This window comes from Hemitrygon akajei, chromosome 9, assembly GCF_048418815.1.
Source record: "Hemitrygon akajei chromosome 9, sHemAka1.3, whole genome shotgun sequence".
Lineage (NCBI taxonomy): Eukaryota > Metazoa > Chordata > Chondrichthyes > Myliobatiformes > Dasyatidae > Hemitrygon > Hemitrygon akajei.
The window spans coordinates 52814656-52958834 of NC_133132.1; the positions used below are offsets into that span (position 1 = coordinate 52814656).

At 42.0% G+C, this 144179-nt stretch overlaps 3 protein-coding genes across 5 annotated transcripts; 1 reads left to right on the top strand and 2 right to left on the bottom strand.

Moving 5' to 3' along the window:
* Positions 1-1630: 1630 nt before the first annotated feature.
* On the bottom strand, positions 1631-4680 carry LOC140732762 (uncharacterized). The gene is made up of 2 exons (XM_073055420.1): positions 4406-4680; positions 1631-4207 (listed from the first exon to the last, which is right to left on the bottom strand). The coding sequence occupies exon 2, from the start codon at positions 3379-3381 to the stop codon at positions 2353-2355; it is 1029 nt and encodes a 342-aa protein (XP_072911521.1). The 5' UTR covers positions 3382-4207; positions 4406-4680; the 3' UTR covers positions 1631-2352.
* A 309-nt stretch (positions 4681-4989) lies between these two features.
* polr1b (RNA polymerase I subunit B) lies at positions 4990-64628 on the top strand. Of its 3 annotated transcripts, XM_073055995.1 has the most exons (17): positions 4990-5198; positions 8006-8173; positions 9434-9580; positions 11850-11982; positions 14851-14987; positions 15678-15901; positions 22165-22336; positions 32897-33068; positions 36479-36760; positions 38126-38259; positions 40202-40372; positions 40785-40941; positions 42461-42657; positions 44176-44429; positions 45739-46016; positions 47643-47718; positions 64048-64120. In XM_073055995.1, the coding sequence occupies exons 1-16, from the start codon at positions 5022-5024 to the stop codon at positions 47675-47677; spliced, it is 2838 nt and encodes a 945-aa protein (XP_072912096.1). In that variant the 5' UTR covers positions 4990-5021; the 3' UTR covers positions 47678-47718; positions 64048-64120. The 3 variants fall into 3 exon arrangements, with proteins under 3 accessions (XP_072912096.1, XP_072912095.1, XP_072912094.1); XM_073055994.1 differs by lacking the exon at positions 47643-47718 and having other exon boundaries at positions 64048-64628; XM_073055993.1 differs by lacking the exons at positions 47643-47718; positions 64048-64120 and having other exon boundaries at positions 4992-5198; positions 45739-47014.
* Positions 62562-67293, bottom strand: nanp (N-acetylneuraminic acid phosphatase). The gene is made up of 2 exons (XM_073055996.1): positions 67147-67293; positions 62562-63680 (listed from the first exon to the last, which is right to left on the bottom strand). The coding sequence occupies exons 1-2, from the start codon at positions 67234-67236 to the stop codon at positions 63033-63035; spliced, it is 738 nt and encodes a 245-aa protein (XP_072912097.1). The 5' UTR covers positions 67237-67293; the 3' UTR covers positions 62562-63032.
* Between the last annotated feature and the right edge of the window lie 76886 nt (positions 67294-144179).

The window sequence follows — 144179 nt, forward strand, 5'->3', positions numbered from 1 at the left end:
ATATATGAGCACCGACCATACCCATGGCTACTCGCATCTGAAAAGTGGTGCAGTTCAATTCTCTGGACCTTCCCTAGGTTTTCAGGAGCAAAGCATCTTGAAATCTAGAGTTTCTGCAGATTCTTTAGATCGTCCAGCCAGCTCTCCCGTCCTGGCTTTAATTCTCCAGGCAGTGGTTTGTCCCATCCAATGCCCTTTTGGCACATTTCCTGTAGTACTTTCTTTCCTAGTAGGAGGAAGGGAGCTAGGAAGCCTAGTGGGTCGAGAGGATTCCCTGCTGTGTTGTTGGTTTCTCATCTAGGGTGACTTTAAAAGAGAAGGTGTCACTGATCACACTCCACTTTACTCCCAACACGGTCTGGACTGGGGGTTGATCATAATTGAGATCCACATCCTGAGGTCCACTAGCTCGTTCACTGTCCGGAACTGACTCCAAGACTTCTCCGCTGTTGGAGATGAACTTGTGGAGGTGTAATCTCCCTTTTGCACACACATTTTGCACTTCTCTTACTAGTTTGATGGCTGTGTCCACAAATTCTACACTGATGAGACCATCATCGACATATAATTGTTTTCTGATTAAGTTGGCTGCTGCTGAATACTCTTTATCATTTTGGCTCGCAAGATACTTCATTCCATAATTTGCGCAGCCAAAAGAGGATGCTGCTCCAAAAAGATGGACCTTCATGCAATATAGATAGATAGATAGATACTTTATTCATCCCCATGGGGAAATTCAACTTTTTTTCCAATGTCCCATACACTTGTTGTAGCAAAACTAATTATATACAATACTTAACTCAGTAAAAAATATGATATGCATCTAAATCACTATCTCAAAAAGCATTAATAATAGCTTTTAAAAAGTTCTTAAGTCCTGGCGGTAGAATTGTAAAGCCTAATGGCATTGGGGAGTATTGACCTCTTCATCCTGTCTGAGGAGCATTGCATCGATAGTAACCTGTCGCTGAAACTGCTTCTCTGTCTCTGGATGGTGCTATGTAGAGGATGTTCAGAGTTATCCATAATTGACCGTAGCCTACTCAGCGCCCTTCGCTCAGCTACCGATGTTAAACTCTCCAGTACTTTGCCCACGACAGAGCCCGCCTTCCTTACCAGCTTATTAAGACGTGAGGCGTCCCTCTTCTTAATGCTTCCTCCCCAACACGCCACCACAAAGAAGAGGGCGCTCTCCACCACTGACCTATAGAACATCTTCAGCATCTCACTACAGACATTGAATGACGCCAACCTTCTAAGGAAGTACAGTCGACTCTGTGCCTTCCTGCACAAGGCATCTGTGTTGGCAGTCCAGTCTAGCTTCTCGTCTAACTGTACTCCCAGATACTTGTAGGTCTTAACCTGCTCCACACATTCTCCATTAATGATCACTGGCTCCATATGAGGCCTAGATCTCCTAAAGTCCACCACCATCTCCTTGGTCTTGGTGATATTGAGACGCAGGTAGTTTGAGTTGCACCATATCACAAAGTCCTGTATCAGTTTCCTATACTCCTCCTCCTGTCCATTCCTGACACACCCCACTATGGCCGTGTCATCATTCCTTTGGCTCTAGATTTGTATCGCTGTTCCCCCACCCCCCCCCCCCCCACAGGAACTGTAAGTAATCTCTGTCCTCTTGGCTTACACGGAACCGGTGGAACATTTCTTTCTGCATCACAGATGACTGCGATTGGGTGTTTGCGGAATCTGCAGAGCACTCCTGTCAGCCCTTTTGTGAGATCAGGTCCAGCTAGTAAGTGATCATTCAGAGCCGTGCCATCATACTTAGCAGAGCAGTCGAGCACAACCCTAATTTCTGCTGGGTTTCTAGGGTGTTAGACTCCTTGGTGAGGAATATACCACACATTTCCTGCTTTGGGTTGATCTTCAGCTCTCTCTGCATCACCGTCCTTGAAGATACCTTCCATAAATTTAATGTAGTCATCCTTGAATTTGGGATTTTTCTCAAATTTCCCCTTCAGGTGCTTCAACCACACCAGAGCCAGCCACTTATTTTCTGGCAGTTGAGGGTGTGTCTTAATGGGGAGGGGCATTTCCAGGTGACCATTTAACCACAGTCATTTAACACCTGAAGCCCTTTGATGTATGGCATGGCATTCTGTCAGAAAATCACTGAATTGTCTCAGTTTGACTGACTCCCTTGAGCCAATCTTTGGCCAGTTATTCAGTTTTTCTCTAAATGCACGCTGGATTATGAAGGGGTGGTCATACCAAGCATTCAAAGCCTTCCATGCCTGGTCATAGGCTTCATCATCCTTCCTGTAGAAGCTTCCTTCCAATACCGATCGTGCCTCACCACTGATGTATTTTTGTAGGTAGAACCACCTGTCAGCTGGATTTGTGCGTCGCCGTTCTATCGATGCCTTGAAACTTGTGCTCCACTCTAAGAACCTTAAGTGGGTCCCCTGAGAAGACCGAGGGCTCGGGTGTAGGAAGTCTGCTGAGAATCATTGCATCATGTAGGGCTTGTACTAATGATGCTGCATTGTTAGTGTCTATTTGTTCATTGCTGTTGTTCTTACATGTTTGTTCCCCTTTAATTTCTTTATAAGGTATTGGAGGACAATTAGCCGGCTCACTGCCATGCTGTTCTACTTTCCTCCAAGGCCTCACCTGAGTCAGCTTCAGAGTAACCTTAAGCTTTGTGGCTATTACTTGAAGATCTCTCTGATTTTCCAGTCTTTTAAGTTCTTGCCTACGTGCAGCGATAGCCTCCTTCATCTCCACTTCCGCCTGCTTTGCAGCAAACTGTGCAGCACACTCTGCTCTTTTTGCTGTGATGCTTTGCTGTCCTGATAAACAGCTTGAGTGGTGCCTACAAACAGTGGATTTGGAGATTGTAGTCCCAGATATTGACTGGGCATACTCTTTATCGAACAACATATGAAGTCTTGCATTTTCTGCCTTAGCATCAAACTCCTCTTGCCCCGCTTCACTCATACGTACTTTCACTAGCCCCATCAAATCTGTTGTTACTGCTGTGCAGGAATCAATCTTTCTTCTAATCTCAGTAGAAGGTGCCGATTGCGATCGTATATTTTCAAACACATCTCTCACTTGTGTCTCCATCATGCCACCTAAGTCTTGTTCGGAGCACTCACCCTTAAGTTTGGTAGGTGTCGCTCTAACTTGTTCTTTCCAGCTTTCATTTAGCTTGATGAATTTACTCTCCCTCTGAGAAGCCTCTTGTTGCTTAAGCTCCAGCATTTTTGGGGTTAACTTTCTTTCTCGGGAAGATTTCCTGGGTTCAACTCTCCTTGAAGTGGCGGAGGTAGGCTCCATCATCGCAATTTGGTGTATTTCTATTTTGGCATGAATATCACCTATGAGTGACTCTAATCTCCTTTTCAACATCATCAGTTTGTGATTTTAATTGTTCACCTAGTCAATTCTACTTGAAGGGACTCATTTTGCTCACTAGATTCACCACCTTGTGATTTTCTCCGTGAACTGACAATTGTACATGTTTTAGAAAAAACACTATCACCAAGTTATTGCTGAGTATGCATATAACCTTTTGCAACTATGTAATCGTCTGTGCAATCCAAGTACTGATATTTAGTAACTGTTTACTCAAAAAACTTCTAATACTCCTTTTGATATGATTTGATTTTGACTCTCAGATCAAAAACACCATTAGGAACATTCATAACAATGCAGGAACAACAATTAGGCTATAATGATAAATCAATTACTTTTCTCATCAATAAACCAGTATTTTAACAAGTCTTTTTTTTACGAATGTCCATAAGGTTGTAGAGGTAGCACAGTCAAACCTGACGGCGTCTGCAGAGCCGCGCTTTCCTGCCTGAAGACTGCTGACACTGAAGCCTGTAGAGAGGGTATTTGCAACGCTGCAGCCTACGCGGGCAAACGTTGCCCTCTCTTGGTGAAATCGCGGTACTCTCAGCTCGACGGTGTCAGGAGCAGACACTCCGGTTTCTCCCGTGAATCGGGAAGCCCGTTCTCCGACGACTTCTCCGTCCACACGCCGCCCCAGCGATCGTGCTTCATCCTCTCTTCATCCCGGACGCGGCGCTCCTTACCTTGAACTCTCGGCCATGCTGGCTGCACGTTTTCACTGTAACTGCACCGGTCCAGTGAAATAATGGCCCCGCATCATACAGATGTCCTTGAAGATTTATTTTATCTCTCTCTCTTTCTTCAGCAGACACCGTGAAAACTACAAGAAAATAAAGGACATAAAAGGTTTGAAGCATACATCTCTCAAGCTAGTGTCCGCTGTTAAACAGGCCCAAAACACTTTTGCACAACAGAATTGTGCTGAAATCAAATAAAATCACTGAAAACGTATCACACTGTCCACGTAAAGACGCATCAACAACATTATACACAAAATAAAACAAATGAAAACAATTACCGTGTGCGCCTCTTGGACCACATGCAGAATATGGTTATTTTGGCCACACGTCTTTCTCTGCATCCATGTAGCTTCTGGCCCATAATGCCAGGTCATACTCTTACTAAACTCTGTTCATGTGACCCGTCACACTCTACATTAAATAAAACCTTACACAAAGAGCACAAAAATGTTAATCAAACAATATTTTAAGGTGATATGTTTTAGACAAATTTTTATCAATGTTACCTTTTTAACATCTTATTTATTACATTTTAATCTTTTTACGGTTGTATGAACTCAAGTAATCATGAATTTATGACAGAAACATATAAAATAAACATCTCAATGAAACATGTCCCTGAGACAGTTACACTGTCTATATTTTGTAAATATAAATGTGTACACTTTTCTATGGCTTTGATGGTTTTTTCCATGAACGCGAACGGTTCTATAGTTGTGCTTTGGAAATTAGAAAGACACATTATTTTACAGATAAATTTTAATGCTACTCAGAGGAAACAGTGGAAAACCCAGTGGGTTCTCCTCTATCGCGTCAACGTACAACTGAGATGGTTCAGCGGAACGATTGTACTGGTTATAGAGCTTCCTCCCGGACCCTGGTCCAGGGACGGACATGGCCGACAAATGGCTGCGGCTATGTGGGAAGGATAGGTTGGAACCGAGCTTGAAGAACCTGACGGAGCCGGAGGGGCAACGACAACATCAGCATCGGGCCCTGCAGGAGCTGGTCCGGGCCCATGTGGATTCTTTCGACCAGGCAGTGACTGAGGGGCTGACACGGGCCGTGCAGGTGAGCTGCCTCCGCGCACGTGTCTCCCCGGCGGACTCGTAACAACCTCCGTCCTTCCAGCCCTCTCCCCGGGAGCTCCCCTGTCGGGAAACCACTCACCCGCAAGGGTTATTCACCTCACCTCACCTCACCCTCGTCCTTTTCCAGGGAATCACCTCGTCACCTTTTCTTCAGCCCCCCCCCCCCTCCATTACTTCCGAGAGAATCTTTACACCCCCTTACCCCTTCGGTCCCTTCTCAAGGAATCTTCACCACCGCTCTCTCCCTTCCGATTCTTCCCAGGGAATTTTCAGCCCCCCTCCCCCCCCCTTCATTCCTCAGGGAAATCACACCATCCCTTCTGTTTCCAGGGAATCTTTCCTTCTCCGTCGTTTCCCAGGAAATCGGGACCCATCCTTGCCGGCGCTTCGCGGGGGACCCTGCCCCATCCCTCCCTCCCCGGCGGTTCCCCCGTCAGTTCCTAAGGAATCTTTCTTACTTCTACCCAAGTCAATTCCCAAGGAATCTTCACCACACTCAAATACTTTCCAGGGATTCTTCACAGCACTCCCCCCCCCCCCCCCCCGCACCTCTGTCTCTTTCCAGGGAATCTTGACCCGCTCCCCCTTTTCCCTGGGAATCTTCACTCCATTCCCTCTTCCCAAAGAATTTTCATTCAGATTCCTCCAACTCTTTCCAGGGAATCTTCAGCCCCCTCTGTGTCTTTCCTTGAATCCTCACCTGGTCCCTCCCATCCCCTTTCAAGGAAGATCATGTGGGCATCAACTCTAGGAAGAACAAAGAAAAAAAAATTCTGCTGAGGGAATTTGAGCAACTGGGGACTGAGTTAAAACGCAGAACCTAAAATAATCTTTAGATTGTTCCCTGAGCCATGTGCAATTTGGCACAGGTTAATGAGATCAGAGATTAAAATGTGTGGCTCAAAGAGTGGTATGGGTTTGAATTCGTGGGACATTGGCACCAGAATTGGGAAGAGAGGAGCTGTTCTGATGGGATATGCTCCACTGGGACCTGTGTCACATCATATAACTAGAGCTATGGATGTAGCTTTAAATTTAATCATGGGGGGTTATGGATTCAACAGCTTGGAAAAGAATGGATAAGCTAAATGTGAAGGAAAGTGCAGGAGAGGCTACTGAAATCTCCTGAATGTAGAATAAGACAAAATTTAGAAAGGGATAATAAATTCAGACAACATGGAGACAAAATTAAGAAAATAGAGGGTGAGCGCAGGACTGGAGGTATTAAATTTGAATGCAAGCAGCTGATGAAATAAGGTAGACGAGCTTGTTGTGCAGCTAGAAATTGACAAGTATGATACTGTGGGCATCACAGAGTCATGGGAGCTAAACATTCAAGTTTACAGATCTTATCAAAAAATCAGGCAGGTTGTCAGGGTGGGTAGTTTTAGCTTATTTCACCACCTTGCAAACCTTGATTGAACCCTAGCCTAATTGTGGGACAATTTATGATGACCACTTAACCTACTAACTTGTACGTCTTTGGACTGTGGGAGGAAACCAGAGCACCTGGTGGAAATCCACGCGGTCATAGGGAAAATGTACAAACACCTTACGGACTGCGGACGGAGTTAAACTCGGGTCAGTGATACTGCAAAGCTTTGTGCTAAACACTACGCTATGGTGCTGACCTCCTTATGGTAAAAATGAAATCACATCCTTAGAAAGAAATGACATGGAATCAGAATATATTGAAGTCTTCTGGGTAGAGTTCAGAAACTGCAATGGTAAAAAGGCCCAGATGGGAGATGTATATGGACTTCTGAAATTATTTAGTCAGAGGGTGATGTATCTGGAATTTATTGACACATATGGCCGTAGAGGCCAAATCATTGGCTATATTTCAAGCAGAGATTGATAGATTCTTGATTAGTCAAGGGATCAAAGGTTATGGGGAGAAAGCAGGAAAGTGGGGTTGAGAGGGATGGTAAGTCAGCCATGATTGAATGGCAAAGAAGATTTGATGGGCCAAATGGCCTAATTCTGTTCCTCTGTCTTTTGGTCTTATGGAATCTTCACCCTGCATCCCCCTCCTTCCCCAGTCTCTTCCAGATAATCTTCATCATCTCTGTCACCTCCCAGTGTATCTTCACCCTAAACCTCTACTTCTGCATCCCCTCCTAGGAATCTTGACCCTCCCTCTTCCCTTCCCACAAGTCTTCACACACTGCCCGTGCTCTCTCCCCCCACACCAGCCCCCATTTCCTTCTCAGGTTCTCAAGAGTTTCTCTCTTTCCCCACACATCACTGGTCACTTTGATTATCTTCTGTAATTCTCACTTTGAGAATCTTACAATTATCCTAAAAAGAATCTGCCTGTCCCCCCACTCTCTGGATGGGCAGTGTGTGGATTCCAAACTTGGCATGGGTGAGGATTTTGGAAGCTGGCATGGGCTATAGGTGGATAATTCTGGTACCTCGATGCAGTAAGACTCACTGTGGAAAATTAATTTGCAATAGGTGCAGTTAAAGTCCCCATGGTGTTATAAGAGGAGGTGAGTTTTATTGTGGCTGGAGAGTTTAGACAGCTCAGACAGCTTTAAGATTAGAGATCCCTTAGAGATCTATATCTTTGTAATTTATGTCAGTTACCATTAAGTCTGTTTTCTATGTTTTTGAGAATTTGAATTATAATTTCTCCATCACGGACTGCCACGCTTCAAGTTAAAGCCCCAACCTTTGGAATTCGTGGTAGGAGTTTTTATTTAAAATAAGGTGATATTAGTGCACCATAGATTTTTCTTATTTCATTGTTCTGATATATTTGTTTAAATGTGTTTACCATAGGCTATTCGTCCATTAGAGTTCAACTACAAAAATGATCGCATCACCCTGGTGTTTGCCGATGCAGTCATCAGTCCCCCTATGGCTCCCAAAGGCAGCATCTGCTGTGACATGAAAATCTACCCAGCGGAGTGTAGAGGGAGGCGGAGTACGTACAAGGGCAAGTTAACAGTAAGTGCTGCTAGTTCTGACCTATAACTTTAAATGTAGCTAATGAATTAGTGCAGTTCTTGTTTAGCCCATTGAGGATTATTATAGTCCCATTTGTCCACTCAGTCTAGTTAATATTACATTTAACTGGTTTAAAGAAAAAAATTGAGATCCAGTTTTTTCATCTTTATAGTCTGCAATGTTATCTGAAAAAAGGTCTTGTGTCCAGTTTGATATGTGACTCAATCTGCATGTTGTTCAGCTTGTGTTTCTTTATTTTTAAATTCTTTAAAAAATAAAATCAATATTTTTGATGAGTTCCTTATCCCGAGGGCATTAAAATCAAGGTGCAAGATCAACATCATAAGTAAGCCATTAATGCAGAGAATGGCATTGCTGAATCAGCTGGACCTTTAATGATTGTCTGATAGGTGCGTGTTCATTTTTTTAGTGTTATTTCAGAAATACTTAAATAGACTAAATTTATATTTATAACTTTGCTGTAGTCGCTGGTGGCGTCAGTGCCGGATTTCGGAGCGAGGGCTCCTGAGTTTGAATCCAGCCAGCTCCCTTGCACGCTTTCCATCCGTGTTGGGTTGAGCGTGGAGCTAGCAACTCGGCCTCGTAAAGATAAGAAAGTCTGCTAAAAAAAATGCCGTCACGATGGTGTCCCGATGACTCCACTCGGAGTTAAGGGTTTTCTTCTTCTTCTAGTTGCAGGGGTTCCCAACCTGAGGTCCACGGACCCCTTGGTTAATGGTAAGGCTCCACGGCATAAAAAGAGTCGGGAACTGCTGCTCTAGAGCAAAGACTCGCTCGGATACGGTTAGCTGAGAGTCCTCTGTACTTTGCCAAAGTGGCCGTCAATCCTTTGTTGTGCTACTTACTGAGGAGCTTGTCCTGTTTGTAGTCATACCTCTGTAGGGGGCAATTATAATCAATGGTAGAGATTTGGGTGAAGGATTCTTTCTGTCCATTCGTAACCCAGAAACACATGAGTTGCATAGCTTTAACTTTTGTCTAAGCTCATGCTGTAATTGTAAAATCCGATCCTTCAATGTTATCTGTGATTGTTCTGGTATTAACTAACTTCTTAGTTGACCTTTACTCAAGATTTATGTTGTGCATTATCTTTCAACTAGAAACTCCAGTAGATGTCATGCTTATGACATGCTCCTTACTTAATAGTGTTATGATAGTGTCAATAGTGATGTGAAAGTAATTGTTTATATGTCAAGGAGCTTGTTAAAAGCAACTAACTTTTTCCCTTCCATCTTGCAGGCAGATATTAGCTGGTCAGTGAATGGTATACCCAAAGGGATAATTAAACAGAACCTGGGTCTGATCCCGATTATGGTAAAATCAAATCTGTGTAACCTATACGGCCTATCTCCTCAAGATCTCATTAAACATCATGAAGAAGCAGAGGTACTGAATTAATACTTTGAACTAGTTTTCTTTCTGGGATGGCTGGGGAAAGCATCAGCATTGGAAGAAAGGAAAGGAACAAACCATGCAGCATATTAGCACACAGCTAAGGCAACTACCGAGGGAATGAAATGGGCTATTCTCCTTTTTTTTTAAAATGATGAATGGAATACTTATTGGGAGGAATCTTACTATAGGTGTATGGGCTCTGGTGTCAGCACACTTCAGGAATACTATATGCAGTTTTAGTTTTATTATTTAAGGAAGAATATAAATGATTTCAAAGTTCAAAATACATATGTCACCATATACAACCATGACATTTTTTTGCGGGCATACTCAATAAATCCATAATAGAATAATAACCATGATAGGACCAATGAAAGACTGCACCAACCTGGGCATTCAACCAGTGTGCACATACAAAAAGAAAGAAATATTAATAGTTAATAAATAAGCCATAAATATCGAGAATGTGAGATGAAGTGTTCTTGAAAGCAAGTCCATAGGCTGTGGGAAGTTGAGCGAAGTTATCCCCTTTGGTTCAGGAGCCTGATAACTATTCCTGAATCAGATGGTGTGTGTCCTGAAGCTCCTGTACCTTCTTTCTGATGGCAGGAGAGAGAGAAGAGAGTGTGCCCTGGGTGGTGGGGGTTCCTAATGACGGATGCTGCTTTCCTGCCCCATCGCTGTGCTCAGTGGTGGGGAAGGCTTTACCCGAGAGGACTGAGCTGTATCCATTACTTTTAGTAAGATTTTCCATTCAAGGGCGTTGATGTTTCCATATCAGGCTGTGATGCAGCCCGTCACTAGATTTCACTAGATTAATAGATTCACTAGATAGGTGCACTAGTTGATAGATTTTGAGGAAAGATTATGCCTGTACTCCCTTAAAGAGGAAAAAGAAGCTATTCTTATTGAAACTTAACATGCCGAGGAAGTTTGGTCATGGTAGATATTTTTTGTCTCCTAGTGGGCTTGCCTAGAATTAGGAGACTTAGACTTGGGGTAAGAAGTTGCTCATAATACTGAGATGAAGGGTTTTGAGTGTATAAAGTTCTCTGTGCACAGAGATGTGAATGTTAAATTATTGTTTATTCAAGACAGAGATAGGTTTTTTAACTAAATGGGAATTCAGAACATAGTCTTCAGAAATAGAATTGAGGCCAAACATCAGATCAGTTGTGATATTGGATAGTAGAACAGTCTTGGAAGCTCATGAGCCCTACTTATTTTAGTGTTTTTAATCATTCATCTCTAATGACAGTGTTGGCGCATGGCCTAGTGCACAAGGCATCGGACTAGTAACCTGAAGGTCACTGGTTCGAGCCTCAGCTGAGGCAGCGTGTTTGTGTCCCTGAGCAAGGCACTTAACAACACATTGCTCTGCGACGTCACCAGTGCCAAGCTGCATGGGTCCTAGTGCCCTTCCCTTGGACAACATCAGTGGCATGGAGAGGGGAAGGCTTGCAGCTTGGGCAACTGCCGGTCTCCCATACAACCCTGCCCAGGCCTGCTTCCAAGGCACAAATCCATGGTCTCATGAGACTAACGGATGCCTATCTCTAATGACAACTTGTGTTATGTTCACAGTACTAATTACTGTATTAATGACATTGTAAAAAGTTTGGGAAATTGGTTAATTTGTAAACAATGGCAAAGAATGTCCCAATTCCTTTATGGTGTCACCCAAGTTACTAATGACCATATTTCTAACTCACTGCTGAATTTATCATTCTATCCATGAAGAACATAAATACTGCTGAAGAAATTTGTTTCATTTGTTCAGTGTGTGAGATGTATGTAGGGAAAGCACACTCTTGGTTCGTGTCACCTACTCTCTCCTTGGCATTACGGGGGCTGCAAAGGAAAGAGCCGTCAGGACCGTCACAGAGGCTGCTGAGTGAGCCTCCTGGTGGATTTGGATCAAGAGGTATGACCCGTGGACCAATACTGCCGGGACATTAGCCAGGGCCTGATCAACCCTGCCTGAGCCGCCTGGGTGAAGGTATCTGATGATAGAGGACCCAAAACACCCAATGACCCCCAGGCTACGTCACTGATGATGTGTCCCAGTCACCCTAGGATGCTTCTGAGCATCATCATACCATTTGAACATCCAGTATCAGAGAGAAGATACCAGACCTTGATTAGTGTTCAGTCTTCTACTTTCAACTGTAAAATTTAAAGATATATTTATTGAGATCAGGTGACAAAAGGGAGATAAGGACAAAACAACAGAAACTGATTTTTATTCTCTGCTCTTTAGGAAATGGGAGGATACTTCATAATAAATGGTATAGAGAAGGTAATCCGGATGCTGATCATGCCACGTCGAAATTTCCCCATTGCTATGGTGAGACCCAAGTGGAAGAACAGAGGGCCTGGCTACACCCAGTATGGTAATATAGCTCTAATGTCCTCTGTATGTAATTTGAAAGAGGGTCACGGGATAGCTTGTGAGAGTGAAGACCCTTTCTTGATGTGGTTTGTTTTCTTTGTAATCAACTGTAACCGCCACAGTATGGTCGAATGGAATGGCAGTCTCCGCTGCTGAAAATGCTGAGAAGTGATTTTAATTGTTGGTTAGTGTGCTTATACAATAGAACTAATGTGTGACTGATGTTTTCCCAGCTTGTGTTCTCTTGGGATGCAAGTGTTGTTGGAAAGCACAGTTGTTGCCCATCTTTAGTGGAGCAGGTGGTGGTGGGCCACTAACTTACACTTCTGCAGTTCTTCTGGTGAAAGTCTTTCAATAATTTTGTTGAGTGACAGGTTCCAGAATCTTTACCCTAAAAAATAGCTATGTATTATACTTCCAAATTAAGATAGTTCTCAACATGGAGATAAACTTGTAGGTAGTCATATTTCTAAACTACTGACCATTACCTTCAAATAATCATTAAATAAAAGGATGAGGTTCATATACTTGTCAGATCTATGAGGACAGAAAGTGTAAATGTTTTAAGAGCAACACGAGGAAATCTGCAGATGCTGGAAATTCAAACAACACACACAAAATGCAGGTGGAACGTAGCAGGCCAGGCAGCATCTATAGGGAGAAGCACTGTCGACGTTATGATTAAAAGTGGATACTGATTAGTTTGGGATTGTTTTGCCTGATGCAGAGGAGGCTGAGTGCTGATAGAGGTGTATCAAAATTTCTGGGGGATAGCGTACATAGTAAAAAATCTTTTTCTTGTGGTAGGCGTGTCTAAGACAAGGAAGAGTACTTTGAAGATGAGAGGTAGTTGATTTAGATGGGATATGTTCTGACATGTGATTGAGAAGCATTTAAGAAATGTCTAGGCAAGTACATAGAAATGTCTAGGCAAGGCATAGAAGAGTTAATGAAGGCAAATGGGATTAATGTAAATGGATAGTGGTTTGAAGTACTTGTTTTGTGCTGAACAACTCTATGGCCCTATTGCGACGTGAATGCAGTATTTTGTGCTTGTTGTTTTATTTAGTAGTTTATTGTCTCTGCCAGGAATCCACCTGCAGACTTTAAAGTCAACTTGCATTGCTTTCACTTTCTGAACTTGCTGCATCAGTATTGATTGTAATGCAACTATATATAGATAGTTACTACCCAGTGCAGCTGCACAAATTAAAAAATTCTTGGTTTTCAGTGTGAACCTCCTTGTACTTAAAGTACAAACAAGAGAAAAGCTGCAGATGCGGGAAATCCAAGCCACACGCACAAAGTGCTGGAGGAACTCAGCAGGCCAGACAGCATCTGTGGAAAAAAGTACAGTCGACATTTCAGGCCAAAACCCTTCGGCAGCCTCGGCCCGAAACGTCAACTGTACTTTTACCATAGATGCTTCTTGACCTGCTGAGTTCCTCCAGCATTTTGTGTGTGTTGCTTGTACCCAAGTAATTTTGTTAAATAATGAAAGAACATTTACTGAATCTGTTCTTCCAGTGATTGACTAAAATATAACAGTAAGATGTCATTCTCTTCTCTGTTAGCTCAATGAAATGCCAATATTAACCTAATAAATTAATTCCCAGCTGTGGAGGGAATTAATAGGTCCAACATTTCTTGTCTATTCCTGGTTCTCTTGATTTTTTTTTGAATTCTTTTCCTGGCCGTTATTTCAGCCTTGACCAGACTGTTTGCAGCCACATCTCAGATCTTCAATCCCATTTTGTGCTCTGACTGCAGATCCTCTCTGACAAAGATCAAATTGTTTGCCTTGATCTTTACCTCAGCTCATCAGCTGTTCAATGACTTGCCTTTGCCTCTAATGTATTTAGGTATTCCCATGTGGTCTTGGCTGATCTGATAACCACCACCTTTTGTAACTTAAGCTTGTTCACAATTCTTCTGTCACTCCTAATTTGCTTAAAGAACCTGATTTCTGGACCTGTAATACCAAAACACTAAATTCTCACTTTCATGTTAAAGACCTAACCTCCTTGAACTCAATTTTCAGCATCTTGCTTTTACTTTCTTTAATATGCTTGGTTATTAGCCTTGCTTCAAGATCCATGTTATTAAGATTTTAACAACCCTATTTGCAATACAGGCTCAATGTCTGTGAAGTGCTTTTAAATGATTTTCTATTTGAAAATCTTATAATAAAGCCAGTATTCTGGTGATGAATGTCATGAGTAGGGCTTGATTATAAAATGAATTAATTTGAACAGCCTGCTCATGCACTCTGCAGTTTGCACACGAATACCGGTGACCCTCATATAACAGCAGTACCGGTAACAAAAATTCATCTTCAAAGAATCCACAAATCACTGACAAAAAAAAAATCTGAGACATGGAATAAAAAAATTTGCCGTTACAAAAATAATGTGGAAAAAGATGTTAATAAAAGCAAACCTGAAGTTAGTGAACAATTTTCATAGAGATCATTAAACTTGTCATAATACATTATGCTCTGCTTTAGATTTCCTTGAAAGTTACTATATGCAACATTTTTGCATGGTCCAAAATATAATTGTGTCCACTTCCTCAAATAAGATGTAGATAAAAGCCCAATAAGCTTGAATGATGGTAGAACAAGTATCAACTCTCCACAAAGCATTCTTTATTAATTAATTTGACAGTTTGTAGTAAAGAGAGGGGTGAAGTTAAGTTGCCCTGGTTGCATTTCATGTTTGTAACATAAGAATTTAAGGGGAGAAAATAGTTTCTGGTAGAGAAGTAGCAATTAATGACAATAATTTGCCAACATTTTCTAAGAACTACTTCTATAAAATATAAGTGCAATGATTTGTAAGAACTACTTTTGTTGGTTTTCTTCTGCCAGGTATCAATATGCACTGTGTGAAGGATGAGCACACAGCCATTAATATGAATTTGCATTATCTGGACAATGGCACGGTGATGCTCAATTTCATTTACCAGAAGGAACTATTCTTTATACCCCTCTGCTTTGCACTTAAGGTGAGATGGAATATAGTACCGGTTTTGGGTTAGGATTAAAAATGGGCTGACAGTTTTATAGGGATGCAACCGCATTAAGTTTGGTAGACCAGGGTATGATTTATATAATGTAAGAATATCAACAAGGCCTTCTGATTCTTCAACTGAATGTGTTGGCACTGTATCAAATCAGCATGATATTGTAGACAATATATAAATGTGACATTATCTCTCATTCTTCTGAACTCCAGAGAATGTCATTCTAGTCTGCTTAATCTTCTATCGTAAGACCAGCTCATATGATCACTCTGGTGAACCTTCTGTCTTGGGTGTTTTTTGTTGAGGTAGGGTGAGATGAACTATATACTAGATCCTTACCATGATCAATCTACAGGCAGTAAATCAAACAGAGCCCATGCATTCAATTAAAGGAAATTAATCCTCAGACAAACCTTATTTGTGGCATTTATGGTAATATATTATAAAATATTATTGAAGCTGCAAATCCTTTTAGCCAGTCATTTGTAATAATAGAAGGATCTTTATCTTTTCTTAGACCAGTTCTATCTTTGCTTTCTTTTCCAGTTCTTCATTTGGATCGATAACTTGACTCTTCTGTGCACTTGTCAGTCAAGTGTAACTATTTGCATTTGTTTCTTTTTTTTATTTCATTCTGAGTTTAATGTAGATTTTCCTGTTTTCTTTTTGCAGGGGTTAGTTGACTTCACAGATTTCCAGATTTATCAGGAGCTGATTAAAGGAAAAGAAAATAACTCTTTCTTCAAGAGTTGCGTGGCACAGATGTTGAGAGTTGTGATGTCAGAGGGGTGCACCATGAAGAAGCAGGTCTTGAATTACCTGGGGCAGAGATTCCGTGTGAAGCTTTTCCTCCCAGAGTGGTATACAAACGAGCAAGCTGCAGAATTCCTGTTAGAGTAAGTGGAATTATTTAAAATTCAAGATCGCTCAATGTCATTTCCTGTATACAAGTATAAGGAAAACAAGATTGTTACTCTGGATCCAATGCAGCACAAAACACCCCCACAAAAAATAAAAGAAACAATAAATATAAATACATAAGATAGCTTATATACATTGATTGTTTGTCCATAAAGTGATGCTAGGCTGCACACAACGTGACTGACAGAAAATAAAATGGAGGTAGAGTTAGTGGGTGGAGGTGTTGGTCAGTCTTACTGCTTGGGGAAAGCAACTGTTTTTGAGTTCTGGAGGTCCTGGCGTGGATGCTATGTAGCATCCTCCCTGATTGGAGTGGGGCAGACAGTCTATGAGTAGGGTGTGTAGGATCTTTCCGGTGCCTTTTCGGGCACCTTTCTGTATATACGTACTTTGTCTTGTTGACATTAAGAAAGAGGTTAATTGCCAGGCCCTGAGCTCTTCCATCTCCTGTTTGTAGGCTGCCTCATCATCGGTGATGAGCCCCACCACTATTAGGTCATCAGTGGACTTGATGATGTGATTGATCGGGTGTTTCGCCGTGCCATCGTGTAGCGTGTACAGCGCACAGCCCTGCATGGCACCAGTGTTGGAGATGATGGGTTGGGCATCCTGACTATCTGAGGTCTATTTATTAGGAAGTCCAACACCCAGTTACACAGGGTTGTATTTAGACTGAGGAGTAGGAGTTTGTTGTGGGACAACAGTGATGAATGCCGAATTGAAATCCAGAAACTGCATTCCAGCTTAAATGTCTTTGTTTTCTAGGTTTGTCAGGGCCAGGTCAATGACAGATGCTATGAGTGATTCTGTCAGTAAGCATTTTGGTGAGTGTCCAACGTGGCAGGAATGGAGTTTATGATATGTGCCATTATCAGCCATTCAAAGCCCAGAGACATCAGTGTCTCTGGGCGGTTGTCATTTAGTTCTGAAAGTGTAGATTTCTTTGGTACAGGGATGATCATGGCTGATCTGAAGTATCTGGGAACAGCAGCCTGAATGAGCGAAGTGGTTACATAAGTCTTTATTTCTGCGTGACCAGAGCTGGAGAAAGACAATGGAGTGAAACAGATGCCTGGGTAACAGATCCAAATAAATGATGCCAGCTTCACAAGGTTAAAAGGAAGTTGGATGAGAGGTACTAGCTGTTGGCTGTCTTGTTTCTTCTGACTGCTACAGTGTGTGTATTTTAAAGTGTGAATGTCTTTTTAGCTGTTTTCTGTTTTCGATCTGGATGGCTATCTTTGAAGATCCTGATATATTCATAGTACATCTTGGAATTCTCCTGTATCTTACTTGCCAAGGATACTTAATTTCCCTTTTCTCCCTCCTAACCGTTAAGTTCCGACCTACACTTCCTCCAGAGATTCATACAATTCCAGTTGCCTATATTGTCATATGCTTCTTTATTTTTCTGATGAAACCTTCAGATTGCAAGACATCTTTGTTTTAATTCAAAGATTCAAAGTACATTTATTATCAAAGTATGTATGCAGTATACAGCCCTGAGATTCATCTTCCCACAGACAGCCATGAAACAAAGAAAACGATGGAACCCGTTCAAAGAAAAACATCTAACCCACATGTTAAAAAAAAATCACGGAAACAGCATAAAAAAAGGAGTGAAAGGTGTAGAATACAAAAAAAACAACTCACAAAGTCAGCACATGTTCAGTTTAGCTCAGTTCAGTTCAATATTTTAACTTCAAGCCGCAGAGCCAGTCCACCCTGATCAAAACCATGCAAAATAGCAACAAAGAAAGGAGAGGCCAGACACCAGAAACCCATCATAACGTGAACTACAAAGTCCAATCCACAAACTGCGTCATTGAAACCTTGCACAGGACCCGCACTCCAACACCATCCTCCGGCAATCATATTAAAAGAGTAACTTGCGCTGTTTTACATTCACATACTGTACTTTCTCTACCTCTCTGAGATCCTGATGAGGGATAAAGTGTTGTTCTCACCAGAGGGTTTTCTTTGTTTGTGGGTTGTTGGCAAAGCTACCATTCTTGATTTCCTTCTTATGAAGTCAACTTCTAAGCCATTTGAAGAATGCAGCCAAAAGTTGACCTTAAATCGAGAGCAGATACTTAATCAGCTGGTGGTTGTCCTTCTTCCTGAAATATGATCTCCCTTCAGTCACAGTGCATAGAGCTCTCAACCTCATTTCCCCTCTTTCCCACATTTGCTCTTGCTCCTTTTTTGCCAGGACACGGATAGAGTCTCATTAGTGTTCACCTTTCGTCACCGGTTTCCCCATTGAACACGTTATCCTTGGCAATCTCTGCCAGCTCCCACCACTAGTCCCCTTTCTGTATTTTGCATGGACCACTCAATTCATTACTCCCTAGTCCATCCTATCAACCCCACCTATCGCTTACTGACCTATGGCATCTTCCCGTACAATTCTTCATTCACTTCTTCCCTTACCACCATTCAAGGGCTCATCCAGGTGAAGCAATGTTTCATTTGCTCTTTTATTATTGTGCTTCATATGAGATAAACAACTTGGGATGTTTGCACCAGAGAAGACTTTATGCTTCACAGTCTACGCTCTTTCTGACCTCTCTGTGTAGCCTTTTCCATTGCCATGGTGAAGCCCAGTGTAAACTGGAACAACATCTTCATTCTAGCCACTTTGCCTTCATCTGGAATGAACATTGAACTTTCCAGCTTCATGTGAACTGCTCTCTCAATGTTTCCCATTCTCTTGCTCTATTTCTGTAAGATGCCTTGCTAACGGTCAGTGCTCGTGCTCCATTTCACCTGATCTAGCTTCACAAATCTCCATGTTTTGTTTCAGTCTTACGCCTCTCTTCCTCCCAGCTCTTTTGTGGCGTAAACTTGCCACTCTTGCTCCAGTTCTGAAGAAGCGTCACTGAGCTGAAACATTGGCTAGTTTCTCTTCCCATACATGCTGTTTGATTGGTTGAGTTCTTCCAAGATTTTTGACTTTGTTACAGATTCCATCATTTTTAATTTTATAATTTCTAATCTTTTTTTTAGTTTGAGTTAGTTGAAGGAGTAAGTCCCTTAAGCTTACTGATGGTGCTTTGATTGACAGTTTAGTATTGCACGTAACTTCAGATAATCTACTGAAGATGTTTGCACCAGTGGAAATGAGATGTTATTGTCATATTTAAGACCACATCAGTTATTTGCAAAATGGTTTGCCCAAAAGCCACCTATTCCATTATAGAAAAGAAATCCATGAATGAAGAATATGGGCTGTCTTGGGTTTAGAAGACTGTGTATGCCTGCAGGTGGGATGGAGGAATGGGGGCTGGTTTTACTGTTGTTTTGTTGTTGCTTCTTGTCATGGATGTTGTTCTGCCAGTCACTGTAGGCATGCTATCTTGGTGCCGGATGTGTGGCGAGAGTGACAGGCTGCTCCCTGCACACCCTTGAATGAGCTGGTTGGTAATGCAAACAAGACATTTCACTGTATGCTTCGATGTACACGTGACAAATAAACTTGAATCTTGGATGGCTTGATAAATTGATACAAAAAAAACAAAATTGTTGTAAGTTCTTCCTGATCTGAGAGATGCAATCATTAATTTAAAGCTCAGTGTAAAAAGTCAGTATTTATTCTTGTTGTTGGAACATCTGGATCCATAATGTTTGAGCCTTTAAGCAACACTATGTGACTCTCTTTCTGACGCTCCAAGGCCTCTCCACTATCCTCAAAGCAGGTCAGTGTTATGAGTGATTACTTCCATCTGCTTGAAGGAATGCTGTGACAGGGCACCACATCAATTGGTCTATCCCAGTGTTTCCAACCTTTTTTTTTAGCCCAATGCCCCTCCCAAGCACAGTATATTTTTCGGCACCCCGTAGTGTAAAATATGTCTACCAAGTGCTAACATGAGAAAAATTATTCTGCTTTAAATTTTTATTTGTCTTTAAACCTAGCTTACGCAGTACCTGTGCGCTGTTCAGCAGCTTCCGATATCAATATGATCCTTGAGCTTGATTGTTTTTAGCAAGAGTTGAAAAATCTGGTTCAAGTTGTGACAGCAAAAGCCTAAAGTCCCCAAGTGTAACAATGCCCAAGTGGTTTCTGTGTTTTTTTTTGTGATTATGGTTCACTGCACCAAAGCCTCTTTCAACAAGGTAGGAGGATAGAAATGCAATGAAGAGCAGTTTGGCTCTTCTCCAAAGACCAGGAAACATTGTATGACAGTGTAGTCACCCATATACTACAAATGCTGTCACTTTTGAAAAGTATTTTTGCTTCTTCATCATTCTGAATTTTGATAATTTTTTTACTTGCAAGCTCTCTTGCTTTTCTTTCACCTTGTAAAGAAATGGGTTAATTACCCTGTCAGGAATTTCCAGATTGTTCAAATCCTTGAATCAATTCTGAAAATCCTTCTTCAGTGACTGCAGGTGTAAGCAGTACTCTTGCAAATCACCGTCTGTGAAAGAGAGTGCCATACTTTCCATGCAGGGAAACTGGGAGAACATTCCTCTCCCAATGTTTTGCTTCTGTATTTCAATAAAAGTGGACACTGCACTTTTTGCTTGGATTGAATTGAAATTCTCACCCTGCAGTTTCACAATTAGAATGTCCATTTTGGTTAGGTATGCCACATCTCCTCGTAGAAGTCCAATCTTGTTTCCCAAGCTCTTATCGGCTTTGAGCAAAAATTCAACCACGGTGTCAAAAAGATCAAAGAGACGTTTTAAGCAGCAGCTTTTTGATGGCCAGTGTATTTCAGTGTGAAGAAGCAAGCATTCAAACTCTTCATTGTTACCTTGGCATAGCTGGCGTGTATAATCTATAAAATACTTTGTAGTTATTTGCCCAAGGTGAGGCTATTCCAACAGGGTCTCAAGTATGCAACCTCGAGCATGAAAAGGGCAAAGGTAGCAGATTCGGTGAAACAGCACCACCTACAGGTTCTGCTTCAATCGCACAACCTTTGAAATATATTGCCATTCCTTTACTGTCGCTGTGTCTAAGTCCTTAGTTTCACCACCTGGCATTAGTGATGGTGTGTGTACCTTCAAATGGACTCCAGCAGATCAAGGAAGTGACTCGTCACTATCTTCTCAAGAGAAATTAGGAATAGGCAATATAATGCTTGCTCTGCCTGTCTAGATCTTGAACATGAATTTAAAAAAAGAGAGAAATACTGTTGTTGTTTTGCAAAATGGGAGGCCCTCTGAAGCTATGATACCCATGTCATGATTCAAATGAGCTTTCATTGATCAATCACCCGTCTGCTCAGTAATATACATTGATATGCTATCTAGCAGTATTTCAACCTTGGCAACCCACAGATCTTCAAATGCCTGTAAATCTGCCCTCTTGCATATTGTTTATATTTTAATTGTTCAATGATTGGTTGATGCTGCCTGGACATTGGGCTCTGCCTAGGCATTTTTCTTACGTTGTAAGATTCAAGATTGTTTAATGTCATTTCCAGTAGACACTTGTCAAATAGAACGAAGTAATTATTACTCCAGATCAGAAGCAGCTCAAAAAACACAATAAGATAAAGAACACAATGACAAAAAACAATAAATATAAAGATATAAGATAGCCTATATAATAGGTTGTTCAGTACTGTGTTTAAAAAAAAAAGTCTGAGGCACATGTTAGGGTGCCCAGGACTTTTGCACAGTACTGAGGTAATTTTATGTACCGCATTGTACTGCTGCCACACAAAAAAAATTCATGACGTATGTGAGTGATGTTGAACCTGATTCTGGTATGGTATTCTATTGTGGACTGAGAGTAGGGAGGGGAATCATGCTCAGGAAGAGGGGAAGGGAGAAGGGGGTGACTGGAAAGCACCGGAGAGACATTCTGTAATGATCAATAAACCAATTGTTTGGAATCAAGTGACTTTGCCTGGTGTCTCAGGGCCGGGTGTGACTGCACCCACACCACCCCTCCACCTGGCACTCCTCTGCCACCTGTTCCACACCCCTCATGTGGCACTCTGTGCTCGCTATTCCCAATATCCTGTGCTTCCACCAGGTTTACAACTTGCTCTCTGCTCCACATTGACAAATATAATATTTTGTAAATGTCTTGGGCACTAAAAGCTGTATGTGTACAGTTACAGGTACAAGAGTGTCTGTGTATCAGGTGACTGACAGGAAGTGATAACGTAATGGTCGTGGGGTGTTGTGAAATAGAACTGTAAAATAAATGTAATGTAACTTTGCTACAGTGAATGCATACTGTATAGAAGATTACGCTCTGCCTGTTTACCCACAGTCACTGCCTGTGTATACACTTGAAGTCCAATGTGGAGAAGTTTTATCTGCTCTGCTTGATGACCCGGAAGTTGTTCTCATTCGCCAAGGGTGAATGTCAGGAAGAGAATCCAGACAGTTTAATAAATCATGAAGTATTGACTCCTGGCCAGCTCTATCTGATGTTTTTGAAGGTTAGTGACTAGGAATGGCTTGGAATATGTATATTATTTGCATTCTCTACTTAGAGTCATTACTAATGTAGCTAACAATATTTTTCCTGATTTTAATTTTTGAGTTTGTGAAATGTTTAATTCTGAGTGGAAAGAAACAAAGCATGACAATTGAGTTAATTGATAGATTTCCTTCATGATCTAGCTGTAAATGTTGTATTTTTTTTTGCTGGCGGTTTGATGTTTATCTTTTTTTTCTATGACGCACGGCTCCGGGGTTGAACACCCAATGGGTTTGTTTCACTTTCTTTTCCTTTAGTAGGGTTTTTTCTTTTTTTTTTCTTTTTGTCACAAAAATGTTTTCGATCTTTTAATATGAATGTCTTTTTTTCTTTGAGACATTGTAAGTGATGTTTACTTCGATGTACTCTTGATAATTTTGGATTGATAATAAAAAGATTTGAAAAGAAAGCATGACAATTGAAGACATGCTGTCGATTTCCTCACTGACTGCCTCATTTTCACCATGGATGTCCAATCCCTGTACACTATCAAGAAGGCCTTGAAAACCTCTGCTTCTTTCTTAGTAAAAGAACCTACCAGTTCACTTCCACCACCACCTTCCTCTGTCTGGCTGAACTGGTCCTCACCCTCAACAGTTTTTCCTTCAACTCCTCACACTTTCTCCAGACTCGAGGAATAGCCATGGGCACCTGCATTGGCCCCAGTTATGTCTGCCTCTTCATTAGCTTTGTCCTTATTCAAAACCTTACCCGTAATGTTCTCAAACTTTTCCTGGGCTACACTGATGACTGCATGGACGTTTCATGCACCTATGCTAAGCCCGTTAATTTCTTCAACTTTGCCTCCAACTTCCACCCTGCTGCTAAATTCACTTGATGCGTTTCTGACACCTCTCTCCCCTTTCTTGACTTCTCTGTTTCCATCTCTGGAGACAAACTGTCTACTGACATCTTTTATAAACCTACCAATTCCAATGGTTGCCTTGACTAAACCTCTTCCCTCCCTGTCTCCTGTAAAAATGTTATTCTCTTTTCCCAGTTCCTTCATTTCTGCTGTATTTCTTCCCAGGGTGAGGCTTTCTTTTCCAGTACACCAGAGATGCCCTCCTCCTTCAAAGAACGGAGTTTCCCTTCCTCCACCGTTGATGCTGCCCTCACCCGCCTCTCCTCCATTTCCCGAATATCTGCGCTCACTCCATCTTCCCGCTACCTTAACAGTGAAAGAGTTCCTCTTGTCCTACCAGCCTGCAAGCCTTTGCATCCAACACATCATTCTCCACAGCTTCTGCCATCTGCAAAGGAATGCTACTTCAAACATATAGTTACCTCCCCCCACCTCCAATTTCTGCAGGGATTCTCCCTCTGGTGGTTCCCTTGTCCGCTTGTGCCTTCCCAGTAATCTTCCTCCTGGCACTTATCCCTGATACTGGTCTAAGTGCTACACCCTCCCATTCACCTCCATTCAGACCCCAAACAGTTCTTCCAGGTGAGGCAACACTTCACCTGCAAATCTGCTGGGGTCATCTATTGTGTCCATTTCTCCCAGTGCCTCCTGTACGTTGGTGAGACCTGTTGTAACTTGGGGGACTACTTAATCTAGCACCTCCACTCCCATCTACCAAAAGTGGAACTTCCCGGTAGCTGAACATTTAAATTCCAATTCCCATTTTGACGTGTTGGTCCTTGGCTTCCTCTTATGCCACCCACAGGGTGAAGGAAGAACACCTTGTATTCCATCTGGGTAGCCTCCAACTGTCTGGCATGAATATTGATTTCTTCTTCTGGTAAAACAAATTCCCTCCCTCCCCCACCCCCCTTGCCCTCTCCTCTTCTGTTCACCATTCTGGCCTCTTACCTCTTTCATCTCCCTATCATCTCTTTCTGGGTTCCCCCCTCCTTCCCGTTTTCCTAAGGTCCACTCTCCTCTCCTATTGGATTCCTTCCTCTCCAGCCCTTTACCTTTCCTACACACCTGGGTTCACCTATCACCTTCCAGCTAATCTCCTCCCCCCCCCCCCCCTCCCCACCTCTTTATTCTGGTGCCTTCACCTTTTCTTTCCAGTCCTGAAGTAGTGTCTCAGCCCGGAACATCAATGGTTTATTCATTTAAATAGATGCTGTTTGACCTGCCAAGTTCCTCCAGCATTTTGTGTGTGTTGCAGAATTTCTCGTGTTTATGATCACGTGCCTTTTTTAGTTTGGTCATAGAGTATGAAGCATTGGGCTGATTTGGTGATACTTGCTTCTGAGTCAGCAAGTGATAATACAAACAAAGATGCACAATGCCTATAGCAGACTTCAACAGATCAGGATGTACTCGCATAGAGAGAAAACTTGAGCCAATATCCACAGAATTTGATATTGAGTCCAAAAGGCCGCAGCATTCCTGACTAGGAGCTGATGCGCTGTCTCTCAAACTAGTATTGGGTTTCATTGTGGAGGAAGTGACAGAAAGACAGGTCAGAGTTGAATGGAGAATTAGTGAGAATCGGCAAAAGCATCTAGTCGCCCCTGTGCAAAGAGGTCACCCAACTGCATTTGGCTCTGCCAGTGTAGAGGACACCATTGTTTGAACACCAAATGCAGTACACATGTCAGAAGGGGTCCAAGTAAATCACTGCTTCATTTGGAAAGACCATTTGGGTCTCTGGATGTGGAGAAGGGAAGAAGTAAAACGCATCTTTTATGGTTATGTCAAATAGACTGGGGAAGAGATGCAGAGGGAATGAAATCTATGAAATGCTGAAAGGCGAGGTGAGAGAGATGCGGGATCTTGTTGGGACTGGCAGAAATGCAGAGCTGCTAGGATGGAAGGCAAGCACCAATGAAATTATCCTTGTTCCGCAGTATTGTGCTGTTTGTATGTATGAGCAGCAGGTTATTCTGTTTTAGTTGTGTTACGTACCCTGTAACTGGGTCACTTACCAGCAAAGATAGAGAGGTCCGTTGAAGTCTGATGGTACTATTTTTAACAGTATTTATTGATAAAAATACACAAAAATAATAGCAATGCAAACATACAGATAATATATGTCGTCAATACTAAATCTAAAAGCGCGAGTATAATAATAATCAATAAGAAATAGCTCTATCGTTGTCTAGGGGATAATGTATTGTCCGATGGAAATATAAAAGTCACTCAAGTTCATTCAAGCTGCAGGCTGCAGCCTTTGGTTGGAGTCAAGAGAGAGTGTTTAAAACTTGCCCATTCCCTTTATGATGTTTAGCTAAAGCCGTTCTTCCGTGGGAAGGCCCACCAATTCCGAGGCAAATGGAAAAGGACGCACGTGGGCTTTCCACCGGCTTTCGCTATTACGCTGTTACAGGATTTCTAGCGTTTCTTCTGGTGCGTCTGAAGGGGCTGTTCCCCAGACCCTCTTTTATCCTGACTCACAGGGTCTCGATGTCAATCAGGGTGGAGGGATGCCTCCCCTCAACCAGCCCACTTTTGGTCATTCCCTGAGGGCTTCAAATAAATAGCACAGTACTCAATACACAATTCCGTCTGCAAGAGACAATGGCCGTTTCCCTTGGCTTTGTATCGCTGAGGGCCAGGACATTCCAAACCTCTCTCTCTCATTTCCTGGGTCTCCTGACCTGACTTAATAGCGATCTTGCGATTCTCAAAAAGGAGGGGGCACAGTGTAACAGTTGAAAGTGGAGTTGGGCTAGATAATCAGGTGAATTCACTGAATCATAATACTGGCTCTTTAATGTGTGTTTGAGTAAGGTGGGGCATGTCCAACAGATAGTGTCAGTCATAGTACTAGCCACTTCATTTGAATGACTTCCTCAATACTACACTGATCTCATATTCCGGGTAAACTAATAAACAAAACCTAAAAGCTGAAACCTTTTTCAGTAACATATTGGCCAGTAAATTGACACTCCTTGCTGATGTGTTTGAATATTGTCACATTTATCCTTTCGTTGACCTTCATGACTTGCCTTTAATGGAAGCATAGCATCAGTACTTCCCATGGGAGTTATATATACGGCACTAGGCAGCCAAGTTTGGAAAAAAATCCACCAGAATTACTTTTTTAACTATTCAATTAAACTTCCATATTTTTTCACATGCTACTTTTTTTTTCTAAATTTTATTTAATTAAATTTTTAAATGATTACAAGTGAAGAAAAAAGGATATGTGACCCTTCCCCCCTCCCCTTAATCCCTCCCCCCTAACTTCCCTATATAAAAAAAATTAAGAAAGAAAGAAAAGAAAGAAAGAAAGAGTGCCTGGTTGTTGGAAGGTCTCCACATGCTCCATGGAGTTCTTAATAACTTTAGTATATGTATTTATTTCTTTCCCCAAGTAGCCATTAATTTTCTCTTCAGAGCACCTATATATTTAATCCTGTCTTTTGTAAATAAGGGCCCCAGATTTTCAAAAATGTTTCATATTTATCTCTTAAGTTATAAGTAATTTTTTCTAATGGAATACAGCCATAGATTTCTTTTTTCCAACAATCTATACTTAAATATGTATCTGATTTCCAAGTAATTGCAATAGCCTTTTTGGCTACAGCCAGCGCAATTTTTATAAATTCTTTCTGATATTTATTAAGTTTGAGTTTTGGTTTTGTCCCTTCAATATCACCTAGTAAAAGTAATATTGGATTATGAGGAAGTTTTATTCCCGTAATTTGTTCCAATAAAAGTCTTAAATTTGTCCAAAAAGGTTGAATTTTAGAGCAAGACCATGTAGAATGTAAAAATGTACCAGTTTCTTGGTTACATCGGAAACACTGATCAGATAAACTTGGATTTAATTTATTTATTTTTTGTGGTGTAATATATAATTGATGTAAAAAATTATATTGCACTAATCTTAACCGAACATTTATTGTATTTGTCATACTGTCAAGACACAGTCTTGACCAATTTGTTTCTTCAATTTTAATATTCAAATCACTTTCCCATTTTTGTCTTGACTTATGGACTCCTTGTTTAGTTGCCTGGTTTTGAATCAAATTATACATACAAGATATAAATTTTTTAATATTTCCTTTTTGAATTAAAATTTCTATTTCTTTAGATTTCGGCAATAACATTGTTTGACCTAGTTTTTCTCTTATATAAGCCCTTAATTGAAAGTAACAAAATAAAGTGTTATTTGATATTTTATATTTATTCTTTAGTTGATCAAATGACATTAATATACCTCCTTCAAAACAATCTCCTATATATTTAATCCCTTGTTGAAACCAATTATATAAAAGTTGATTGTCCATTGTAAAAGGAATAAGTCTATTTTGAATTAAAGATCTCTTTGCTAATAAAGATTTTTTTGTCTCATCATCAACATTTATCTTATTCCATAAATCAATCAAATGTTTTAATATAGGAGATTCTTTCTTTTCCCGTATCCATTTAGATTCCCATTTATATATAAAATCTTCTGGTACGTTTTCTCCTATTTTGTCCAGTTCTATTCTAATCCATGCCGGTTTATCTTTCTCAAAAAAAGATGCAATAAATCTAAGTTGATTTGCTTTATAATAGTTCTTAAAATTTGGAAGTTGTAACCCTCCTAGATCAAATTTCCATGTCAATTTTTCCAACGATATTCTTGACATCTTACCTTTCCAAAGAAACTTCCTCACATATTTATTTATCTCTTGAAAAAACTTCTGGGGTAATTGTATTGGTAATGATTGAAATAAATATTGTAGTCTAGGGAATATATTCATTTTTATAGTATTTACTCTACCTACTAATGTTATTGGTAATGCCATCCATTTATCAAGATCCTCCTGAATTTTTTTTAAAAGTGGTAAATAGTTTAATTTATATAAGTTTTTTGTGTCATTATCAATTCTTATACCTAAATATTTTATACCATTTGCCGGCCATCTAAATTGAGTTATTAATCGACATTGACTATAGTCTCCATTAGTAAGAGGTAAAATTTCGCTTTTATCCCAATTTACTTTATAACCTGATATTTTCCCATATTCTTCTAGTCTATAAGATAATTTACCCAATGAGTGTAATGGATCTGTTAAATAAAGTAGAACATCATCAGCAAATAAATTAATCTTATATTCTTCCTGATTAACTCTAAAACCCTTAATATCTGGATCCATTCTAATTAATTCAGCTAATGGCTCTATTGCCAACACAAACAAAGCAGGTGATAATGGACAACCTTGCCTAGTTGATCTTGTTAACTGAAATGGTGTCGAAATTTGACCATTCGTCACTACTTTAGCTTTGGGATTAGTATTCAAGGTATTAATCCATCTTATAAATGGTGTTCCTAATCCATATTTTTCCAATACCTTGAATAAAAAATCCCATTCCAATCTATCAAACGCTTTTTCTGCATCTAAAGCAACTGCCACACTCATTTCCTCCCTCTTTTGCGCTAAATGGATTATACTAATTAATCGGGTTACATTATCTGCCGATTGTCTATTTTTGATAAATCCTGTTTGATCCATATGCACTAATTTTGGTAAACATTTAGATAATCTATTAGATAAGATTTTTGCTATTATTTTATAATCAGTATTTAATAAAGAAATAGGTCTATATGATGCTGGTTTTAGAAGATCTCTATCTTTTTTTGGCAACACTATTAAAACAGCTGTTGAAAAAGATTCTGGAAGTCTATGTGTTCTTTCCGCTTGATGTATTAACTCCATAAAAGGAGAAATTAATAAATCTTTAAACTTTTTATAAAATTCAGGCGGAAAACCATCTTCTCCTGGGGATTTATTACTTTGAAGTGATCCTAGAGCTTCTTCAACTTCCTTCATTGTAAAAGGCATACCTAATCCCTTCTGTTCTTCCATATCTAATTTTGGAAGAGTTATTTGTGCTAAAAATCTTTCTATCTTAGCATCATCGTTTTTTGATTCTGATTTATACAACTCAGAATAAAAGTTCTTAAAAGCCTCATTAATTTCTAGAGGCTTATAAGTAACCTTATTCACTTTTGTTCGGATTGCATTTATTGTTTTGGAAACCTGATCTGTTTTTAATTGCCATGCAAGGACCTTATGTGATCTTTCACCTAGTTCATAATATCTCTGTTTAGTTCTCATAATTGCTTTTTCTGTTCGATAAGTCTGGAGTGTATTGTATTTTAACTTCTTATTGATAAGTTGTCTTCGTTTTTCTTCTGTCATATTTCTTTGAGATTCTTTTTCTAATTTTATAATCTCTTTTTCCAATTGATCTATTTCTATCATATATTCCTTCTTAATTTTAGAAGTATAACTTATTATCTGACCTCTCAAATATGCCTTCATTGTTTCCCACAGTATGAATTTATCATCAACTGAATGTAAATTTGTATCTAAAAAGAACTGAATCTGTTTTTTCATAAAATCACAAAAATCCTGTCGTTTTAGTAAAATTGAATTAAATCTCCATCTATAAATTGATTCCTCTTTATCTATCATAATCATTGTCATTATTAAAGGAGAGTGATCAGACAATATTCTTGCTTTATATTCCACATTTTTCACTCTATCTTGAATATTCGTTGATAATAAGAAAAAATCTATCCTTGAATATGTTTTATGTCTATTTGAATAAAATGAATAATCTCTTTCTTTTGGATTGATTCTTCTCCATATATCAATCAAATTTAGATCTTTCATCAATGATAGAGTTAGTTTTACTACTTTTGATTTTGTAGTAGCCTTTATTGATCTATCTAAAACTGGATCTAGACAAAAATTAAAATCTCCACCTATTAATATTTTATCATGTGCATTAGCCAAATTCAGAAAAACCTCCTGTATAAATTTTACATCGTTTTCATTTGGTGCATAAATATGCATAAGTGTCCATAGTTCTGAAAAAATTTGACAATGTATAATTAAATATCTTCCTGCCGAATCAATTAATACATTTTGTATTTTAATTGGTAAGTTTTTATTAACCAATATTGCAACTCCTCTCGCCTTTGAATTAAATGAAGCTGCAATAACATTTCCAACCCAGTCTCTTTTTAATTTCTGATGTTCTATGTCCGTTAAATGAGTTTCTTGTAAGAAAGCTATGTCTATTTTCATTTTTTTAATATATGTTAAAATTCTTTTTCTTTTTACTGGTCCATTAAGCCCATTAACATTAAAACTTAAAAAATTCAATAAGTTAGTCATTATTTTTAATTATGTTACTCCAATCTATAATAATACCTAATCTTTCAACTTTCATGGTATCTTGGGAAATCCTTTTAGAAGTCTCCATGTTGCTATGTGTGTCCCCACCAATCATCCAGGCAAAAAAGTAAAAGAAAAATAGAGTATAAGGAAAAAAACAAAATACCCCCCTACTAATGTTGTGAAAGAAAAAAAACACAACATTACCCCCCTCTGTTGTACGGGTCGTGGCAATCGCCATGATTACACACGTGAATCCCGTAGTAACCGATTCAAAGCTCCCCATCCCCCCCGCAACGTAAAAAGTGTATATATAAGAAAAGGAAAGAAAAAAAACACATTCTTCTCAATTAACATTTCTAAAATTTTACTTTTCTCCCTTGTATCGTCCTTAAATGTCCATCAATTCCATTCGCTGTCTCTATCTTCGTCTTTAACCATTACATTTATAAGTCTCTACGTTGAATTAGCGAGTAGATGGAAGTTTTTGTGCGAACACCTCCGCATCTCGATAATCGGAAAAAAATTTTTTTCCCTCTTCCAGAAAAACTATCAGTGTTGCTGGGTGGCGCATTAAAAATTTATAACCTTTTTCCCATAAAATTTTTTTTGCTGAATTAAATTCTTTCTTTCTCTTCAAAAGGTTATAACTTATATCAGGATAAAAAAGAACTGGTTTCTCTGCTATCATCAATGGACCCTTTCTTCTTTTGGCACCTTGGGCAGCCGCCCTCAAAATCTTTTCTTTATCCTGGTATCTTAAACATCTTATCAAAATTGATCGCGGATTTTGTTCATCTTGAGATCTTGGTCTTAAAGCTCTGTGTGCCCTTTCAATCTCAATTGAAAATTCTTCCCCCATTTCCAATTTTTCAGGAATCCATTTTTGAAAAAATTTTATTGGGTCTTCTCCTTCGATGCCTTCTTTAAGTCCAACAATTTTAATATTGTTGCGTCTATTAAAATTTTCAAGTTTATCCATTTTTTCCACGAGTTGTTTTCTTTCTGATGTCCAGGCAATATTATCTACTTCCATTTCCTTCATTCTTCCATCCATGTCTTCCATTTTCATTTCCAAATCTGTAATTTTCTTTTCCATTTTTTCTTGTTTCTTTTTTTCTTGTTTCTTTGTCATATTATCAAACATAGCCTCCATACTCATCATTTTTTCTTTCATTACTTTTTGGTTACTTTTAATTACTTTTAATGCTTTTAATTTATGCATTATTTGCCTCAAAATCTTGTATATATTTTCAAAGGACTTCTCATCTCCGTCTTTACCTGGTTGTTCCAGAGAGTCTGATTCTCTCTCAGAGTCGCTGTCACTTTCAGTTGAAGTCGCTGTTGGGATTTGTAGTTTTTGCTGTTCTCGTTCGCGCATGCTCACTCCTGTAAGCTTGCGCAGTTCTCGTTGATCTTTTCCTTTCGAAATGGCCGATGTTGCTGCAGTTTCCTGTTCCATTTCGCCAGTAGCGTGTTGTACCTGAGTCCGCGGTTCTTCGGTAGAAGTAGGCCTTGATTCTTTTCGAACTTCAGCTGTCTTCGCGGTAGTATTTTTCTTCGTCCTCTGTCTATGAGGCATAGCTTGAAACAATCCAGAGTAATTTATAAGTAACCTTATGAAAGTATTGGCTAGTTCTTCTTCATTTAAGTATTAATTTATTGATTTTTTACGGGAGGGCTGGGTTCCAGCGTCTCGATCCTACGTCATCACGTGACGTCCCCCACATGCTACTTTATCTAAATCCTATTGTTGAATAATTTATTTTTCCCTTTTTGTGACCCAGCATTGTTCACTCCTTCGGGAAGATGCTGATGCTCCTAACTCTTAGTGACAGCTTCTCTGAACTGCTCGCATGGTGGCACAAGGCAGATTTCCACTCTGTTTACTGAGGTTCAGCAGTCTCTGGTGTAGTTTGTATTTAACCTAATTTGGAAATAGATACAACTATGCTGGCTCACTGCTCGATTAGTTAGTGTAGTTCAGAGAAGAGTGACGGGCAAGTTGTGTACTATAGAATTCCACTAAATTTTTGATTGTAGTTGCCATTTGAGTTCATGTTGATACCAGTAACTCTGTCCTCCTTCTCCTTTCCTGCTCCCCTCACCCTGCACCTTCTTTTGGGAAGAGATACAAAACCATAGGGACATATACCGCCAGGCTCAAGGGCAGCTTCTATCCTGCTGTTAAGGGACTTTTAAATGGACTTTATATATGATAAAGATGACCCCTTGATCTCCCAGTCGAACTCATGATCATTGCAGTTTATTATATAATGCATTGCACTTTCTCTGTAATTGTAGCACTAATCGCTGCATTGTTAATATTTTCCTTTTGTGCAATCTTGATGTACTTGTATATAGAATGATCTGGGCAGCTTTTTACTGTATCTCGGTACGTGTGATAATCATATAAAAATAAGATTATTGCTTGCAGGAGAAGATGGAGTTCTGGTTGCAATCCATAAAACTAGCGCTGGACAAAAAGAGCCAGAAAGGAGCCATCCAAATTAATTCTGAAAACCTGATGAAGGTGTTTAACTTGGTGGCAGATCTGACGCGCCCATTTGAATACCTCTTGGCCACAGGAAACCTGCGCTCAAAATCAGGTGAGTATTCCGCTGTAAAGTGTCCAAGTGCTTCGTGCAGCTGGCGGAGTCAGTGGGAAAATTCTACCTGCATCTAAATGTGACTTAATCAAATATATTTTATAGCTTTAAACAGAAATTACATATTATTTAATCAGTTACTTGTACCAATTAGTAAAGCTTCTGTTGTTCTTCTTCAACCAACGCAACAATTGTCTAGATAGCAATCTATCTAGATAGCAGTGATAGGATTGGGCCGAGCCAGCATGGATTTACCAAGGGCAAATCATGCTTGACTAATCTATTGGAGTTTTTCGAGGATGTAACCAGGAAGTCAGACAAGGGAGATCCAGTGGATGTAGTGTACCTCGATTTTCAGAAGGCATTTGATAAGGTCCCACATAGGAGATTGGTGGGTAAAATCAGAACTCATGGCATTGGGGGGGAAGATATTGACATGGATAGAAAACTGGTTGGCAGATAGAAAGCAAAGGGTAGCGGTGAATGGGTGTTTCTCGGAATGGCAGGTGGTGACTAGTGGGGTGCCACAGGGCTCAGTATTGGGACCACAGCTGTTTACGATTTACATCAACGATTTAGATGAAGGCATTGAGAATAACATCAGCAAGTTTGCTGATGATACTAAACTGGGTGGCAGTGTGACATGTGATGAGGATGTTAGGAGAATTCAGGGTGACTTGGATAGGCTGGGTGAATGGGCAGATACTTGGCAGATGACGTTTAATGTGAATAAGTGTGAGGTTATCCACTTTGGGAGTAAGAACAGGAAGGCAGATTATTATCTGAGCGGTGTAGAGTTAGGTAAGGGAGTAATACAAAGAGATCTAGGAGTCCTTGTTCATCAGTCACTGAAGGTGAATGAGCAAATGCAGCAGGCAGTGAAGAAGGCTAATGAAATGTTGGCCTTTATTACAAAGGGAATTGAGTACAAGAGCAAGGAAATCCTCTTGCATTTGTACAGGGCCCTGGTGAGACCACACCTGAAGTATTGTGTACAGTTTTGGTCTCCAGGGTTAAGGAAGGACATCCTGGCTGTAGAGGAAGTGCAGCGTAGATTCACAAGGTTAATTCCTGGGATGTCAGGACTGTCTTACGCAGAGAGGTTAGAGAGACTGGGCTTGTACACGCTGGAATTAAGGAGATTGAGAGGGGATCTGATTGCAACATATAAGATTATTAAGGGGTTGGACAAGATAGAGGCAGGAAATATGTTCCGGATGCTGGGAGAGTCCAGTACCAGAGGGCATGGTTTGAGAATAAGGGGTAGGTCATTTAGGACAGAGTTAAGGAAAAACTTATTCTCCCAGAGAGTTGTGGGGGTCTGGAAAGCACTGCCTCGGAAGGCAGTGGAGGCTAATTCTCTGGATGCTTTCAAGGAGGAACTAGATAGGTATCTTATGGATAGGGGAATCAAGGGATATGGGGACAAGGCAGGAACTGGGTATTGATAGTAGATGATCAGCCATGATCTCAGAATAGCGGTGCAGGCTCGAAGGGCCGAATGGTCTACTTCTGCACCTATTGTCTATTGTCTATAATTGTAGTATGGTGGAACTCTTAATCTAGCACCAGATTGTTTGGATATGTTGATGATTCTGCGTCCCCCTACTCATTAGTTCAGAATGGAAGCAAGATGCAGCACGTAAGCAAAATGTTTTTAGGTATTAATGATTTTATTCTGTAGTCCAGCAAGTCTGCTAGTTTGGGACTATCAAAGTCCCAGGTGTATAGAGAAAAATCCTTCCAGCTTTGATGGGAGTATTGGCATCTCTGTTTGAATTTAAAACATAACACATTGACTAGACTTGGATAAATTAAAACAGCACATGAAAACAGCAAAATAAGGATTATGATAAATCACCTTTCTTTTTATTGCATGAATATTTGGATAGCTGGTCACATTATGCTGTATTTAAAGTTTGTTAATTATTTATATAATCTAAGGGCAGTGAACATGAAAATTGATTGAAGTCCGATTCCAAAAAATATTATTCTCTCTTGGATGATAGGGGGTTTTGCCCAGAAAAGAAAATGAATTTTTATTTCCATTAACTGAATGTGCACTGGAGTAAACCTAATTACATTTTTTTAATTCCTGATCACCCATTAATATTGGCAAATTATGTTTTGGCATTTGGCAAAAACCTGCTAGCTGAGTGGCACAGTGGTACAGCAGTTAGTGCTGTTGTAGTGCTGCTCCTGCATTTCAGGCTTAATCTGACTCCTGGTAGTCTCTCTGAAGTGACTGTGTGCATTTTCCTCGAGTGATCTTGTCTTCCCCCCCCCCACGTCCCAGTGATGTTCAGGTGGATTAACTCACTGCTGTAAATTGCCTCTGCTATAAGTGGGTGTTAGGAGAAGATGCACGTGTTCATAGGAGAACAGATTATAGGGAAATACAGTACTGTGCAAAGGTCTTAGGCATGTATAAATGGTTAGTGTGACTAAGACTTCTGCACAATACTGTAGTAATTTTATGTATTGCACTTTACTACCGTGACAAAAAAAACCCCAAAAGTTTCATGACAAAGGTGAGTGCTGATAAACCTGGATCAGATATGGGTCTCTATTGTGGACTGAGAGTGGGCAGGGGGCAATGAGAGGAAAAGGGGAAGGGTGAGGGGAGGGAGTGGGCAGCACCAGAGAGATTCTGTAATGATCAATATTCCATTTATTTGGAATCAAATGACCTTGCCTGGTGTCTTGGGGCTGGGCATGTTGCCACCCGCGCCACACCATGCCCCGACACTCCTCCTCTGCCTCTTGTCCCAGAGTGCTCCACCCTTGCCATTCCCAACATCCTTTGCTCCCAGCAAAATAAAAAAAACATTAAAAAAAGACTTTAGTAAGTGAGGAGAATGGGACTGATGGGAATCAGAGTGCCAGCATAGATTTGATGCTGGAATGGCCATCTTTTACAAGGGAAGGGAAATATGAGAAAAGAAAATAGTTTTCATATAAGCAATTCTTGATAATTACAGCAGAAAGATATAGTGGTGAATGTATTTATCTGCAGGATATACCTTGTATATCACCTAAGGAAATGTCATTCTTCGTAGTTAACAGCTCCAGCATGTACAGCTGATGGGAATTTACAAGGGGGTTCATTTTTTGCCCTGTTGCTTGTGATGTATAGGTAGAACAGAAGTTCTGAAAAAGCAATTGTTTTCTTTATTTCCAATCATTCAAAACTATTTAACTGCAACGATATTTATTTAAAAGTTACTGAAAAGTACCTGAGAGCACTCTTTGTTAAAAACATTTGTATAACTTCCAAGTAAATAAAAATTATGCAAGATGTACCTGACTAAATCCATTGCAAAATAAAGTATTTCCTTATTTCTTGCAATAATCCTAACCCTGGCAATTAACACATTCATTTTAATCTTGTTATTCATTTCTGATCCAAGGTTTGGGAATGCTGCAAGATTCGGGTCTGTGCATTGTGGCGGACAAGTTGAATTTCATCCGTTATCTTTCCCACTTCCGCTGTATACACAGAGGGGCGGCCTTTGCTAAGATGAGAACCACCTCTGTACGCAAGTTGCTGCCAGAGTCCTGGGGCTTCCTTTGTCCTGTGCACACTCCGGATGGAGAACCCTGTGGGTTGATGAATCATTTGACTGCAATTTGTGAGATTGTGACCCAGACGTCAAGTACAGTCTCTCTGCCAGCTCTGCTTTGTGCACTTGGTAAGTGATTTGTACCTTTATTGTTTTTCTCCTAACTAGGAATGACTACGGTATAAAGTCCTTTGAGAATTCATGTTGATGCATAACTTGCAACTGTGCATACTAAAGTGTACACCTAAGCCATTAAACTGAATGGAAGTACCTGCTATTTGTACACAGGGTGTTTTTGTTTCTTCTTGTAAAAAGCATTTGTGGGCACAATTATAGTGACAAATATAGAGAGCAAAAATTTGAAAGGTACTAAAGAATAAAAAAACAGGAGACCGGTGATTGTTTTTCAAACCCAATGAGTACAAGCGGTGGCATGTACAAAACAGCCAGATGCTCTTTGGCCCATGAGATCTGTACCCTCAATTATGCCAATTTAAACAAATCCCATCGGCTGCACGTGCTTCATAATTCCCTGCCTATTTATGTGCCTGTCTCAACGTTTCTTTTATTTTGCTGTCCTATCAGCTTTTACCTCCTTCCCTGACTGTTTTCCAGGCACCTGCAACGTCTTGTTTTGTGTTTTAATAAAAGAAATTGCCTTGTAAGCCTCCTTTGAATTATCTCCTCTCACTTGAAAGCTCTGCCCTCTGGTCTTTGATGTTTCTGTCCTGGGGAAATGTCTGATTATGTACACCTTTCATGATTTTATATAATTCTGTTAGGTTGCCCCTCTGCCTCTGACACTCCAGAGAAAACAATCCAAGTTTGCCCAACCTCTTCTCGTAGATAATACTCTAATCCACATAACATCAAGTGAACCTTTTCTGCACCAAAGCCTCCACATCCTTCCTTTAGTGAAAGGACCAGGACTGCACATTATACTGCAAATATGGCATAGCCAGCCATATTTAGCTGAATAAAAGCTGACGTATGGAGATTGCTGTCTTCCATGAGCCGATATTCAGATCACATCTCTATTAAAAGTGGGAGAAAACCAGAGCCCTTGGAAAAAGTCATAGAGAGTGTGCAGATGCCACACAGGCGGTGTCAGAGGTGAGGATTGAACCTGTTAGGCGGCCAGTGCGCAACCATAGAAAACAAATCGCATCTCATTCTGGAAATTGCACTTCAGTAGTGTTAAAACTTCAGAGTGGGTGCAGGTTTATTAGAAGGGTTCTGGGGATGGTTCTTGTTTGAATTTAATCACATTTGTGGAAGGTTGTTTACATGGGATGTCCATAAGTTTGTAAACCAGGGAGGGCTTGCATGATTGAAGGAGCAGCAGTATCTTATAATCATTGAAAATACTGCTGTTGCAGCAGCTCTTTAGCTGTGCAGACATGAGAGATACTGGAATTTGGTGGAGAGTTCCCCCACCAGTTTGTTCTTTGCTCAGATTGTGCTGTGAACTGTTGTGCTCTGTGTGCTCTGTAGGTGTTACGCCCGTAGACGGTAAGCCCAGCCAGCCGTACTCTGAGTGCTACCCGGTTCTGCTGGATGGCGCCGTAGTGGGCTGGGTAGAGAAAGAGAAAGGACCGAGTATTGCTGATGCACTGCGCAACTTCAAAGTAGGTATCGTTTTTATTTTTTCTTTGAACTATTTTATGTGGCGGCTGCCGGCGGGAATGGCTCACTGGTCTTTCTTGATGACTGCACCCCATCTAGCAGAGACTTGCATTTTCTCCTTTCCTCAGCTGCCAATCCGTTTGGTTGCTGATAAAGGGAGTTTAGGAAATTTGAACATCTTGGTCAGGAGATTTGTCCTTGAGCTGACAAGCACTGTGTCTGTGGCACGGAATTGAGAATCCTCTCGGTATTTTGTTTTCTGTTAGTAGTAGTACTTCACCCTTGTCATATATGGTAATGAAAATATGCCCTTGGTAACTGGAGAACCACTTTTCTTTCTGTAGCTGATTGGTTTACTGGAGGTTGTGTTCAGTAATTTTGGAAGTGCGTGATAAAAGCAAGAGGATATCAACAAAAAAAAATGTATATCGTTGCCTTAAATGGAAGGATATTAAAGAAGGAAGCAATACGTTTTTCCCCATCCTTGTAGAGCGCCATCTATAGCAATCAGACACCAATGCTTGGGATTTCCCATGCAAACACAGTTTTGCTTTATTTAATGAGGCATATATTTATATAATTCAGAGAGTGTGTACACACTAGGGTGTACAGTACAGTACAGTACTTTATCAACAAGGAGCTGAGAGCAAGTTTGTAAACCTGCTGGGAGCAAAGGATGTTTGGTAATGGCGAGGGTGGAGTGCCGCAGGAAAAGTGTGGGACAGGAGTGCCGGGGCAGGGGTGTGGGTTGCCGCTGATACACACCCTGAGACACCAGACAAGGTTATTTGATTCCAAACAATTGGTTTATTGATCATTACAGAATGTCTCTCTGTTTCCTGCTCCCTCTCCTCTCCCTTCCCCTTTTCCCAACCATGATTCCCCTCTCCCTGCTCTCAGTCCGTAATAGAGACCCATATCAGAATCAGGTTTATCATCACTCATATAGGTCATGAAAATTGTTTTATTTTTTGCAGCAGGAGTACAGTGCAATACATAAAGTTACTACAGCACTGTGCAAAAGCCTTAGGCACCCTAGCTATATATATGTGCTGTAGACTTTTGCACAGTGCTGTAAATCTTGAGCTGCCAACAGAGATGGCTGAAATTCTTTCACGTAATTACTGCAATTAAGGATAAAAGTTTGCATTATTTGTCACGTGCAGTGAAATGTGTCGTTCTGTGTCAGATCAATGTGGGTCTCTATTGTGGACTGAGTGGGAGAGGGGAACCATGGTTGGGAAAAGGGGAAGGGAGAAGCAGCAAACACTGAATGAATTAGGTAGTGATTCATTTCCCATTTGTGTCGCCATGGTCATTCCGGCACCAACATAGCAGACCCACAACTCATTAACCTTAATGGTCAGTCTTTGGAGCATGGGCAGAACCTGGAGCACCCAGAGGAAACACACACAGTCACGGAGAATGCGCCTTACAGACAGCGGTGGGAATTGAACCCTTGTCGGCCATCACTAGCATTATAAATAGCATTACACCTACTGTGCTGCCCCAACCACTGTTATCGTGCCAAGCTTACAAGAATTAATAATTCTTCTCGTTTTCCCGGTTTTGACATTGCTAATGGCTTATTGAGTTAAAATTCCATGCAGTACCTTTCTGAGAGCAGTCTTATTGATGTGTGAACTTAGACGATGATAGAAAGCCAATGACCCAAAGTTTGCAGGGGTCTAACAGTGGTGTGCCATGTCCTGGTTAATGATCAGAGACGAGTACCATCTTGTACTTCCCTCCCACAAAGCTGCCACTCTGCTCGGCTGCACTTATTCAATAAAGACAGGGCAAGACCATTTCCTGTCTGTTTGCAAGGAAACTCTGCATTGATTTGTTTATAACAATCATGGTAAATAATAGAAAAGATCAGAATTAATGAATCACAGTATAAAGATCTTTATGGCAATTGCATTAAGTTTGTCTTGCTGATAGGTTCTACAAATGAAAAAAGTCCCTTCATGGATTGAAATTGTTCTTATTCCGATGATGGGTAAGCCTGGTATTTACCCCGGTTTGTACCTCTTCACCACCATGTGCCGGATGATGAGACCCGTGAGAAACTTGGCCTTGGGAAAAGAAGAGCTTATTGGAACACTTGAACAGGTAATAACCCCTCCCCAGCAATTTCCACATGAAGACTGAACAAATCTAATTCATTGTTTACTAAGTGGTTAAACTGATTCAGATGGAGATGATCCTCGGGCTTAACTTATCTTCAGTACACTGACCCTAGCACCTAAATTAACCCAGTCAGACGGTCAGTTAGGCCAAAGGACCCGATTCCGTACTGTATGGCTGACTCTATAAGTAAAAATGAAAAGGTAACAAATGAAGATTAAATAATCCTCTGGAGGTTTAAGTAGATTAAACCACCTAATATTGTTGTTGCCTCAAAGAAAACGAGCAGATGTGTCTGAAAATCAACTCAGTGGTTGTTATAACAGTATTGAATAATTTCCTATAATATTGGAACAAGATATGTGCTAAACACTTACAATATCTTGTCATCCTGCAGCTGTACATGAACATTGCCATTACAGAGGCAGATATCTTGCCTGGAATAACGAGCCATCAGGAGCTTTTTCCACACAGCATGCTGAGTGTTGTGGCCAGTTTCATCCCCTACTCTGATCATAACCAAAGTCCCAGGAACATGTACCAGTGTCAGATGGGTGAGTAAACTGGGAACAATTGCGCCGTAAACTGTTGTACTGTCTTAACCCTGAAATGAAAAGGTTGTCAGGAGTTTGGAGAAGTTCTCAGGAGCAGGGAAAAACAAATCTATGAATTTAGGGAGGATGCAGAAGAGATTTACAAAAATGATACCAGGAGTGAGGAACTTTGTGGATTGATGGACCAGAGTGATCTTTGGAGAAGAGGAGGGTGAGAAGGGGTGTGATGAGGGTATTTAGAATAATAAAAGGTATAGATGGAGTCAACCTGCTCCAATGATACAAAGGTCAAGCCAAGAGAACAGAATAAATGTATCTGGGTAAAGAGTTAAAGTTAAGGTGAATGAATTTTTTATTTGCAGTGAGTGCTTCGAGCTGTGTACACGCTGCAGGGGAGTAAGGTACTGAAGGCAGATTCAATACTGGCATTACACACAAAATAGAATACAAGAGCAAGGACGTAGTGTTGAGACTTCATAAAGCACTGCGGAGGCCTCACTTGGAGTTTTGTGAGCAGTTTTGTGCCCCTTGTCTAAGAAAGGATGTTCTGAAACTGGAAAGGTTCAAAGGAGGTTCACGAAAATGATTCCAGGATTGAATAGTATGTCATATGAAGAACATTTGATGGCTCTGGGCCTGTATTCGGTGGAATTCAGAAGAATGAGGGTGACCTCATTGAGACCTATTGAATGGTGAAAGGCCCTGATAAAGTGTATGTGGAGAGGATGTTTCCTATGGTGGGAGAGTTTAACACCAGAGGACACAACCTCAGAATAGATGGACATCCTTTTAGAATGGAGATGAAGAACTTCTTTAGCTAGAGAGTGTTGTATCTGTGGAATTCTTTGCCTCAGGCAGCCGTGGAGACCAGCTGACGATGTATATTAAGGAAGAAGTTGATAGATTCTTGATTGGTCGGGGCATGAAGGGATACGGGGAGAAGGCAGGAGATTGGGGTTGAAAGGACAATTGGATCAGCCATGATGAAGTGGCAGAGCAGACTCGATGGGTCGGATGGCCTAATTCTGCTCCTATATCTTATGGTCGTATGCTCTAAAATGCTGGAGGAACTCAGTGGGCTAGGCAGCATCTATGAAAATGAGTAAACAGTCATTGTTTTGGGCTGAGACCTTGGTCATTTTCTGCGTGTTGCTTGGATTTTCAGCATCTACAGATTTTCTCATCTTCCAGAGACATGTATTTGGGAGCCAGATAACTACTCCAAAGGAAAGAAATTGCAGGGCTGGAGGGAAGGATATAGGAATCAAACTAGCTGAATTGCTTCTATATTGGGCTAGTGTGGATTTAGAAGGGCTGAATGGCCTCCATCCGGGTTGCAAACATCGTGATCCTATGTGTTATCTCAGTTGAAGATATTGTCCGCAAAATATTATTGATCATAACTTCACTAATACAACCAAAATACATGCTTGAATTCTGTATTTTCTATGTATTGATGAGTGGATCTTCAATTTCCCATTGTATTTCCAACAGTGGATTTATTTCTCCTTTCTCTTAGGGAAGCAAACGATGGGGTTTCCTTTATACACTTTCTCAGATAGATCTGACAGCAAACTGTATCGTCTTCAAACGCCACAGAGCCCCCTGGTGCGACCACATATGTATGACTTCTTTAATATGGATAACTATCCCATAGGAACAAATGCTGTTGTAGCTGTCATCTCATACACTGGATATGATATGGAAGATGCCATGGTATGTATTTACTTACTTTCCTGAATTCAAACCTCTGAACTCTTAATCCACGTTGTGACAATTTGTTTGAACGTTTGAGACCAGTGATTATTTACTTACCATGAAAGGAGCCTGCAACTAATTTTATTGCATATCACTGGAGAATGTTTAGTAAAGAAAACTGAACTTCCTCTATTTTTAAGAAGTCAAAAGTTGAGTTTATTGTTTTGTACAAAGTATATGAATGCATGCTTGCAGTGAAAAACTTACAGCAGTGTCACAGACAGGTTGCATCACAAGAAAAACAAATTATACATAAATTATACGCAATTTTTACAAGAACAATAACGCATTTAGAACAAAAAAAACACCCTCCAAGGTCGACTAGTACATAGTGACTTTAGTCATAATGTTGCAAAAGTGTAGTGATTAAGGATTTGCTGGTTGGTTTGAGAACTGAATGGTTGAAGGGAAAAATCTGTTCTTGAACCTGATGATGTGGCACTTCAGGTTTCAGTACCGCTGGTCCAATGGTAGCTATGAGAAGATGGTGGGGATCTCTGGCGATGGATGCTGCCTCTTTTTGACGCTACTGATGGTGGAGAGGGATATGCCCGTGATGGATCGGGCCGAGTGCACTACTCTCCAGCTGCTTACGTTCCAGTGCATCTGTAGAAATCTGTTCAGAGTGACGAGCCAGACCTCCTTAACCGCCTAAGAAAGTACAGGCACTGGCATGCTCTTTTTGTGGTTGCATCTATAGTAGTCTTAGGCACGTACGTATATATGGCTAGAGTGCCTAAAGACTTCTGCACAATGCTGTACTTGTCAATGTGGAGCGGAGAGTGAGTTTGTAAATCTGGCAGGAGCGAAGGATGTTGGGAATGGCGCAGGTGGAGTGCCACAGGAGGGTGTGGAACAGGTGCCAGAGAAGGAGTGCCAGAGGCAGGTGGTGATGCAGATGTAGGCACACCCAGCCCTGAGATACCAGGCAAGGTTATTTGATTCCAAACAATTGTTTTATTATTACAGAATGTCTCTCTGGTGCTTCCCACTCCCTTCCCCCTCTCTTCCTCTTTTCCCAACCATGATTTGTTTTTTGTGGCAGCAGCAGTAGTACTGTGCAATACATAAAGTAGCACTGTGCAAAAGCTTTAGGCACCCTAGCTATATATATATATCTGCCTACGACTTTTGCACTGTGCTATATGTGTTAGTCCTATAACAAGTCATCCAATATGTTCGCAGCAGGGATTTAAATCTGCTGTCTCTCTCTCTACCACTGATCACCCAGTGTAGACTGCTGCACATTAGCCCTCTTTCCCCTTTCCTGTAGTCGACAATCAGCTCTTTAGTTTTGCTGATGTTGAGAGAGAGGTTAACCTACATTAAACCGTATATTAAGTAGCAGTGTTCATTAACTTTGAAACATTTTGGAGAAAAGTATGTTTCCATTAGCTGGAATTTGGTTTGGGGATATGATTGTGTGAAGCTATTTGTATGGTTCTAATGTCATGTGTATTTTGTTTTATTTGAAAGATTGTCAACAAGGCATCATGGGAGCGAGGATTTGCCCAGGGCAGTGTTTATAAAACCGAAATGATTGACCTTGATCAACAGGTTAAGCAAAGTAATGGAAACTTTGTGTTTGGTGTGGCATCCGGTGAAAAGCGAATAACACACAAGCTTGATGATGATGGATTGCCGTCCATCGGAGCTGTACTGGAGTACGGTGACCCATTTTATGGCTATGTGAATATCAACACGGGGGAAAGTTTTGTGATTTACTACAAGTGAGTTTTAATGCAGTAACTAACTCCTATTTTCAGTCTAAATACCCAGAGTATTAAGTTCATTTTCATCGTTTTTCCATCCAAAGGTTGAACTTGTTCTTGTTCTCTCTAAACCTTACATACTGGATAGGAAGGATAGGAAGGTTAGATGGATATTAGTTTTTTCTGCTGTAATACTCTATGACAAGTATGACATGTACAGTACTGTGCAAAGGTCTTAGACACACACACACCCCCCCCCCCCCCCCCCAGCGTGCCTAAGACCCCCTCCTGCACAGTATTGGATTGGAGAGCAAGTTTGTAAATCTGGCGGGAACAAAGTATGCTGGGAATGGCAAGGGTTTTCCAACCATGATTCCCCTCTTCCATGTCCCCTTCCCACTCTCAGTCCACAATAGAGACTCATATCAGAATCAGGTTTATCATCACTCACATGTCATGAAATTTGTTATTTTTGCAGGAGCAGTACGATACAATATATAAAATTACTGCAAAAATTGCCTAAGACTTTTGTACAGTATTGTGTGGTGTTTATACAAAACACTGAATAAGTTAGGTGGTGATTCATTCACCATTTGTGGGAAGATAGCCAGTTGATGTGAGACCTGTCAGTAGTGCTCTTTAAAGACATAGCATGCAGCATAGTTAAAGGGGAACGTGGGTGGATATGTCCAGATTAAAAGAAACCATTCAATAATGCGTCACATCAAAGGTTACTACACTCAAAGGTAAGTGCTCTTGTCAATGGGCTTTGTGCCGATAGGTGACTGGCTAACTAACAGAAACCAGAAATGGAAAATAATGGATCATTTTCAGATTGGCAAGCTGTAATTAGTTGAAGCTGCTCATTTCAGATTTGTGGCTCAACTATTTACGTTCTACTTTAATAGTTCCCATGAAAGGAGTAAAGGGATAGACAAATATGCCAACGATACAAAGATATACAAGTACGCATGCAAACTACGAGGACGATATAAGAACTTTTGTAAGGATGTAGATACATTAAGCAGTTTCAGTCAAAGGCGATGTGGGGAAAGTAGTTTAAGATTGGAAATGAATTGCATAATACAGTGACAGATATAAATTCAGTCCTGGGGGCTTTTAACTGGGAATTGTTGGGTACTTAAATACAAAAAGAAAAGGAATTTTGGGAAAATGATATGAAAGTGCTATTATTTGTGATAGAGACTGTTACCATTGTGAAATTTCAAGTTATTAACCTGATCGTGGTTGGTATATGGTAATTTGAATTTAATATTTAGAGTTAGTGAATTGCAATTAATTTAAACTTTTCTGTTACTTTATCTAGGAGCAAAGAAAGTGCTGTTGTGGATAACATAAAAGTCTGCAGCAATGATAGTGGGACTGCACTGTTTAAGCGTGTCTGCATCACCTTGAGGATCCCTCGCAACCCTACGATTGGAGATAAGTTTGCCAGTCGGCATGGACAAAAGGGCATTTTGAGCCGACTATGGCCAGCAGAGGACATGCCATTCACTGAGAGTGGAATGATGCCGGACATTCTGTTCAACCCCCACGGGTTCCCTTCCCGTATGACCATAGGGATGCTGATTGAAAGCATGGCAGGTAAGTCTGCTGCCATGCATGGCCTCTGCCACGATGCTACGCCGTTCACGTTCTCTGAGGAGAACTCTGCTCTGGAATACTTTGGGAAGATGCTCCACGCGGCTGGTTACAATTACTACGGGACAGAGAGGCTCTACAGTGGCATTAGCGGGGTGGAGCTGGAGGCAGACATCTTTATTGGGGTGGTTTACTATCAGCGCCTGCGTCATATGGTCTCCGACAAATTCCAAGTTAGGACTACTGGGGCGAGGGATAAGGTAACCAACCAGCCTCTGGGAGGAAGAAATATCCAGGGAGGCATTCGATTCGGGGAGATGGAACGTGATGCCCTTCTGGCTCACGGCACATCCTTCTTGCTGCAAGACCGCCTCTTTAATTGCTCTGACCGTTCTGTGGCTCGAGTGTGCGTCAAGTGCGGCAGCCTGCTGTCACCGGTGCTGGAGAAACCACCGCCGTCGTGGTCTGCAACCCGCCACAGGAAGTACCAGTGTACTGTGTGTCAGCAGTCGGACACCATTGAGATTGTATCTGTGCCTTACGTTTTCCGATACTTTGTAGCTGAACTGGCTGCAATGAACATTAACGTCCGACTCAACGTGCAATGATCTGGCAGATTCGTCGCAGTTGAGTTTTTGTAATTGGATTTGTGCAGCTGTTAAGGAAAGGGGAAATATGGGGTAACTTGTAAAATGCAGAAAAACAAAGCAATTTATAATCAGGTCTTGTTAACTCTTGATGGCAACACATGCATTTATTTAAGGATTATGTTGCTTTCTGCAGACTTCAAGTAAACACATTGACAATTTTGTTGTCGAACCTTTTTTAAAAAATAAGTGAATTATGTAACATGACAACAATACCTTCCCAACATTTTTCACACCATAATTCTGTGCATTAAAAAAGGAGTCATTTTATAGATTATGATTTTAGTACAGAGTTGTTACAGTGTGAACAATTTTCTGTGGGAAAATCAGTAAATTAATGTATTTTTCAAGAAATTTGCTTCAATTTTTATTTCTAAGTACAGGTTGAGTACCCCTCATCCGAAATTCAAAATATCTGGAACGGTCTAAAATCTAAAACTACTTGAGCCCTGACATCACAAATGGAAAATTACACAGTGTGCTGGAAAGATTCACGCAGACAGTTATGAGAAGTGACTCCATATATGTAATGAACAAAAGTTAATGAAAAATTTTAAAGTGAAAAATGAAGTTCTCAATCGTGTATTGATTGAGTAGATTCGTCAGCATCTGAGTGAGCATATGCTGCTTAACAGTATGCTGACTACGAAACAACCAAAAATCACAACGACTGAAAATTTAAGGTAATTGTTAATATTCAGCAGGCTGATTGCAAATATTTAAGAAAAGGCATGGCATTAAATTTTTAAAGATTTAAAATTTTAAAAATAAAATGCTTGCTGATCAGGAAGCAGTCGAGAAAATCATTGAGCTTGAGAAGATCATTCTGTTGAAAATTTAACACCAGAACAAGTCTACAATGTTAATTATTTTACATAAAACTTAAAAAAGAAAATATAAATACAGTGTACTGTAACCTTTTAATCAAAATATGTCATCATAGGCAGAGACTGAAAGCCTGCCGTTTGTTGTTGTTCAACAGCTGATTCAGGTATTCTCCCGATGCTGCTGTGCTGATTTTGTTATCCTGCACACGTTATATTTCCGTTACATTAAAGGTATGTGATAACCTTTACTGTTAAGTACATATGTGTGATGTAGGTCAAATGCCGCTTATCAGTAGCACATAAGCAGAATTGGAAATTATGGCAATCCCAAGCTACCTCATTATATATTCAAAAATCCCAAAAAAATCTGAAATACTTCCAGCCCCAAACATTTTGGATAAGGGATACATCCCCTGTATTTATTTCTTATCAAAGCCTTCCTTCATGTTCACATGAGGTTTCACCTCTGCCTATTCCCAGATCTTGGCCCTTCTGCTTTCAAAGAGCTCTTTTATCATAAGCAGTGTGTTTTCTGATTCAGAAAGGCAAGCTGCTGGAGGAGCTCAAATGGCATAGGTATAAATGACATTTTGAGCTGAGATCCTGCACCTGGACTGTTTTCTCATTAATCTGACAACCATTGCAAAGAAAGTGACATCTGAAGCTTTTTTTTAATTTGACCATGTAACAAGGCTGATAATTCAAGGAACCCATCACTGCTGAGACTGCTCTGTTCATCTATTTGAAATGTTGATCTTTCTTTAGTCAGGCATTTTACAGATCCCATTTTCCCTCTGAGTATTTAATTTCCCATCAGTGCCAGGGACACCGGTAAACTGGTCAATCATCCCATTATGATTTGATATATTTGCTGATGTGTTAGTTAAAAAGATATAAAATTCTATTAGGTGAGAAGTCCTTAATTACAATTCACAGTCTTTTAAGAGCTGCATGTAGTTTCTACAAGATGTTTTCAGATTTGAAGTCCATTCTAATGGTAGCAGCTTTGTTCGGTTTAATCTTTCTTTGCAGCTGCCATGTTTGTTTATTGGTTACGTGTACCGAGGCACAGTGAAAAACTTGTATTCTGTTCATACAGATCAATTAATGACAAAAGTATATTGAGGTGATACAGGGTAAAACAATAACAGAATGCAGAATAAAGAGAAAGTGCAGACAGGCAATAAGAGCCTTGCGTCTGGTTCGCCAGTCTGAACTACAGATTGAAGAATTGAATCTCACTATAAAAGGTGTGAAAGCCTCTTCAAGGGTCTGCTACGTAAGGTTGGGAAATCTCAGCGGGATATCTCACGTAAGGTGGCAGCTTCTCATAAATTTACAGAACGCTACCATTGTGACTGAGAAAAATGCTGATTAGCAGAGAAGCCACGACAGTGTAATGACACTGTCTTATTACACAAAAGATTCACAATAAGGTAGATCAACTAATAATACAAACGAATTTGAATGGTATCATATTGCTGTTATTATAGAGATGGCGAGAGGGTGGCAAAGGCTGGGAAATGAACATCCAAAAGTTTTCTGAGTTTTGTAAGCTAGGCAAAAAAAAATGGGGAAAGAGTTGAGGTGGAGATGTCATTAAAGTTGAGATGAATATTGGTGTGGAAAATCAATATGGAATGTCTATGAGTGGAGCTAAGAAATACGGAGAGGCATAGAATTTTGTTGGGGATTGATTATACGCCCCTAACCAAAATTGATTGAATAGTGGATGGAATTAAAAGCTGGACACTCACATAAGGAAGGTACAAGAACAGAAGAACATAGAAGCAGAAGTAGGCCGACTGGCCCCTCAATCGTAGCCTGCCATTCAGTATGACCCCAGCGAATATGCTGCAGGTCACACTTCTGTGTCAGTTCCCTGATCTTTAGATACCCCCAATGATGTCTCCCCCACAAAATTTCAGAGATTCACCACCCGCTGTGAGGAAAGTCCTGTGCTGCTCAGTTTTAAGTATCTGCCCTTTAACCTAGTCACTATATCTACTCATTGGAGGTTCTCCCACCACTGGTAACATCACAATATCTGATCTTGCATGTTTCAATAAGATCACACCTCATTTTCCTGAACTCCAAGGCATATCGTTCTAATTTCTTTTGACCATTGCTGGTAGGGAAGACCCCCCCCACCCTCCAGGGAATTACTTAGTGAATCTCTTCTGGTCTGCCTCCAATATCAGTGTATCCTACCTTAAATAATGCACCCATTCTGCCTATGCAATTGCAATAATATTTCCACATTTCTAGACTCTAATTCTCTTTCAGTGAAGACAGATATTCATTTGCCTTCCTAACCATTTTAACATACCAATTAATTTTGGGTCATTGACAAACCCTTCATACTTTATGCACCATTTATTACTGTATTCATTAGTAATATTGCCTATAAACTGGGCATACCAAATTAGCAATAGTACAGGGGCAGGTTCCTGGATTGTGTTTGTGTTTTTTAAGAAGAGCTATCATCTTCAACTGCTTTGGCCTGGCAATGCTGTTGCAATTCTCTGTGGTTTGATGCAACTGGCTTACTAGGTTACAACAGAATGCCATCCAATTTACGTATTTTTTTTGTTAAGATACGGTGTGGAATAGGCCCTTTGAGCTGTGCCACCAAGCAATCCCTGATTTAACCCTAGCCTAATCAGTAGACAGCTTACAATGAACCTGCCAACCAGTGCCTCTTTGGACTGTGGGAGGAAACCGCAGCACCCGCACATTCACGGGGAGAATGTACAAGCTTCTTTCAGACAGCAGCAGGAATTGACCCCTGGTCGCTGTATTGTGCTAGCCACTATTAACCATATTAGTCTAGGGTCAGAATGACTTCCTGGCTGGATAAAGTGAAGAATGGCAGTTCTATTTCTCGAGCACCAGAGTAAGCCTAAGAACTTTCAGAGTCTGGTAGTTTAATATTTTTGTGATAATCAAAATAAAATTGAATTCAAATTTTTGTTAGACTGTGCTGTGATGTATGAGTCTAACATTGTAACTATATTATTCCTGTAGTACAGAGGAATATAGTTTCAAAGTAGTTATTTAATGACAGCTATTAGAAGTTTTAAAGTTTATGTTCAATATGTGGAACAGTTGAAGCAAAAATTTAGAATTAAAGACATATAGGATAATAATTAATTTAGTTGATGAATTAAGATAGCTTTTTCTTTAACACCCTGAATTATCTGGTGTAAATGACTGATCAGATGTTTAGATGGGTTGAATTTTATCTGGGACTGATTTTTGAGATAGTGTGGTTCACATGTGGGATGGGGTGCTCTGACCTTCAGGTTTATTGATGAAAGTTGGTGTTCTCAACTGCTCTTATATACAGGTGCCATACGTGCAAATTTAATTGTGCTTCAGAAACCATGACATATTATTCCAGAAATTATGCAGTATCTGATTTTAATCAGTTTATAATGCCATGTTACCGTGCCTCACACTGAAAACTGCTCTGATCGAAAGCTTCGGGCCACCGACTTATCTGTCATTATCTTATTGTACGCTTTGATTTCATCAACAGCTACGTGCTCTTCTGTACCTTGGAACATTCTTACCTTTCAGTCAACCTTTGAATGTTTGAAATTCATTTTTCTGTAGGACACCTCTATAAGTGATGAGGCAACTTGAATGCAGTAGATTAATTTCACGAGCATGAGGGAAATCCATAAAATTCTGGAGCCTTTAGACTGTGGCAACGTAAATAAGGTCAACTTTTTTTAATTGCTCCCCTCTCGAGAAGAGACTGAACATGACTGATTTCTACAGACGCTGTTTAGAACATAGAACAGTATGGCATCGGAACAGGCCCTATGACTCACGATGTGGCGCTGATCTAATTAAGATAATGAAACCTAATTAAATTAATCCCTTCTAACCTAACTAAACTACGCCTTCTACCTGCACACGGTCCATATCCCTCCATTTTCTGCATGTTCATGTGCCTAAGATCACTGCTTCCATTGTCTCCCTCCACTACCACCCCTGGCAGTGCATTTCAGGTGTTGACTATTCTCTGTAGTTTAAAAAAAGATCTTGCCCCAAACGTCTCCTTTGAACTTGCCTCCTCAACTTAAATGCATGTCTTATAGTATTTTCCTCACTGGAGAAAAGATACCGCAGCCTACTCCACCTCTGCCTCTCAAAATTTTATAAAATTAATTTCCTGCAACGTTAGTATGTTGAGGTGTGTTGTACCTTCTGGGAAAATAATGCTTAGTCCTGGGAAACCAGTGTGAACATGTTCGATAACTGTTGGGCATTTTACCGAAAGTTTATCAGAAATCATCAGGATTCAGTTCAAATTAAAGGCGACAGATGTTAACGACTGCAATGTTTTGAAAAATTAAGATGATCGTCTATGAGATAAAAGGTCATTGGCCTGAGACATTAACTGTTTCACTCTTGCAGTTATACAGTCTTTGTTTTCAATCTTTGTCACTTTTGATACCAGTGAGCTTTTGAGTACATCAGTATTCTACTATTAGAGTCTTAGAACACTATAGCAGAAAAGTAGGCCCTTCAGCCCATCTGCTCTGTGCCAAACTATTATTCTGCCTACTCCTATTGACCTGCACCTGGACCATAACTCTCCATATCCCTCACAATTAGTTTTAACCATTCTTGTGTTGGTTCTGCAAGGTAGTAATCTCTGGATTACTCCCAGTACCACGTGCTAGTCAGGAATAGGATGATAGTTTAGATGAATGAGTGGCTGAAGAAGTGGTGCAGGGGGAAGGCTTTCAGATTTCTGGAACATTGGGGAAATTATGACCTGTATAAAAAGGATGGATGACACCTGAACCTGAGGGAAACAATATTCTTGCGGGCAGGTTTGCTAGAGTTTTAAATTAAGCTGGCAGGACGTTGGAATCTGGAGTCATAGGGCTGAGGATGGGGCAGTTGGTATACAAGTGTGTAGTAAGACTGTGAGGAAGGATAGGGCAAAATTGCAGTCAGTGGGATAAATTGAAGTGTAACATGGCAAAATTTAAAAAGGTGATGAATACAGGGCAGAATGTGTTATATTTAACTGCACACTGAATAAGGTAGATGATCTCGTAGCGCAGTTAGAGATTGGCAGGTATGACTGGGTGTCACTGAGTTGGCTGAAACAGGATCATAGTTGGGGAGCTTAACATCTAAGGATACACTTTGTATGGAAAGGTCAGGCAGGTAGGCAGAGGAGGTTAGTTGGCTGTTGGTAAAAATTGAAATCAAATCTTTAGAATAAGATAACAGGACTGGAAAATGTAGAATTTTTGTGGATAGAGTAAAGAAACTACAAGAATAAAAAGACCCTGATGGGAGTTATATACAGGCCTCTGAATAGTAGCCAGGATGTGAGGTACAAATTTCAGCAGGAGATAGAAAAGGCATGTTAGGGCAATGTTAGGATCGTCATGGGGAATTTTGATATGCAGACAGATTGGGAAAATTCGGTTGCTGCTGGACCTCAAGAGCAGTTGAGACCTCTAGGGGAAAGGCTACTCTAGTTCGGGTGTTGTGTAATGAACTGGATTTTAGGGAGCTTAAGGTATAGGAACCCCTAGGAGTCAGTGGTCATAATATGATAGAATTCACGCTGCAATTTCAGAAGGAGAAGTCAAAGTTGTATGTATCTATTATTAAAGCAAATTATAGAAGCATGAGAGAGGAGCTGGCCAAGGTTGTTTGGAAGGGGTCACAAGCAGGGATGACAGCAGAACAACAATGGCTGAAGTTTCTGGGGGCAATTTGGAAGCCGCAGAATAGATGTATGCCAAAGATGACGAAGTATTCCAAAGGGAGGATGAGGCAAGGTATTCTAAATGGAAGATAAAGACAGCATTCAAGCAAGACGAAGTTTAATATAACAAAGATTAATGGGAAATTAGAAGATTGGGAAACATTTAAAAACAAACAGAATGCAATGAAAAAACATAGAAAAGATGAAATATGAAGGTAAGCTAGCCAATAATATCAAAGAATACCAAAAGTTTTATCAGAGTAAAACAGAGGTGAGAGTGGATATTGGACTGCTGTAATAGGTGACAAAAAATGGTGGAGGAACTTAATGTGTATTTTTGCATCAGCCTTCATTGTGGAAGACACTAGCAGTATTCTAGAAATTCAAGATGTTGGGGCAGAAGTTAGAGTAGTTGCTATTACTAAGAGAAGGTGCTTGGGAAGCTAAATGGTCTGAAGGTAGATAGTCCGTCTGGTCTGTGTGACCTTTACCTCAGGGTTCTGAATGAGGTAGCTGAACAGATTATAGAGGCATTAGTAATGATTTTTAAAGAATTGCAATTTTCTGGAATGGTTCCAGAGGACTGGAAAACTGCAAATGTCACTCCAATCTTTAAGAAGGGAGGGAGGCAGAAAAGAAATTATAGGCCAGTTTGCCTGACTCCAGTGACTGGGATGATGTTGGGAGTCTGTTGTTAAGGATAAGGCTTTATGGATCTTGGATACACATAAAATAGGCCAAAGTCAGCAAGGTTTACTTAAGGGGACATCTTGCCTGACAAATCTGTTGGAATTCTGAGGAAATAACTGGCAGTATAGACAAAGGAGAGACAGTATATATTGACTGAATTTTCAGCAGACCTTTGACAAGATGCTGCACATGAGGTTGCTTAACAAGTTAAGAGCCTGTGGTATGATAGGAATGGTACTAGCATTGATAGAAGATTGGCTGACTGGTAGGAGGCGAAGAGTGGGAATAATTCTGTTTGTCTTCTGGTAACTAGTGGTCCTCTGCAGGGGTCGGTATTGGGGCCACTTCTTTTCATATTATATGTCAATGATTAAGATGATGGAATTGATTGCTTTGTGGGCAAGTTTGCAGACGATACAAAGATACAGTGGCATGCAAAAGTTTGGGCACCCCTTCTTAATACTTTTGTTGCTGTAAATAGTTAAGTGAGTAGAAGATGAACTGATCTCCAAAAGTCATAAAGTTAAAGATGAAACATTCTTTTCAACATTTTACGCAAGATTAGTGTATTATTTTTGTTTTGTACAATTTTAGAGCGGAAAAAAAGGAAAGGAGCACCATGCAAAAGTTTGGGCACCCCAAGAGATTTTAGCTCTCAGATAACTTTTACCAAGGTCTCAGATCTTAATTAGCTTGTTAGGGCTATGGCTTGTTCACAGTCATTGTTAGGAAAGGCCAGGTGATACAAATTTCAAAGCTTTATAAATAACCTGACTCCTCAAACCTTTCCCAACAATCAGCAGCCATGGACTCCTCTAAGCAGCTGCCTGGCACTCTGAAAATTAAAATAAATGATGCCCACAAAGCAGGAGAAGGCTATAAGAAGATAGCAAAGCGTTTTCAGGTAGCCATTTCCTCAGTTCGTGATGTAATTAAGAAATGGCAGGAACAGGAACGGTGGAGGCCAAGTTGATGTCTGGAAGACCAAGAAAACTTCCCGAGAGAACTGCTCGTATGATTGCTAGAAAAGCAAATCAAAACCCCTGTTTGACTGCAAAAGACCTTCAGGAAGATTTAGCAGACTCTGGAGTGGTGGTGCAATGTTGTGCAGCGACACTTGCACAAATATGACCTTCACGGAAGAGTTATCAGAAGAAAACCTTTCCTGCATCTTCACCACAAAATTCAGCGTCAGAAGTTTGCAAAGGGACATCAAAACAAGCCTGATGCATTTTGGAAACAAGTCCTGTGGACTGATGAAGTTAAAATAGAACTTCTTGGCTGCAATGAGCAAAGATATGCTTGGAGAAAATGGTGCAGAATTTCACGAAAAGAACACCTCTCCAACTGTAAAGCATAGGGTTGAATCGATCATGCTTTGGGCTTATGTTGCAGCCAGTGGCACAGGGAAACTTTCACTGGTAGAGGGAAGAATGAATTCAATTAAATACCAGCAAATTCTGAAAGCAAACATCACACCGTCTGTAAAAAAAAAAGCTGAAGATGAAAAGAGGATGGCTTCTGCAACAGGATACTGATCCTAAACACACCTCAAAATCCACAATGGACTACCTCAAGAGGTCAAGCTGAAGGTTTTGCCATGGCCCTCACAGTCCCCTGACCTAAACATCATCGAAAATCTGTGGATAGACCTCAAAAGAGCAGTGCATGCAAGACGGCCCAAGAATCTCACTGAACTAGAAGCCTTTTGCAAGGAAGAAAGGGCGAAAATCCCCCAAACAAGAATTGAAAGACTCTTAGCTGGCTACAGAAAGTGTTTACAAGCTGTCAAACTTGCCAAAGAGGGTGTTACTAAGTACTGACCATGCAGGGTGCCCAAACTTTTGCTTTGAGCCCTTTTCCTTTTTTGTTATTTTGAAACTGTAAAAGATGGAAATGAAAAAGTAATCTTGCTTAAAATATTAAAGGATTGTGTCATCTTTAACTTTATACCTTTTGGAATTAAGATCACCTTTTACTCGCTTAGCTATTCACAGTAACAGAAATGTTGACTGGGGTGGCCAAACTTTTGCATGCCACTGTAGGTGGATGGGCAGGTAGTGTTGAAGAAGTAGGGAATTGGCAGAAGGACTTGGGCAGATTGGAAGTATGGGGAAAGAGAGTGCAAATAAAATATTGTGTACAGAAGTATATTGTTATTCACTCTGTTAGAAGGAATAAAGACATAGACTGTTTTCTAAATGGGGAGAAAATCTTAAAAACCTGAGGTGCAAACGGACTTGGTGGTTCATGTGAGGGATTTGTTACAGTCAAGTCAAGTCACTTTTATTGTGTCATTTCAACCATAACCGCTGGTACAGTACACAGTAAAAACAAAACAACATTCCTCCAGGACCATGGTGCTACATGAAGCAACATAAAACTACACTAGACTACTTGAAACAACACAAAACTACATTAGACTTGAGACCTACACGGGACTACATAAAGTGCACAAAACAGTACAATAATTAATAAACAAGACAATAGACACAGTAAAGGGAAAATTACAATATAATAATGATGTAAATGAAAACAATGTTTTAGCAGGAGTTAAGAAAAAAATGAGCAAAAATTGCAAAGGGAATGGAGTGGTGTTCAGTTGAGTGTGTGTAAATTGCTATCAGACTAGACTCGGGTTAACTTGCAAGTTCAGTTGATGGTAAGGAAGAGCAAAGATACTGAGGCTTTATAAGGCATTGTCAGACATCACTTGGAGTATTGTAAGCAGTTTTGGGCCCTGTAGTTAAGAAAAGATGTGCTGGCATTGGAGAGGGTCCAGAGGAGGTTTACAAAAGTAATTCTGGAAATGAAAGGGCTAAATGAATGAGGAGCGTTTGATGGCTCAGGGCCAGTACTCACTGGAGTTTAGAAGAATGAGATGAGATCTCATTGAAGCTTATCTGATCTTTAATGGTCTAGATAGATTGGATGTAGAGAGAATGTTCCCTATAGTGGTTGAGTCTAGGACCAGAAGGCACAGTCTCAGAATAGAGGGACGTCCATTTAGAACAGAGATGATGAGGCATTTCTTCAGCTGATGATGATTTTGTGGACTTCATTGCCATGGAAGCCATGGAGACTAAATCATTGAGTATATTTAAAGAGGAGGTTGATAGTTTCTTGGTTAGTCAGGGTGTAAAAAGTTACAGGGAGAAGGCAGGATGATCAGATTGAGAGGGATAATAAATCAGCCATAATGGAATGGTGGACCAGACTCAATGGTCCTAATTCTGCAGCTACGTTTTCTGGTTCATTGATGTTCTCACTCTGACCTTGTTTCATCCAGACTAGACTATTTAAAAAAATTTTTTTGGTCAGCCTGCCTTGTTCTGCTGTAGATAAACTTGAGATTTTCCAAATCTTTTTCGGCCATATAACCATTTATCACAATTTATATTCACTCTCAGCCCTGTTTACCTGACTTGATTGGTTCCAGTTACAGTACACATTTTTAAAAATTTCTGATCTCTTTTTCGAGTTCTTCACCTGCATCAGAATAACGATCTGAGACATCTTCAATTCGCTTCCACATGAGCTCAATGCTTTCTATACTCGCTTTGACCACCAGAAGAGGGAGGAACCGTCGTGCACCCCCATGTCTCCCGATGATCCTTTGGTCTCAGTATCCGAAGATGACGAGCAGGCTGCCTGGGAGACTGAATCTAAGGAAAGCATTTGGTCAGGAAGGAGTACCTGGCCGAGTACTGAAGACCTGTGCTGACCACTGGCTGGTGTATTCACAGATATCTTAAATCTCTTGCTCAGGCAGTGTGTGGTACCCACCTGCTTCAAGCAGACTTCAATCATACTGGTGCCCATAAAGAGCATGGTAATCTGTCTATCGGCACAGTGATTAAGTGTTTTGAGAGGCTGTTGTTGAAGCATGTCAGCTCCTGTCTGGTGACTTGGATCCACTTCAATTTGCCTAGCAAAGCTACAGGTCTAGAGCAGATGCAAACCTGTTGGCTCTTCACACAACCCTGGAACATCTGGATAGCAAAGATGCATACATCAGGATGCTCTTTACTATCATCCCCTTAAAACTAATCAGTAGACTCCAAGACCTGGGCCTTAATACCCCAGTGCAATTGGGTCCTGGATTTCTTCACTTGTAGATCTGTCAGTTTGCATTGGCAAAAACATCTCTTCCACATCTCCATCAGACCAGGAGCACTACAGGGATATGTACTTTGCCCCCTGCTCTACTCACTTTACAGTTATGACTGTGTGGCTATGTACAGCTTCAACACCATATACATGTTTACTGACACCACCACTGTGGTGGGCCGTATCAAAGGAAATGATGAATCAGTGTACAGGAGGGAGATTTAAAATTTAGCTGAGTGCTGTAATAACAAAAACCTCTCACTCAATGTCAGTAAGACCAAGGAGCTGATTGCAGACTTCAGGAGAGGGAAATCAGAGGATTAGAGGTGGTGAAGATCATTAACTTTAAATTCCTGGGTATCACTGTCTCTGAGGACCTAGTCTGACCCATCATATAAATGTTATTGTGAAGAAAGTACGACAGTACATCTACTTCCACAGGGGTCTGTGGAGGTTCAGCAGTCACCGAAAACCATGGCAAACTGCTATACAGGTTGCATTGCGGCCTGGTATGGGAACACCAATGCCTTTGAGTGGAACATCCTACAAAAGGTAGTGAATTTGGCTCAGTACGTCATACGTAAGACTCTCCCAACCATTGAGCACATCTACATGAAATGTTGCCATAGGAAAGCAGCATCCATCATCAAAGGTCCTCACCACCCAGGCCATGCTCTTTTTTCGCTGCTGCCATCAGGTAGAAGGTACAGGAGCCTCAGGACTTGCACATCAAGTTCAAGAACAATTAGTACCCCTCAACCATTAGGTTCTTGAACAAAAGGAGATAGCTACACTCTTTTAAGGAGTCATTTAAGGACTCTGTTATATTGTTATTTCATGCTTATTATTTATTGCTATTTATTTATATCTGCATTTGTACAGTTTGTTTACAGTTAAGTTCCTGATGTTTACAGTTTACAGTCACTGTTCTATAAATTTGCTTGGAAAAAGAATCTTGGGGTTGTATGTGGTGACATGTATGCACTCTGATAATAAATTTTACTCTGAACTTTGAACATCTCTAACTCTGACATCTTGCTTATCCCCATAATTTGGCTCTGTCTTCAGCTACCAATTTGGTAATTGGTTTGTTATTGTCATGATATTACCAAAAACTTTGCTTTGCATGCCATCTGTACAGATAATTTCAAAACATAAGTTCATCAATTAGTACAAGGGGGGAAAGAATAACGGATGCAGAATATAGTGCTACAGTTACAGAGAAAATGCAGTTCCGGCAGATAGACAATAAGGTCTGAGATCAAGAATTCATCCTTATTATACAAGAGGTCCTTTTGAGTGTTTTACAACATTGGGATAGGAGCTGACCTTAAGGCTGCTATGTGTGTGTGTTTGAGCTTTTGTGCATTTGGCCCAATGAGGGAGGAGACAATGACCACAGTGGAAGAGGCCTTTTGATTATTTTATCTGCTTTACCAAAGCAGTGAGAAATGTAGACAGTCAGTGGAGGTGAGGCTGGTTTTCATGACAGACTGAGCACCTCAAGTTTCTTGTGGTCTTGGGCATTGCAGTTGCCATACCAAACTGTAATGCGTCCAATTGCATGTTAGCTGCAAAAATTGATGAGGGTCTTCTGAGGAAATAAAAGATGATGTAAATTATTAGCCATAGCATCCATGTGGTTGGACCAAGATAAAGCTATTGCTGATGTTTACACTTTGAAGCTCTCAACCATTTCCACCTGAACACCACTGATGCATTAAAGTGTGTGTGTGTGTGTGCGTGCATGCATGCACTCCACACTGTTTCCTGAAGTCAATGACCAGACCTTTTCACTTACATTGAGTCCTCCTTGGTCTGAAATTTCTGACACAAATTTTCCTGCTTCTCTACATCACTTCTTTTCAATGGTAAAAGTGTTTTTAATAGCTATATGTTTACTTTGATACTGTAAATGAATACTAAAGGCTGTGTTTTGCATCCACCGGATGGAGTTTCCCCACGATTACTGAGGGCCTGTGCGACTGAGCTGGGAGAACCACTATAGCGCATCTTCAACATGAGCCTGGAGCAGAGAAGAGTACCCAGACAGTGGAAAACATCCTGTATTGTCCCGGTACCGAAGAAACCACAACCAAAGGAGTTGAATGACTTCAGACCTGTTGCCTTGACGTCGCACGTGATGAAGACCATGGAGCGGCTGATAATACAGAATCTGAGGCCACAAACCAGGCACGCCCAGGATCCTCTTCAGTTTGCGTATAAGGAGAAGGTGGGAGTGGAGGATGCTATCACGTATTTGCTGCACAAATCACTCTCTCACCTAGAGGGGGTCAGTTGTGCAGTGAGGATTACATTCCTTGACTTCTCTAGTGCCTTTAACACCATCCAGCCCAAGATCTTAAGGCACAAACTAACGGAGATGGGAGTAGACTCTCACATGGTGGATTGGATAGTGGACTACTTGACAGATAGACCTCAGTATGTGCGGTTGGGAGACTGTAGGTCTGACACGGTGGTCAGCAGCACAGGGGCGCCGCAGGGAACCGTACTCTCTCCGGTCCTGTTCACCCTGTACACATCAGACTTCCAATATAACTCGGAGTCCTGCCATGTGCAGAAGTTCGCTGATGACACGGCCATAGTGGGGTGTGTCAGGAATGGACAGGAGGAGGAGTATAGGAAACTGATACAGGACTTTGTGATATGGTGCAACTCAAACTATCTGCGTCTCAATATCACCAAGACCAAGGAGATGGTGGTGGACTTTAGGAGATCTAGGCCTCATACGGAGCCAGTGATCATTAATGGAGAATGTGTGGAGCAGGTTAAGACCTACAAGTATCTGGGAGTACAGTTAGACGAGAAGCTAGACTGGACTGCCAACACAGATGCCTTGTGCAGGAAGGCACAGAGTCGACTGTACTTCCTAAGAAGGTTGGCGTCATTCAATGTCTGTAGTGAGATGCTGAAGATGTTCTATAGGTCTATAGGTGATTTAGATGCATATCATATTTTTTTTACTGAGTTAAGTATTGTATGTAATTAGTTTTGCTACAACAAGTGTATGGGACATTGGAAAAAAAGTTGAATTTCCCCATGGGGATGAATAAAGTATCTATCTATCTATCTATCTATCTTGTGGAGAGCGCCCTCTTCTTTGTGGTGGCGTGTTGGGGAGGAAGCATTAAGAAGAGGGACGCCTCACGTCTTAATAAGCTGGTAAGGAAGGCGGGCTCTGTCGTGGGCAAAGTACTGGAGAGTTTAACATCGGTAGCTGAGCGAAGGGCGATGAGTAGGCTACGGTCAATTATGGATAACTCTGAACATCCTCTGCATAGCACCATCCAGAGACAGAGAAGCAGTTTCAGCGACAGGTTACTATCGATGCAATGCTCCTCAGACAGGATGAAGAGGTCAATACTCCCCAATGCCATTAGGCTTTACAATTCTACCGCCAGGACTTAAGAACTTTTTAAAAGCTATTATTAATGCTTTTTGAGATAGTGATTTAGATGCATATCATATTTTTTACTGAGTTAAGTATTGTATGTAATTAGTTTTGCTACAACAAGTGTATGGGACATTGGAAAAAAGTTGAATTTCCCCATGGGGATGAATAAAGTATCTATCTATCTATCTATCTATCTATCATTTAATAGAGTATTGTTGCATAAGTATCAATAGCAGCGATTGCTTGTTAATTTTCAAGTCTCCTGTGGTGAAACTGGCATCCTGTGTTCTTAAGAAAGCATGGTAATTACTGTGGGGAGGTCGCACATAAATAGGATTTTTCTCATTTTCTTTTTACCAAAGACAACCTTTTCATCATTTTCCATATTAATAGTGGTTTAGTTCCTGATTGAAATCATGTTAAAACCAAGTTGGCTCATGAAATACAAATAGTCTTAGCTAAATCATCAGTTGCATTAAACCCAATTTGTGTTATGGAGGCTTGCATTTTAGCAGAACTACCTGTATAACTTTCATTTATGAAGTACCTGATGTAGGAAAAACATACCAGGATGCTTCACAGGAATATTAGATGTTTAAAGCAAAGTACAAGGTAAAAATAAGGGTAACAGTAACAAAGACATTTTTGAGGAGAGAATTGGAGAGATTCAGATTTAAGGCCTGAACACAGTAACTAGTGCTGGGGTGAAGATAACTCGAATTATTTTAATTGTGTGAAAGTGATGAAATGAAAATCTTGTTCCAGGCACACATTATTTGTATCACGTCATGACTATTTTAATGATTAATTTCACAATTAATCATTTTCTAGGTGTGATGAGGGCAAGTAACAGTAGAACAAGTGCATATTAAAGCAGTGTACAGTATCAAGATTTGATATCTGACTGATGATGATTGCATTGCCTGTTTTTTCACTCCAGAGCAGAAGTTTGCACTGTGGTTTGCTGCATGTACCTCACTGTCTACTAGTTCAATAAATCAGTGATGTTCTTGTGTTTCTGTAAATGGAGACTGAATGTGGCAGTTTAACAAGAACATAAACACCAGTCTGGCTGTTCTTTACATCCAATGAATTCTAGACATAACACAAAAATTCATGCATTAGGTTGATTTTAATGTATGATTCACATTTCAGGTATGATACAGTACAATGATAATTAATTTGGAGTAATATAACAATCTTTTAGTATTTTATGAAAATGCAATCATCCCTCTTAAATACTTTACCTACTTCATTAAAAATTCCATTAACTTTTTAATTGAAAATTCCATATTGACAAAACGTTTTAGTGAAAGTAAGCTGGTCACCCTTTATATCTTGTTGATGCTTTTATTAAGCTGTAATTAACCTAAACTTTGATAAAATACATATTCCATACATTGAATTATGATGAATTTTCCACAACTATCATAATAAAACCCCAAGCCCTTGCAATATCCACTGGTAATCTGTGAAATTGTTTGGACTTTGTTTCTGAAAAAAATTAAATATAAAGTTCAAAGCCCCTCTCAAACTAATTTGATTTATACATAGAAACATTTTACAGTAAAAGATTATTTTCTGTTAAACTTTAGAGCTATTTTTCCCCAAAATATCCAAAACCTGTAGTACAGATTTCACAGTGTAGTCAGGCATAGCACCAGCCTCACATTCTAGATTAGTATTGTTTATCCAGACAGTTGTACGAACTCCAGCATTCACACCACCTTTAATGTCGGTCTCTGGATTATCACCGATCATCATGCAGGCCTCTGGCTTCACTCCTAGCAGCTGAAAGCATTTTTGGAATATGGACAGAGCAGGTTTCTGCTCCTGCTGTTCACCCCCTACTACTATCGTGTCAAAGTACTGCTGGCAGTCACAAACATTAATCTTCTCCCTCTGGACCTTAGAGCTGCCGTTAGTTAATAGAAGCAGCTTGTAGGACTGACGCAGGGTCTTCAGCATGGACTTCACTTCCTCTGAGATGCGAATATGTTGGAGCCTTGTTGTTTTCCACAGGAAGTAACATTTAGTAGCCAAATCATGATCTGCGTTAAGACCATTTGTTTCTTGCAGAGCTGCTTCAAAATGTAATACCCGTTCCTCATCAATTTTTACTCCTGTAACACAATCAAAATTCTCCATCTGCAGTTTGGCATTAAACTTCTCAATGATGAGGTTTGCAGCAGATTCTTCATAACCATACTGTGATTTCAATAAATCTTTAACCTTTAAATGGAAAAAGAAAATATATAAGCTGAAAGCTTTTATTTCACTCTAATCACAAACAAGAGAAGATCTGCAGATGCTGGAAATCCAAGCAACACACACAAAATACTGGAGAACTTCAGCAGGCCAGGTAGCATCAATGGAAAGGAGTACAGTTGACGTTTTGAGCCGAGACCTTTCATCAGGACAGGAAAAAATTTCTTTCACTCTTACCTTCATTATTACTCTTAAATTTGGACTGTAATTTGTTAACACTAGATCACTAGAAATGTCTTAACTGCAATCATTGTAATCACAGATCTGTACTAAAAAAGTATTCAGATCTTTACATGGTTGACTATGCACATCTATACTCGTGTCTTTACAGATGCACAGGACAGCGCACCCCAACAAGCTGCATCACTGCACGGTACGGAAACTGCACCGCGGCGAGAGGAAAGCCCTATAATGGGCAGTCAAAACTGCCCATTGCATCAGTGGCACCAGCCTGCCCGCCATCAAGTATGAATTGTATAAACAGAAAGGTGCTGAAGAAAGGCCAGTAACATCATGATCTCACCCACCCTGCTCATGGACTGTATGTCCAATTTCCATAGGACGGAGACCATGTAGCAGCCACACCAGGACCACCAGACTCAAAAACAGTTACTTCGCCAAGCAGTAAGGCTGATCTACACCTCCACCCACCACCGCTACTTTATCATTTCCTGTCAGATACACATGATGTACACTCCTGTGCCTAGCATCACTTTATACTCACACAATGTATATATGATATATTATGTATTTATATTTATTGTGTTTCTTTTTGTGCTGCATCAGATCTGGAGTAACAATTATTTCATTTTCCTTTATACTTGTGTACTGGAAATGACATAGAATAATCCTGAATCTTGGAAGAAATATAAACGTTTTAGTTCCCAATAAAGAATACCCTTTACCCACCTATCGAAAGCTATCATAAGACTGCACATCAATTAAAAAAATACATTAAGGAGAGTGTCCATTAAAAGGTAAATGGGTTTACTATTGTCATATGTACTGCGGTATAGTGAAAACTGTGCTATCAGGACATGGAGGCAGTACAAGGGAAAACACCAACAGAATACAGAATTAAGTGTTACAGTCACCAAGAGAGTGCAGTGCAAGCAGCCAATAAGGTTCAAGGTTATGACAAGGTAGACTGAGGTCAACAGTCCAGAGTCAGGACTTTGTACCTGGACTGAATAGTCTGGCCTTAAAAGCTTATTTCCAGGTGAAAATACAGCATGGTGAGTTTGCCAGCAACCTAGACAGTGTTCATTGCTGACTCCTAAAGGTGTGTATCCAGTGTCGATGTCAAGATATGCTAGCTAATAGGCATCTTGGAGAGTTGGAATTAGGAAGTATTTCAGAACCACAGAAATGGAATTAAAGTAGAAACAGCTCAGTGATAAAATCTTTGGTTAGGAACAGGGATCGCGGGTTCTGATCAATCAATGAGCACCAGCTAAGTGGAGGTGTTTTCAAACTTCACTCAGGCAAGCTCTGACCCTAATTAAGCCATTGCCTGTAGACCTAGGCATCCCACCCCGACATTATTTGAAATAGTTTCTATAGCTGTTTCATTAATTCTCTTTAATATCTTGAACTGATTAAATCATCCCTTAACCTAAAAAGATAAAGCTCAAATGTGTAATCTCTTATCATAATTTAAGCATTTCAGTTTTGTTAATACCTGCCCTCTTAAATCCAACATGAATACATCTCCGTTTCTCAGAAATGAAAGGGAGCCTTGAATTTAATGAGAAAAATGAATTTAAGAAGAAATTAAAGGACTAAAAAGATAATATATTCCAATGGCCTGATACTCTGTACCCAAGACTGCTGAAAGTAGCAGCCATGCTAATGTTGAGTGCATCTTCCAAAATTCTGTAGAATATGGAATGCGTTCTGCAGCTTACTGGGTGACAAATGTAATCATGATTTAAATGAGGGAGAGAGAAAATGAAGAACTATAGGGCAGTTAGCCTAATATTCAGCAGTAGGAAAAATGCTGGAATTAATTATACATAATATTTTGAAAATATTTTAATTGGATAAAGCTTGCATGGATTTATGAATGGGAAATTTTGTTGACCAACATACAAGAGTTTGGAGTAGGTGGAGGAACAACACCTTGTATTCCATCTGGGTATGAATATCAATTTCTCCTTATGGTGAGCTATTTACCCCACCCTCCTTTCCTCTAGTCCCCACTCTGACCTTTCACTTCTTCTCACCTGCCTGTTACTCCCCCGCCCCGGATCTCCTCCTCCTTCCCTTTCTCCTATGGTCCACTCCCCTCTCTTATCAGGCTCTTTCTTCTCCAGAGCTCTTGACCTTTCATACCCACCTGGCTATACCTATCACCTTCTAGCTATCCTCCTCCCCCTCCCCTCCCATCTTTTTATTCTGGCATCTTCCCCCTTCCTTCTCAGTCCCGAAGAAGGGTCTTGGCCTGAAACGTCAACTGTTCTTTCATTTCCATAGATGCTACCTGACCTGCTGAGTTCCTCCACCATTTTGTCTGTTGCCTGGTTGACAGATATGAAAATTGCATAGAACTAAACAAGCTTCTTTTGGAGTAGCAGGCAGTTATGTTTGGGGGTTGTGCAGGGATTAGTGAGATTGTCTTGGATATACTCGAGTTGGATGAGGAAAACTGATTGGAATATTTCTAAATTTGCTGATGACTCAGCGATTCAGGAACAGCTTCTTCCCCTCTGCCACCTGTTTCCTAAATGGACATTAAAGCTTTGGACACTACCTCACTTTTATTTAAATATACAGTATTTCTGTTCTTGCACATTTTAAAAATCTATTCAATATACTTAAATTGATTTACTTGTTTATTATAATCATGTTTTATTTTATTATTTTTTTCTTTGCTAGATTATGTATTGCATTGAACTGCTGCTGCTAAGTTAACAAATTTCACATCACATGCCAGTGATAATAAACCTGATTCTGACATGAAACTGAAGATCTGTAGTTTGAACTACAATGCAATTTAGGCAAGCTGAATGAATGGGCAAGGGGGGGAAAAGTTAAATTATCCACTTTGGTAGGAAAAACCGAGAGAAGAAAAGTATTATTTAAATAGTGACAAAGGTGAGAAATGTTGATGTTCAAAGGTCCTTGCACATCTGTCTCTGCAAACATGGGTGCAGCTAGCAGTTGAGAAGGAAGCTTTACTGCAGACATACATAGACTTGGTGCGCAGCTTAGGTCCCTATTTGAGGAAAACATAGAATTCCCATAGAAAGAAAGTAGCAAAGTGTCCTGGAGTACATGACTGTCATATAAGGAGGATCGACTATCTCTATAGTCATCAAAGTTCAGGAAATGAGAGATCAGTTTCCCTCAACCCGCCTCGCCCTCGCTTCCGGATTGCTCGGGAAGCTAGTTGAGGACCTTCTCCCCCACGACCCGGGCCGGGACGTACCTGTCGCTCCGCTCGTCTGCTGGCCCCGCTCGTATCGATCAGCGTATTGTCCAAGTCAAAGAGCAACGCCTGGATCCCAGCTTCCCCCATCACCACGGCAACCGGTCCCCACCAGCCAGCCGGAGGAGCAGCGGGAGCATGCGCAGTCCGCGCCAGCCGGCGCCGAGGCAATGCGCTTGCGCACCCAGCTCCCTCCCCGTTGGGCGCGCCTGCGCACTTTGCGCGAGTCAGCTCTGGGAATGCGCATTGCATATCGGCAGGTTGTGGAGGCGGTGAGCATGTGCATGTTGTTATGGGTTTACATTTACAGTGGTTTTTGCAGAAAGCAGTGGAATTGGAGTGGCTCTTTTCTTTTATTATGATTGTCTACCACTAAAATCGTTTCTGCAGAGTGGAGAAGGGTCAAATTGGGACAAAAACAGTTCTCATCCGAGGAGAAAGGGTGAGAAGAGCTAAAAGCATTTCCCATGTCTCAGTGAAATGGATTGCCCTGCAGCCTGCAATGTCATGGCATTTCAAAAGCTCTTCAGTTGCTTTAACCAGACGGCCTTCTTTCATTTTAATGGGTTCTATTGGGTTTCTTTGTTTTGTAGCTGCCTATGAGAAGACAAATCTGAAGGCTGTATAAACCATACATACTTTGATAATAAACGTACTTTAAACCTTGACTTTAATGTCATGAGAGTATCTTACTCCACCAAAAACCTCAGGCAAGGGCTTTCACTTTTAGGGGAAACAGCCCTCATAACTCTAAATTTTCAAACCCTTTACCTTAAAACTTTTGGTCAAAAACATCCTTGTTATGGGGAAATTATGAAAAATCTCTTTCCTACAAGGTGTCAATGAGTGATTTTTGAAGTAGGGCCATTGCCATAACTGGGATAAGTCCCCTCTCTCTACAACTTCCTGCAGAGTTTAAGTGGGGAAAGTCTCCTTTCTCCATATTTTCTGCTGAGCTCAGAGCAGCAGAAGCTGGGTATTCTGCTCTCACAAACAAGAAAATCTGCAGATGCTGGAAATCCAACACACACAAAACGCTGGAGGCACTCAGCAGGCCAGGCAGCATCTATGGAAGAGAGTGCAGTCAATGTTTCGGGCTGAGATCCTCCATCACAACTCTTCATGAATCCTGACGAAGGGACTCACCCGGAAACATTGACTGTACTGTACTCTTCTCCATAGATGCTGCCTGGCCTGCTGAGTTCCTGCAGCATTTTGTGCCCCTTGAATGTTGCACTTAGTGAAACAGTTTCAAACAGGGAGCAACAGGATTTGGGTAATTTCCCATCTCAAGTTTCTACCAGTGAATTCATCTCAGAACTGGAAGAACAGAAATTTCCATCCCTACATGTGCAGTGAAATATTGCCTCCGGAACTGGATAATTCTCCTTCAAGTTCCTTCTGGAGTGCTTTCTGTGGAGTTGATTGCAGTGCAATTTGGCTGCGCTACCTTCTGATATACGTTTGTTTACTTTGTACAAGTTGCTATACTGTATTCTCTTTAACATGTTAATATGATTCTTTTGTTATGCATCAAAGTAGAATCCAACCCTTCCAGTTTGCAGGCCAATATCTTTGGTATGTTCTGGATGTGGGAAATCATGAATTTTCTCACATTTCCTTATGACCAGTTCTACCAGCAGTCCCATTGGTCCCACTCATTCACTTACTTCTCTCTCACATGTACGTCAACTTCCTCCAGCTCTCCAGTTAGCCATACGGTAATTTATCATCAAGTCAACCACTTGGGAAGCTGAAAGGTTTGACAATGGGTAAGTCAGTGGACTGGAATTAACTGCACCCTGGGGTTGCTGAAGAGATTGTGGGCACACTTATAGTGATTGCTCGGGCCAGGAATGGTTCCGGAGGTTTGGAGGTTCACATATGACACACTACTTTTTAAGGAAGGAGCAAGACAAAAGTCGGGAAATTATTGGCCGGTTAGCTTTGACTTCAGTGATTATAAAGAAAAAAATTAGCTTTATAAGTCACATGTACAGTAAATACAGCAAAATGTCTTGTTTGCATCAAATCAAATCAGCAAAAACTGTGCTGGGAAGCCCATAAGTATCACCACGCCTCTGGTGCCAACATAAACCTAACCGTGTGTCTTTGGAATATGGGAGGAAACCAGAGCACCTGGAGGAAATGCACATGGTCACGGGGAGAATGTACAAACTCCTTACAGATAAGAGACAGGAATCAAACTCTGATCTTAAAGCTGGCCTGTAATAACGAGCATTTCGCTAACCACTACGCGATAGTGCTGCCCTAAGCAGTCCCAGTGGTTGGTAAGGTTTCAAAATCGATTATCAAGGATGGGGATTCAAGATATTTGGAAGCACGTGATAAATTAGGTTGAAGTTAGCACAGTTTCCTTTGGAAATATCTTGTCTGACAAATCTGTTGAAATTCTTCAAGGAAGTAACAAGCAGGATAAACAAAGGAGAGTTAGTAGGTTTACTTTGATTTTCAGAAGGCTTTGACAAGGTACCACATGTGAGACTGCTAAACAAGATGGAGCATATGATATTTTAGGAAAGATACTAGCATGGACAGAAAATTGGCTGACTAGCAGGAGGCGAAGAGTGGGAATAAAGGGGGCCTATTCTGGCTAGCTGCTGGTGACCAGTAGTATTCTACAGGGATTGGTTTTGGGAATGTCTCTTCACATAATATATTGATAATTTGGATGATGGAATTGATGGTGTCGTGGCCAAGTTTGGAATGATACAAAGATAAGGGGGGGGGGGGAGGTGGTGGGTAGACAGTGTCAAGGAAGCAGAGAGCCTGCACAAAGATTTTGACAAGCTGGGAGAATGGCCTAAATTACAAATGGAATACAGTGTAATGAAGTATATGGTCTTGAACATTGGTGGAAGGAATACAGGAGTAGACTGTTTTCTAAATGGATTGAGAATTACAAAATCAGAGGTACTAAAGTCCTGGTGCAGGAGTCATAAGAACATAAGAAATAGGAGCAGGAGTAGGCCATCGAGCCTGCCCCGCCATTCAATAAGATCATGACTGATCTGTCCGTAAACTCAGCTCCATCTACCTGCCTTTTCCCCATAACCCTTAATTCCCCTACTATGTAAAAACCTGTCTAACTGTTTCTTAAATATATTTAGTGAAGAAGCCTCAACTGCTTCCCTGGACAAAGAATTCCACAGATTCACCACTCTCTGGGAAAAACAGTTTCTCCTCATCTTTGTCCTAAATCTTCTCCCCTGCATCTTGAGGCAATGTCCCCTTGTTCTAGTCTCACCTACCAATGGAAACAACTTTCCTACTTCTACCTTATCTAGCCCTTTTAACATTTTGCATGTTTCTAGAAGATCCCCTCTCATTCTTCTGAATTCCAGAGAGTATAGTCCCAGGCGAGTCAATCTCTCCTCATAGGTTAACCCCTTCATCCCTGGAATCAACCTGGCGAACCTCCTCTGCACTGCCTCCAAAGCCAGTATATCCTTCCTTAAGTATGGAGACCAGAACTTCACGCAGTACTCCAGGTGCGACCTCACCAGTACCCTGTATAGTTGCAGCGTGACCTCCTTGCTCTTGAACTCAGTCCCTCTAGCAATGAAGGCCAACATTCTGTTTACCTTCTTAATAACCTGTTGTACCTGCAAGCCAACTTTTTGTGATTCATGCACAAGCACTCCCAAGTTCCTGTGCACAACAGCATGCTGCAATCTTTCACCATTTAAATAATAATCTGCTCTTCTATTATTCCTTCCAAAGTGGATGATCTCACATTTACCAATGTTGTATTCCATCTGCTAGACCATGGCCCACTCACTCAACCTATCTATATCCCTCTGCAGACTCTCCACATCCTGTGTACAATTTGCTTTTCCACTCACTTTAGTGTCATCAGCAAATTTTGCTGCACTGTACTCAGTCCCCTCTTCCAAATCATCAATGTAAATGGTAAACAGCTGCGGGCCCAGCACCGACCCCTGCGGCACCCCTAAAGGTTAACTTGTAATTTGTATCGGTAGTGAGAAAGCCAAGTGCATTATTAGCATCAGTTTCAAGAGGACAAGAATATAAGAGCAAGGATGTAATCCTGCGGCTTGTTAAGGTATTGTTCAGACCACGTTTGGAGTCCTGTGAGAAGTTTAGGGCCCCATATGTGAGGAAGGATGTGCTGTTGTTGAAGAGGGCCCTGAGGAGGTTTATATGAATGATCCTCATGGAAATATCATGTGCAATGATGTGCCAGTACGGAGCACTGAGCATGCGCGGGATTGCCAGAATGTTCCAGCATGTGGCTGGGTTAAGCCGAGTTTGTTTATTACTGTAAATAAAAGCTCTCTAATTCTTCCAGGATATGATTCTTTACTGTTAACCCACGCTAAGTTTAAACAGAAGTAACATAACAATCCTGGTTTAATAAATGAGAAGTATTTGATGGCTCTGCTCGGGGCCTATACTCACAGGAGTTTAGATGCATGTGGTGGTGGGGGGGGGGGGGGGTGGGAAGGAATCTTATGGAATATTGAAAGGCATGAAAAGAATGGATGTGGAGAGGATGTTTCTAGTATTAGGAGAGTTTGGGAGCAGAGGGCACAGCCTCAAAATAAAAACATCCCTTTCAGAAAGAGATGAGGAGGAATTTCTTTAGCCAGAGGCTGGTAAATCTGTAGAATTCACAGATGGCTGTGGAGGCCCAGCCCTTGGGTATATTTAAAGCGGAGATAGGTTCTTGATTAATAAAGATGTCAAAGGTTAAAGGGAGGAAGGCAGGAGAATGGGGATAGAGAAGGAAAAATAAATCAGGCAGGATCAAACGGTAGAACAGACTCAATGAGCCTAGCAGCCTTTTCCTTTCTATGTCTTTTGGCCTTGCATGGACAGATTACACTACCAGGCCCGTCAAGCCACTCCTGTTGATTAATGTTTCTCCAAACCTCAACCCCTCTTCTATTGCCAGTTCTATATTGTCCTCAATTACCAATCTTTCAAAACTTTATTCATTTCTTTAAATAATGATCTGGCCTCCACAAATTTCCAGGGTGGAGAATTCCAGAGATCTCTGAGAAGTAACTCCCGTGTACCTCAGTTTGAAATGACCACACCCTTACCTTGTAACTAGTCCCCTTGTTTGAAACTCTCCCACTAGTGGAGACCTCGCAACGTTCACCATGTCATGCCTCCTTAGCATCTTTTATACCTTAGTAGGGACACCAGGCTGCACAGTTTGTGACAGAACATAACGTAAGAAATAGGAGCAGGAATAGGCCATCTGGCCCATCGAGCTTGACCTGCCATTCAGTAAGATCATGGCTGATCTGGCAATGGACTCATCTCCACCTACCTGCCCTTTCCCCATAACCCTTAATTCCCCTACTATGCAAAAATCTATTCAAACTTGTCTTAAGTATATTTACTGAGGTAGCCTCCACTGTTTCATTGGGCAGAAATTCCACAGATTCAGCACTTGGTTGTGTTACGACCACCGTAACTGGGTGTCTTACCAGCAAAGATAGAAGTGTCCGTTGGAGTCTGGTGATACTATTTTCAACAGTATTTATTAGCAAAAATATACAAAATAATATCAATGCGAATATACAGAGAATATACGTTAGCGATACTAAACCTAAAAGTGCGGGTATAATAATAATCACTAATGAAACAAGCTCTATCGTTGTCTAGGGGATAATGAATTGTCAGATGGAAATATAAATTTCAGTTCAGTTCATGCAGGCTGCGGTAGTTGTTTGTCGATGTGTTGCAATTGTTGGAGAGAGAGAGAGCGAGAGAGAGAAAACGTGTGAACAGTAACAGCTATTATCTTGCCAACCTTCCTTTACGATTTTGATCCGTTGATGCGTTGTTGTTGTGGCCATTCACGTATGACCCCTCCATCCTTTAGCTAGACCGTTCTTCCGTGGTGGGCTCGTCACCCAGGCAAGGGTGGACACACACACAAGTCCCCACTGGTCTCGCTACAAAACACCGTGAGTTAAAATTTACTGACCCTTCGTTCGGTCTCTGATCTCCCACCCTGTCTTGTGGGGGTTCTGATGCTCACTAGCGTTTCTCCTGGTGCGTCTGAGGGGTGTCACCCCAGACCTCAATTTTATCCCCACTCACGGGGTCTCAGGTGTCAATCAGGTTTGAATGACTTAACCCATCAAACCAGCCCACTCTGGCTGTCCCCTGAGGGATTTCAATGAATAGAACAGTACCAAGTAAACAATCCTTCTCCAAAAGACAATAGCAGTAATCAATGGTTCTGCTCCTCTTTTGTTAGTAGGAGCCGCTCCACCTTAGCTGTGTCTCTCTCTCATTCTCTTTCATGAGCTGTTATCAATAACAACTGCCCTGGCAGATTTCCTTTTGTCTCTCTTACTTCCTTGTTAGCAGCATCGAAATAGTAGCGATTTGCAATTCTCCAAAAAGGGGGGGGGGCATGGGCCACTCTGCACCCTTCTGCCCATCAGAGTTGTTCATCCTTCGTAACACTGGGAAAAGCAGTTCCTCCTCAACTCTGTCCTATATCTACTCCCCAAATCTTGAGGCTATGTCCCCTAGTTCTAGTCTCACCCACCAGTGGAAAAACTTTCCTGCCTCTATCTTATCTATCCCTTTCATAATTTTGTATGTTTCTATAAGATCCCCTCTCATTCTTCTGAATTCCAGTGAGTACAGTCCCGGGCGACTCAATCTCTCTTCATAGTCTAACCCTTCCATCTCTGAAATCAACCTGGTTAACCTCCTCTGCACCGCCTCCAAAGCCAGTATAACCTTCCACAAGTAAGGAGACCAGAACTGCACACGGTACACCAGGTGCGGGGTCACCAGTACCCTGTACAGTTGCAGTATAACCTCCCTGCTCTTCAATTCAATCTCTCTAGCAATGAAGGCCAACATACCATTTGCCTTCCTGATAGCCTGCTGCACCTGCAAACCAACCTTCAGCGATTCATGCACAAGCACTCCTGAGTCCCTTTACACAGCAGCATGCTGCAATTTTTTACCATTTAATTAATAATCAAGGTGAATAATGCTCCCGACCTTTGCTGAAAATGAAGAAAAAATATGCATCAGTAATAAAATGGATACTTATAAAGTAGTAAAGACTCTCACTCAATGACCAAGGAACTGATTGTAGACTTCAGGAGAGGAAACCAGAGGTCCATGAACCAGTACTCATCAGAGGATCAGAGGTGGAGCGGGTCAGAAACTTTAACTTCCTGGATGTCACCATCTCAGAGGACCTGTCCTAGACCCATCATATAAATATAACTGCAAAAAAAAATGGCAGTGTCTCTGTTTCCTCAGGAGTCCGCAGAGGTTTGGCATGTCATCGAAAACCTTGGCAAACTTCTATAGACATGTGGTGGAAAGTGTGCTGACTGGCTGCATTACGACCTGGTATGGGAACACCAATGCCCTTGAGTGGAAAATCCTACAAAAGATAGTGGATTCTGCCCAGTACATCACACTAAATTCTCCCAGTGGTGAGCGTATCAAATCGCCTCTGATAACCAAGCTCATCTCCTAGCCTTGATGTGTGGTTTAGTTACTAAGCCCATCAGAACCATTTCTACTGACAGGACAAGGGCCAAAGCTGGGTTGTTGGCAACTTAAAACCAGTTGCTTCAGACAGACAGGGCTCATCAGTCGTGTTTGGCAGCTTATCTAGGAGAAGGAAAACTCTGATCTCAAACCACCGCTGCCTCACGGCTACACCCACTCGTGGGGAAGGTTTCAGGAGTAAACCCCGAGGAAAAATCCGGAGCTGGAGTCCCTGAGGCAGTCTTACGTTGAGTTCAACGATGACTGGCGACTCCTGTAATGCTGCTGGTGCCAAACCGTATCAGTCTCTGCCGTTCCTTTGGATTTATCAGCTGTGGGGAGATGGGGAGCCTGCTACATGGGCAACAGCTTGCACTCCATTATTGTACTGCCCTGTCCTGCGTATCATGTACACGGCTGGGATGAAATATTGATGGTCGACCCCAACCAATGGTTGATGATCACTCCCTCCATCACTGCACACTGTGTCAGCTGTGTGCACCATCTAAAACAATTCCCCACAGCAACTTATCAAGGCTTTTTCAACAATGCTTTCCAAATCTACAGGATCTCCAGTCCAGAATGTTCCCTGCATGGAAATATCACTACTTGCAGTCTTCATTCCAAGCTGCTGAGTTAGAACTGATGCATGACTGTACTGATAGATCCATGTCCAACCAAATCATCAAATCTTCTTTGGTACAATAGAGTTTGGCCTTATCAACAATGACCACAAGATGGCGTACAGAGAAGAGATAGAGCGGCTGGTAGTATAGTCCGAGCACAACAACTTGAATCTCAATGTGGACAAGGCTAAAGAGATTTAAAAAAAATTAGCACCTTTAGGAAGGTGCAGGCTAACCCCCCCCCCTCCCCACTTCTCACTACAGATAAATGACTCCTCTGTTGAGAGAGTTAGGAGCACCAAGTTTCTGCAGGCGCATCTAACAGATGATCTCACCCCTCAACACCACCTCTTTGATCAAGAAGCACAGTAGTGTCTCCACTTTCTGAGGAGTTTGAGGCAAGTGAAGCAGCCCCTCTCCCCTCCATTCCAACCAATGTTTACAGGAACACCATTGAGAGTGTCTTGACCAGGTGGATAACCGTCTGGTGCAGGAATTGTAAGGAACCTGACTGCAAGACACTACAAAGGATTATGAGCTCTGCTAAGAGGATCATCGAGGTTTCTCTGAGATACTTACCAGGAGTGCTGCGTACACAGGGCCCCTAGCATTGTCAATGATCCCTCCCATCCATCCAGCTATCTCTTTGACCTTCTACCTTTATGCAGGAGGTATGGTAGCATTAGGCCAAGGACTGTTAGGATGGGAAACTGCTTCTTTCCCCAGGCCGTGAGACTACTGAACTCCCTGTCAACACCCAGGTCTCACTATGTATGAATCGGCAGTAGTGCTATACTGTTTACTTTTTGCAATGTACCTTATTACTTGTTAATTCTTTTGTGGTAATATTACTTTATGTGTTGAGTATGAATTATATGTTCTGCACTTTGCACCTTGGTCCAGAGTAACATTGTTTTGTTTAGTGGTATACAACTATGACAACAAACTTGAACTTGTACTATTTTGACATTCCTTAGCTTTGCTGGATGTAAATCTTGACACTCTTTCTTTAACAAACTGCACAGAGGCAGCACTGTCACCACAGGGTCCAAGAAAACAATTCACACTCCATCTTGTCAGTGCTCACTTTAGGATGGATGTTGATTCAGGTCTTGTCAATCACTTACATTTTATGTGTGAATAAAAGACAGGGGCAGCAAAGATTATGCCTGATACCACAGTTCTGAATTACGAAGGAACTGGGTTTATCAGCTTTGCAAGGAGACTTTTGACATCTGTTTGGGTAAATGGGAGTCAGGAGTTATGGATAGGGAATTGATTTGTGGCAACTTCAATGATTTAATGAAGAAAAATATTCCTAGATCTTGTGAGAAATTATTGGAAAGAAATGGCCTTCTAGTTGACAAACTTAATATTAAAAGAATACCCAGATAAAGTGATTGAGGATTTTAAGGATGGTCTTAAAGGAAATTAAGTGTTCAAAGTTCAGAGTTCAAAATAAATTTATCATCAAAGTACATATATGCACCATGTACTATCCTGAGATTCATTTTCTCAAAGGCATTCACAGTAAGTACAAAGTAACACAAATGAATCAATAAAAAATGGCCTACAACAAAGACGGACGAATAACCAATGTGCAAAGGATAACAGATCGTGTAGAGGCAGAGATCTTTATAAACAGAACACCAGCTTGCGAGGTCTAGCCCTTGCCCTTTGGAATGCAGAGTAACCTATGAAAGGATAAAAATATAAACTGGGTGTGCCTGGAATAACAAAGGATAGGGGTGTGCAAAACAGCTGAGCGCTAGCTATTCTTATTGGAATAGGACCTTATTTTTAATCCAATGTTTTGTTTCTTTAAAAGTATTTCGGACAAAAATAACGAGTAGCTTGAATGTCTTGCCCTAATGTTACGTTGTGTAACATTATGCAATTGTTCATAATTGAACATTGTGTATTGGTTCCTGAACCATTTGGCACAACCCTAACCACTAGAGTCTAGCAACACTATGACCACTTTAATAGCTTTGCACTAAAATGAAGTTGTTTTTTGTTTTGTTTTAACATTAAAAACATCAATTGTTTATTTTCAAGGTGATTTGATTGAATACGTGGGAAACAGCAGTTCCAGTAATTTTGCCCAATGTTGAACGGATGTTTGTTATATTGTTTCTCTTAATACTGGTTTTATGGCTATCATGCATGTGAGTTGCGCTTTTGTACTGCTGGGCATTGCTTGCACTGGCTGGTAACTTGATTTTATTTATTGTTTATTTATTTTATTTGTTGTTTTATAGCATTGAGTACGAGAGTTGCAAACTCATTTTCGCTGTATTGGTGCATGACAAATTGTACTACGCAATGACAATAAAGATATTTCATTTCATTCATTTCACATTTACATTGAAATTGGAGAAGCATTAGTGCAGTATTTATGCAACACCACCAGATGTCAGGATTCGTCCGTGAATTCTGAACCACCCAAACATTTTACCTACTTAGGATACTGGGGAAGGAAGCCAGAGGATTACATTTTGTTGTGCGAGTGGAACAATGCTCCAAAGTTGCAGCATTATGGAAGATAAACTGTACCAATACAACAAAACAAGCAATAAAGCCTTTGAAAGTTTTGTCTAACTTTGAGTTTCTATAACTTTGAATCAGGAACAAGACAATATAAAATGAGCTATCATTCCAGTAATTGCCTGCCCCTCTCCTTCACCATTCCCCATTCCCGTTTCCATCTCTCACCTTATCTGCTCATCACTTTCCTCTGGTGCTCCTCCCTTTCTTTCCAGCAAAATTACTGGAACTGCTGTTTCCCACGTATTCAATCAAATCACCTTGAAAATAAACAATTGATGTTTTTAATGTTAAAACAAAACAAAAAACAACTTCATTTTAGTGCAAAGCAATTAAAGTGGTCATAGTGTTGCTAAACTCTAGAAAGGTCTTCTGTCCTCTCCTATCAGAGTCCCCCTTCTCCAGCCCGTTATCTCTTTCACTAATTAACTTCCCAGCTCTTTATCTTACCCCATCCCACTCTCCTGGTTTCACATATCACCTACCACATTGTATTCTTCCTCCCCTCTGCCACCTTCTTACTCAGACTTCTCTCTTCCTTTCCAGTCCTGATGAAGGGTCTCAGCCTGAAACGTCGACTTTATACCTTTCCATAGATGCTGCCTGACCTGCTGAGTTCCTCCAGCATTCATCACTTTAGTTGTTTTCACTATTCCTTAGTGAAAACAAATAAAATAGAATGGTCTATTTCGAACATGTAGGGACATGTTCTGCACAACTTTGTGGGCCGAAGGGCCTGTATTGTGCTATAGATTTTCTATGTTTCTATGGTCTTCTCTCTTCTACGAAGCACGCTGGATCTTTTTTTTTAAACGTGTATCAATTTTCAGATCTTGGTGTCATCTTCATTATTGTTCACATCCAGCTAATTACTTGCTAAGCAGCTTATGGGCAGCAGAGTCACCAGGTCTGTTTGGGACTAGAGTCACACAAATAGTAGACTGGCCTCAGATGGCAGTTTCCTTTGCTGAGGACCATTAATGAACCATTTTGAGTTTTAATTGTGTGCATGATCAAATACCTTCCTGTTTTTATGTTTTTTAAATTCTTCCACAATTGTTAAGGATTTTGAACTCTTATCACCAAACCTTCCTCAGGGATTAATACTCAGCTTAAAAACAGGAATAGTGATGGATATGTTTTTTCTGTCTTTGCAACTTTCAGAATACATGGACCCTTCCGTTTTGTAACCTCCTCTATGAAGCTAGTATCAGATTTGAATCTTGCGTGCAAAGTGCTGCGAACACTCCATTCCTTTCTCATAATAATGATCAAAGGTGAAGGCTAGACAATGACTAGAGACTACTCTTCTCTGTGATATAGACTTCAGCCTCAACTTTGCTTTTCGGCCCAAATCTCTACCCCTGGCTTCTAAATATCCATCTAAAATCTTATAAAAACTTCTTCATTCTTTATCCATATTCCATTCAACTTTACTACTACCTTTGCATGTCAAATCAAGTCACATTTTATTGTCATTTTGACCATAACTGCTGGTATAGTACACAGTAAAAACGAGACAGCGTTTTTCAGGACCATGATGCTACATGAAACAATACAAAAACTACACTGAAGTGTGTAAAACAGCACAAAAACTACACTAGACTACAGACCTACCCAGGACTACATAAAGTGCACAAAACAGTGCAGGCATTACAATAAATAATAAACAAGACAATAGGCACAGTAGAGGGCAGTAAGTTGGTGTCAGTCCAGACACTGGGTATTGAGGAGTCTGATGGCTTGGGGGAAGAAACTGCTACATAGTCTGATCGTGAGAGCCCGAATGCTTCGGTGCCTTTTCCCAGATGGCAGGAGGGAGAAGAGTTGGTATGAGCGGTGCGTGGGATCCTTCATAATACTGTTTACGAATAATGACATTGGGAGTGGCCCCTTACTTGGTCAAGACTTATGTAAAGTTCTCATTTAATATATTAGTACTTGTCTACATTCACGAGGATATCCTTTACAATTTCTAATAGAACACACCTAACCTTTGCCTACCATAGTGTTTTAAAAAAACATGTTCCCTGTTACCTTACTTACTAATCATTGCTCCCATGTTTTCTTGATGCTCATTTCCTTTGGAGCCTTGAGTAAGTTCAGCAAATGAGCATCCACAATTCACTGAATTTGTTCATTCTGAAGATTCACAGCTTTCTGAGTGAGGAAGTTCCTGCTAACCTCAATCCTAAATACCCGATCCTTATTCTGGAGGCTGCACCCCCTCCTATTTCTAGGTGCAGACTGTTATGGTACTAAAATCTTGTTAGTAGATTGACATTCTTTGTCAAAAAAAAGGAATCCCGTAAGATATAGGAACAGAATTAGGCCATTTGGCCAATCAATTCTGCTCTGTCATTTCATCAAGGCCGATTCATTTCCCCCTCAGCCTCAGTCTCCTGCCTTCTCTCTGTTTCCCTTCAATCCCTGACCAGTCAGGAATCTTAAATACACTCAATGACTGGGCCACCACAATCACCTGTGGTGATGAATTCCACAGATTCACCATTCTCTGACTAAAGAAATTCCTCCTCATCTCTGTTCTAAATGGACGTCCCTCTATTCTGAGGCTGTGCCCTCTGGTCCAAGACTCCCCCATCATAGGAAGCTTCCTCTTCACATCCACACTTATCGGGGAAGATGGGGCGATAAGTTATCTTCAAATGGAATATGAAAATCTTTTGAATCTTCCTTCATTTCTCTGCTAAGGCTAATGATTTTAATGAACAGCAATTCACCTTTTTCTGAAAAGGAAAAGAAAATTCCTATCCAATTGTGAGGAGTTAGATAGGTACTTTAATAGCAGAAGAGCAAGTTATAGCAAGAACAGTTGTAAATTTTCGAGGAAGCCATCCAGCCCAGGTGTTTTATCCAGATGCATACTTGTACTTTGTTTCCTCTATTAGAAACCTTGATCCAAAACTATTTTGTCTACTTTGGAAATGCGGGTAACGAAAAGCTTGCCAAAAACCACTCCTTATCCTGGGCTGAATTCCAAGACTCCAAGCTATAAAGTTCACCGTATTCTTTAGTGTTTTAGCTTCTGTGGGGTTCCAGAAAGTCGAAATGAGTGGCAAAGAAAGTGGGAGAGCAAAGATTAAAATGTAATGCAACAGGGGATGCAAACTTTTAAAAAACATAATGGCAGGCCAAGATAGGGTGTGCCCTATTAGACATCGTGAAGGCTATCCTCTTGTGAAGGCAGGCAATGTGTAAAGTGAGCTCTTTGCAAATGTCTTTACCAGATGGGAGGATACTGTCAATGTCATATTAAAGGTGAATGTGATTAGATTAAAGAGTTGAACAGCATTCAAAGTAGGAATGTCATGTGATAGGATGCATCTGTGGTTTAAGGTAAAGAAAGAATGGGGAAACACCAGCCATAATCTTTTAATCCTGTCTATATTTTGTAATGGCGTGAGAGGAGGACCTCCCCGTATGCAAACTGGTGTCTATGGAAAAGATGCTCTGGTGTTAAAAGTGCAGGTAAAAACAGTATAATCAATTGTTAATTATAACGTTGAAACAAATGGCTCATTTATTGACAGGCAGGTACAGATTTGTTGAAGGTGAGTTAAGTCAGGGGAACGAAGGGTGAATAGGAAGCACAGAAAGGAGATGTGTAGTCGATATGGACTTCCAATAGATGGTAGCCATATCACAGCATAGGTGTACTATCAGGTTAAAGGGACAATGAGAGTGTTTTGAAGTTTCAAAGTACATTTATTTTCAAAGAATGTAGAAATTGCACAACCTTGAGAAAGGGGGAAAACACAACGTTCATAAGTCCTTAGGTTGGAACTCCGCAGCAACCCGGAGTAGGCCCAAAGCTCCAGTATCAGTCTATCATATTAGCGGGCATGGAGTGGGCAGTCTTCATAGCCTCAGCACCATAGAGTGAGCACAAATATGGCTTATGGGTAGAAAACTGTGACAATAATGCAAAGTTACATTCATATTGGTGAATGTAGGATATAATGGAGGATTATAAGGATATCTTCAAAGCGATTATTATGGGGATCACTGCTCTTCTAGATATTATGTGGTAATGGCTTGAATACGGAACATAATCTCAACCTTGGCAGGTGGCATAAAGCTTGGAAATGAAGTATATATCCAGGAGCATCAGGAAGGCATAAGATAGTGAATTGTTAAAGGAAGTGCAGAAATAGAGTAGCTTGGTTATTTGCATATAAATCTTTTAAAATGGCTGACCAAGGCTATTGATGAAGTACAGTTTCAGCTTCAGTTACATGTTAACAAAATGGAGTACCAAAAGAAAGAGATTATATTAATTCTTCTGTGGAATCTGGGCAGAGCAGATGAGCATGTAGATGGAGGAATATGCAGGAGGGAGGACTTTAGGCTTCTGGGGCAATGGGTTGCATCTCAACAGTGCTGAGATAAATATTCTTGCTGGCAGTTTTGCTAGTATTCTTGGAGAAGTTTTAACTACCTTATTAGAAGAATCTTCTTCATCTGCATCTTCACCTTGGAATCTGAATGAATACGCCATATTTGTCACTGACTTCAGAAAGACCTGTGTGGATGAATGTGTGTCTTGGAGAACCTACTGGACATGCCCAAACCCATAGCCTAGAAGTTGGGGATCCCTGAATAGATGCCAGTTTCTTGAGGCAGCGACTCCTGTAGATGCTGTTAGAGGTAGGGAGGGCTCAACTGTCTTCAGCCTCTTGCGTTCCTGTGCATTGGAAATGGCATTTCATTCCATGATGTAACTAGTCAGGATATTTTCAACAGTGCACCTGTAGAAATCTGTAGGAGATCAGCAGTCTGCTGAGGGCTACATAAGTGACGTTCAAGGCTGATGATCTGGAACTCTATAAGTCCAGGTGTGACCAATGGAAGGGTTTTAAGAGTAAAAAAGCAATACCAATTGAACTTAGAGATGAACTGGATGCATGTCAGCTCTGGCAAGGTTTGAAGGTCCTGCAATGTGAAATCTAACATCATGAATGGTTGTGATGGTTCACTCCCAGGTGAGCTCAATGCCTTTTATGCACACTTTGAAAGGGAGAATAACACTACACCTGTGTGAAACCCTGCAGCATCTGGCGACCTTGTAATCTCTGTCTCAGAGGCTGGCGTCAGAGCATCTTATAAGAGGGTGAACCATCACAAGGTGTCAGGCCTGATTTTGTACCTGGTAGGGCAATGAAAACCTGTGATGGCAATTGCTGTGTATTTAATATGTCAGTATTATTTGAGTATTATTGTAAATATATTGTTTGATTAAGTATTATTTGTTGTTTACATAATTCATTGCACGTTATATGTAAAACTACGTGAATGGCATACGTTATCATTCCACTACATCATATGTGTGTGCCTCACTAAACGTAAAAAAAACAAAACTAAGGCATGTATTTCTGGCTTTGTGTTTTCTTTCAATTAGTTTTATGTTTTGGAGTTACAAAACATTACAGTGGCAGTGATGAAGTTTTATAACAAGCCCAAGATGATTACCTACCTGTTAAAGCCCATCAAGATGGTTAAAAAAAGCAGCACAGTTTGTGTTTCTTCGGGAAGAGACAGAAACGGGTGAGTTAAACGAAAGGTAGAAAATGAACAAACTCACAGTTCATAAACAGTGAGTGCCAGATGATATTAATCATAATTTTTTTTTTTAAAAAGCAGAAATGGATGGCTGCATTGGAAAGATAGAAGCATTTGATTGCACAAAAGATAACTGGATAGTATATAATGAGTGAATTGAGTAGTATTTTGAAGCAAATGAAAAGTGAGTGCCTGTTTTGCTGAGTGCTTTGGGTTTAAAAGCATACAGCTTGCATATAAGTTTGGCTGTTCCAACCGAACTATCTGAAATGAGCTTTGCTGATATTGTGAAAGTAATGCGGGAGCATTTAGAACTAAAACCATTGTTGATTGCAGAATGCTTTGGGTTTCATAAGTGAAACCAAAAGGAAGGGGAGTCCATTTTAGCATATGTGGCTGAATTGAAGAAGTTGTCTGTGCATTGTCAGTTCACTGATTGGCTTAATGATGCACTCAGATATCACTTAGTTATTGCAATTTTTCAAGAAAACATTCAAACACAGCTCCTAACTGAAGCACAACCTATATTTAAAGGAGCAGTTGGAATGGTTGTCTCAATAGAAACAGCAGTCAGGAATGAAAGCGAGTGTGAACACAATTGCAATGTCCAACTGGCCGAACAAATTGTGATACTACTCTAACAGGGGCTCACGTGCACCAAAACAGAGCAGGATTAAATGTGAAACTTGCCAAAAATGTAACAAAGTAGGACACATACAAAGAGCATATCAGGCAGACGAAAATAGATGGACTGCACAGGGAAGAGAAAAAGCTAAAAAGTCAAGTTGAAGTTTCAGAATGAGCACTAATCTGCACACTGTTGATGAAAAATCAGATAATGATGGAGTGATGCAGGACTGAGTAGCTTTGAGATTTACAATGTGAAAACTAACAATAGACAAGCAATATGGCTTACAGCGGAAGTGAATGGCAAATTAATTAAAAAGGACTTGGTCACTGGCTTGACTGTTTCAAACATTCACAAATTGAGTTTGAACAGTATTTCAAAAATACTGAACTGAAGCCTATAGATTTCTAACATAAAACTTATACTAGAGAAATGTTAACTCCTGTGGGAATGACATTTGTAATAAGTAACATGAAATACAATAATCAACAAGCCACATTGGACTTGTATGTGGTAAAAATAGGAGGGCCAGCATTATGGGGACATGATTAGCTGAGATCAAGGAATTGATTGTGGACTTCAGGAAGGGGAAGTTGAGGGAACATCGAAGGGCCAGCAGTGGAAAGGGAGAGCAGTTTCAAGTTTCTGGGTGTTAGCATCTCTGACAATCTATCCTGGGCCCAACATGTTGATGCACTTATGAAGAAGGCACGTCAGCAGCTATATTTCATTAGGAGTTTGAGGAGGTTTGTTATGTCACCAAAGACTCTAGCAAGTTTCTATCTCGTTCCATCACCATCTGGTATGGAGGGGCCACTCTGCACATGATCGGGAAAAGCTGCAGAAGGCTGCAAGCTCAACCAGCTTCATCATGGGCATGGGGCCCCCCAGCATCAAGGATCTCAGAATCAGAATCAGGTTTATTGTCACCGGCATGTGTCGTGAAATTTGTTAACTTAGCAGCAGCAGTCCAATGCAATCAATGACATAGAAGAAGAAGAAGAAGAAGAAGAAGAAGAAGAAGAAGAAAATAAATAATTAAATCAATTATAATATGTGTATATTGAATAGACTAAAAATCATGCAAAAAACAGAAATAATATTTATTAAAGAGTGAGGTAGTGACCATTTAGGAATCGGATAGCAGAGTGGAAGAAGCTGTCCTTGAATCGCTGAGTGTGTGCCTTCAGGCTTCTGTACCTCCTACCTGATGGTAACAGTGAGAAGAGGGCATGCCCTGGGTGCTGGAGGTCCTTAATAATGGACGCTGCCTTTCTGAGACACCGCTCCCTAAAGACGTCCTGGGTACTTTGCAGGCTAGTACCCAAGATGGAGCCACTAAATTTACAACTCCCTACAGCTTCTTTCAGTCTTGTGCAGTAGCCACCCCCCCCCCAACCAGACAGTGATGCAGCCTGTCAAAATGCTCTCCACAGTACATCTACAGAAGTTTTTGAGTGTATTTGTTGACGTACCAAATCTCTTCAAGCTCCTAATGAAGTATAGTCGCATCGATATGTTGTGACCAGGTTATGTCCTCAGAGATCTTGACACCCAGGAACTTGAAACTGCTCAGTCTCTCCACTTCTGATCCCTCTATGAGGATTGGTATGTGTTCCTTCAGCTTACCCTTCCTGAAGTCCGCAATCAGCTCTTTCATCTTACTGACATTGAGTTGTTACTGTGACACCACTTGCTCGCACCTGTACGCCTTCTCATCTCCATCTGAGATTCTACCAACAATGGCTGTATCATCAGCAAATTTATAGGTGGTATTTGAACTATGCCTAGCCACACAGTTATGTGTAAGTAGAGAGCAGAGCAGTGGGCTAAGCACACACTCCTGAGGTGCGTCAATGTTGATCATCAGCAAGGAGAAGATGTTATCACCAATCCGCACAGAGTGTGGTCTTCTGGCTAGGAAGTCGAGGATCCAATTGCAGAGGGCGGTATAGAGGCCCAGGTTCTGCAACTTCTCAGTCAGGATTGTGGGAATGATGGTATTAAATGCTGAGCTATAGTTGATGAACAGCATCCTGACAAAGGTGTTTGTGTTGTCAAGGTGGTCTAAGGCCATGTAAAGAGCCATTGAGATTGCGTCTGCCATTGACCTATTGTGACGATAGGCACTTTGCAGTGGGTCCAGGTCCTTGCTGAGGCAGGAGTTCAGTCTAGTCATGAACAACCTCTCCAAGCTTTCATCACTGTAGATGTGAGTGCTACTGGGCAATGGTCATTAGGGCAGCTCAAATTATTCTTCTTAGGCACTGGTATAATTATTGCCTTTTTGAAGCAAGTGGGGACTTCCACCCATAGCAGTGAGAGGTTGAAAATGTCCTTGAGTCCCCCCTGCCAGTTGGTTGGCACAGGTATTCAAAGCCTTACCAGGTACTCCATTGGGACCTTCTGCGTTGCGATGGTTCACTCTCTTTAAAGACAGCCTTTAAGACAGTCTCCGAGACAGAAATCACAGGGTCATCAGGTGCAGCAGGGATCTTCACAGCTGTAGTTATATTCTCCCTTTCAAAGCGGGCATCGAAGGCATGGAGTTCATCTGATAATGAAGCATCACTGCCATTCATGCTATAGGGTTTCACTTTGTAGGAAGTAATGTCTGGTAAACCCTGCCAGAGTTGTCCTACATCTGATATCACCTCCAACCTCATTCAAAATTGTTTCTTTGCCCTTGAAATAGCCCTCCACAAATCATATCTGGTTTTCTGGTACAGGCCTGGATCGCCAAGCTTGAATGTCACAGATCTAGCCTTCAGCAGACGACGTACCTCCTGATTCATCCACGGCTTTTGGTCTGGGAATGTACAGCAAGTCTTTGTAGGCACACACTCATCCACACAGGTTTTAATGAAGTCAGTAACAACTGCAGCATACTCATCCAGATTTGAGGATGAATCCCTGAATACAGTCTAGTCCACCGATTCAAAGCAGTCCTGTAAGCGCTCCTGTGCTTCCCTTGTCCATACCTTCTTGGTCCTCACTGCTGGTGCTGCAGTCTTCAGTCTCTGCCTATACTCAGGGAGTAGAAGTTACAGCCAGGTGATCAGACTTCCCGAAGTGAGGGTGTGGAATAGCACTGTAGGCATTCTTGATGGTGGTGTAGCAATGGACCAGTGTGTTGTTTCCTCTGGTATTGCAAGTGATCTGTTGATGGTAATTGCTTAGTGATTTTTTCAGATTTTTAAAATCCCCCAAAACTCCCTTCGAAAGGTGAAGCTTCAAAAAAGTGGCATCCGTCATAAAGACCCCCCAGAACCAAGGGCGTGCTCTTTTATATTATTACCATCAGGGAGGAGGTACAGGAGCATGAAGATACACATTTAACATTTTAGGAACAGTTCCTACCCCTCCGCCATCAGATTTCTGAATGGAGAATAAACCAACTCATGAGCACTACCTCACTCTTTTTGCACTGTTACACATACAAAGTACATATATACGCACAAAACAACAAATATTTATTTTTGCTCTTTTGGCGCTACTTATTTTATTTAGTCTATATATAAATTATATATATCCAATGTTGAGGATGATGGGGAGGGTGGAGCAGTTGTGTATCCTGACTATCTGAGGTCTGTTTGTTAGCAAGTCCAACACCCAGTTGCCCAGGGTTGTATTTAGACCGAGGAGTGGGAGTTTGTTCACCAAGGTCTGTGGGACAGTGGTGTTGAGTGCCAAGCTGAAATGCAGAAACAGCATTCTGTAACTTGCTAAGTGCAGAGCAGATGCTATTCCAAGCTGTTATGCATGCAGAAAAATGCTTTCTGTGGTGCACTGACAGCTATTAGTGGGGCTGGTTGGTGGGCACGCACCAAATTTCATTAGCCCTCTGAGGAAATAGAGGCATTGGTGTGATTTCTTGGCTGTGGCATCTATGTGCTTGGTGGCGTTCCTTCCTAGGAACCTTCTCATCCTCAACACTGTTGATCTTTTTTTGCCGGTGGGAGGGGGGGGGGGGTTGTTGCTTGCTGCCGCTCACACGTGGGAGGGAGGGGAGCTGGAGGGGGTACTTTGGGGTTCTAACATTTAACTGTCGTTCATTCTTTGGGGCACTCCCCTGTTTATGTGGATGTTTGCGAAGAAAAAGCATTTCAAGATGTATATTGTATACATTTCTCTGACATTAAATTAGACCTTTGAATCTTTGAACCGCACTCCTTCCTGAAGTCAATGATCAACTCTCTTGTTTTGCTGACATTGAGGGAAAGGTTGTTTCGTGGCATCATGTCACTAGGCTCTCCATCTTGTTTCTGTACTCTGACTTATCGTAATTTGAGATATGGCCCACACAGTGGTATCATCTGCAGAACTTATAGATCAGGGGATTTTCAAACTGGGGTCCACGGACCCCTTGGTTAATAGTAGGGGTCAATGGCATAAAAAAAAGTTGGGAACCTCTGTCGTAGGTGGAGTTAGAGCAGAATCTTTAATGATGAGTTTGCTTGGAATTATAGCAATGAAGGTGGAGCTGTAGTCAATAATCAATAGTCTGATACAGACATCTTTACTGTCCAGATTCTCCAGAGATCAGTATAGAAATCATGGTAGCACACACGTTATGCTGGAGGAGCTCAGCAGGCCAGGCTGAGATGCTGGTGTGCTGAGAAACACCCCTCTAGGTGAAGGGTCTTGCCTGAAAAGTTGACTGGTTGCTCTTTTTGCTCTTTTCCATAGGTGCTGCTTGGCCTGCTGAGTTCCACCAGCATTTTGTGTGAGTTCAGTGAAATCATGGCTGACCTGAGTGCTGATTTCCTTGTTGCCGATTCCTATCACTTGGTTCCTCTAATACTGTGTATAAAAATGGTATTTCATAAAAAAACTTAAATCCACAAAACTGCAAGTATGAGAACAGTGTCAGGAGCTCACTGTATTGTTCCAAATAATTATTCACTGTATTCAGTACAATTCTGAGGATGTGCCAGCCTCTGTTGCAAATGATCATTAGGAAATCGTTATTTTTTATCAATATCCATTTCTAGCATGAGTGTATTTCAAAAGAAATATGAGCAGGGGAGATGGGATCTTCTGTCATAGAGTTTTAGAGTAATATGGTCTTTCAGCTCAACTCTTCCATGCTGACTAAGGCACCTACCTGAACTGGTCCCTTTTGCTTTCATTTGACCTATATGCCTGTAAATCTTTTCAATGACTTTTGAACATAGGAATATATCTCTGCCCAAATTTTATCTACCACAACTATTTCCTCTGGCAGCTCTTTCCATTTACCAACCACCCATTTTGTGGAAAAACTTGTTCCTCAGGTTCCTTTTAAGTCTTTTCCTTCTTACCCTAAACCTACACACCCTCGTTTTACCCTAGCCTGAGAGAAAGATCATTCACACTATCCTTCCCACGCATGGCTGAAGTGCTGTGCTAAATCTGAAGACATTTTAATTGCACTTCCCTTTCTGCATGTTTTCAATTTTTAATTAGATTTCAGGCATTCATGCTATTTTATTTTTGTATATTCTTTGTGGCGTTCAATCGTAGCAGTCTTGTTCTCCCGACCTGGAAAATTACGTGCTGTCCGTTTCAGTCTACCATGAGAGTTTTCCGCTGTGACCCTGACATCACATCCCACCAAAGGCTGATGTAAAGCACATGACGTCTCCACTTCCTGAGGAGATTGAGATGACAAAGCCCACCCCCCCCCCCCCAACCATTTTAACCAATTTTTACAGGAACATCATTGAGAGAGTCCAGACCAAATCTGGTACGGGAAATATAAGGCATTTCACCGCAAGTCCCTTCAAAGGACTGTGAGGACTGTCCAGAGGATCATCAAGTATCTCTTCTACCCATTAGAGATATTTATCAGGAGTGCTGCATACGCAGGCCCTTAGCATTGTCAGTGATCCCTCCCATTTGTCTAACAATCTCTTTGACTCCCCTACCATCAGGCTGGAGGTAACATAGCACTAGGACAAGAGCTGTTAGAATGGGAAGCAGCTGCTTCCTGAAGACCATAGATCTACTGAACTCCCTGCCTTCAGTCAGGTTTCAGCATGTAGGATGCGCCAGTAGCAGTAAAGTGTTTACTTTTTAGCACGTTAGTTTATTTGTGGCAATATTGCTTTACATTATGTTGTATGTACTGTGTTGTGCACCTTGTTCCAGGGGAACATTGTTTCATTTGGCAGCATACATGTGTATGGCTGAATGACAATAAACTTGAACTTGGTGTTAAGAAAACACTTCATGTATTGAGTGCTGTAATTAGCAAACAAGGAACAGCCTACCCCAATGGCGTTCAAATCATTGCCGGGGACTTCAATCAGGCTTGCTTGAAGAAATCTCTGCCCATTTATTATCAGCATATCACCTGCAGCACCAGGGCTCCCAGCACACTTGACCACTGCCACACTACCATTGGGAATGCTTACTGTTCCATGGCTAGACCGCATTTCTGGAAATTTGATCTTCTGGCTGTCCTCCTCCTTCCTGCATACAGGCATAGACCGAAGAACAAGGCTCTAGAGGGAAGGAAAACAAAAGTGGAGGTCACGGGAGTGAGAGAAGCGGCTACGGGACTGCTTTGAGCCAGTGGACTGGGCCATGCTCATGGACTCATCAGAGGGTCTGAATGAATATGCCACAGTTGTCGCAGACTTTATAAAAAAACAGCCATGGGTGAGTGTGTCCCCACAAAATCATTCGGAGTCTTCTGCAACCAAAAGCCTTGGATGAATCAAGAGATCTGTAAGCTGCTGAGGGACATATCAGTGGCATTCTGGTCTGGTAACCAAGCAAAATACAAGATGTCCAGATATGACCTCTGAAAAGCCCTCTCACCTGTAAAGCAGCAACTCTGAACCAAACTTGAATCACGGAAGGATGTTTGACAGCTGTGGCAGGGACTGAATCCCACCACCTCCTACAAAGTAAAACCAAGCGACATAAGTGACAACAGGGGTTCTCTCCCAGATGAGCTCAGTGCCTTGTATGCTTGATTTGACTAACAAGAGGTGGAGGCGCCTTCACAAACTCCCACAGCCCCTGAAGTCCCTGTGGTTTCAGCCTCTGAAGCCAGCCTGACAGCATCTGTCAGGAGGGTGAACCCGCAGAAAGCACTTGGCCCAGACAGGGTACCTGGCTGAGTACCGAAGACCTGTGCTAATTAACTGGCTGGAGAGTTCACTGAGATCTTTAACCTCTCACTTCACCAGTCTGAGGTGCCCACCTGCTCAAGCAGGCTCTAATTATACTGGTGCCTAAGAAGAAGGTGGCAACCTGCCTCGGTGACTATCGTCCAGTAGCACTTAAATCCATGGTGATGAGGTGTTTTGAATGGTTGGTGATTAAACATAGAAACTCCTGCCTGAGAAGCAACTTGGATCGGCTCCAATTTGCCGACCGTCACAACAGACGCCATTTCACTGGCCCTTTAATCAACCAAGAAACTTCTGGGTAGTGAATTTGCATACATCAGGATGCTCTTCATTGATGACAGCTCTGCATTCAACACTATAATCCGCTCGAAATTAATCAATAGGCTCCAAGATATAGGCCTCAATATGCAACTGTACGACTGGATCCTCGATTTCCTCCCTTGCAGACCCCAGTCAGTTTGGATTGGCAAAAGCATTTCCTCCACAATCACCATCAGTGTGGATGCACCACAAGGCTGTGTGTCTAGCCCCCACTCTACTTGCTTTATACTTCTGACTGTGAGCACAGCTCCAATGCCATATTCAAGTTTGCTGACAACACCACTGCCGTTGGCCGTATCAAAGGTGGTGACAGGTCAGCATACAGGAAGGAGATTGAAAATATGACTGAGCACCCCCCCCCCACAACAACAACATCCTTCTCAGTTTCAGCAAAGCCAAGTAACTGTTTATAGACTACAGCAGGAGGAAACTGGAGGTCCATGAGCCGCACTACAGGCAGCCTCCACATTAGGGGAAAATTTAAAAGATATGTGCAAGACAAGTTACTTACACAGGTGCCGGGAATGTGCTGCCGGGTAGACGATGGAAGCAGATGCCATCGTAAAGCTTTACTGAAGCTCATGCAGACAGCACCAACTGTCGTACTCCCATCAAGCATATCCGACACCTCAAAAAACTCAATTATATTGCACCTCAAGTGAGATCAGCTATTGTGAAGTAGAGATCGAGAAGTTTAAGTTATATGATCAAACTACTAATCCAAAGCCAGAGCCTTCATTCTAATCCCAACAACTGAAGAAATTAAATAGAATTAATTACATGTAATACCAGATTAGCAAATCTGGTTCACTAATGCCCTTTATGCTTCTTTTCTCTCCTTCCTAGTTCAGATGAATTTGTCTTTGTCTTGAAGCTTTAGTTCCACTTCTCTTCCCACAAATCCTCCAAGAGGACCACAGCTTACCATGGTTTGGAGGCTTGCGCGCCTCAGTGACCCAGAGGACGATGTTAGCTGGCGTCAAGGCCTTGTGCTAATGCTAATGCTCTTGGTAGGGCCACTCATGCCAAACAGGTCAAGGTGTAGAGGCCAGACTAAGAGTGGTCCACCAGCCCTCCAGGTTTGGGGGTTCAGCCCAGGGCTAACGACCTTGACTGGTAAAAGAAACCCATTATGGAACCAGCAATGAATGCTTCTGTCGTGAGCTCTGTGGCAAGGCAGAGAGAGTAGGGCCTCTGGGTTTCTCGAGCACCTCCATTTACTCATTGTTGTCTTAATGAGAGTTCTTCCTGTCTAACCTTGTCAAGTTAATTGTTACAGGTACGGGTTTTTCCGCTTTCTGTAATTATTTAATTTAGACTTTCAATTAGCGGTGATCTTGGGGTCCTTGTGTTTAGAATGATTTGTCTTGCAGTGTTGCTTGATTGTGTCACCAATGCTCTGGTAGAATTCCTACGTATAACATCTTGTTTCAGTCTCGACATGCGAGTCTTCCGTTCCTCCACAACTGGGTTCAGTCGTTGCCAGCGCTCACCGTGACACCTTTTACATCTGGGTCCGACGATATTCCTGAGTCTCCACTTGGGACTTGCAGGACTGACAGCAGTGACAACCGAGGGGAAGCTGTTGACTTGATGAAGGAAGCCCAAAGTGTCAGCAGTGCAGTGGGCAGTAAGTCCCACAGGTACTGCCTGACATGCAAAGTGTTTCAGTATTTTCTGTTTTTAGATTTTGAATTTTCCACCCAAATCCCTTGTAATGAGACTGATTTCAACACTGTTATAAGCAGTAAGTTCCAGAGAGTAAAAAAGATGTTTTTCTCAGTGATCTTTTAAATCTTTTGGCCAACCATTGAAATACCTAAATGTTGCTGTTGATGACAACGTTCTGTGTTTACCCTGTCCTAGCCAGACATCATCTTGTACTCTGGGTCAGACAGCATCGCCAGCTGTAAGCCACCACTGCATGACTGCACTGGAGTGTTAGAGCACAGACATTGTATATCCAGCAGTGAAACAGTTCCAATCACTCATAATGTCTGTGCCGACCACGATGCCAAGTTAAACTAATCCCATCCACCTGCACATATTCTATATCCCTCCTTCTCCTACTTCTTAATGCGCCTGTGTAAATACCTTTCAAACATTGCAATGGAATTTCATTTCACCACCTCCCTTGTTAGCATGTTCAAGCAATCATCACTCTCCAGGTAAGAAATTTGCCTCATAAATCTCCTGTAAACATTCCCCTTCTCATCTTAAATCTATGCCCTCTAGTATTTGACACTTCCTGGGAAAAATACTTTGACTGTCTACCTTATCTATGTCTCGCATAATTTTATAAACTTCTGTCGCTCCAAAGGAAACAATCCAAGGTTGTCCAACCTCTCCTGAGACATAATGCTCTCTAATCCAGGCAACACCCTAGTGAACCTATGTGGCACCTTCTCCAAAACCTCCTGGAATGTAGCACACAATGCTTCAAGTATGTCTGAAACTGAATTTTTATACAATAAGCATGAATTTCCTGGGATTTTTCTGTCTGAATTCTACAGAGGGACTTCCAAGATGGTGCTGGAAAATGGCGACCCTTTGCGCGCAGCTCTGAAGGGAATCATCAAGTATTCTTGTTTAGGACTACTACAGTTGAGATCCAGTCACAGCCATGTACTTCAGTAAGCAATATTGTTTTAAGACATTTAAAAATCCTATCAATCCTCAGAATCAGCAGACTCCAGACTACAGACTCAGGTTGAAAGTGCAGTTTCCCTTTAAGAAAAAGGAAATGTGGAAAGCATGCTGGGCTGCAAGTAAGAGTGAAATACAGGGCCCTGAGGCCCCAATTCACTTCCATCCTGCTGAATGGTGCAGTCTCTGGAAAATAAAACTGAAGACCTCAGAGCAGGATTACACTACCAGAGGGATATCAGAGAGCGCTGCGTACATTGCTTCTCCGAAACATGGCTCACCCCAGCACTCCAGACACGGCACTGTACCCCGTGGACTTCAGCAGCCATTGCATGGACGGGACAGCTGATTCACTTAAAGGTAGAGGAGGTGCAGTTTGCTTCATGATTAACTCATCATGGTGCGCAGACCTGGTGGTTCTGTCTCAGTCCTGCTCCCTGACCTCGATCAAGTGCGGTCGATTTTATCTGCAAGGCAGTTTCCTGCCATCATCCTGGTTGCAGTGTATATTCCGCTCCTGGCTAACGTCAGGCAGGCACTGAGAACTGCAATCAGCAGTCACAAAACAGCGCACCCTGATGCCTTCCTGGTAATTGCGGGGATTTTCAACCAGGCCAGCTTGAACTAGTCTCTGACCAACTACCACCCACACATCACCTGTGCAACCGGAGGAGCCAACACACTTGACCACTGTTGTACCATCATCAAGAATGCTTATCGTGCCACCCCTTGCCTGCAAATCCAATCACCTGGCTGTACTTCTGCACCCCGCTACAGGCAGCAACTGAGGACCACAAAGGTGTGGTCAGAAGAGCTGGAGGAATGCTAACAGGACTGCTTCAGATTGGTAGACTGGACGGTATTCAGGGATTTTCCTTCAAATCCGAATGAATGTTTCACAGGTTTCACAACTTCATAAAGGCCTGTGAGAACATACCGGACGTACCCAAACCAGAAGCCGTGGATGAACCAGGAGACTTGCAGTCTGCTGAGGGCTAGGTTTGTGGCGTTCAAGTACGGTGATCCTGAACTATACCAGAGATGCAGGTATGACCTATGGAAAGATATCTTAAGAGCATAAAAGCAATTCTGATTGAGGTTAGAGATGGAATCCAATGTCCGTCAATTTTGACAGGGTTTGCAGGTCATTACTTCCTGCAAGGCAAAACCTAATGGCTGTGATGCTTCACTCCCTGATGAAGTCACGCCTTTTACGCAGGCTTTGGAAGGGAGAGTAAAACTACAACCGTGCAAGTCCCTGCAGCATCTGGGAGCCCTGTTGCCTCTGTCTCACAGGCCAATGTTACGACATCTGGTCAAGAGGGTGAACTCTCGCAAGGTGTCAGGCCCTGTTGGTGTACCTGGTCAAGCAACGAAAACCTGTGCCGGCCAACTGGTGGGAGTATTCAGTTTCTCACTGCTGCAGTCGGAAGTTCCCAGATGCTTCAGAAAGGTGACAATCAAACCAATGCCCAAGAAGAGCAGAGTGAACTGCCTCCATGACCCAGCTGTACTCACACCTACTGTGGACAAGCATGGGCCAGGACCTGCTGCCATTTGCCTACCATCACAATGTATCTACAGCAGATGCAAAATCACACTGGCTCTTCACTTGGCCTCAGACTATCTGGACAGCAGCAATACCTATGTCAGGCTGCTGTTTATTGACTAAAGGTTCAACATCATCAGCCCCTCTGTACTAATCCACAAGCTTTCAAAACCTCTGTACCTCCCACTGCAAATGGATTCTTCACTTCCTCTTCAGGAGACAACAGCCTGTACAGATCGGAAATAACGTCTCCTCCTCACTGACAGTCGTCGCTGGTGCACCTCAAAGATGTGTTCTTAGTCCACTGCCCCACTCTCTCTACAGCCATGGCCACGTGGCTAGGCACCGCTCAAATGCAATCTATAAATTCCCCAATAACAAATCTGTCGCCGACAGATTCTCAGATGGTGACGAGGAAGTGAGATCGATCAGCTGGTTGACTGGTGTCGCAGCAATGACCTTGCACTCAGTGTCTGTACGACCAAGGAATTGACTGTGGACTTCAGGAAGGGGAAGTCGAAGGAACACACTCCAGTCCTGTTTGGGGGTGGGGTCGGCAGTGGGAAGGGTGAGCAGTTTCAAGTTCCTGGGCCCAACATATTGATGCAATTAAGAAGGCATTACCAGCAGTTATTTTTCATTAGGGTTTTGAGATTAGGCATGTCACTGAAGACTCTAGCAAATGGACCCCCATCACCCAAGGTGGGCTCTCTTCTAATTACTACCATCGGGGGGAAGTACGGGAACCTGAATGCACACACCCAGTGTTTTAGGGACAGTATCTCAGAAACTGCTGATCTGGGATTTTCACACACACACCAGTTTTACAGAGAACTGAGCGAAAAGCGAAAAAAAAACATCCAGTGAGCGGCAGTTCTGTGTGCTATAACGCTTTGTAACTGAGAGAGGTTCAGAGGAGAACGGCCAGACTGGTTCAAGCTGACAGGAGGGCGACAGTAACTCAAATAACCTCGCGTTACAACAGCGGTGTGCAGAGGAGCATCTCTGGATGCACAAAAAGTCAAACCTTGAGGCGGACGGGTTACAGAAGCAGAAGCCCATGAACATACACTCAGTGGCCACTTTATTAGGTGCAGGAAGTCCTTGATAAAGTGGCCACTGAGTGTACTTCCAGTACCTGCAGTATTTTTATTTCCTTTTCTTGTGTTATTTTTCTGCGGCTGGTATGGTAAAACTCAAAGCATTATCCTTCGTTTTATCTGTGGATGAGCAGTGTTTTCAGTTTGGCCGTGTCTCCACTGTACATCAGAATGATTCGTGCTGGGAACAAAGCAAAGCAATCTCAGACTGATCCCAGTCAAGAGATAAGATTCAAAACCAAGCTGTCATAACCTCAATGTTGTTTGCTCCATATCAAGATCCCTTGTAATTTTGCTTCCTTCCGAAACTAATTCCATAGATTTGTCACTGTCTACTGAAATTGGTTGATTTCAAATTTCACCCTTCTTTGAAGTTTAAGGCTATGGCCCTTGTCCGGCCTTCGTAGTTCTGGGGCACTGATTGAATGTGTGCAATAATTCTGATCTTCTCTGTTGGATGTTCACATCTTTGCCACGTGAACCTGCCTTTAAGAGGTGTGAAGAAGATCACCCCAATGGCTGCCATCTTTGTTGCAGCCACTCCTGGCGTGCAGGCTCTCTGTTGCAACCTGTTTGGCACCTAGGCGTCTTTCTTCTAAAGGTTGTCAGGGTTGCAGGCAGCACCCTGGGTGTGGCCAGACTAATTTGGCATCATTTGCAATAAGCTTTCAATGTCTCTGCCCCTCCACCGCAGGACCCTGTTGACTTTGTCTTTGTTACTGCTGCTAACCTTCCCTTTGGCTTAGGAGTTCATAGCATGCAAACAGGCCCTTCAGCCCATTGAGACCATGCTAACCATCAACCACCCATTTCTGCAAAGTCCCTTTCCGTTCTCCCATATTCTTAATCACTCCTGCATCTTCACTTATAAAGGGTAATTTACAGCAGCCATTTGCCCAGCAGCCCACAAATCTTTGGGATGTGGAAGGAAATTAGTGTGCCCAGAGCTGCTGAGGGCTCCGTTGGTTAAGGTCAACCATGGATGTTGAGTTCTAGCTGTCTAGGTACTCAAGCCTCACCAGTACAATATGTTTCCCATGTTTCTCCACGCACCCGATGAATCCAAAGGAATTGCAGAGACCGATACAGTTTGGCACCAGCAGTGTTGTAGGAGTTACCAGTCATCATTGAACTCAAAGTAAGGCTGCCTTAGGGACTCCAACTCTGGAGATTTCCCTCAGCGTTTACTCCCGAAGCCTTCCCAATGAGTGGGTATAGCCACGAGGCAGCGGATGTTTAAGATCAGAGTTTTCCTTCCCCTCAATGAGCTGCCAACCTCAGGAGATAAGCCCCATCTGATGTTAACTGGTATTTAGGCACCAGTAACCCACCAGACAGTAGAAACGGTTCCTCTGGGCTTAGTAGTTAAGCCACAGGTGAAGGCCTGGAGGTGGACTTTGTTGTCAGAGGCGCACACCATTGGGAGCATTTAGTAGGCAGTGGGAACTTATCCCCATTACCAATCCTGCTATGATAACCTTAAGGAACCCGAGGAAGCCCACCCAATCACAGGGAGGATGTGCAGACTCCACGCAGACAGCTGTGGAAGGCAGGATCGCACGTGGGTCCATGGTGGTGCTGCAAGGCAGCAACTCTACTCAGTGTGTCATCCAAGCAGTCCTGTAATCGGTCTAGGGCAGCACAGACGCACGGCTAGCAGAGAAGCCCCTCACAGCTCAAGCAACATGGCTCCAGTCCTGACAGCATGTGCTGTCAGCACGGTTTGCACGCCCTTCCTCTGTCTCCTTCAAAATGCCGGCTGGACGGTTAATTGACTGCCGTGAATTGCCCGTAGTATAGATGTGAGTGGGAGAATCTAGGGGGAAGAAACAATGATATCAGTGTAGGGTTATTAGTGTATGGTGGCGATTTTCCCACTATATGATGAACTGAGACCAAGGAGATTCTCCAGCTCCTCCAGGATTCGGAACTGTGGACTCAATTTGGTTCGGAATACCGTTGCCTGCTTTGCACGATTTGTATTGTTTCTTCCTCTCTCTCTGCGCATTGGTTGTTGGTCTTTTCTTACATTTAGGTTCTTTCAGGTTTCTTGCTTTGCAACTGCCTGTAAGCAGGCAAATCTCAAGGTTGCACAGTGTATGCATACTTTGATAATAAATGCTCTTTGAATCCCTTCAATTGGTGTGATAGGTGTTCTGATTCTGCAACCTCACTTGCCCAAATCAGCTGCTTTTGCTTCAATTTATTATCAGCAACTCATTTCCTGCATTTGACTGCGTTAATTCTCCTCCACATCCACTTAGAAATTTTGAGAATCAGCATGAGCAGTGTCACGTAGTACCTAGTGACTGGAGAACCAGGCAGACAGACAGACAGACAGACATACCTTATTGATCCTGAGGGAAATTGGTCCCGAGGTTTTATTGAGGCATGAGGTATAAGTGGAAGATTCACATTGTAATACAAATTTATCAGCTCTTTACATAATAATTACATTTTTAATCAATTGCTGTTGTGTATTTTCATTTTTGTCTGGTGTGAGTTACATTCTTCAGAAATGATGCATTTTCACTAGTGCCACTAGGGGTCCTCCCTGAGCTAGGAATGAAAAGACATCCTGATTGGCTGTGGGTTTTCCCCTCAGGCACATTAATCTTCCACAGAGTAGATGTGGAAAGATGAGGGAGTTGAAGGCAAGAGGGCACAGCCTTAGGATAGAGGAGTGTCCATTTAAAACAAAGATGCGGAGAAATTTCTTTAGCCAGAGGATGGAGGCTTTGTGGAATTTGTTAGCACTGGAAGCTGTGGAGGCCAGGTTCTTAGGTGTATTTAAGGGAGGGAATGATAAGTTCTTGATTGCACACGGCATCAAAGATCACAGGGAGAAGGCAGGGAAAAAAGGATCACCCATGATTGAATAGGAGAGCAGACTCGATGGGCCAAATGGCCTAATTCTGCTCTGATGTCTTATGGTTTTAGGAGACAATTTCATGTTAAAGTTCATTTTCCTCCATATCCACTTAGCCAACCCAGAATACGATAATCGATGGAATATTTAGTATAGTTGCATGGAATGAGAGCACAAAACTTTAAAAAGAATAAATGTTTTTTAATTTTACTGTTTTATCAGTTGATACAGAGATGTTTTGATGTGAACAATAGATAACATTTTATAAATTGATCTGATTTTTTTTGATGACAGCAACAAATTACCAACGGAAAAAGAGACATTGCAATATTACAGATAACATCAGACAGCAGTTCTGATTGTTAAATTTGCCACAGCCTCAACACATGTATTTCACAGTTTACAAACAGAACAGAAGCTCTTCTAATAAAAGGATTCTCTTTCCTTGGGAGGTGGCTGATCTGCTGATTATTTCCAGTTTGTTCTGCCTTCAGGTTTCCAGCAGCTGCGGTATTTTAGCTTCCCAAGGAAATAGACATTCATCCGAATACAGGGAGACTTTTGTCTTTTTTCATTGGAATGTTGGTGGAATTTAAAATTGTGTGAGCATGGGACAAAATGAATCATAAATTAACAGTCTTCTGTAGTTAAAGAATCAAGACAGAAGGTGTAAAACTAGGACATGTGGCTGGGGATTTGGAGAGAGGTTATTGACCAGCCGCATTAACTCTGTATCTCACTCCACAGATGCAGGCTGACCTGCTGAGTATCCGCAGCAATTTCTGTCTTTAGTCCAGTGATAATTCATTCATTCAGCAATTTCTGTCGTTAATCTAGTGATAACCCATTCGTTCAGACTTAGACCGGGCAGATAGAGAATGAGGATTGTTTATGTGGAAGGTAAACCAGGCTGGATTTCAGATCAAAAATCAGTGTGAGCCGTGTCACGTAGCACCCACTGCCTGGAGAACCAGGCATGAGACCAAACTGGAAATTCAGGCAGTAATACTAGTTTTTGTTGTTCCTTACATTTACGCATGCACTTATCAGTAAATTCCATTAGCCTATGGCCAACTTTTGGATCTCAGCACATCGATGTTTTGGCACTTTCCCACCAGTATCATCAACCCTTTATTCTTACTAATACTTCTCTAATAAACAGACGAGTGAGCAAAATATGGGAGGATAGGTAGCTAATAAGATTTCTGGGTGAGGGTGATATTGACGGCTCAGTAAATTGGCAAGCTGACCTGAGACATTCTAACCAAGCTGGATCAGACTTGGAATCTTTAGATTGAAGAGAGAATTACATACCATAACATTGATTGCAGGATTGAATGTATATGGTTAATTTGAAAGGGTTAATTTGATGTTCTGTGCTTGTTTGGTCAAACACAGCCTTGATTACAAGTTTGAATGTATATAGTTTATTTGGAAGGGTTAATTTGACGTTCTTGATTACGAGATTGAATGTACAGTATATAGTTTATTTGAAAGAGTTAATTGGAGGTTCTGTGCTTGCTTGCTACAACACAGAAGGAGGCCAGTCAACCTATCAACTTCATGCCAGTATACAGCGAGCTTTGATTTTAGTTGAAATTCAAAGAACTGTGAATGTCAGAAAACTAAAATAAAAACAGAAAAAGTTGGAAACATTTCTCAGGATAGGCAGTATTTTATTTGAAAGAAAAATAAAATGAATGTTTCCTTGCATCTTATTTTCTGTCATATATGCATCAAGCTCCCTTTGTTTCTTTTGCACACACTAATTTAGTGTTCCTCCCATTAACCTACAAGCCCATCTGTGCGGTACAAGAGGAAGCTGACACACGACACAGAAATCCACAGCATCACAGGGAAAGCATGTAAATTCCACACAAAAGAGCACCCAAGGTCGGAATTGCACCTGGGATCACAGAGCTTTGACACTGTTGTGCTAGGTGTGCTTCCCATGGTCACATAGCTACTCTGAGACGTAATGAAATCACTCAGAATCATAGAATCTCTATGGCACATAAAGTTGCAACTGTTAAATAAAATTAGGTCATTAAAATTAAATGTGTATATTTCATATGGGTGTGGTAACACAGGAACTCGGGTAACACAACCAGGACAAAAGATTTGCAGACATCTTAATGAAATAGTGATGCAATTTTAACACTACTCTTTGATATTCCCAGCAATTTTGAAAGCTGATTTTGCTCACTCTCCTGTGATGGTCACTCCTCTCTCCATGGTGCTGAGGCTGTGAAGACTGCCCTAGCTGCTGCGCTCTGTGCCTGCTAATGTGATGAACTGATATTGAGGCTTCGGTCCTACTCCGGGCTGCTCCAGGGTTTGATCTAATGACTCATTTTGGTTTGGAATGTTGTTGCTCATTTCTATTGTCTGCATGATTTGTGTTTTTTTTTTCCCTTTCTCTCCACATTGGGTGTTGGTCTTTATTTTATTTTTTGAATTGAATTTTTTTGGGTTTCTTGCTTTGCTGGTGCCTGTAAGCAAACAAATCTCAAGGTTCTATAATTTATACATACTTTGATTATAGATGTACTTTGGAACTTTGTTTCAGTGTTTCAGGTCGTTCTCTCTCTCTTGCATGTCCAAGAGACAGAATAGAAGCATAGAAACATAGAAAACCTACAGCACAATACAGGCCCTTTGGCCCACAAAGTTTTGCCGATCATGTCCCTACCTTAGAAATTACTAGGCCTACCCCTAGCCCTCTATTTTTCTAAGCTCCATGTACCTATCCAAAAGTCTCTTAAAAGACCCTATCATATCCGCCTCTACCACTGTTGCCAGTAGCCCATTCCACGCACTCACCACTCTCTGAGTAAAAGACTTACCCCTGATATCTCCTCTGTACCTACTTCCAAGCACCTTAAAATGATGCCCTCTTGTGCTAGCCATTTCAGCCCTGGAGAAAAGCCTCTGACTATCCACACAATGAATGCCTCTCATTAGCTTGTACACCTCTATCAAGTCACCTCTCATCCTCCATTGCTCCAAGGAGAAAAGGCTGAGTTCACTCATCCTATTCTCATAAGGTATGCTCTTCAATCCAGGCAACATCCTTGTAAATCTCCTCTGCACCTTTTCTATGGCTTCCACATCCTTCCTGTAGTAAGGCGACCAGAAATGAGCACAGTACTCCAAGTGGGGTCTGACCAGGGTCCTATAGTTGAACCCCAAGATCCCTCTGATCCTCCACACTGCCATGAGTCTTACCATTAATACTATATTCTGCCATCATATTTGACCTACCAAAATGAACCACCTCACACTTATTTGGGTTGAACTCCATCTGCTACTTCTCAGCCCAGTTTTGCATCCTATCAATGTCCAGTTGTAACCTCTGACAGCCCTCCACACTATCCACAACACCCCCAACCTTTGTGTCAACACCCAACCTTTGTATCTTCAGTCTGGCGGGAGCAAAGGATGTTGGGAATGGTGAGTGTGGAGCACTGCTGGTGGGCTGTGAGAAGGGTGGTGAAGGTGAAGTTCTGGGAAAAGGAGAGGGGTGGTGTGGGTGCAGACATACCCAACCCTGATACAACAGGCAAGGTAACTTGATTCCAAGGAACTGGTTTATTGATCACTGCAGAGGTCCTTCTGGTGCTGCCCACTCCCTTCCCCTCTTCCCAACCATGATTCCCCTCTCCCTGCCCCCCTTCCCACTTGCAGCCCACAATAGAGCCCCATATCAGAATTAGGTTTATCATCATTCACATATGTCATGACATTTGCTTTTTGTTTTGCGGCAGCTGTACAGTGAAATAAATAAAATTGCTACAGTACTGTGCAAAAGTTTTAGGCACCCTAGCTACATATATGTGCCTAAGACTTTTGCACAGTATTGGAAATAGATAGGATGATTAGGAGCTGTAGTATGTTATTGCTTTTATCAGTCGAGTATTAAGTATAAGTACTGCCAAGTTATGTTGCAGCTATATAAAACTTTGGGTAGGCCACATTGGGAGCATGCATGTAGTTCTGGTAGCCACACTACAGGGAGGATATGGAGCATTTGAAGGATGTTGTCTGGACTGGAGAGTAAAAGCTACAAATTTGGATTATTTTCTCTAGAGCATCAGAGAAATGAGGATCTTTAATGATGGTTATTTCTTGATCCAATTCTTCCTGTAGATACTAGCCATGGCAGTGAGGGATGTGCTTGTGATGTGCTGGGCAGAGTCCACAAAAGTAACACAGAACTCTGGATTTTTTTGTAGAGTATGGAGAATCACTGGAATTACCTATCTCAAAACATTGTGGAATCCACATCAATAGAAGTATTTAAGGTGGAAGTAGAAACACTTTTGAACGAACGAGGAGTTGAGGGCTTTGGGGGATTGAAGTATGAGTTCAGAATCAGGATCAGAATCAGGTTTATTATCACCGGCATGTGATGTGAAATTTGTTAACTTACCAGCAGCAGTTCAATACAATACATGATCTAGCAGAAAGAGAGAAAAAAATAATAAATATAATAAAAAACAAATAATAAATAATCAAGTAAATCAATTATATATATTGAATAGATTTTTTAAAGTGTGCAAAAAACAGAAATACTGTATACTAAAAAAAGTGAGGTCGTGTCCAAAGATTCAATGTCCGTTTAGGAATCGGATGGCAGAGGGGAAGAAGCTGTTCTTGAATTGCTGAGTGTGTGCCTTCAGGCTTCTGTACCTCCTACCTGATGGTAACAGTGAGAAAAGAGCATGCCCTGAGTGCTGGAGGTCCTTAATAATGGACGCTGCCTTTCAGAGACACCACTCCCTGAAGATGTCCTGGGTACTCTGTAGGCTAGTACCCAAGATGCAGCTGACTAGATTTACAACCTTCTGCAGCTTCTTTCGGTCCTATGCAGTAGCCCCTCCATACCAGACACTGATGCAGCCTGTAATGTATTGTGTGAGTATTTGTAGGTCAGAGTGCGTATGATGTCAGGACGTAGGTTAAGAAAAATGGAAGTCTGTTGAATAAACGTGTTGTTCAATCTACAGCGGTGTCCGAGTCACGTCAATACTACATGGTGTCAGAAGAAAGTGCGGGAAAAAAAGGAAGAGCAGACACGTAAAAGATGTCACAGTTACAGCCACCGTCAAGTTTAAGCCCACAAGGTAATCTTGCTGAGAACTGGAAAACATGGATCCAGAAGTTTGAGCTGTTTTGCACCACTAGCGGCGTAGCTGAAAAGACGGAGAAAGTGCAATGTGCTACGTTTCTGCATGTGGCAGGGGAAGAGGCAATAAAAGTTTGCAACACATTTGTCTTCCAAGATGATGAGCAAGATAAAAGTGTTGAAGAAAAAGTTTCAAGATTACTGCGAACCGAGAAAAAACCTACCGTACATCGGACACATGTTTTTCATGAGGGCTCAAGGACCAACAGAGACCATAGACGCCTACGTAATAGATTTGAAGAACGAGGCAAAAGGTTGTGAGTTCGGACAACTGCATGATTCTTTAATACATGACAGGATTGTATGCGGCATATGAGATGATCAAGTGAGAGGGAGACTATTGAGAGAGGCGGATCTTACATTAGAAAAGGCAATTGATGTTTGCCGTGCCAGCGAGATCACGTCAAGTCAGGTTAAAGTGCTTAATGAAGAGATTGAAGTGCACAAAATAAAAACTGTGAAAACTGACAAGAGTAGGACAAAGCCAGCTCCACAGGATAATCAAAAGGAAGTTAACTGCAACAGCTGTGGTTATAAACATGGATACAGAAAATGTCCAGCCTTTGGTCAGACATGCAAGTTATGCCAGAAAAGAAATCACTTTGCAAAGATGTGCAAATCGCAGGAGCATGCAAGGAAAATGCTGTGAAACAGAGTGAGTGCAACAGTGACATGTTCATTGGCATAGTTGAAGTGGAACAGGAGGTATGCATCAAGAATATTGACAATGCAGAGATGGAGGATGAAGATGATTGGACTCAAGATCTAATAATAAACAGGAGGAATGTGATGTTTAAGCTTGACACTGGGGCAAAGTGCAATGTAATGTCAGCAGAAACATTCAACTCACTGGACATCAGAGGAAGACTGAGAAAATCCACCTGCAAGCTTGTTGCATATTTTCGGCCACAAGACGGCACCATTGGGAAAGAAAGCACTCACCTGTGTGTACAAAGGACAAAAACACAAGATAGAGTTTGAGGTAGTAGAGCAACATGTTCCAGCAATACTGGGCAAAGCAACATGCACAAAGCTAGGCCTGGTGAAGCGAATCTATGGTGTTGAGAAAGAAAATGACATTCTCAAAGACTTTGCTGACTTGTTTTCTGGATTAGGATGTTTACCAGGGAAAGACCATATCCAGATTGATCCAACTATTGCACCAGTCGTGCATGCCCCGAGAAAGATTCCAGTAGCTCTCAGGGATCGAGTAGTGGAGGAGCTACACAGAATGGAACAGATGGGCGTCATAACAAGACAAATAGAACTGACTGACTGGGTGAATAGTATGGTGACAGTGGTCACAGAAAAAAAGATGAGGATTTGCATGGATTCACAAGATCTCAACCGAGCCATCAAAAGAGAGCACTATCCGCTGCTCACGGTTGAAGAGGTTGTCTCCCACATGCCTAATGCGAAACACTTTTCAGTATTAGGCGCAAATCAAGGTTTCTGGCAGATCAGGCTGGATGAGGAAAGTTCCAAATTATGCACTTTCAACACGCCCATAGGGAGATATCGTTTCCTGCATCTACCCTTTAGGATTTCTTGTGCACCAGAGGTATTCCAGAGGTCTGTGGCACAAATGATTGAAGGCCTGGATGGGGTGGTCAACATCATTGATGATTTGCTGATATGGGGTGACACAATTGAGGAACATGATCAGAGACTGAGGAAGCTCCTGGAGAGAGCAGGTGAATACAACCTAAAACTGAACAAAAGCAAATGTAAGATCAGAACTACAGAGATCAAATACATAGGTCACATACTCAGCGCTGATGGGCTAAAACCAGATAATGAAAAGGTCAGGGCTGTGGTACAGCTACCACCACCCGAAGACAAGCAAGGACTATTGAGGTTCATGGGCATAATACAGTATCTTGCCAAATTCATTCCCAATTTATCAGAGGTCAGCGCTCCACTTTGAAAGCTACTAGAGAGCAGCACTGAATGGCATTGGGAAGATGAACAAAAGAAAAGTTTTGACACATTGAAGCAGTTGATTACCAATGCACCAGCACTCAAGTTCTATGATGTCAATAAACTGGTGACGATGTCTGTGGATGCCATTTCGGAGGGAATAGGAGCTGTTATACTGCAGGAAGGGAGACCTGTGCTGTATGGGTCATGAGCACTTATGGACTGTCAACAAATTGAGAAGGAATTACTTGCCATAGTTTATGGGTGTGAGAAGTTCCACCAATATGTATATGGCAAAGAAATCCAGGTTGAGAGTGATCACAAACCACTTGAGAGCATCTTCAAAAAGCCACTTCATCAAGCTCCTATGAGGCTGCAAAGGATGCTTCTCAGGCTACAGAGGTACACTCTCACAGTCACCTATAAGCCAGGAAAAGAACTGTACATCGCTGATGCTTTGAGCCGTGCTTACCTCAAAGAGCAAAAGGAAGAGTTGCTAGGAAGAGAGCTGGAGGTCAACTGGGTTACACCTCAGCTACCCATCTCTAAGGAGAAGTTGAACATGTTCAGGAAAGCGACTGCAGATAATCCTGAAATGCAAATGCTAAGAGACATTACAATGAATGGATGGCCAACAGAAGGAAAAGATATTCCAAAGGAAATGCAGAAATACTGGACATTTAAAGAGGAAATCAGCTACGCATCAGGACTAATGTTCAAAATGGCAAAACTCATCGTACCAAACCAAATGAGACAGGAAATGCTCAACAGAATTCATGAGTCACACCTGGGGATAGTGAAATGTAAAGAAAGAGCAAGGGACATTCTCTATTGGCCAGGTATGTCAACTCAGATAGAGGACATTGTGTCTCAGTCTGCTGTCTGTAATGAAAGCAAAAACAGCAATCCAAGAGAGCCTTTGCTTCCCCATCCACTACCAGGAAGACCATGGGAGAAGCTTGGCACAGATCTCTTTCACTACAATGGTGCAGAATATCTGCTTTGTGTGGACCACTATTCAAAATATCCGGAAATCACTAAGTTAAGTGACACATCCAGTCAAGGTGTCATTACCACAATAAAGTCGACATTCGCAAGACATGTTATTCCAGATATTGTCGTCAGTGACAATGGTCCACAATATGCCAGTGGTGAGTTCAGAGGGTTCTCAGAAAGTTGGGAATTTCAACATGTTACTTCCAGTCCTGGGCATGCTCAGTCTGATGGACAAGCAGAGAGAACTGTACAGACTATCAAGAACATGCTCAAGAAGGCACAAAGCAGCAACGGTGACCCGTACATTGCTCTGCTTGAATACCGCAACACACCGATTGAGGGTGTGGGGTTCTCTCCTGCGCAGCTGTGACGGGACATCGTCTGAAGTCCAAACTCCCAACATCCACAACTACTGACTCCTGAAGGTAATGCTCAAGTACATGACAAGCAAAAGTACAAGCAAATAAAGCAAAAGTACAAGCAAATAAAGCAAAGGAGCTACTATGACAGATATACAAGACAGTTGTCAGATCTGCAATACAGGTGAAAACATCAGAATACAGAGAGGAGACACTTGGCAACCAGCTGTCGTTGTGAACAGACATCAGCAACCAAGATCCTTCATAGTTCGCACGCCGGAAGGAAGAGTCTACAGGAGGAACAGGAAGTATCTACTGAAGACAGGCAAGAGGGAGTTTCCACGTACAGATGCACAGGACATTTCCACAGATACAGACATGGAAACAAATGTCACCAAGAGTGATGCAGACTGCAAAGATGCAGAGGTCACTCGAGAGACTGACTCTGATGAAGGACAAGCACAGTCACAGTTGTATTGCACACGGTCTGGGAGACAAGTCAAACTTCCAGCTAGATAAGAGACCAGATCTACCTGCAGTCTCACACAGTTTGAGGCAAAATCACACATGTTATAAGTTCCAAGGTGTGAAATAAAAGGTTTATTAGTCTATGTTAGTAAAAGAAAATATACTGCTGTTAGTATTGTAAGATACAATGTAGAATACAGTATAAGAAGTTAATATCTTTTTTTTAGTTTATGTCATGGCTGTTGCAATGTAAGAAAGGCATACCTAGAGGCATTGCTTTGGTAATTCACAGTGTTGTAAAAAAAAGTCTTGAGAAGGGGGATGTAATGTATTGTGTGAGTATTTGTAGGTCAGAGGGTGTATGACGTCAGGACGTGGGTAGGAAAAATGGATGTCTGTTGAATAAACGTGGATGTTCAATCTACAGCAGTGTCCTAGTCACATCAATACTACAACACTCTGTCAGAATGCTCTCCACAGTACAACTGTAGAATGGAGGGTGATGTGCTGCTCCTGCCCCTATTTCCCTATGTTTGTGTCCTTGCTTGAAAATATCTGCCGGGCACTGTTATCAGATGCTGGATGTTTATTTTCAGCCAGCCCCAGTTTCCACCTCTGTGCCCCACCAGAGTTCAGGAAGAGGGCATGTGATGAGAGGCAGAGAGAGAAAACAGTAGAATTTAGCTTTCAAAAAAGAAAGACTGAAGTGTTATTTCAGCCACTGATACAAAGACACTGCTGTAAGTGGCCTGGATCATGTAGCCTGTTGTTCAAGTAATCCCTTACACAAACACTCAGCAATAACAGTTTAGTGTTCCCATCACAATAGTGAAGAAAGTGATTTGAAGGTGGGAACTCCGACTATCATCGCAGTCTCTGATCGCCAGCATTCACAATGAATATGGTCATTATAGGAAATACACTGTAATAAACTTCAGAGATCTGCTTTTGAATAGCAACAAGGAAACACAGATTGGACTGTTGTGGCCAGATAAGAGTACTTCATTGAAGCAAACAAAAAAATCCTGCTGCTAGGTCACAGGACCCCACAGTCACTGGGAGATCGTCTTCAGGTTTCAATAGCACATTCTATTCTGAACAAGGTGAAATTACAGCTTTACTCATATTTCGCCATCAGGCTGGACTCAGCTGGCAGGTTTTGTCCCCGAGTAAATCGTTTGTTTCCTCCCCCAGGATCGCTGCGGGAACCTGCTCTTGCTTCCTTGCAGCTGGCTTTCAGGACTGGCCTGAAGTGACCTGTTTTGACCTGAGCTTCTCCCCTGTAGAATCTGCTGCACAGCGGATGTAAAGCATGACGTTGGGGCTTGAACTCCCATTGTGCCGACTGCCGTCTACCCAGTGGAGGTTTCATTGCCACTACAACCCCCCTTGCAACACTTTCTCCCTCTAACTGCAATAACATCCCTTTATCAGAATGACCAGGCTTAAGTCAATGGTACTCTCAGCTTACTCCTTTCATAAACAATCTTTGTTTGCAGTTAACACTAACAGTCAAAACCGTACATCAAGAGCAAGGGGATAACTAGGAGAAGGGTAGGACCACTCAAGAATAAAGGAGGAAATTTTACTTAGATTCTGGAGATGTGGGTGAAGTCCTTAATACTTTACATCAGTATTTCCCAAGCAGAAGGATGTGGAGGATAGGGAGATCAGTGCTAATTCTATTGATAAGCTAGGGCATTTTCTAAACGAAAAGAAAATCCAAAAATCTGAAATGCAAAGGGACTTGGGAGTCCTTGTGCAGAACACCCTCAAGGTTAACTTGCAGGTTGAGTTGGTGGTGAGGAAGGCAAATGCAATGTTGGCATCCATTTCAAGATGTCTAGAATATAAGAGCAAGGATGTGATGCTGAGGCTTTATAAGGCACTGGTGAGTCCTCACCTTGCGTATTGTGAACAGTTTGGGGCTCCTTATCCAAGAAAAGATGTGCTGGCACTGGAGAGTTCGGAGGAGGTTCACAGGATGATTTCAGGAATGAAAGGGTTATCATATGTGGAATGTTTGATGGCTCTGGGCCTGTACTCATTGGAATTTAGAAAGATGAGAGGGGTGGGATCACATTGAAAACTTTTGAATGTTGAAAGGTCTAGACAGAGTAGATGTGGAAGTGATGTTTCCCATGGAGGGGGAGTTTAGGACAAGAGGCCACAGCCTCAGGATGGAGGGGCATCCATTTAAAACAGAAATCTAGCAATAACGGATTCATTGTTTAGGGGAACAGATAGGAGGTTTTGTGCATGAGGGACAAGACTCCTGGATGATATGTTGGCTCCCGGGTGCCGGGTCAGGCAGATCTTAGTCCACAGTGTTCTTAAATGGGAGAGTGAGTGGCCAGAAGGCATGTTCCACGTTGGTACCAATGACACGGGTAGGAAGGGTGACGAGGTTCTGCGAAGTGAGTTCAGGGAGTTTGGTGCTAAATTAAAGGAAACAGCCTCCAGGGTTTTGATCTCAGGATTGATATTGAAGTCAGAAATAGGAAAATCACGCAGTCTTAACACATGGCTAAGGAGTTGGTGTAGGAGGGTAGGCTTCAGAGTTTTGGATCTTTGGGCTCTCATGCAAGGAAGGTGGTATTTGTGCAGAAGGGACAGTTTGCACCTGAACTAGAGGGGGACTAATAACCTTGCAGAAGGTTTGCTAGTGCTGCATGGCTGGGGGGTGGGTGGTTTAACTAGAGTTGCAGGGGTGACGGGAACCAGAGTGCTAGACCAGATAGTGGAGTGTTTGAGGAGAAAGATATTGTTAAGTCTACATACAAAGACAGGAATCAAATGATTAAGCATGGCGGGACTAAGGTTCTGAGATGTGTATACTTTAATGCAAGAAGTATTGTAGGAAAAGTGCATGAGTTTAGGGCATAGATAAGCAAATGGAATTATGATAGAGGAGCTAATTGTGAGATTTGGTTGAAAGAGGAGCAAGATTGGCAGCTCAATGTTCCGGGGTACCATTGTTTTAGACATGATAGAGCAGGAAGGAATAAAGTGGGAGGGGTGGTATTACTAGTGGGGGAAAATGTCATGGCAGTGTCAGACAGGACAGGCTGGAGAGCTCATCTACTGAGGCTATATAGGTGGAACTGGGGAATAAGATAGATATGACTTTGTTAACGGGATTACATTCCATGGGATTTAGAAGAGCAAATTTGTAGAGAGAGTGCAGACTGTTGCAAGAAAGATAAAAGTTGTCCTGACGAAGGGTCTCGGTCCGAAACGCTGACTGCTCATTTCAACGGATGCTGCCCGACCTGCTGAATTCCTCCAGTATGTTGTACATGTTGATTTGACCACAGCATCTGCAGTGTACTTTATGTTTAGATAAAAATTGTGATAGCAGGTGATTTTAACTTTCACATATTGGCTAGGATCATTTATCAAATCCATTCAGGAAAGTTTCCTTAATCAGTACACAAAGGCCCCAACTAGAGAGAGTGCAATACTACTTCTACTATTAGGGAATGAGGCAGGGCAGGTGACAAAAGTTTATGCAGGGAACATTTTGCATCTAGTGATCGTAATGTCATTAGTTTCAAGAGGATTATGGAGAAGGATAGTTCTGGTCCTTGGGTTGAGGTTCTATATAGGAGAAAGGCCAATTTTCATGATACCAGAAAGGATCTGGCAAGTGTGGATTGGGACAGGCTGTTTTCTGGCAAAGGTGTACTTGATAAGTGGGAGGCCTTCAAAAGTGAAATTTTGAGAGTACAGAATTTTGTTTCTGTCAGAGTAAAAGGCAAGGACAATTGGTTTAGGGAAGCTTGTTTTTTGAGAGATATTGAGGCTCTGGTTAAGAAAAGGAGGTACATTGTGTGTATAGGCAGGTGGGAACAAATGAGGTACTTGAGTATAAGAAATGCAAAGGAGAACTGAAGAAGAAAATCAGGAGGGCTAAGAGAAAGCATCAGCTTGCTCCTAGCAGACAAGGTGAAGAAGAATCCTTCAGCCTTCTACAGATGTAGTATCTTAAGGGCAAAAGGATAGCTATGGACAATTTTGGTGCTCTGGAAGGTCAGAGTGGTCAGCTATTCATGGAGCTGAAAGAGATGTGAGTGATCTTAATGTTGGACACAGTCTATAGAAGTGAGGCACTGAGGTCATGGACCATCTACAGATTACAGAGGAGGAGGTGTTTTCTGTCCTGAGGCAAATTAGGATGGATAAATCCCTAGGACCTGACAAAGTGTTTCCTTGGACCCTGTGGGAGGTGAGTGCAGAAATTGCAGGGTCCCTGGCAGAGATTTTTAAAACCTTCTTAGTTATGGGTGAGGTGCCAAAGGAAAGCTAATGTTGTTGTGTTGTTTAAGAAAGGCTCTAAGAATCAGCCAGGAAATTATAGGCCAGTGAGCCTGACATCAGCCATGGTTAAGTTACTGAGGGTACTCTAAGAACTGGATTTATAAGTATTTGGATAGATAGTGCCTGATTAGGGTTAGTCAACATGGCCTTCTACATGGTAGGTTTTGTCTAACTAATCTTATAGAGTTTTTTGAGGAAGTTACCAGGAAACTTGACGAATCAAGGCAGTGGATTTTGTCTACATGCCTTTGACGAGGTTCCACATGGGAGGTTGGTCAAAAAGGTTCAGTTGCTTGGCATTCGAGATGAGAATAAATTGAATTTGGCATTAACTTAACAAGAAAAGCCAGAGAGTGGTAGTAGAACATTGTCTCTCTGGAGAACATTGCGACTAGTGACGTACTGCAGGGTTTGGTGCTTGTGTTCCTTATTGTTTGTCATCTGTACCAATGATCTGGATGATAATGTGGTTAACTAGATCAGCAAATATGTGGATGAGACTAAGATTTGGGGGTGTAGTGGGCAGTGAGAAAGATATCAAAGCTTGCAGCAGGATCTGGACCAGTTGGAAAAATAAGTTGAATAATGGCAAATGGAATTTAATGCAGACAAGTGTGAGGTGTTGCACTTTGGGAGGAGCAACCAGGGTAAGTCTTACATGGTGAGCAGTTGAGAATTGGCGAGTGTGGTAGGACAGAAGGATCTCGGAATACAGATCCATAATTCCTTGTAAGTGGTAGATGGGGTCATAAAGAAAGCTTTTGACCTATTGGCCTTTACAAATCAAAGTACTGAGTACAGGAGTTGGGATGTGATGTTGAAATTGTCCAAGAGGCCTAATTTTGAGAATTATGTGCAGTTTTGATCACCTGCTGACAGGAATGATGCCAATAAGATTGAAAGAATGCCGAGAAAATTTACAAGGATGTTGCCTGGACTTGAGGATCTGAGTTAGTGGGGAAGGTTGAAAGATTAGGATTTTACTCCCTAGAGCAGTGGTCCCCAACCACCAGGCCGCGGTACCGGTCTGTGTCCCAGTGGTTGGGGACCACTGCCCCAGTGCATCGGAGAATGAGGGGAGATTTGATAGAGGCATACAAAATTATGAGGGGCATAGATAGGGTAAATATAAGCAGGCTTTTTCCACTGAAGTTGGGTGGGACTAGAATTAAAGGTCATGGGCTGAGAGTGAAAGGTGAAATGTTTAAGGGGAACATGAGGGAAAACTTCTTCAGTCAGAGGGTGGTGAGAGTGTGGAATAAGCAGCCAGCGGAAGTGTGCAAGTTGATGGGTCTAGGCAGATTAGTAGTTCAGGCGTTAACAGGGCTTGTTTCTGTGCTGTAGTGTTCTATGACTCGATAACTCTATAACAGATAGCGCGCAATATTTCTGCCTCGGTGAAGCAAACAGTATAATCAAAACCCCACCCACACTGGATACTCTCTCTGCTCCCCCTGCCATCAGGCTAAAGATACAAATGCCTGAATACACGTACCACCAGGCTCAATGACAGTTTCAAAACTACTGTTATAAGATTATTAAGTAGTTCCCTAATACAATGGATAGTCCCTTGGCTGCACAATCTATCTCATTGTGGCCTTGCTCCATATTGTCGGTTTTCTCTGTAACACTGTATTTTGCACTCTGTTATTGTTCTCCCTTGTACGTACTACATCCATGTACTGATGTGATGAAATGATCTGTGTGGATGGCATGTGTTTTCCCATCCTTATTTATCAGACCCTTGAAGCTACTTTCACACCTTTTGTCGCCAAATGCTGGAGGAACTCTGCAGGCCAGGCAGCATCCAGGAAAAGTGTTTTGGTTGGAGGAACAACACCTTCTCTAACTTCCGTTAATGCCCCTCCTCCCCTTCTTACCCCATCCCTGACATATTTAGTTGTTTGCCTGTTCTCCATCTCCCTCTGGTGCTAACCCCCCCCCCTTTCTTTCTCCCAAGGCCTCCCGTCCCATGATCCTTTCCCTTCTCCAGCTCTGTATCACTTTCGCCAATCACCTTTCCGGCTCTTTGCTTCATCCCACCCCCTCTGGTCTTCTCCTATCATTTCGCATTTCCCCCTCCCCCCACTACTTTCAAATCTCTTACTATCTTTCCTTTCAGTTAGTCCTGACGAAGGGTCTCGGCCCGAAACGTCGACAGCGCTTCTCCCTATAGAAGCTGCCTAGCCTGCTGTGTTCTACCAGCATTTTGTGTGTGTTGTTGTTTGAATTTCCAGCATCTGCAGATTTCCTCGTGTTAACACCTTATATAATGTTTTGGTAGCCTCCAACCTGATGGCGTGAATATTGATTGCTCAAACTTCCAGTAATGCACCCCTTCACCATTTCCCATTCCCCTTTCCCTCTCTCGCCTTATCTCCTTGCCTGCCCATCGCCTCCCTCTGGTCTCCTCCTCCCTTTTTCTTTCTTCCATGGCCTTCTGTCTCTTTCACCAATTTACTTCCCAGCTCTTAACTTCGTCCCTCCCCCTCCAACTTCCACCTGTCGCCTGGCATTTCCCTCTCCCCTCTCCCCCCCCCCCCCACCTCCTAAATCTACTCCTCAGCTATTTTTCTCCAGTCCTGCTGTGTGTTGCTCGGATTTCCAGCACCTGCAGATTTTCTCTTGTTCACACCTTTTAGAGTGAGATGCAAAGTTCAGTTTGGCAAACCAGACACAGGGTTCTTGTTCGTGTGCACTGCGCTTTCTCTGTAGCTGTTACACTTTACTCTGTATCCTTCTGTGCTTATTTTTTTTTTATCCTGTGCTACCTCAATGTACTTCTGAATTAATATTTTTCAATGGTATGCAAAACAGGTTTTTCACTGCGCCTCAATACATGGGACCACACTAGTAAATCAATGATAATAATGAACCAATTTAACATTGTTAACAGTTATAAGTAGCCGCATTTGAGCTCTAAGTATATCGCATGTGGCCAGCGACTGATAAGAGAGCTTTAAGGGCCCAGCAACTCTTTACAGAGGATCCGTCTCAGTGGGAACTGAGGCTGCTCCGTGTTGTTCACATGCAGCACCCAGCGGTTGCTCAGAGAGCAGCACCAAGGTAAGTGTCTCCTGCTGGCTTTGTTAGCAAGGGAGTGGTACTCTGCATTCCACTGAATTAGGATACATCGGGATCAGTACATTTCAGACCAGTTAAGTGCCTGCACCAGTCGGACGAAGTATCATGGAAATATTTTAAAAGGTGTGGTAAACAATGTATACCTGTCTGGACATGCCCCCCCGCCCCCCCCCCCCGCTGACTGCTCCTGTGGCTCCTCCCACAGACCCCTGTATAAAGGTAATTGGGGGCACTGCTCCTCCCTCAGTCTTGACATGGTCTTGGTCCCTTTTTCGCTGTTAATAAAAGTCTATCATTCACTTCCAGTCTCCTAGAGTTATTGATGGTGCATCAAAAGGTATATAAAAAAAGGCAAACTACTGTTTAACTGAGTAACAAATTATGTGCTTAAATGAAATTGAGAGCAAATTAGAACACTATCGTTACCATTACAGTACTATAAAACTATGTATTAGTTCCTAATAGTTATCAACAAATGAATTCATCCAGTGTCGTTGCTGTGTTCTTTTGGTTGACTGTAAAATAAACACAGTCACCTAGTGCAGATAACGGGCTGCCTTCATATAATGTTTTCGAGGAATGTATCCTCCAAATCTACATTTTCATTGTAACATTCAAGATGATTGTTGATGCCTTAAAATTCTTCATAGTTTCTAGCTTACTGAAGTAGCAAAATTGTTCCATTTTCACTCCAGGCCGTTTCTGGCATCTCCAAGCTTGAACGCTTGAAACCGCAGTGAGCAAAGTTGTTCTGAATTGCCTTCTGCTTATTTCTCACCAACTAACAGTGGCAAAATTCACTGTTTTTTGAACACACACACACAGCTATTTAGAAACACTAAGCATGTTGTAGTGTCCAATGGCCAACAGAATCAACAAACTCATTCGTAAGGCCAGTGATGTTGTGGGGGTGAAACTGGACTCTCTGACAGTGGTGTCTGAAAAGAGGATGCTGTCCAAGTTGCATGCCATTTTGGATAATGTCTCCCATCCACTCCATAATGTACTGGTTAGGCACAGGAGTATATTCAGCCAGAGACTCATTCCACCGAGATGCAACACTGAACGTCATAGGAAGTCATTCCTGCCTGTGGCCAATAGGCTGGTCCTGGACTTATTTCCACTTGGCATAACTTACTTATTATTATTTAATTATTTATGGTTTTATATTGCTATATTTCTACACTATTCTTGGTTGGTGCGACCGTAACGAAACCCAATTTCCCTCGGGATCAATAAAGTATGTCTGTCTGTCTGGCCTCAGAAGTGCACACGACTGATGCTAGTTTGAAACTGTTCAGCAACCTTTTCCTGTCCCAATTATATGGCATAATGTCCCAAATAACTGATAGGACCCTCAGCAATTTTCTCGATTAGGTTTTGTCCTTTAAGAGTTATCCCAAGTAAGTGGCTGCCTCAATTAACCGATGACACAATTAACTGGAATCTACTGTACATGAAATCAACAGAAATCACTTCAAAAATATCATTTTTCAAAGAAAATGAGAAGCTTCTACAAACTACTGAAAAGGTTATTTTCACCATTCTGCTGTGTTTTGTATTCACCCTTGTATTCTCTGTGGCATTCATTATTACCATTTGTACTGTTTAGTCTACGAGCTTCACACAAACAAGAGATTTCTTTGCACCCTTGTTTACGTGACCGCAAACTAATCTAAATCTATTATTGTCCATGGCCAAACCTTGCCGTGCTTTACTCAATAAGTAATTCAGATTATCATCATCATATCAGTGATATTAAAATTGCGGAGACCGAGAGTACGATTGGAATGCTAAATGTATTCCTTGTTAATACCAAACTAACGACCTCTCGAGTGGTCATGGTAAAATGAAAACATCATGTGTCAAGAATGCATTGTATATAATTAGTGACATTCCTGCTATTGTATGATATTGCCTAAATGATATTTTTAGAAAAGAGGGAGGTGTAGGTATGTAAGTGGTCCCTGTGTACGTGACATGGTTGGTGATATAATATTTTCTTTACCCTAATTCCAAGGCTGCTATGGTGGCAAGACTCTCAAGATGATTCACATTATGGATCCATTTAATGATGGCCTCAACAGGTACTGATGATCTAAGATAAGAGAGAACCTAATGACATCTTTTCATTCAATAACAAGAAAGATAAGGAATATCTGAGCTGGGACTACTGTAGAGCTAAAAGATTGGATAGGGCAGAATTTGTCAAAATCCAAGTAAGTTATTTTTAAGCAGTATGTAAATGGTCCTTCCAGAGAAGGGGGCAACACTTGACCTCCTCTTGGGAATTAAGGCTGAGCAAAAGGCAAACGTGGCAGGGGCAGTACGGTGACTATGTTTCTATTAGTTTTTAAATGGTTATGAGAAAAGATAGGATTAGTCCACAAAGTAATGTCATAAATTGGGGCAAGACTAAATAATAATGCTAATAATGTGTTAGAAGGGAACTTGCAAAGATTCATATGGAAAGGCTGTTAGCAGGTAAAGGGCACCTGACATGGAGGAGACTTTTGAAAGTTAGGTCAGGAGAGATCAGGACAAAACTGGCAGGCTTTGGGAACCTTGGTTGATAAGGACTATTGCGAATTTGGTTAGGTAGATAAAGGAGCTGACAGGTGTAGACAGCTGGGATCAAGCATTGAGTACAAGACTCTAAAGCTGGAGGACATAGGTTTAAGACGGGAGATGGAAATTTTAAAGGGCATTTAAGGGGCAAGTGTTTCACACCTTGGTCAGCATGGATAAGTTGGCCTTTTTTAGACATTGTATAACTCTTTGCCTAAGAGGGTGGTGGGTGCATGGAATGAGTTCCCCGTGGGAACTATTACAACATTTACAGTACAAGATATTTGGACAGGTACACAGATAAGAGAGAATTAGAGGGATATGATCCAGATGAAAGAAAATGAGAATTTTGGTCGGCATTGGCAAGTTGTGGTGAGGAGCCTGTTTCTAAGCTGTACAATTCTATGACCCCAGAAACTGCCAACATCCCCTGGGTTACATTAGGCCGGACCGTAACCTTCCATTCCATTAAATACTGTAACTACAGAAGCAACCAGAAACTGGGTGCCTACCAGCATCTACTAAACACTCCAGGATGTGATGGGATACTTCTCACCTGCCTGAGTATAGCTCCGACATCATTCAGGGTGCCTCATTCAATTTATACACACTCTCCATCCTCCATCATGGCTACGGTCTGTATCATCCCCACGAAGTTTAGCAAAAATCCACCTTCAGTGCTTCAACAGCTGGAAGGACTTGGGCAGTAGGCACATGGGATCATCACCATCTCAAAGATCTCCTCAAAGCCACAGCTGATACCTGACGTGGATACGGGTCTTTCATTGTTGCTGTGTCAAAATCCAAGGACTCCATTCCTGACATCAGTGTCATTCACCACACAGATGGCTCTTTGATTTCCAAAGGCAGCTAGATACGGGAAACAAATAATGAACCTGTCAGTGATCCCAACTGGCATCAATGAACCAAGCACCGTGAAATTATTCCACTGGCTATATTCATCATCGTTATGTGCTGTGTCATATCAATAGAAGGTTCTGGTCTGATGACCACGATTGGGTCTTGGGCAAATTTTCCTGCAGAGGTGATTTGCTGTTGCCTTCTTCTGGGCAGAGGCAGGTGACCTCAGTCATTATCAATACTCTTTGGAGACTGTCCGTCTGGCATCAGTGGTCGCATAACCAGGATTTGTGATATGCACCAGCTGCTCATACGGCCATGCGCCTCCTGCTCCCGTGGCTTCACGTGACCCTACACCTTGCCCAAGGGTGACCTGCAGGCCAATGGAGGGAAGGAGCGCCTTGCACCTCCTTTGGTAGACACCTATCTCCACCCTGCCGCCCATGACTATATTAAGGAAGACTTACTTTCTTACTGTCTGTTGGACTACTGGTGCTCAGAGCGGTAATTGCCATCTCTGGCAATGTTTAGAATTTCCTTCATCATGTCAGTAGCTTCTTTTTGGTTTTCATTACTGTCGGTCATTCAAGTCCCGGCTGGAGACTCAGGAATACCTTTGCAGTCAGATGTAGAAGGAATCCTCATTGTTGTGTCTACATCAGTTTTGTTTTGCCAGTCAGGGCTGTTAGTCCTGAGCTGAACCCCCATACCAGGAGGACCGGTGGACCACCATTTGACCCGTTTGTCATGGGTGACCCTACCAAGGGCCAAAATGAAGCCCTGACTCCACCAGCATAGCTCTCCAGGTCATTGAGGCATGCAAGCCTCCAAACCCTACGGCAAGTTTGTGGTCCTCTTGGAGGATTAAGGAATAGTGAAGAAGATTAACTTACCAAGTTGCTTGGAAAGAATTTTCAAACACATTTGTGCTCGTGACTGGTTTTGCTCAGTTCCACTATGAAGTAGTTTCATTCAAGTACACTGATAAAGTGTGGGAAACTTGTTTAAGAATCCTGAAGATATAAATATTTGCAAAATGCAAAAGATTGAGAATATGTTCAGTATGTGCATCAAACAATATTCTGCAGGTAAGTTTTATGTTATCTCTGAGGTGAAGTGTTGACTAAAGGGCAAGTTAAGGCAAGAGCCACTCGCATCAATGAGCTCAAAGAATGGTGTAAATTTGCAACATTCCTTTTACTGTATTCTGCTTTCTCGATGATATTCTCATAAAATAGGAAGTGTGAGACATTTATATTCTAGATGTAAACATGATAACGTTAAAATCACATTGTGTAACATTAGCCATTTAATGATTTAATCTTTCTCTCCAAGTTTTAACAGCAGTCTTTGAGGGGATAACTGATGTGGTTGATAAAGAAATACCTATGGTCATTATTTATATGGGCTTCTACGGACCATTTTAGACATTTCCATGCAAGTGAATGTTAACAAACTGTGGTGCATAGAATTTGAGGCTTGAATAAAGGGACTGAAATGCTGCAGATGCTGGAAATCTGAAATCAAAAGGGAAAATTTTGAGATGGCCAGTAGGTCAAATTGCATCTCTGGACCAAAAAAAAAGATAAAAGTTTATTGATCAGAAATATTAACTGTGTGTGCGTCTCTCTCTCCATAGATGCTGCCCGACCTGATTGTTTGGCACAGAAAATTGGTTTGAAATCAGGAGGTGGAAATTAGGAACGAAAAAACCCTCTTCACTTTGCCAGTACATGACTTGTTTATCATTTGTCCTATGGGCACAGCTATTCAATTTATTGGTGATCATTCATTTGTTATGTGGCGAGTCATATGATGCCATGGTCTTTGCATTATCATGATTACTCTTGGCAAAGTTTTCTACAGAAGTGGTTTGCCATTGCCTTCTTCTGGACAGTGTCTTCACAAGACAGGTGACCCCGGCCATTATCAATACCCTTCAGAGATTGTCTGCCTGGCATCTGTGGTCACCTAACCAGTTCGTGTGATATGCACCAGCTGCTGATATGATAATCCACCACCTGCTCCTGTGGCTTCACGTGACCCTGATCGGTGGGGGTGGTGGTGTGGGGCTAGCGGAGGGAAGCAGCACTTTGTACCTCTTTTGGTAGAGACACATCTTCACCCCACACATTTAGCAAAATTTAGATATATGGTTCTCTAATTAGCTGTTCATATCTCTAGTAATGATATAGACTGCTAATTAGCATCGTATATCTAAATTTATATTACTGTACCAGGCCATGAGGCAACCAGTCACAGCACTTTCAACCATGTTTTAGTAGAAATTCGTTAGAATGCTCTATGATGTGCTAAAGCCCCTTAAGCTTCTAAGGAAGGTGGAGACGTGAGTCTATTTAAGGCACGTGACTGTAATAGGTGCAGGGTTGAAAGCAGAGTGAGGACCATTCATTTAAAAACTGTGATTGAAACAATTTCCAATTGAGGAAGTTGGTGGAAACCATGGATGAGCGGGGGAATTTGTATGTCCAGACACAGGTCTTGGGGATCCAGGGAAAAATGATAAATATTAATTAAGAAAGCTAATAATTTTTTTTCATCAAAGGCATTGGGAAGGATGAAGTAATAATACTCTGGGAGCTCTTGTGAAATTCTGTCTGGAATATAGAAATCAGTTCAGGGCAGGTCAGGACCTGAATTGATGTAATATGTTAGGCAGTGGTATATCAGTTATACAATAATGGGCCTTTTATAGAATTAAAATACAACTCAGCCATTATCAACTTGCATGATAGGTTAGGCTCAATGAGCTGAATGGCCTGCACCTTTAAGAAATTGAATGGAATGATTTCACACAATGACATAAGATGATACTTTAAATTCTTTAAATTCTCTGAAGGTTATTAGTGACTCCTATACTGCTGTACCACATTCACGGCCCATGCCAGAGTGCTTCACTGCACCAATTGCTGGTTGTAGATGAGATAAATACCTTTTATTTAGTAAGAAAGGGCGCACATGTTAGAAAGTATAGGAACTTTCCCCTTGTATTTTTTGAATAATATGGTTACATTTATTGGGATAATGACATATTGGGAAGATAGTTTGGAAAACCTAGAAGGTTGTATTGAACTGAAAATGTCTGTGTGGTTTATTATGCCGTGGAAAATTAATCATAACTGATTATTGTAAGAATTATATCCCATGTGGGAAGGTTTTCTAATTGGGAGAAAGTTGTGGAACAAACACTAAACAGATGAGATTGATGTTAATTTAATCTATTCTTTTATCTAGGCTGAATGGGAAGGTGATGCAGTTTTTATCTTAACTGTCCTTGCCAACTCATTCAGAGTAAGAGGCGGTGACCCGTCCGTGAGAGTTTGTCACTCTGTGTCACAGGGACACACATAGATTACAGCTGGACTCAGTGGAGGTGGGATAGGGGTTAGGACTAATACAATGCCAATCGCAAATAAGCTTTAATTTCTTGGCTATATCTTTGATTATGAATCACATTTACTCACTCCCCTGTGCCACTTAAATGTCGATGAATCATACAATGCAGAAACAGGCCAGGCCTTTTGGCCAACTGAGTCCATGCTGACCATCAAGTATGCATTTGGTGGTTGTCCATTGTGTCTGATGACAGGAAACCTGTGCAGGAGAGCTTTTAAAGCGGAAAAGCCATTGTACTGGGGTACAAACAAGAGAAAATCTGCGATGCTGAGAAGCAAAGCAACACACACAAAATGCAGGAGGAACTCAGCAGGCCAGGCAGCACCTATGGAGAAGAGTAAACAGTCAATGCTTTGGGCTGTTTCATCAGTTCTGATGAAGGTCTTTACTCTTTTCACTCTCTTGGCCCCGGAAGTCCAGATCAGGTGGTACGAACAAGCGTCAGAAGCTGGGGTCTTCCTTGGCTGCAGTGGATGACCACGTCTTCTGTGCCTTCTCATGGCCGTCACTCTCCACGGAGCATCACGGATCTGTCTTCCTGGCCATTGGATCTCAGGGTAGATCTCATCTGCCCGGTCCACCAGCGCTGTCTTCACATGTCAGGGCAGGCGTGTCCCTCTCTCACTGGGGTATGAGGCCGTCGGCTACCCTCACCTGGTTTAGTCCACCTGTCAAAGTGTCAACCAAAGGCGAGTGAGCTGCCCTGGAATGGACATGACAAGCCCCTTCACCAGAGATGCTACACCACCACCACCCCCCCCCCCCCCAGATTTATCAGGCACCCCAGTATGCATTTACACTCATGCTATACTAATCCCATCAGCTCCCTCTAGATTCTTTCAGTAGGGGCAATTCAGAGTGGACAATTCAACCTGGTGACCCACATGGTTTTGGAAAGTGGGAGGAAATCAGTGCCCTCGGAGGAAACCTGTGCGGCTGCAGGGAGATAGTGCAAACTCCACAAAGCCAGCACCAGGGAGCAGGATTAAACCCTGGGTCCACTTTTCAAAAATTCATTTATGAGTTGTAGACGTGCCAACATTTATTGTCTACCCTTGAGTCCCCCTGAATGGAAGTGGGAGATGAGGGTGAATTACGTTGGTAAGTGTGGAATCGTGCACCCCGGACTGGGTAGAACAGCAGATTTCTGTTGGTTTATTTATTTTATGAGATACAGCGCAGAACAGGCTCTTCTGGTCCTTCGACCCACACCTCCCAACAATCCCTCGATTTAATCACAGGGCAATTTACAAAGACCAATTAACCTTCCAACCGGTACATCTTTGGACTGTGAGAGGAAACCGGAGCACCCAGAGGAAACCCACACGGTCACAGGGAGAAGTTACAAACTCCTTACTGGCAGCAGTGGGAATTGAACCTGGGTCGCCTGTACTGTAAAGCATTGTGCTAGCCACCACACTATACAGTGTCAACCTGGTTCCTTTCAACAATCTGATCATGTCATGGGTAATATTGCGTAGTAAATTTTTTTTAGAAAGGTCCAAATTACTTGCTTGAAGTCATTCTGTGGGAGGTTTGGACCATTTGCTCTGAGAACAAGCCCAAATAATCTATAGTGTCATTGTCGCACAGTATCTTCAGTATATTCCACACTGACCTCTGCCTGATGGACTTGTGGTCAAAGGAAGAACTCTTCCATGAAGGACAGATAGTTCCAACTGATTGGGACGTGACGTGGTAGAGGAGCCAGGCCTAGCTCCTGCAATGCTAGGTACAGGTAGAAACTTAGTATGTAGTGGCATTCAGTGCTCACGTGATCTGGACCCACATACCACCTGATACAACCACACACGAAGGTGGTCATCAAGATGAGCATCACGTTAGGTTCACTTTTGCTGCCGTTCTCCGGGGACTCGTGCAATGTGACCCATCGGACTCACTCTATCTTTGATGCTCAGATAAACTGGAAGGCATCCCAGGTGATTATCGAGGCAGAGGGACAAGGAGCAGGCGACCCCTGCGCCAAGTACAGTAGTCCTTGCATATTGCACCTGATAACCAAATTCTTCTCAGTTATTGACAGAAAATGTTGATTCCGCTGATTGTTGTTTGACCTTCTCAGCCCCTCTGAACCAAATCCCCAGCACCTTCAGGTAGTCAGACAGGAGCTGAAGGGGGCATTGGAGGGCCATGGCCTCACTTTTCCTGCGGTTGACTCTGGCCCTGGAAGCTGGTCGCAGATGCTGATCAATCTGTGAATCCAATCATGGATCCAAGCAGAAGAGGTGACGTACCCCTATGCAGGAGGTTTTGACTTGTATGCCTCCATTGCCTTACATCATCAGCCCTCTATATCTTCTTCTCTTCTTCCGCTGTCCATCAATTTCGACATTGAGTGTGCTGAGAGTTTAGTCTCTGCAGGCACGTTCCATACCATCCAGAAACTCTACTCCAACACGCCTTGCACAGACGGTGTCGTGCCCCCACCATACAGTCTCTCTGGGCTTCCAGATCTGATGCTAAGTGGTACACAGGAGTGTAACAGACTTAGCGGATAAGGAAGCTGCCCCGCAGTGACAACTAACTAGTCTAGTGATGCCATCCGTTGACCAACACTCTGGTTCCTCCGCATGCCCCCAGAGTGGCTGTACCATTCACCCTTGGCGCCTCACTGTGGCATAGGAGTGACACTGGCCGAACATCAGCGAAGCACAATGGAGATTCGTTCTCTGGCAGGTCTAACCTAACCGTGAAGGTGATGTTCCATCGGTATAGAACTAGACTAGATCTAGTAGTAGGATCGTGGCTAGCTAAGTCAAAGAGGTAAGCAATCCTTTGCTACTTTGTAGGTTATGCCTCTTCAGGTAAAAGGCTGCACCTAACGAGGACGCTGGCAGCAGGGCGTCTGATGGTGTCTGTGGCAGATGAAGCCCTCTATATATTTAATACATGAACAAGCTTCCACCTGTCAACGTACATCTATATCATTTAAGTTCACCTGATGACAGATTTAACACTACACCCTTCTCTGGCAATGACTTCTGGAAATCTAAATTACCCTGGCCACAGACAGACGGATAGTCAATGCTCTTGGAAGTCATTGCAAAAATTGAATGGGGGCGGGGGGGGGGGGGGGTCGGCTGGTGCAAGTTTGCTCATCCAAAGCCAGGGAAGTTTGAGAAGAAATCCTCAAGATAAAAATCCCAGCCCAAATCTTTGTAAAGGATATAATTTGCATGTGGATGGACTCAATTTTCATGTTTAAACTTCAGTCCTTATTTTTATATATTTGTCATACCTTTTCATTATCAATGACCCTTCTTTTTCATTTTAAACTTTATTTATTCTTTGATTCCCTTTATTTTACCTTTGACAACAAAACAAGTTTCCCTCATAAATCAGGATGAAGGTGATGTAACCCAATTGCGATCTGCTCCAGATGGCTCCCTCCATCAACTGTTATTCATAAAATCCTCAGTGTTATCTTTGGCAGTGTTCCTGAGTTTCAATCAAATACAGCACTGTGCAGAAATCTTCAGCACAGATGTATACCTGTGGTGCCCAAGACTTTTGCACAGTACTGTACTTGTCACCGCAGAGTGGAGAATGAGATTGAAGTTCTGGTGGGAGAAAAAGATGTTGGGAATGGTGAGAGTGGAGCTCTGCGGCAGGGGTGTGGGACAGGTGGCAGAGAAGGAGTGTCAGGGTGGGGATGGGGTGCAGGTGCAGACACACCAGGCAAGGTCATTTGATTTCAAACACTTGGTTTATTGATCATTACAGAATGTCTCTCCGATACATCCTGCTCCCTCCCCTCTCATGTACAGTATGTCATGAAATTGCTTTTTTGCAGCAGCAGAGTGCAATGCATAAAATTACTACAGTGTTGTGCAAAAGTCTTAGGCGCCCCAGCTATATACGTCTGAGACCGTTGTACAGTGCAGTAAATCAATCATCAATCACACAGCACACTTATAACATCTCAACTTGATTCTCATTTTTAAAACGAATTCTGTATTTCAAGCAATGTTTCTTCAATACAATGCCAATGTTTAAAGCTAACATGCACTCGCAGGGCACAATCTTGTAAGGTCCTCTTCAACAAGTATGTATTGCCCAATTTGTCTGAAGTTGACAGTGTGGGCTGCTGTACTAACGGTAGCTGTTACCGTAGAGAAAAAGACTGCCTTTTCTGTTTCTAATCCTGGATGTACAGAAGGATCTTGGTTCTATAGACCCCTGAAAAATACGAAAATGCTATGGGTAACCCTAGGGAATTTCTAAGGTAGGGACATGTTCGGCACAGCTTTGTGGGCTGAAGGGCCTGTATTGTGCTGTAGGTTTTTCTATGTTTTTCTGTGTGTAGAGCGAGAGAGTGATAAAGAAGGTGTACAACACGTTTGCTTTCATCGGTCGGGGCACTGAGTATAAAAGTTGGCAAATCATGTTGAAGCAAAATAAAAACTTCAGCTACACCTTATTTAGTGTATTGTGTGTTGTAATGTGAACATAGTCACCAGTGAGAGACTGAAGCTCGTGGATACAGAAGTGGTTTATTGAACAAAAACAAGCAGCAAACATCTATTGAGACTCTTTCAGAGGAAGAGGCCCGTTCGACCCAATATTACGACATTTTAAATGTTCAAGGTCAAAGGACAGTTCTATAGTTACAATGTATCTACAATGCTTCCTTTGAATTACATATAATTTTCACATCTCCTTCTTTACACCCACACTCCAGAGGCCCAAAATGAATGTTAATCAGCATTGTCTGTTTTTTTTTCAATTAACTGCTGCTCACAACTCCCGCAAACATTTTAATCATTTTAAGTTTTAAATTTAATCCACAATCCACGTTCAGGTCTAAAGACTGGTTGCTGAAGTTAATGTTTGCCATATACCCTAATTCCAGAATATGCCCTAACGCGAAGTCCAATTCTGGTCACCACTTTCCAAGAAGGATGTGGAGGATATGGAAAGGGTTCATTCGGATGTTGTCAGGATTAGAGAGTATTTGCTCTAAGGAGAGGTTATACAAACTTGGACTGTTTTCTCTAGATCGTCAGAGGCTGAAGGACTACCTGGCAGAATTATATTCAACTATGAGGGGCACAGATAGGGTAGAGATTCAGGGTGGAAATGCCAAATACTGGAGAGTATACCTTTAAGGTCAGAGTGGGGGATTTTTAAAAGAGATTTGCAAGATAACTTACTTTACCAAAAGAATGAGTGCTTGGAATGTGCTGCTAGGGAAAGTGGTAGATACAGGAATGACGACTAAGTGGCATTTAAACAGACTCACAAATAGGCAGGAAATGGAAATACATACATTGTGCAGACAGAAGGGATGTCATGTCAGCGCGGACATAGCTGCATATTTCCACGTTCTAATGTAAAGACAGATTTAATACCAAAATACAGTAGGGCAGACTGCATCTGTGGTGAGAGCAAAACAGATCTGATGCAGGGTAATTGAACTGAAATGTTACCACAGCTCTCCTCTCCGCAGATGCTGGCTGACCTGCTGATTATTTCCAGCACTTCCTGTTATTTCTGGATAAGGATTTCCAGCGTCTGTGGTATTTTTTCCCCCGAGTGCTCTGTTGCTTTGCTAGTTGCCTGATCCCGGGTCACTCGATCTCAGTCTGCCTGAGAGTGAGCAGTTCAGCCTCACTGAAGGCGACTCCTGAGGTCTGCCAACAGCAGCAGCCTGCTGCACATGCACGTTCAGCGCTGACAGCTGGGAAGGCCCCAGCCCCAGGTGTCTGTTCTGCTCAATGTTTGAACGTGGACAGCCATGCCCACCCACAGAATCATCTGAGACTGAAACGGGCCCTTTGTGCCGTATTGTCCGCGCAGACCGTCACTTAGCATCTATACCAGGGGTTTCCAAACTCATATACGCCACGGTCCCCTACCATTAACCGAGGGGTCCGTGGACCCCAGGTTGGGAATCAGTGATCTAAACTGATTTCATTTATGAGCACTGGGGAAGAACCGGAGCTGGCACAGCAAGCTGTGGCCTGGGCCAAATCAGCCATGATCATGTGGAATGACAGGGCAGGTTTAAGGTGCCGAGCGGCTTATCGCTGTTCCTGTTTACTTTGAATGTTGCAAGTGGAAGTGTAATAGCCTTTCAACATATTGTTACAAGCAGATAATTTGCACAAACTGATATAATAAAAACTCCTATCATTTACTCTATAAACTTATCTCCCCAATAAACCAAACCAGCTAATGATTTATTATGTGTTATATTATTTATTACAAATTTAATAATTTGGCTCTGTCTCATTAAACATTGCTTAATTCACCTCTGGAGAGATTAAAGAGACACATGGAAAAGAATCTAGTGCTTTCCTGTCCTACATGACAAATAAACTCCTCTCGGCCTTCCAGCTGGGTGCAGGCATCGATTATAACCAATAATCAATACATGTACCTGGCTGGAAACCCGAGCAGAGTTTATTCGTTGAATAAATACGCAAATGAAAGACACTCCATCTGGCTATGATTACAAGGGCATTCTATCGTACCTTCAATACAAGTTAGTCTATAAGACGCCAAGACCATTTATGAGTTGCTATTGAACCAAGAAAGATTCTGAACCAATAACATTTTAATTTTTTGAGTTACAGCCCTTTGAGGGTAATCACAATTTACAAAGAATCGGAATCAGGTTTAGCATCACGGGCATATATCATGAAATTTGTTAACTTGGCGGCAGCAGTACAACGATAAGTAGAGAAGAAAACTGAATTACAGTAAGTATTTATATGTTTATTAAATATTTAAGTTAAAATATGTAGTGCAGAAATAGAAATAAATTTTAAAAAAGTGTGGTAGTGTTCATGAATTCAATGTCCATTTAGAAATCGGACGGCAGGGGGGCAGATATGTTCCTGAATCGCCGACTAATTAACCTTAACCTACCAACTGTTAGGTCTTCGGACTGTGGGAGGAACGGGAGCTCCCGGGGGAAACCCATCCACACGCGGTCACGGGGAGAACGGACAAACATATCACAGGTCATAGCGGGAATTGAACCCGGGGCCCTTTACTGTAACCCACTACGCCACCAAGGGAGATACTGCACATGAACTGCCCTTTAATCTACTAAATCCGCACCACCTTGAAGTGTAAATGCGTGTTCGCGGTTGTGCTATTTGTGCCTCTTGTCTGTTATCTCCAATTTCTCGCGACAGATGTTGCTCAAGTACTTTAGTTTCTTTATTGCAATGACTGTGATATCTGCTGCTTAGGAAACCCAAGCATTTTACAACGAACTGCCAGCTCCGCGTTTTGCGAATGGCAAAATAATAAAGTATCGTTGCGCTTGATGGCGACAGAAAGCGCAGCCACTTTTGTTAATGGCTAACATCAGTCTGGCCTTTCTCCTACTGTACATCAGATTACTCCGGCATTCAGGGAACTTTGACACCGGTCTTGTCTGAGCACATGCAGTTTCTTGTCACGCACTCAGTCTGGCTCCCAACACGCAACCTGTTCAATAAGCACGCTCATAAAACAAAATTAGATCAGATTGTGTGACTTTTTAAAAAAAAAATGCAAGTTTTTTTTGGTGTGGCCCTTCAGAATTATGGCGGCTACAAACTGAGGTACTTTTTTTTCGTACACACTGTTTATCGGGAGCAGCCACTTGCTTTGTGTCTGTGCGGCACCACGGACTGCTACTGCTTGGTAATCTGTTGCTCTGGCAAACACAGTGGCCCTGCCTTGTCACGCAATCACGTTACACCCGAAGGTTTGTTTATTCAGTACATGACCTCAGGCTCAGACCAAGGCTTGTGTGTGAGAGATTGTTTGAACAGTTTAATTCCTCAAATAAACCTTGGCTGCAATTTGGCCAGATTAGGCTGCCACTGTGCTATTTAGATAAGCAGCTTTATTTCTTGTTTAATGCTGATTTTAGTCCTCTTTCTCTCCAAATGAGCTCAGGCCGTTAAATTACTTTAAACTGCTCTGAACTCCACTGGGTATGAAATTCACTATTGCCTTCGCTTTGGTTATGTATAGTTTTTTTTGGTAAATTTTGTTGCATTTCTTTGTTGTACTGCAAATGCGAGCAGGAAAATTAATCTCAGTGTTGTATATGGTGACTTATATATTCTTTGATAACAAATTTGCTTTGACTTTCACACGGCTTTTGGGTGTCTGAGGGAAAGGGTGCTTGAGGATCAAGACCTTAACCCTGGTACGAAGCTACAGGACAGTGTCAATTCCTGCCCTCCTGTACAAATCTTGAGCACTTGTGGCAGACGCCTGGAGGCACTGCAAAGACGCCGCCAACGTTACGCTCACCAGAATCTACTGGTGGGACAAGTGAACCAAAATCCACGTCCTTTCCCAGGCCAATGTTCCCCCGCTCTGCGGCGAACAATTGCACTGTCAGCTGCGAGGGGGAGGACGTGTCACTCACTTCCTGACACCAGGCCCCTGCAACGGTCTCTCTGTGGTGACTTCTGTTACAGGAGGAGGTCAAACTCAACCTCAAGTTTAATGTTACCCGCACAAGTGCATATCTGCAGCGGTGCAATGTAAAACTTACTTGCATCAGCATTGCAGGCACATAGCATTAGATACAGAATATTAGCAAGAAAGAGCATAAACGTAAATTATACAACAAACAAAAGCAGAGTCCATTGTAGAGCAAAGATAACTATTTATTTAATTGTTTTATTTATTTAGAGATACAGCACGGTAACAGGCCTTACCTGTGCCGCCCGATTGGACCATGTGACTAATTAACCTACTAAAGCGTACGCATTTGCAATGTGGGAGGAAACCAGGGCACCTGGAGGAAACCTCCACATGGTCACAGGGAGAACATGCAAACTCCTTAAAGGCAGTGGCAGAACTGAACCTGGGTCGCTAGCACCCAGGGTGCGTTAGGGTTGCGTTAGCCGGTATACCACGGTCCTGCCCCAACTCTCAGTCATAGTGTTGCTATACTGAGGCGGTGAATAGGGTTGTGCTGGTTGGCTCAAGACCAAGTGATTTGCAGGACATAACCTTGAACCTGGAGGTGTGGGCTTCATGTTTCTGTACCTTCTGCCCATGGGAGCAGAGAGAAGATGGTGTGGCTGGGTTGGCAGGGATCTTTGATGATAGATGTTGCCTTCATGAGGCAGTATTTCATGCAGATGGTGAGAAGGAAGTATTATTGATGTATTGGGTGGAGTCCACTTGTCTCTGCAGCTTCTTTCGTTTCTGTGCATTCACATTTCTGTGTCAGAACGTGATTGAAATAGTCAGGATGCTTTCAGCAGTGCATCTGTAAACAATTGTTAAGAGTGTTTGGTGACAAGCCTAACCTCTTTCACCTCGCAAGAAAGTGAAAACATTGGTGTGGCTTCCTTGTGATTGTTAGAAATAGGACACCCTTCAGGAGTGATGTGGATAGCAGGCATCAATGCAAACAACAACCAGTATTCAAAGGAAGCCTGTCTCAGGGACTGCAGCGGTTCAAGAAGGCAGCTCACCACCTTCTCAAGGGCAACTAGGGTTGGGCAATAAGTGCTGTCTTAGCTGGTAACGCCCACATCCCGTAAGTGAGTAATAAAAAGTGTAAGCTGTAAGGAGCAACCAGCTTTGAAATTAATCGGACAGTTTTGCGAACAAACAGAGCTGTCTATACTGACCCATGGAAGGAGCAGCTGAAGAGATACGGCTTGTAAATTGATATTTAGCAATACAGCATCGAGAGCGTCCTACCTGGATGCATTAGATCTGCTCTGCTGTGACCGTAAGAATTTGCAGAGAGTTGAGAATACAGCCCAATCTATCATGCAAACCAGCCTCCTTTCCAATGACTCTGTCTACATTTCAAGTCAAGTCAAGTCAACTTTTATTGTCATTTCGACCATAACTGCTGGTACAGTACATAGTAAAAATGAGACAACATTTTTCAGGACCATGGTGTTACATGACACAGTACAAAAACTACACTGAACTACGTAAAAAAAAACACAGAGAAAGCTATACTAGACTACAGACCTACACTGGACTGCATAAAGTGCACAAAAACAGTGCAGGCATTACAATAAATAATAAACAGGGCAGTAGGGCAAGGTGTCAGTCCAGGCTTCGGGTATTGAGGAGTCTGATAGCTTGGGGGAAGAAACTGATACATAGTCTGGTCGTGAGAGCCCGAATGCTACGGAGCCTTTTCCCAGACAGCAGGAGGGAGAAGAGTTTGTATGAGGGGTGCATGGGGTCCTTCATAATGCTGTTTCCTTTGCGGATGCAGCGTGTAGTGTAAATGTCCGTGATGGCGGGAAGAGAGACACCGATGATCTTCTCAGCTGACCTCACTATCCGCTGCAGGGTCTTGTGATCCGAGATGGTGCAATTTCCGAACCAGGCAGTGATGCAGCTGCTCAGGATGCTCTCAATACAACCCCTGTAGAATGTGATGAGGATGGGGGTTGGGAGATGGACTTTCCTCAGCCTTCGCAAAAAGTAGAGACGCTGCTGAGCTTTCTTTGCTATGGAGCTGGTGTTGAGGGACCAGGTGAGGTTCTCCGTCAGGTGAACACCAAGAAATTTGGTGCTGTTTACGATCCTACTGCTTAACCAAATGCCCCCTCAGTCCCCAATCCTTCTCTCTTTTTCCCTCTTCCATCAGAGTAGAAGAGATAAAGGGTTGAAAACCACACCAAAGTTCCAAGGTCGAAGTGAAGTTTATTATCAAGGTACATATATATCACCATATACAACCGTGAGATTAATTTTCCTCATGGGCACAATCAGCAAATCAATAGAATTGTAACTATAACAGGATCAATGAAAGATCAACCAGAAGACAACAAACTGTGCAAATACAAATATAAATAAATAGCGATAAATAACAAGATAAAGATTCCTTAAAGTGAGATCATTGGTTGCGGGAACATCCTAATGGACGGGTAAGTGAGGGTAGTTATTCCCTTTTGTTCAAGAGCCTGATGATTGAGGAGTAGTAACTGTTCCTGAACCTGGTGGTGTGAATCCTGGAGATCTTGCACCTTCTACCAGATGGCAGCAGTGAGAAAAGAGCATGGGCTGGGTAGTGAGAATCTCTGACGATGGATGCTATTTTTCCATGACAATGTTTCATATAGATGTGCTCAATAGCTGGGAGGGCTTTACCTGTGATGTACTGGGCCGAGTCCACTACTTTTTGTAGGATTTTCTGCTCCAAGGCATTGATGTTCCCATACCAGACTGTAATAAAGCCAGCCAGCACACTTTCCACCATACATCTGTTGAAGTTTGCTGAAATTATTGATGACATGCCGAATCTCCGCAGACTCTTGAGGAAGACAAGGGACTGTTGTGCTTTCTTCACAATTATATTTATATGATGAGTCCAGGGGAAGTCCTCTGAGATGGTGACAGCCAGGAATGAAAAGTTACTGACCCTCTCCACCTCTGATCCTCCGATGATTACTGGCTCATGGACCTCTAGTTTACCTCTTCTGAAGTCTACGATCAGTTCCCTGGTGTTGCTGACATTGAGTGAGAGGGTGATATTATGACACACTCAGCCAGATTTTCAGTCTCCCTCCTGTATGCAGGTTCATCACCTCCTTTGATACAACTACAACAGTGCTTTCATCAGCAAAGTCGAGTGTATGGTGTTGAAGCTGTGGTTAGCCACACAGTCATAGGTGTAAAGCGAGTAGAGCAGGGGGCTAAGCACACAGCCCTGTGGTGTACCTGTGCTGATGGCAAATCGTGGAGGAGATGTTTTTGCCAATCTGAACTGACTGGGGTCTACAAGTGAGGAATTCTAGAATCCAATTGCACAAGGAGCTATTGAGGCCAAGGTCTTGGAGCTTTTTGATTAGTTTTGAGGGGGTGATGATATTAAATGTCATGCTGTAGTTGATAAAGAGCACCCTGATGCATGCACCTTTGCTGTCCAGATGTTCTAGGGTTGTGTGAAGAGCTAATGAGAAGGCCTGTTGCTCCAGTAGGTAAATTGGAGCAGATCCAAGTCACCTCTCAGGCAGCAGCTGATATGTTTCATCATCAGCTACTCGAAACACTTCATCTCTATGGATGTATGTGCAACTGGGCGATCGTCATTGAGACAGCTCACCATGCTCTTCTTGAGCACCGGTATAATTGAAGCCTGCTTGAAGCACTTTATGTTAATGTACTTATGTTTGGAATGATATATTTGGATAGCTTTTCATTGTATCTCAACACACGTGGCAATCATAAACCAATTACTAATTACATGATCATGAGATGTATACATCAGGCGCATGTACGTAAGACAATGGGGGTAGCATTAATTGGAATACAGAAATCTTCAGCTAAGTCATCTTGCACAATTATGACTAAGATCAAAGAAATTTCCAAATCAGACTTATTACATAGGTACATTTGTTCTGTCTGTCAATAACTGGGATATTTCTGTACCCAGAGAATCGGCCCTTGCAGTGCTAATTTTGGGCGTCTGGGTCCTCTGTCCTCAGAAGCTTTTAGACGATTTTTGTGACTGACTTTGTCCTATCAAAGGTGTTTGAAGATTCACAAGTGTCTAATCAGTGACATTGTTTTCCCACTGTAAATATGTAATTCAATGGAACCATTTGTCAGACAAATTATTGAAGTTAATGATGTCATTGTAGCTATTGAAATTGCATTGAATCATCGACATCATCCCTATTCAGAGAGATGTATTTCTCCCATGAGACAGTCTTTCACCAGATCTCCTCCAGAATGCCTGCTTGTATTGTTGAACACAAACTCTTACACCTTCCAGTTTCAGTCTCCATTGGCTGATTCGTAGTCACAACCGGGTTAGACAGAGGAAACCTGTCAAAGTATCCTGGAAAAATGTAACATCCCTGGGCATCCCTAGCCCACTGCAACTCACACTTGGCAAGGAGGATGGGAAAACACTGGAAGTTCGAGGCCATCCATTAGGAGCTTAGAGAAGCTCAGCAGAAATAACGGAAGTAGTGCACCATCCTGTCAAAATATCACTTCCCTCCTGCAATATGAGGTCCAGTCTGGAGATCCCACTTTGGTCTTACTAGTCTACTCAGAGTTCATAGTAGCAGAGCGGAAGCAAGTCATCCTCGGTCCTGTGGACTGTCTGTTGGGGATGAGGAGCAGGAGAAGGTTACCTTCAGGAATTGCTCACACGGAGATCAAATATGTGTAAGGCATGCTCCTACATAAAGTCTGCCCTAATCCTCTAAAATTCCTTGCATAAACATTATGAGCTTCACACATCAAACTAATTCAAAGACTTAGATTTCCGACACTTAATATATGTAGTTTTTGTTGAGTTCATTTCCACTTTCAGTATGGTACAGCCGTTCTGCTGTTTTCTACAGCAGGTGTCTATCATCTCTTGAACTTTACTGACTGCTGCTTCCCTTATTGTCTTTCATCTGACCGGTCAGAGGGGTTTTCAAGGATGGAAGGGTGTCTCTACTTCAATTAAGTGAGAATATCACATCAGGACTTAGAGAGGATGTCTCAGAAGGATTATCCAGTGAGGAGTAGGGTTAGAATTTAGGAATATGAGAGCAGTGCAGGTTATACAATAGGCATCCCAATCATCAGTGGCAATTAAAGGAACAGATATGCAAGTCAATCACAGAAAGGTGTAAATATAATTGAGTTAATGTGGTGGAGGATTTTACAGCAACATTCTCAGTTAAAATTTAGATGGAGCAAAATTTATTAAATGTCTCCAAGATTGTTTTTTGAGTCATTATGTAGTAGAAATTTCCACTGGAGAAGAGGTTGTACTTGACTCTATTTTAGGAAATGAAACTGGGCAGGAGGTGGAAGAATCATTGAGGAACAAGTTTGGAACAGTGAGTATAAAACCTCTAAGACCATAGGATATAGGAGCAGAATTAGGCCATTTCAGAATTAGTCGGCTTTCAATAATGAGAGGACCTGGTGAACGTAGATTGTTAGCCGATGTTTGCTGATAAAATAACAACTCATAGGTGAGAATCTTTTAAAGGAAAGTTCAGAGCCAGCAAATTCTGGTAAGACCATAAGACCATAAGACATAGGAGCAGAATTGGGTCATTTGACTCATCGAGTCTATTCTGCCATTCCACCATGGCTGACTTATTATCCCTCTTAACCCCATTCTCTTGTCTTCTGCTGTAACCTTTGATGCCCTGATTAATCATTGACCTGTCAGCCTCTGCCTTAAATATACCCAATGACAGCCATCTGTGGCAATGAATTCCACAGATTCACCACCCTCTAGCTGAATAAATGCCTTCTTATCTCTGTTCTAAAGGGATATCCTTCTATTCTGAAGGGTGCCTCTGGTCCTAGATTCCCTCACCATAGGAAACATCCTCTCAACATCCGCTTTATCTAGGCCTTTCAATATTCGATAGGTTTCAATGAGATCACTCTTTATTCTTCCAAATTCCAGCGAGTACATCAAATTCTCCTCACAGGTTAACCCTTTCATTCCCTGGATAATTTTTGTGAACTCTCTCCAGACCCTCTACAGTGCCAGCACTTCTTTTTTTAGATTGGGAGCACAAAACTGCTCATAATTCTCTTGAAATGAATGCTACATTACATTTACCTTCCTTACCACAGACTCAACCTGCAAGTTAATCTTTAGGGAGTCCTGCACAAGGACTCCCAAGTCCCTTTGCACCTCTGATTTCTGAATATTCTCACCTTTTAGAAAAGAGTCTGCACATTTATTCCTTCTACCAAAGTGTACGGCCTTATGACTTCCCTACTCTATGTTCCATCTGCTGCTTCTATGCCCATTCAGTAAGGGTGAAAGGAGATAACAGCAAGATTAGAAAATCATGGATGACAAACATCATTGAAGGATTGATCAGGAAAAAGAAAAGGAAGCATAATGGAAATGTTAGAAAGGTGAAGGGTTTGCCTTTCCTACTTACCTGGCTTCACCTATCATCTTCTAGCTATCCTTCTTCCCCACCCTAAATTTTTATCCTGTCACCTTCCTCCTTCCTTTCCAGTCCTGAAGAAGGGTGTCAGGCTGAAACATTGACTGTCTATTCATTTCCATAGGTGCTGCCTGACCTGCTGAGTTCCTCCAGCATTTTGTGTATGTTGCTCTGGAAGTGCTGGATGTTTTGCAAAGAACAGGGTGGTAAACACCCAGGGTTGGGTGAGATTTATCCTAAACAAGGAGCTTCCGCAGATGCTGGAAATCCAGAGCAATGCACAAAAAAAAAATGCTGGAGAAACTCGGCAGGTCAGGCAGCATCTATGGAGAGGAATAAACAGATGATGTTTTGGGCCAAGACACTTTGTCAGGACTGGAAGGGAAGGGAGCAGAAGCCAGAATAAGAAGGTGGGGGTGGGGGTTGTGAAGGGAAGGAGTACAAGTTGGCACGATAGGTGAAGCCAGGTGAGGGGAAGGTGGATGGTAGGGGCTGGTATGAAGCAAAAGTTGGGAGATGATAGGTGGAAAAGTCAAAGGCTGAAGAAGGAGAAATCTGCTAGGAGAGGATTTTGGACCTTTTGAGGAAGGGAAGGAGGAGGGGCACCAGAGAAAAGTGATGGGCAAGTGAGGAGTAGAGAAGAGGTAAACAGTGAACCAAAATGGGGAATGAAAAAAGAGGGAGGGGAGAAATTACTGGTAGAGAAATCGGTATTCATGCCGTCAGGTTGGAGGCTATTCTGACAGAATTTAAGGTGTTGTTCCCTCAGATTGAAAGTGGCCCCATTGTGATAGTAGAGGAAGTTGAGGGACAGACATAACACTGTCCCTAAACCTGGCAGGGGAAAGTGCAGGGACAGAGATCAGTGGGGAGGCACAAGTGGACAAGGGAGTCACACAGAGAGAGACCCCTATGGAAAGTGGAATGTTGGTGGGGGGAGAGGGAAAGCAAGTTTAGTGGTAGCATCCTTTTGAAGATGGTGGAAGTTACAGAGAATGTGGTGGATGTGGAGGCTCATGGGGTAGTAGGTAAAGACAAAGGGAACTCTGATGATGGGAAGATGGGGTGAGTGGGGATGTATAGAAAATAGTGGAGATGTGGGTGAGGGCAGCATCAATGGTAATGGAAGGGAAACACCTTTTTTTTTTGAAGAAGGAGGATTTATAAAATGAGATTTATCCTTGGATGCTAAGGGAAATGAGGAAGGAGATTGCCCGGCCCCTAATGGAGATTTTCATATCAGTAGACTGGAGGATAGTTAATATTACTTAGTTATTTAAGAAATGAATCAGGGATAATCCAAGCAACTACTGGGTGGTGAACCTTAGTCCAGTATTCAAATACTGTTTTGATATCATGCATGGTTATTCTCCCCTCACCCAGCAAGTTCAGCTTCTTCTTTTACTCTGTTCATGGTGCCATAGACCTAAGCAGCACAGAAACAGGCCTTTCAGCCCATCTGCCTGAGTTTGCCCATATCCTTCCTTTCCTTTCCTTTCCTTGGGAAAAAGGCTGTGACCTTTTCCAGGCACTTCATGTTTTTATGTAACTCTATAAGGGTTCCTCTCAGTCTTCTATGCTTCATGGAAAAAAACTCCCAGCCTATCCAGTCTCTCCATACAACACAGGATTTCCAGCTTAAATACAACACTGTTCCCCATCCCCTTCTTCCTCTGAAACAAAATCCAAAATTGCTTTCCCTCTTGAAGGCAGAAAGTATAACCAAAATTGTAAAAAGGAACTGCAAAGTATTTTACAGGCACATAAATATCATATTTAAAAATATCAGTGTAAGCTAGCCTGCTGGTCTAGGCAGAGCTTACGTGAGGATGTTACAAATAATTGAAGTCAGCAGGATCTGTCAGTCAGATGGTTAAGGCACACGAGAGGCTTTCTGTTATGAACTAAAGCATTGAATACAAGGAAAGGGAGATTATTTTAGAATGGCATGTCAGTCACCAGCTTGAGGGTTGTTTGAAGTTCATGTTACAAGACAGATGTGACTGTACTAGAGAGGCCACTAAGGAGCTTGCCAGCATTGGAAAAGTGTAGCTAGGATGGAAAATTGGATGGAGTCAAACTTGATGCAAAACACCCTGCCTTTTTAATGCAGAGTTCAACAAGTCCATACTGTGTAATGCATTTGAGGCAAGCATCCAGGAGCAAATTTCTCAGCACGGTCTTGAGTAAGGATTTTGTTAACCTTCTGACCATTGACATTAAAACAACTGGTCTACAATCCCTTGGCTTATTACATCTAGATCTGAATAGAAGAAAGGTATGAATAAAAGACTGCCTGACTGTACAGTATAGCCTTTCCCAAAGAAATTTTCATAGACTGCCCCATTAGTTCTTTCTCATATATTTCACACTTCCTTATAACATAGAGGAAGGCCTTTCACCCAATCGAGTCAATGGTGGTTCTTGGGAAAAATACCAATTTGCTTGTAACTGATGTCCTCCCCATCAATCCAAAGTTTTATCCTCTGGATGAGAATTGTCGCAAGTCTGTTGCATATAATACTTTAAACACTGTATCCTATGACTGACACTTCTCGATATTGTAGCAATACTGTCTTGCGTGGAACTTACTGAGGAGCTGGCTGTCCCAAGGTGAAGACAGAGTAGGTTACAAGGAAATAAGCAGAGAATGGGATTCATGACACTGCTCTAACTCAATGGACTGAATATCAGCTGCCTCTTTCATAAGGGATTGTGCATGACTTAATCCTTTTTTAAATTAAAAAGGTGACAATTATATCAGTGTCCAGGAAGAGCAGAGTGAGCTGCCTCAATGACTGTTGTCCAATGGGCACTCACATCTACTCTGATGAAGGGCATTGAGAGGTTGGTCATGGCCAGAATCAGCATCTGCCTAAGCAATGGACTGAACTCCAAAGCAATTTGCTTAATAGCACAATAAATTGAGAGCAGATGCAATCTCATTGGCTCTCCACTTGGCCTTGGATCACCTGGACAATAGCAATACCTACGTCAGGCTGTTCTTCATTGATTACAGCTCAGTGTTAAACATAACTAAACCCTAATGGCTCAGTTCTATTCAATAAGCTCGAAAACCTGGGCTTCTGTACCTCCTTCTGCAAATGGATCCTTGACTTCATCATTGGGAGGCCACAGTCTATACTCAACAGAAATAACATCTCCTATTTGCTGACTATTAACACTGATGCACCTCAAGGATACATGCTTAGCCCACTGCTCTACTGTCTTTACACCCATGACTGTGTGGCTAGACAGAGCTCAAATGCCATCTATAAATTTGCCAATGACACACCTATTGTTGGCAGAATTTCAGATGGTGAGGAGGAGGCTTACAAGAGTGAGATAGATCAGCTGGTTGACTGGCACTGCCACGACCTTACACTCAATGTCAGCAAGACCAAGGAAATGCTTGTGGACGTCAGGAAGGGGAAGTCAAGGGAACACATATCAGTCCTCTTTGAGGGATCAGCACTGGAAAGATTGAGCAGTTTCAAGTTCCTGGGTATCAGCATCTCTGAAGATTTATCCATGGCCCAACATATTGACGCAAGTACAAAGAAAACACAACAGTGGCTATATTTCATTCGGAGTTTGAGGAGACTCCAAATGCTTTTGTAAATTTCTACAGAGAGCTTTCTAACCAGTTGCATTACCATGTGGTAGGGAGGGGCCACTGTAGAGGATTGAAAAGAGCTGCAGAAAACTGTAAACTCAGCCAGCTCCATCATGGGTACTAGCCTCTCCAGCATCGATGACACCTTCAAAATTGATACTTCAAAAAGGTGGCATCCATCAACAAGTACTCCCATCACCCAGGACATGGTCTGTTCTCATTGCTACCATCAGGGAGGAGGTAGGGTAGGCCTCCGTTAGTCTCGATAGACCATGGATTTGCGCCTTGGAAAGTTTCCAGGGCGCAAGCCTGGACAAGGTTTTTTTTATGGAAGACCAGTGGTTGCCCATGCTGCAAGTCTCCCCTCTCCATGCAACCGATGTTGTACAAGGGAAGGGCATTAGCGGTACAGGAGCCTGAAAACATATACTAACCATTTCAGGAATAGTTTCTTCCCCTTTGCCATTAGATTTCTGAATGGACAATGAACCCATGAACACTACCTCTCTTTTCTTGACTCTCTTTTTGAACTACTTATTTAATTTATTTTTTATATATACTTCTTATTGTAATTTATTGTATTTTTATGGTGTATTGTAATAAAGAAATTTCCTGACATATGCCAGTGATATTAAACCTGATTCTGACTCCGATTCTCTGACAAAATGAGAGTGAGCTAACGGTGGATGGGGGAGGGGAGGTGGTGTTTAAAAGTTACTGAGTAAATCATGTAACTAATGAGATTCCTCTATTTAAATCCCAATGTAATGAGCCTTGGGAATTGTACAATATTAGTGACAGTATTGTACTTTGTATTAGAAAGATAGAGCACTTTACACAATCAGTGCCCTTATGTATAAATGAGGATCTGTCTCTAGGCAATAATAAACTTAGGAATTGATAAAATAACAAAGATTTTAAAAGGATGTGTTATTTTGAATAACTTCTCTGGTGAAATAGCAGAGACAGTATGTAAAAGGAAAACAGCCATTGTCTGCAACTCCAACGAGAAATCACAGAGATGGTATGTGACTGCCAGGAGACATGGTAATAGAATGGCCGGCAAGCTAAATGTGTAGTGGTTAGGGGAGAATAGACGTTACTCAGATTGACAGAAGCCTACAAAATACAATTCACACTGCAGTCACCACTGCCACATACTATTTAGTTTGGAAATTCAATTTTAAAGCTTGTCTTCTTTCCTTACTGCCCTGTTGGCATTTAGGGCACCAATGAAGGTCCTCCATCTCTGTCTGTCCTTGGTCATGTTCTCTATTGTGCCCCAGGTGTGGTTCAGGGTCCTCATTTCTGCCTCTACAGTACGGTGCCAAGTTGTCCTTGGTCTCCCATGTTCCCTCCCCCCTTCAGGGGTCCAAAAAATTCTTGGACTTGGCAGAGTTCAGAGTTTCCTCCACCATGCCAGTTGCTTCCTCTCAGTCTTCACTACTGACAGCCATGCAAGTTCTGGGTGGAGACTCAGAAATACCGTTGCACTCAGGTGTAGAATGATATTTCGTTGCTGTTGTTTTAAGTTTAGAGATCAAACATGAGACTGAGTTGAGGAATTTCTTCTCTGAGTGAACCTCCGGATTTCTCCGCCCTCGAGAGCGGGGGACTGTGCACTAATGTATAGTGGCAGTTCAGGAATGCAGGGTTATGGATATCGGGAAATCAAGGATTAGTGGATTATGCAGGGGTGAGGAATAATTAGATCAGCCATGACCTTATTGAATAGCCAAGCAGGTTTGAGGAGCCGAGTGGCCTAAACTACCTTCTAGTTTATGTATTGATGTTCCTACGTCTTCATGTAGTGGGAAGCTTTTTCCTGTATTTGTGTCTGAAATATACTTTTGCTCATCCCATCAGATCTGCCTTCCCATAACTCTGCTCTTTGTGCTTTCAAAAAAAAATTAAAATATTAGACCATATGATATAAGAGCAAATTAGGCCATTTGGCCCATCGAGTCTGCTGCATTTACCAAGCACCCATGGAGGCCAACACGAGGGGAGTGACTGAACCAAGGCCTCTGAAGCTCTGAGCATTGGCTCTATTATAGACAATAAACAATAGACAATAGGTGCAGAAGTAGACCATTCGGCCCTTCGAGCCTGCACCGCCATTCTGAGATCATGGCTGATCATCTACTATCAATACCCGGTTCCTGCCTTGTCCCCATATCCCTTGATTCCCCTATCCATAAGATACCTATCTAGCTCCTTCTTGAAAGCATCCAGAGAATTGGCCCCCACTGCCTTCTGAGGCAGTGCATTCCACACCCCCACAACTCTCTGGGAGAAGAAGTTTTTCCTTAACTCTGTCCTAAATGACCTACCCCTTATTCTTAAACCATGCCCTCTGGTACTGGACTCTCCCAGCATCTGGAACTTATTTCCTGCCTCTATCTTGTCCAATCCCTTAATAATCTTATATGTTGCAATCAGATCCCCTCTCAATCTCCTTAATTCCAGTGTGTAGAAGCCTAGTCTCTCTAACCTCTCTGCGTAAGACAGTCCGGACATCCCAGGAATTAACCTTGTGAATCTACGCTGCACTTCCTCTACAGCCAGGATGTCCTTCCTTAACCCTGGAGACCAAAACTGTACACAGTACTCCAGGTGTGGTCTCACCAGGGCTCTGTACAAATGCAAAAGGATTTCCTTGCTCTTGTACTCAATTCCCTTTGTAATAAAGGCCAACATTCCATTAGCCTTCTTCACTGCCTGCTGCACTTGCTCATTCACCTTCAGTGACTGATGAACAAGGACTCCTAGATCTCTTTGTATTACTCCCTTACCTAACTTTACACTGTTCAGATAATAATCTG

Excerpts from the sequence above, each read along its gene's own strand:
- nanp (XM_073055996.1), bottom strand. The coding sequence starts at position 67,236 with ATGGGGGAAGCTGGGATCCAGGCGTTGCTCTTTGACTTGGACAATACG. Across the intron at positions 63,681-67,146 it reads GCAGACGAGCGGAGCGACAG|GTTAAAGATTTATTGAAATC; the intron begins GTACGTCCCGGC and ends TTCCATTTAAAG.
- LOC140732762 (XM_073055420.1), bottom strand. The coding sequence starts at position 3,381 with ATGATGTTGAAAAGGAGATTAGAGTCACTCATAGGTGATATTCATGCC.
- polr1b (XM_073055993.1), top strand. The coding sequence starts at position 5,022 with ATGGCCGACAAATGGCTGCGGCTATGTGGGAAGGATAGGTTGGAACCG. Across the intron at positions 33,069-36,478 it reads AAACCTGCGCTCAAAATCAG|GTTTGGGAATGCTGCAAGAT; the intron begins GTGAGTATTCCG and ends TTCTGATCCAAG. Across the intron at positions 36,761-38,125 it reads AGCTCTGCTTTGTGCACTTG|GTGTTACGCCCGTAGACGGT; the intron begins GTAAGTGATTTG and ends TGTGCTCTGTAG.